Source organism: Sphaeramia orbicularis, chromosome 17 (genome assembly GCF_902148855.1).
Source record: "Sphaeramia orbicularis chromosome 17, fSphaOr1.1, whole genome shotgun sequence".
NCBI lineage: Eukaryota > Metazoa > Chordata > Actinopteri > Kurtiformes > Apogonidae > Sphaeramia > Sphaeramia orbicularis.
The window spans coordinates 44430980-44575158 of record NC_043973.1 but is presented as its reverse complement, the minus strand read 5'-3'; the positions used below and the strand labels follow the sequence as shown (position 1 = coordinate 44575158).

At 35.6% G+C, this 144179-nt stretch overlaps 4 protein-coding genes across 5 annotated transcripts in view; 3 read left to right on the top strand and 1 right to left on the bottom strand.

The window, feature by feature from the left end:
* ctnnd2b (catenin (cadherin-associated protein), delta 2b) overlaps positions 1 to 32664 on the bottom strand; it is a 595920-nt gene extending 563256 nt beyond the window's left edge. Inside the window, exon 1 of the mRNA XM_030159817.1 lies at positions 32353 to 32664. The gene's annotated coding sequence lies outside the window, so the exon portion shown is untranslated. The remainder of the gene's footprint in view (positions 1 to 32352) is intronic.
* Positions 32665 to 56332: 23668 nt separating this feature from the next.
* LOC115437784 (cAMP-dependent protein kinase inhibitor alpha-like) lies at positions 56333 to 72357 on the top strand. Its single transcript, XM_030161127.1, has 3 exons — positions 56333 to 56615; positions 60179 to 60369; positions 71985 to 72357. The coding sequence occupies exons 2-3, from the start codon at positions 60207 to 60209 to the stop codon at positions 72053 to 72055; spliced, it is 234 nt and encodes a 77-aa protein (XP_030016987.1). The 5' UTR covers positions 56333 to 56615; positions 60179 to 60206; the 3' UTR covers positions 72056 to 72357.
* An 8235-nt stretch (positions 72358 to 80592) lies between these two features.
* lyn (LYN proto-oncogene, Src family tyrosine kinase) lies at positions 80593 to 120853 on the top strand. Of its 2 annotated transcripts, none has more exons than XM_030161126.1 (13): positions 80593 to 80738; positions 89275 to 89351; positions 91281 to 91323; positions 91933 to 92032; positions 93746 to 93844; positions 94549 to 94652; positions 102408 to 102557; positions 102710 to 102862; positions 108179 to 108361; positions 113931 to 114007; positions 115152 to 115305; positions 117515 to 117646; positions 119079 to 120853. In XM_030161126.1, the coding sequence occupies exons 2-13, from the start codon at positions 89280 to 89282 to the stop codon at positions 119279 to 119281; spliced, it is 1470 nt and encodes a 489-aa protein (XP_030016986.1). In that variant the 5' UTR covers positions 80593 to 80738; positions 89275 to 89279; the 3' UTR covers positions 119282 to 120853. The 2 variants fall into 2 exon arrangements, with proteins under 2 accessions (XP_030016986.1, XP_030016985.1); XM_030161125.1 differs by having other exon boundaries at positions 89275 to 89405.
* Positions 120854 to 121552: 699 nt separating this feature from the next.
* Positions 121553 to 141580, top strand: urod (uroporphyrinogen decarboxylase). Its single transcript, XM_030161388.1, has 10 exons — positions 121553 to 121733; positions 125397 to 125509; positions 125732 to 125811; positions 126533 to 126595; positions 128393 to 128590; positions 128688 to 128849; positions 130923 to 131057; positions 133444 to 133544; positions 137426 to 137492; positions 140720 to 141580. Exons 1-10 carry the CDS (start codon positions 121711 to 121713, stop codon positions 140882 to 140884), a joined length of 1107 nt encoding a protein of 368 aa, XP_030017248.1. The 5' UTR covers positions 121553 to 121710; the 3' UTR covers positions 140885 to 141580.
* The last annotated feature ends 2599 nt before the right edge of the window (positions 141581 to 144179 follow it).

The window sequence follows — 144179 nt, the reverse complement described above, 5'->3', positions numbered from 1 at the left end:
AACTCCATTAAATTATGAAAATACTTACTTTTATAAACTATCCAAACAAAAAAGATATGAATAACCTGAAAAAACGGAAATTTCTTAAGTAAAATAAGTACAATTTTAACAATATTCTGCCTCATCTTATCATTTATGCATGTGCATTATGGATCGAATCTACAAAGACACTGTTGTTCATCCATCACTCTCAATCACGACCTTGACTTCAGTTTTTGTGGGTCCTTCAGTGGCTCGTCAGCCCTATTTTTATCCTGAAGTATCTGCCACAAAGACTCTAAACACTGAGTAACAGGCAGAAAATGATTAAAATTGTGCCTAATTTTCTTTAGACATTTCAGGTTGTTCATATTTGTTCAGATTATTCACATTTTATTGTTTCAGAATAGTTTGTAAATGTAAATATTTTCATAATTCAATGTTATTTTTTGCACTAAAGCAAAGACGAAAATTTGAAGTTATCATTATTTATAGACACAGTGTGATATTTTTTTCACAAACCGAGAAGAAAATATGGAGTCATTATATTCTGTAGGTTATTATGCTGTTATCATTTTTCTGTAGATCAGGGCTGTCAAACTCCTTTTAGTTCAGGGGTCAGATTCAGCTAAATTTGATCTGAAGTGGGCCGGACCAGTAAAATAATAACATAATAATATATGAACAATGTCAACTCCAAAATTTTCTCTATGTTCTTTCGCAAAAAAAGTTAATTTACATTATGAAAAGGTTTACATCGACAAACTATCCTTTCAAAGATGTGAATAACATGACCCAACTGAAAAAATCGTGTAATTTTAACAATATTCTGCCTCAGTTTATCATTTACACATGAACATTATAACTTACAGATCACAGTGGATCTACAAACACACAAAACATTTAGTAACAGGCAGAATATTGTTAAAATTGTACTTAGTTCTTTTAAGACATTTCAGGTTATTCACATTTTTTGGCAAAATTATACTTTGTTTTAGTGTAAATACATGAAAATATTTACATTTACAAAGAGAAACATTTGAAGTTGTCATTATTTATATGTTATGATGATAATATTTTACTGGTCCGACCCACTTGAGATTGAATTGGTCTGAATGTGGAACCTGATTGTTAACACATTAATTGTTGCATTTCACAAATTCATCCCAAGGGCCGGACTGGACCGTTTGGCGGGCTGGATTTGGCCCCCGGGCCACATATTTGACACCTATGCTGTAGATCATACTGGTCTGTATGTGGAACCTGAACTAAAATGAGTTCAACAGCCTTGACTGTGGAATTTTTACCTCCGCCAAGGAGGTTATGTTTTTGCCAGGGTTTGTTTGTCTGTCCGTTAGTGTGCAACATAACTCAAAAAGTTATGGACAGATTTTGATGAAATTTTCAGGGTTTGTTGGAAATGGGATAAGGAAGAAATGATTAAATTTTGGTGGTGATCGGGGGTGGGGGGGCCCACGGGGGGGGGGCGCAGACCAGAAAATTTCATCAAAATCTGTCCATAACTTTTTGAGTTATGTTGCACACTAACGGACAGACAAACAAACAAACAGACAGACAGACAGACAAACAAACCCTGGCAAAAACATAACTTCCTTGGTGTGGGGGGGCCCACAGGGGGGGGCCACTGATCAGCCTTGGCGGAGGTCTGCGCTCTCCGAGTGCTTCTAGTTGCACTTTCATCCCACGGGCCGCATTGGAACCTTTGGCGGGCCGCATTTGGCTTCCGGGACGCATGTTTGAGACCCCTGGTGTAGATTTTTCACACATGATCATACAGGTGCACTCCAGGGTGGGGGTAGGGGGGGTCTTTTTTCCCCCATTGAACCCACCCACTCACACTTCAAGCTAATTGGAAGTCGCCCCTCACTGACCTCCTCTCATACACAAAAAGAGTCATCGCCATGACAGCGGAGTCTCGCTCATTATCCCCCAACAAGGGTCTGCCTTGTTAAAGCCCAAACTGCCAGACTTGCACCTGGCTGACATCACACGAGCAAAAACTCCGGACTCTGTTGCCGCGGCAACCACAACTTGGCAACAGCGACTTGGCAACGTCCCGCCCGCTCCGTGGGGGATTGATTGGGAGAGCAATGCAGTGAGAGGTGGATTAGGAGGAGTATTATTGTCTCGCTCGTACATAAGGACGCAGAGGGTTCTGAGCTTTGCCAGACACAAAGAGGCTCCGGCGAAACTCACCGACGACGACGACGACGACGACTGAGGAGCTGAACCGACACCGCTGAGAGACGCCTCGCATCTTATCCATTACTCAGGAACTCCATAATATACTGCACTGGCAATACACACCGATCAATACACTGTTTCAGTTGATAATAAAGGAGACCAATCGCCAATATTTGGAACTGATGCATATTTACAGCCTAGGAGTACATTTTCAGCACAAATCTTTGTTGAAATATTGAGTATTTATTTGATCTACCCATCAGATTAACCCATAAAGACCCAAACAGTCACCGACGACCAAAACCATCTACTGATCTAAAATGTTTAACACCTGTTGATCCATTAATTCTATCAATACATGTAAATAATTGGTGTAAATTACAGTTTGTCATCTTTTCATGGTCATCAAATATGACCCATTTAGACGTTAAGAAGCTCCGTAGTCACCGTAGAAACACTGTCATCTTCGACAACACTGATTCACCAGTAAAACCCATGGAGTTTGATCAATGACAGTGGATGGATACACTTGATTTATGTTCAGTTAATGAGAGATTTGACTGAAAAACACACTTTTTCTTCACTTTTTTCTGTTTTTGATATAATAACCCTCAACTTTAATCAGAGCTTTTCATGAACATCTACATAATCAGTGAATGAAATGTGATTTTCACTGAAAAAAAAAGCAATATACAGAAGATAATATTACAATAAATAGTGATAAATTGCTGAAGAAATGTTAAAATAGACAGAAAAATACATTTGGGAACTAAGACAAATATAGCACTGGGTCTTTATGGGTTAAACACACATCAACAGTCTCACCACTTTTCACATTGAAGTCGAGGGATTAAATAGTTACGTTTCAACTGCTACCAGAGGAAAAACATCTGATCTTGATTAAATTAGGCTGATTCCAAATCTGAAAACAGGGTTTCTCCAGCACAACAAGATTTTGAGTAATGTGATCATGTTAACCAAAAAAAAAAAAACACATTTTCCAATCTTATGTCAACATCTTTAAGCCTGGGTGGAAATCACAGAAAATATAAAATGTCTTTATGGTCAGAACATGACAAACATACTAAACACTTCTAAGTATCATGATGCTTATAGCAGTACATGTCATTTCATCACAAAGCCCAAGGTCTAACATGCTGTATTTTATAAAAGATCTGTATTTTTTTTCCTGGTACATATTATCAGTATTATTGTCCATGAACGGATCAACTCCACACCATGATAATATCTGTATCATTTCACAAATGTCACTGTTTTTTTCCACACATTGTTCATGGTGCTGGGACGGAGCTAAATGCCTTTATTCAGCTACAATAGACCAGATACAGTGGCATTTTCACTCTAGTGTCTATTTAATGGACAACCAAATGGGCACTGTAATAAATATAGGTGTGAAGCAATTTTGCAAGGGGAATTTTCGGGACTCCGAAGTGCACACTCCACCGTCGAGTGAAATGAACAAAACTCAAGTGACAAAATGATGTGTCCAACAAACAACCATTACCCTCTCCATAGCTCCCACTCTCCTCCCTTCTCCTCTTAGGGCACAGGAGAAGAGGGAAAATCACTCAGCGCCCGAGACAGGAAAAGCAAAGTGCAGCTGTTATTTGCCACCGTCCATTAGCGAAGCGGTCGGAGGATGTAGAGAGAGGAAATGGTTTGTGGTCATGCTGTCACCTGAGTTTTGGGATCGCTCAAGTGCTGGAGGTGCTAATGTGCACATGGTTTGGGTCAAGACCGGCACCGGTAGGTACTGAGAACCTGGATGAGCCGGTCGCACAACAGACGACTTTTCAAGTGATTTCAATTACAGAGAAAAACTTTAACTTTTAGAGTAAAATCATACGAGTTTGAACACTTTATCGGGTAAGTGACTATTTTGGGGGAATTTCCGCATGTAATACAAGACAGTGGAAGCAACAGGTCCAGTGAGGCAACAATCTCAGGTCCAATGTGGTTTACAGGGTCTGTAAGGTCAATGTGATATCATGAAATTGCACAAATACAGGGTGGGGAAGCAAAATTTACAATGAACATTTAGTTGTTTTTTCTCAGCAGGCACTACGTCAATTGTTTTGAAACCAAACATATATTGATGTCATAATCATACCTAACACTATTATCCATACCTTTTCAGAAACTTTTGCCCATATGAGTAATCAGGAAAGCAAACGTCAAAGAGTGTGTGATTTGCTGAATGCACTCATCACACCAAAGGAGATTTCAAAAATAGTTGGAGTGTCCATAAAGACTGTTTATAATGGAAAGAAGAGAATGACTATGAGCAAAAGTATTACAAGAAAGTCTGGAAGATACTATTAAAGAAGAATGGGAGAAGTTGTCACCCGAATATTTGAGGAACACTTGCGCAAGTTTCAGGAAGCGTGTGAAGGCAGTTATTGAGAAAGAAGGAGGACACATAGAATAAAAACATTTTCTATTATGTCAATTTTCTTGTGGCAAATAAATTCTCATGACTTTCAATAAACTAATTGGTCATACACTGTCTTTCAATCCCTGCCTCAAAATATTGTAAATTTTGCTTCCCCACCCTGTATACACACCACTTTTAACCCTGTAAAGCCTGAACCATTAAATCATTGACAGAAAATTACAGTTCTTTGAAACTGGAGCCTTTGTTGGTCCTTCTGAATAACCAAAACTTTTTTTTTTTTTTCAAATATCAATTTCTATGTCTGAGTTTCAATTTTGCATCATATTTGATACATGGGGTCTCAATGCTCAAATATTATTTTTGAACAAACAAAAAACATAATATAACACAAACATGTCTAACAAATTGGTAATTCCTTTTCAAAATTGCCAAAGTTCTTCCTCCTTCCTCATTAATGACAGTCTTGTTGTGTCACTGGAAAGGCCTCTGGTGAACAAATTTGTGTGTATTGCATGTATCTAATTGTATACATCAGGTTTTTAGTGAAAAAAAAAAAATCACACTGATCATGTAGAGGGCTTCAAAACTCATGTATCAAATATGATATGTTCGGCATTATAGGGTTAATTGGTGTGTAATCTGTGCGCATTATAAGCTTTCCACGTGTATGTTCACGCCACATCAAATACTACGCACTGAGGGTTAGGGTTCTGTAAACCAGAGATCTTGGCATAAATTGACATGCGATCACATGGTGTTGAATAGCACGAGAAAAGATGAAAATGTGTACATATAGTGCACCAAATGCCATAAGAACTGGCCTGACATACAATGCGATTTCATGAGATCAGTCTCGTAAGGTCCACCTCTGCATGAACAATGACTGGACCTGCTTTGTTCGGTACCATGAAGTAACGGTACTAATGTAAGGAATGATGTTCAAAGGGATCATGTGGATGTGGACAGGGGTCTGGATCAGTACTGATGTTGGTCTAATGTTAGAAAAGTGGTGTTCTAATGTATTAAAATACATGTTCCATTCATCTTACATGTGTTTTTCTTGTATTTTTTTTTTATATTTACTTCTTGGTTTGTTTTGTTTTTTGTCACATATGGGCAAGGAACCAAATATGGTAACTTCATTGGCCTTGATTATTTACATAACAATAAACATTTTTGAAAAATTTCTCAAAAATAATGAAGTCTTGTTTTGTCTTCCAATGACATACTAAGGTTAAAATTTGGAATTTCAGAGTATTTCTGAGTGTCCTATAAAGGGTTAATGGAGTTGAGGCTTATTTGGTGTCGGTCAGTTCATAAAACTCAATCGAAACTGTCTGACACTGACTTTTTTTTTTGTTTGTTTTTTTATGTTCTGACACAATAAAAGTGGTTTAATGTTATCATGCTTTTAATGTTGGCTCATGTAATCAGTCAAAAAAAACTTCAGAAATTTCAAACCTGGTGTTGGATTTAGCCCTGCAATGAACTGACACAAACCTCCAACTAAAATACAATAATAGAGATATGCAATTTCATGAATAACTGTTCTTTGTAAACTAAACAATGAATCGTTGAAAAACACTGATCATGATAACAGGGTTTACTCTCTAAAAAATTAAACCTGATTTCTGAGGGTAAACAAAAAACTTGTCCAAGTTTCATTGTAATTGTATAAAAGAACAAAACAGTGAAGCATCTCCCTAAGCCACATCACACAAAAGAACAAGATAGAATTAAATAGACTGACTGTTCTTTTTTATATATGTAATATTATCTTAATGTCTTAGAATAAGACAGTTATTAAAGGATTGTTAGCATTTGTATCTTAAAGACTGCATTTGGTGGATGACCTGCTTGTCGATGACACAAATTAAAATGTCTTAGAAGATTCAGAAAATGCCTGGAAGCTTTTCATATTGAGCACAATGATGAGTTCAGACAGGACCATCGGTTACAAACCACAGCAGCGAGTCATGAACATAATGTAAGGACACAAACAGTGGCAGATGCTTGTCTGTACATAAAATCCTGGTAGTCTAACATATAAAACAAAACAAAACAAAAAAAACACGTCTGGCACTGGGAAGCAAAGAAAAACCAGACGTCTATTTGAATCTGTGTTTCAGTATTATGTTGAAATAAATGGATTGTGAGGATCATTAAGATAAAACATGTAAAAGTTTGTAGTCAAAGCCATATTTCCACCAACAGCCACATAAACCACTGTATCATCTGCATATACATATCTATTATTTATGATTATTTAGACCCAGTGCTACTTTTGTGGCAGTTCCCGAATGAATTTTTCTCTATATTTCACCTTTCTTAAGTCATTTATCACCATTTATTGTAATATTATCCTGTTTATTTTAATTTTTTTCGGTGTAAATCACGCAGGTTCCAATATTTAAAACACTGATCATGTAGAGCAGGGATGTGAAACTCATTTTAATATGATATAAAGTGGGTCAGAACAATAAAATAATATAAATAATGGGATATGAACTGATAAATAATGTCAACTCCAAAGTTTTGGATGTTTACAACTAAGAACTGTACTTGAATATAACATGAACAATCTGAAAATTCTTAAGAAAAATAAGTGCAATTTTAACAATATTACACCTTAGTTTATCATTTATACATATGCGTCACAACTTACAGATCACAGTGGATCTACAAATACACAAAACATTTAGTAACAGGCAGAATATTGTTAAAATTCTATATACTTCTCTTAAGACATTTGAGGTTGTTCATATTTGTTCAGTTTATTCATATTTTTTGTGAAAGACTAGTTTGTAAACAAACATTTTTGTGTAATTTTACTTTTTTTTTAACATCAAAACAAAGGTAAAAAAATTGTGGTCTTCATTATTTATAGATCATTATGATAGTATTTTACTCTTCTGATCCCCTTTAAGATTGAATAAACCTAAAATGATTTTAAAATCCTTGACTGTTCATATCTTCGCTGTAATTTTTGTATTTCACAAATTCATTCCACAGGCCAGATTGGAGCATTTGATGGGCCGGTTTTGGCCCCCGGGCCGCATGTTTGATACCTGTAATGTAATGCTCAATAAAGCTTAAAGGGTAAATTCAAAGGTTATTAGATCAAAACTGAAAGAAATTGAAGAAAAAGTGACTCTTGCAGCAAAAATATCATCAAATAAACATAAAATCAAGTCTCCATCCGCTGTCATTTATCAAGCTCCATGGGTTTTACTGGTGAATCAATGTTGAAGACGATGAAGGTGTTTCCATGGTAATTTTATGATAATACTATCCTCTGTATTTTGCATTTTTTCCGTTGAAAATCATGTATTCTCCTATATTTAATTCACTGACCATATAGAAGCTCAGATTAAAGTTGAGGGTTATTATATCAGAAACAGGGAAAACTGAATAAAAACTGACTTTTTCAGCAAAAATATCATTAACTGAACATCAAATTAAAAATCTCCATCAACTTATTTATCAAACTCCATGGGTTTTACTAGTGAATCAATGTTGAAGAAGATGACGGTGTTTCCACGGTAACTACGGAGCCTCTGAACGTCTAAATGGGTCATATCTGATGACCATGAAAAGAAGACGAACTGCATTTTACACCCATTATTTACATGTATTGATAGAATTAGTGGATCAACAGCTATTAAACAGTTTAGATCAGTAGATGGTTTTAACTGCTCGTGACTGTTTGGGTCTTTATGGGTTAATTAGAATAAGAGCAGAACCGGGCCCAGTATAGACCCCAGAGGAACACCTGCATTAATACTCTATATAACCAGGAGCCCCTACTATAAAACTCCACAGTATGACTGACCATATCAAAGGCTTGGAGCAGGTCAGTGAGCAGGGTGGCACAGTTACAACATCATTTATCACTAACAGTTGTAGCAGTAAACGTTCTGTGACCTGCTGCGAAACCTGAGGCAGGACTGGACTGAAATGCCTTTAGAAAAATGTTGTCAGAAACATGATGACAAGTCGCCGGAGTGGTTTGAAATAGGAAGGTGGCTGTAACTGAATGTGCATCGGCTGGAAATGTTTTTCCTCTCAAATGTTCCTGAATTGATGTGTTTTTTGACTGCGGCCGCTTTGTATGAAATAGAAAATTCCTTGTGCTCGCTCACAACTCGGTATGTAATGTACGTGAAGAAATATGTAGTTCCAGAGTGTGATCCAAGGATGGTAGATTATATAAAGTTAAAAATGCAAGTGTCCCAAACGAAATCCATCATTTATCTGAATCTATAATAAATGCTGCCTGTGCCTTTATTATTTGAAGATGTGATCAATACGTTATGAGCATTAATTTAACATTTACTGACAGAAAATCCATTTCTCTATTGTGTCTACACTGCTGTCATTCAGCAATTCTCATGGCTACATCTTTTCACTTTATGTAATAAAATATTTGATATATGTAAAACAGAATAAGTGGTTTACAATTATTTATTTTATTTTTTGACTTTTTTTGTGCAAAAAGTTTTTCTATAAGGACTGAGGAAACATCATAAATGAAATACTGAACAAAATAAACAATATGTGAGGCAAAAATATAACTTATTTTTTGTATTATTTACTCAGAGAAATAAAATCAAACTATCTTTTCAGTTGTGCAGTATAATATTTTTTTGGAATCAATGCAATTTGTAACAGAGGTGACTTATGGTCCATAATGGGGATGTGAATAAATTACCAGTTGGTGAAAACAGTGAGCATGTTTTTTGAGAGGTGGCTATTTTTTTTTTTTTTTTTTTTTTTTTTTTTCGCTTGGGATTCATGTTTTCAAAGTCAGCTTTTTTTTGTCAGTTTGCCATATGCACAGCACATACAGAAAACTGAAAGTACAACACTAAGACTCCATGGTGTCATAGAAAAATAGAAAAAAACATAAATAAAAACCGGGCCGAGGATAGACCCCTGAGGAACATCTGCAGTAATCCTCTATATAACCAGCATCCACAACTATAAACCTATATGAGGAACTGACGTTTAATCCACTGTTTCTACAAAGGGATGCATATGTTAAATCAGAATTTGCCGTAAAAAATTAATCCACATGCTTTTAGTTGTACCACTCATTGATTGGTCAGTTTTTTATTACCCCGCCCCCCAAAGGGGAGGCAAGAGGTATTGTTTTTGGTTCGGTTTGTTTTTTTGGTTTGCTTGTTAACACTTTAGCAGCAAAACTATTGGTTGAATTCATACCAAATTGGGTTTATAGATTGCCAGTGACCAGAATAGATGTCATTACATTTTGGGAAACGTAGGTGAAAGTTAAAATTGTTTAGTAATTTTTAAAATCTTTTTTTTTTCCCCATTTGCTTATAATGGGTGAAATTTCAAATGTCTATAAAAACATCAATTTTGTTTCAATTTACTTCAAACTTGGCACATATATAGAGGCAATTGATATGAAGACATTAGCACATGAATAGACATGATGACATCAGCTGGATCAACGCCAAAGTAAACTACAATACATGAAAGGGGCAGGGTTTGTTGTGCCTGGCACTACTTGTTAGCATTATTATGGTTTGGGTTGAGGACACATGTTAAATGTTAAATAAGTCTCGAATAATCAACTAAAAATTGGCTGGATTATTTGATTTCAAATAGTAAATATAAAGCCCATTTCTTCTTCATATGTACCTTCAGTGTTTCACAGCCTTTCTTCATTATTACAGATAAAAATTCTGTCCACATGACCTTCATTTTACAAAAAATCTCTGTCCACACGACAACGTAAACAACAAGTTTGGTTATTAATTTGCGCTACATTAAGTGTTGGTTGTAGTTGTGGAAGTGTATTCTTTACATGATGTGGATTTATCCATAACGTGGGTCCATGTGACCTCGATTTCCTGCAGGTCATAAACTGATTTATACATCTGGATTTGATGTTTCAGGTGCAGCTTCATTACACAAAGCAATAATAGACATGGAAAAATGGAGTGTGACGCCATTATTTTCAATGAACACACAGATATAGTCTCTTGACCTTGAAAATGTTTTTAATGCCATGTATAGATGTAGCATGTATCTGGAAAAACATATTTTCCTATGTGTTTTTGCCTTTCCTCTACATGAAGACTATACTTAATGTTTATGACTGTGGTTTTATATGAATAGAATAGAACAGAATACAATAGAATACAATACAATACAATACAATACAATACAATACAATAGGTTTTTGTTGTCACTTGTCGCTTTTCCATTGACCCTCAAATTGCATAAATGCGCACATAAAAATTTACCTAATGGAAATATGCACAATCTATTCTATACCGAACCAATCACAAGTCAGGGGGGGCGGGTGTTTTGCAATGGTCATATGCAGCGACTTGTTTTTGTCGCAAGTCAAAGTCAGCTCCAAGTCCACAAATCTCTTTACAACTGTTGTTGGTCGTTTACTTGATTCAGAAAATGAGGATTGAATCACAAATTACACCCTGTATTCTTAAGTTTCTTTGACAAAACATCATGTCCGTCTTATCTGTGATTGGTTTACTCAGCACCGGCTTTTCCATTGACCCTCAAATTGCATAAATGTGCGCAAAAAAATTTGCCTAATGGAAACATGCACAATCTATTCTATACCGAACCAATCACAAGTCAGGGGGGGCGGGTGTTTTGCAATGGTCATATGCAGCGACTTGTTTTTGTCGCAAGTCAAAGTCAGCTCCAAGTCCACAAATCTCTTTACAACTGTTGTCGGTCGTTTACTTGATTCAGAAAATGAGGATTGAATCACAAATTACACCCTGTATTCTTAAGTTTCTCTGACAAAACATCATGTCCGTCTTATCTGTGATTGGTTTACTCAGCACCAGCTAGCCCCGCCTTCATATTTGAATTCCACATGGATTTCTCATTGAGAAAGACAGATGGCTGGCCAGGCGAGCTATCATAAGTCGCTTTTCCATTGACCCTCAAATTGTGCGAATATAACTTGCGCATAAAAATTTGCCCAATGGAAAAACAACAATTTTGCCAAAACTCTCATTTTCCATTTAGAAGTTTTTGCACTGGTAAGAGATCTTTTTTGGTATATCATGCAAAATTACAATGGAAAGACCTTTTTCCGCAACTAGAGTCACGTGAAAAAAAACCCCCAAAAAAACCAACAACTGATGTTGACGGAAGTTACAACAAGCGAAGAAGAACAGTTTTAAAAGAAACATGGCATGGTATGCGTGGACACACCAGGAAACCCAATCATTTTTTAATTTAGTACAAGATAGAGGGGAAATATATAATAATAATAATAATGATAATAATAATAATAAGAAGAAGAATAATAATAATAAATATATCTGTAAATCAATATGATATTTACGTTCGGTGCCATGTTTATGAAATGACTTCTCGTGTCATCTTGCAATAATAAATAAACAAATCACCGTATTTTTGATTTAATGGAAAAACCGACATTACGCACTTATGTTTTTTTGACATTTAGTAAATATCGGTCAGTTTTTGCGCAGATATCCAATGGAAAAGCGACTACTGTTAATAGAACAATGAAAATCACTTTAGCAGCAGATTCTTAAAGTGCAAAAAGAAAGACTATTCACAAAAAAATTATAATGACAATATACAAAATTACAAGGATATACTAAAATATACAAAAGGCCAACTCTGCACCACAGATAGAAGAGATATATATACAAGATAAATATAAGGTAATAAATGATACGTGTGAAGTAAAATTTAAAAAAACAAGATGCAGGTTTATGTAGAATTTTAGGTTTTATGCAGGTTTGTGTAGAAAACTATCTGGTGTGTACAACGTTATGATTAAAAAACAGAGGTGGGGGAATCTAGAAATAATTGGATATGGGTATACATGATCTAAGAATTTCAGTTTTTGGATCAGAATGAGAATAAGAAACCCAAACATGTGAGGAGAGGATCAGTTTTACAAGATATTAGCATTTGTTTGTAACAGATGGAGATCAGTGGAGATGCATGCACTGAGTCTGAACGGATCACAGCATGTCTTCAAACCTACATCCATGATAAAGTCCTTTGAACTGATTTTCATGTAGAGGATTGGAGTTTTGACTGAAAATCTTTATAATCGCTCCTTTATAGTAGCAACAGCGTGCAACACTTACCACTGCTGCAGTCGAACAAACGCATACAATATAAATGCACCTGTGAAACTCATACTCCTACATCTGTTTCTAAGCCCTATTATTAGCTCACCGCCCAATACGCCACGAGCTAATGTGAAGATGGATTCATTTCAAACTTTATCTGTAGTTTCCTTGGGATAATGTCTACGAAGTCTATTTACAGTTTTGATAGATTTTGATTTGTAAATTTTTGATGAATTTTTTGATTATTAAAATTTTCACTTCACTTATAATGGGGCATATTCGGATGGTTTATAACATGAAAATGGTTACAGACATCAATATATTTACTATTGAGCACTGATAGGAAGTCATATAAGGACTTTCATTTGGATCCATGACCTTTGACCTTGAGTGACCTTGACGACTCAAACTTAAGGTTATTAATGTCTTGATTTCAACAATATTATTCTCTGAAATTACCGGTCGGATTTGTTTCAAATTTTACGTGTAGTTTCCTTGAGACAATGTCTACAAAGTGTGTTTACAGTTTTGATCAATTTTGATTTCTGATTTTTTTATGAATTTTTAATTATTAAAAATTTGCCTTTACTTATAATGGGCCATATTTTTGATGGCTTATAACATGAAAATTACTGGTCGAATTAATATAAAATTTTATCTGTAGCTTACTTTAGACAATGTCTACAAACTTTGTTCACAGTTTGGAGAAATTTAGATTTTTTAATTTTTGATGAATTTTTTAATTATTAAAAATTTGCCTTTACTTATAATGGTCCATATTTTAATGGCTTGTAACATGTAAATGGTAGCAGATATCAATATAGTCCCTATTGAGCACTGATAGGAAGTCATATATGGAATTTCATTTAAGTCTATGACCTTTGACCTTGAGTGACCTTGAAGGGTCAAACTCAAGGTCACCACTGTCTAGATTTCAACAATATTCTTCTCTGAAATTCCTGGTCGGATTTGTTTCAAATTTTACGTGTAGTTTCCTTGAGACAATGTCAACAAAGTGTGTTTACAGTTTTTATCAATTTTGATTTCTGAATTTTTCATGAATTTTTAATTATTAAAAATTTGCCTTTACTTATAATGGGCCATTTTTTTGATGGCTTATAACATGAAAATTACTGGTCGAATTAATTTAAAATTTTATCTGTCACTTACTTGAGACAATGTCTAGAAACTTTGTTCACAGTTTGGAGAAATTTGGATTTTTGATGAATTTTTTAATTATTAAAAATTTGCCTTTACTTATAATGGTCCATATTTTAATGGCTTATAACATGTAAATGGTTACAGATATCAATATAGTTCCTACCGAACACTGACAGGAAGTCATATATGGAATTTCATTTAAGTCTATGACCTTTGACCTTGAGTGACCTTAAAGGGTCAAACTCAAAGTCACCAATGTCTACATTTCAACAATGTTCTTTGAAACTACAAGTCAGATTCATTTCAAATTGTATATGTAGCTTTCTTTGGACAATGTCTACAGACTTTGTTCACAGTTTTGAGAAATTTAGATTTTTTTAAATTTTTTATGATTTTTTTTAATGATGAAAAATTTGCTTTTACTTATAATGGTCCATATTTTAATGGCTTATAACTTGTAAATGGTTACAGATATCACTATAGTTACTATTGAGCACTAATTGGAAGTCACATATGGACTTTCATTTGGGTCCAGGACTTTTGACCTTGAGTGACCTTGAAGGGTCAAACTCAAGGTCACCAATTTGTAATTACTGGTTGGATTCATTTAAAATTTTACATGTAGCTTCCTTGAGACAATGTCTACAAAGTTTGGTCAAGTTTTTGGAAATTTTATTTATTTTTATTTTTTTAATAATGGGTCATACTTTGATGGTTTATAACATGAAAATGCTTAGAGATATCAATATAGTTCCTATTGAGCATTGATATAAGTCATAGTTGAGTTCTCCTCCAGTGATAGCTCCACCCACTTCTATTGGTAGATTGATCTCCTGCATTAAGACCACAGGACTGGAACACAGAGACAGAACCTGACAACCTCACAAATTCAACTTGTTACTGATTCTTCATAGAACATGCCGCTGAGCTACAGGGACATTGGTCTTCCTTTTTCTTTACAGTGTAATCTGCTCATGATAGACTTGTATTACTATGCTCTACATGTTCAGGTGGGTCAGAGATCTGCTCTGCCGTCTCCATCCCCCACTGTGCTCCTGCTCTGAACGGTTGAAAAAGAAAAAAATACAGAGGTTGTTGACCAGGCAACGTATCTTCCCCATCTCATCGCTGAAGGAGGGGGCGCCAGCTGTGATATGAATCTGATGCTGCCATGATTGGAATAAAATGACCCGGCAACACACAGTCTCTCAGCCGTCCTCTCTCTCTTTCTCTGCATGTGTTTCTCTCTTTTAGAACAAGGTTATCAGCAGAGATTATCAGGTTAGGACAACGGACGGCTGATTCGAATAGCTGGTGAATGAGTTTGGCACGAAACGTAACGTAACCGCCGACTGTCATTACATCGTGTGTGGCTCTTTAGTTTTCATGCTTTTAAAAAAAGAGCCCGAATTTGACTGATAGTTGATTTTTAAAGGCTGATATGAATAAATGAATGAATGAATGAATGAGTTTTGGTTTGTAAACCAATCACTGCATTTAGTACAATAATTGTAATAAACAAAAAAAAAAAAAAAAAAAAAGGAATAGGTTTGAAGCAAAAGTTTTTTTTTGTTTTTTTTGGCCTATCCTTTTCACCTGATACACCACTTACATCAGTGTTTTTCAGTCTTGGTGTCGGGACCCCACGTGGGGTCGCCTGGAATTCAAATGGGGTCGCCTGAAATTTCTAGTAATTAATTAAAAAAAAAAAAACTTACTAATAAAAAATATATGCCGAGTTGAGGAAGACAATCCCAACCCATAAAAGACATGACAAACTGTGAGTCTGAAACTGCAGCACTGTGGTTGTGTTTATCTGTCAAATGTTCATTGTGGTCAGTTTCAGATGCTGCAGCTCTTTCATAATTCATAGTTTGAGTTCTTGTTTGTTCAGTATTAATTGTCAGCCTTGTAAATCCAAGCTGGACTGACTGTGCATATCCTGACCAAGGAAAACAAAATTCTCATTTTGTGCAGTAATCTACACCTGGCTTTACTGCCTCCGTCCATAATAATATACATTATATAGACTAAATGTGGTCTAAAATTAACGTTTATTTGCAACGTAATATAGCAGCCATTTTCTTTGACTCAGTTTCTCCTGTTTTGTGTAAGTAGGAAGGTCAGACTCTGTATGTTGGTTTCTTTTCTTTTGCAGGTCAGCCTTGGTTCCTTACTTAGTAGTGTTATGTTTGTTATTTTGGCCTTGGCCCACCCTGGCGACAATAGCTGCAATTAAGTTTAATTGATGTATAACATTTATTTGTATTATATTGTAAATAAATCACACGTTTAAGTGCTCAGCCCACGTCCTGGGGGTTTCTCTGTGGCTTGGGAATGAGGGAAGGTGGCTGCTTATTCATGTTATGCCCTAGGGTCCCATAGCTGAAGCATAACGTTGCATTCATATTTATTTTACTCACGTCACCAAAAGGGCTCCATACGATACAGATACAATGATACAGTTGTATCATTGTTTTGTACATAACACTGTAACTGGTTGGACACACAAGATGCAAAGATTGTCATTCAGCATCATTAAAAAACACAGCGAAACCAGAAAAAAATCAAAATGCAACCAGAGGCCAAGGAGTCTGCAGGTAAATACACCACTATGTGCTGACAGAAGGTCAGAGGTGATGGTTCAGATGAATTATTATTGGCTGTACATTGAATTTTTAAGAAAAATGTGACATAATATGACTAATACAACTTCACAAAACCATCTTTCTGTTTTTGTGACAGATATTGTGATAAACTAATCTATTCCTGCACTATTCTTAATTAAAACATGTATTTAATCAATATTTGTCCTTAAACTAAACAACGCATCATAGGAAAACCCTCAGAAGATTTAAACGGGGTTAAGAACACAAACTAACTCTGCAGTTATTACGGATTACCAGAGGTCACCAGGCTGTACTAGACACATGCAAATAAGGCTAAAGTCAATGATGTCACTTCAGAAGACTAATATTAGATTAGCTATCGGACATTAACCCATAAAGACCCAGTGCTGCTTTTGTGGCAGTTCCCAAATGACTTTTTCCCTCTATTTCTAACTTCTCTTAACTGATTTATCACCATTTATTCTAATATTATTGTCACTATTTTGCATTCTTCAGTGAAAATCAGGTATTTTCCTACATTTAATTTATTGATCATGACTGATGTCCATAAAAGCTCAGATTAAAGTTGGGGGTTATTATATCAAAAACAGAGAAAACTGAAGAAAATGTGACCATTTCAGTAAAATATATCAATAACTGAACATAAAAAAGTGTCTCCATAAAAATTTACCTAATGGAAAAACGACAATTTCGCCAAAACTCTTGTTTTCTGATTAAAAGTTCATGCGCTGGCAAGAGGTGGTTTTTTGATTGTAAAAAATGGTATATCACACAAAATTGCAATGGAAAGACCTTTTTCTGCAACTAGAGTCACGTGAATAAAAAAAAAAAAAAAAAAAAAAAAAAAAAAACATGTTGACGGACGTTACAGCAAGCGAAGAAGAAGAGTTTTAGAACAAACATGGCACAGTATGTGAGAACACACCAAGAAAATTAATCTTTTTTTTTTTAATTTAGTACAAGATAGAGGGGTAATATATACAGGGTGGGGAAGCAAAATTTACAATGAACATTTAGTTGTTTTTTCTCAGCAGGCACTACATCAATTGTTTTGAAACCAAACATTTATTGATGTCATAATCATACCTAACACTATTATCCATACCGTTTCAGAAATTTTTGCCCATACGAGTAATCAGGAAAGCAAACGTCAAAGAGTGTGTGATTTGCTGAATGCACTCGTCACACCAAAGGAGATTTCAAAAATAGTTGGAGTGTCCATAAAGACTGTTTATAATGGAAAGAAGAGAATGACTATGAGCAAAAGTATTACGAGAAAGTCTGGAAGATACTATTAAAGAAGAATGGGAGAAGTTGTCACCCCAATATTTGAGGAACACTTGCGCAAGTTTCAGGAAGCGTGTGAAGGCAGTTATTGAGAAAGAAGGAGGACACATAGAATAAAAACATTTTCTATTATGTCAGTTTTCTTGTGGCAAATAAATTCTCATGACTTTCAATAAACTAATTGGTCATACACTGTCTTTCAACCCATGCCTCAAAATATTGTAAATTTTGCTTCCCCACCCTGTATAATAATGAATATATCTGTAAATCAACACGATATTTATGTTCTTCGCCATGTTTATGGAATGACTTCTCGTGTCATCTCGCCATAATAAATAAACAAATCATCGCAAAACATTATGCACTTCATTTTTTTGTTTGTTTGTTTTTTTACATTTAGTAAATATCGGTAAAGTTTTGTGCAGATGTCCAATGGAAAACCAACTACCGGTAGATGGATAATTAGTAATAGTACTATTTAACCTTAACATCATCACATTTTGTGTGTCTTATTAACCATGAAATTATCTCTGGAAGTAGCATTAATGATAATCTACATGTTACGTTCAAAACCTAATGTAATAAAATGCACAAAGTATTTCCATAACTAGAAGCACTCGGAGAGCGCAGACCTCCGCCAAGGCTGATCAGTGGCCCCCCCCGTGGGCCCCCCCACCCCCGATCACCACCAAAATGTAATCATTTCTTCCTTATCCCATTTCCAAAAAAACCCTGAAAATTTCATCCAAGTCTGTCCATAACTTTTTTTTTTTTTTAACAAACAAACAAACCCTGGCCAAAACATAACCTCCTTGGCGGAGGTAAATATAAATATTATTCGTATTGCTCATCTTTGCACATCTCCATCATCATGAATTTGCTCTCTATGGGTGTACATACGGCACAGTCCACTGGGAGTAGACAAAATAGCCCCCATGAAAACATAACTCTGACTTTGAAGTAACTAAAGCGTGCAAAGGGTAGTCGAAAAGTGGGTCATGTGGTGTTGCATACTAATTATGGATATTTACAAGCCCCTATATGCTGCATAATATATGTAATATCCCTGTTGGTGGTCTCAACTTCCTTTGTAGCAGAAATGAGGTTATTTTAACCAACAGAATGGAATTTAAAATCTGATTATTAAAACTTTCTTTGTCTTTTCATTCTGCATTATGGTTTTGTGATGTAGCTTTAATGCCGTGTCCAAATACTTGAGTCTAAAAAGCGTTAAATTGTGTCTTGGGTCTGTCAGAAAGAGGTTATTATTAAGAGTTTGTCCACATGGCATATATCATCTGCTTAATATAAAAACTTAATGAAGCCTGTTGAGGCTGAAGCAGCTGAGGCGAGTCTTTAGAGGAGGATGATAACACGCTCTTAACTTCTGTGAACCGTGGCAGAGTGCATCACTTCTCTGACTTTTTTTCACCGGGGATGTAGCTTTAGGGTCACCCCAGCATCCACCATGAATCTTTCGCAATTAGTCAGAGAAACAGAGAAGAGCTGGGGTGGAGGTGGGGGGGGCAAGGAGGGTAGGTGATGATGATGATGACGATGATGGTGATGGTTCTCTATTAGGGGCGGGAAATGTGAAATTGGAGAATTAACGAGATAATCAGTTTAACTCCAAAGGAATATTAGTGTCGGAGCTACCAGATCTACTTCAAAACACTGTCTGTACATTATAATACATTGAATTTACAGGTTTCATATATATATATATATATATATATATATATATATATATATATATATATATATATATGTATATATATATATATATATATATATATAGATAGATAGATAGATAGATAGATAGATAGATAGATATAGATATATATATATAAGGGCGCTTCTATGAAACTGGGTTTATTTTGGTATCTGCTTTTTAAACCCAATAATAAAAGAGAAATTTAGACATATTTTCCCCCGGGATGTACCTAATGATGACCTCAGATGAATGCAAAAAAAATTATACTCTTGCCCTGAGCCATCCCAAAATTAATGAATTTTTAACCAAAATTGGGAAATGAAAAATTACCTAGGTGTTAGTGCAGTAGATCTGAAAAACGTGGCTGTAAATGGTCTTATATAGACTATAAATAAAGACACTGTGTTAAATTTGATGATCCTAGTGGTTTTTCTAATCCAGACATGTGGGTTTTTCATGAATCTCAGTCTCATTCCAGGTTCCGTGTGTAACCCATCGTGTCTACATGTGTTACATGCGGAACCTGCCCATTTAAACACAAATAAATTGTGAGTGATCTTGCAATAGTTGTCATTTTTGTGAAACACTCTGCCTTGCATAATTAGTTTGATTCCCAAAATGCACCTGTGAGAGAATAAAAAGATATTAAAAAAAAATTGTAGCACGTAATTTTCGTGTCCTTTTTATCGCGTTACATACAGATTTTTGTGTAAAAAATAATATAAAAAAGTATAAAAATGTGTCTTATTTGAAAAATGGTTTCTCCTTTATCTATTAATTTTAAGATAGACCCAAAGTGCTTTCAGACTTGCTTCATAACATTAATCTACATCTGATTTGAATTTTTAGCCCCTCTGTCCTGTTTTTAGGGACCAGTTTCATAGAAGCACCCATGTATAATAACACTTTATCATATACCTTGAAAACATCAGCAAATCAGCACTTTGGTCATTTGTTTTCATATTAATCTTATTAAAATACGTAACATTTAGCACATTTAACCTCTGAAGTAGATCATTTCTAAAAAGAAAAAATTGTAGACCAGTGTTATCGATTCTCATTGGATTGGGGAAAAACTATTGTACAAATGGCTTTGTTTACATTAACTCTTCAATGTCAAATATGCACTAACATTTTGCATTTGATAAGAAAAAAACCTCATAAAGGGTTTTAAAGTGGTAGTTAAAGGAGTGCAAAATCCTGCAACTGTTTCAAATGGCCCTAGTGTTGTGTTTGCTGGTCAAATACAGCCATACTTTAAACCAGTGGTTCTGAACTGGTCTGGCTTCAGGACCCACTATCACTGCTCTATGACAAACCATGACCCAAATTGGTAAAAAATTAAACTTCTCAAATGTATTTAATGAATAGATGGTGTGTTTTGAACCTGAGATAAAACAGAATTTCACAGTATGAAAAGACAGAAGACAACTTTAACCCTATAACGCCAAACGTATCAAATTTGATACATGAGTTTTGAAGCCCTCTAAATGATCAGTGTGATTTTTTTTTTTTTCTTGAAAAACCTGATGTATACAATTAGATACATGCAATACAGAGGAATTCATTCACCAGAGGCCTTTCCAGTGACACTACGAGACTGTCATTAATGAGGAAGGAGGAAGAACTTTGCTAATTTTGAAAAGGAATTACCAATTTGTTCGACATGTTTGGGTTATATTATGTTTTTGTTTATTCAAAAATAATAATATTTGAGCATTGAGACCCAATGTATCAAATATGATACAAAATTGAAACCCATACATGGAAATTGATTTTTGGAAAAAAACAGATTTTTGGTAGTTCAGAAGGACCAATAAAGGCTCCAGTTTCAAAGAACTGGAATTTGCTGTCAATGATTTAATGGTTCAGGCTTTACAAGGTTAATGATAAACCAAACTGACCAACAGGTGGCGATGATAATACTGGTCAATAACAAATGTATTGTTTAAGTTTTTTGAGCGGATTTAGGATAATTTTGCTGTGCTGAATCCAAAAATCATATTAATTTTGCTAAATCAGGTCAACTTTCTGAACTATGCTACATATTGGCTTTTTAATATTTTTGCTTACATTTATGGGCATTTTCACATCATATGATACAAAATTCTTTCATATTTCTTGCAATAAACGAGTTCTGAAGATTTTACTTTTGCCAATTTATGATTAATGTTTTTTTTAATATTACAGGTGAATGAAATGGCTTCGACAACAAGATCTTGCAAAAATAAGCCTGACGTATTCTGCTACATCTGCGCTGAATACACCATTGTACCTAACAGGAATCCTGTTAGAAAATGATTTTTTTTCTCTTAAAACCTATTTTGGGTGAAAACTATGTAAAAAAAATCACCTGATAAAGTCACAAAAATGTAATCAATTTTGTGAGAAGATCAAATTTTTCAACATCAAATTAGCAAAAAAACCTGACCTGATTGAGAAAAACAGATGTCATTTTTGGATTTAGCGGTGCGAAATGGTCCTAATTCAGTTGGAAAATCTGGACAACTTTCTAAAAACATTTTTTTGTAACCCAGTGTAATTATGGAAATAATCCGTTTAACACTAAATTAGGTACATTTTACCCAAAACTAAAACTAACTCAGTTAAAAATTTAAAGTGCATTCAGTCACTTATTCAAAAACACATACATTGTGTTGGGACTGGGGGTATAGGGGTGTGTTTCATAACTGATGTAACAACCACAACTGCCATGAAACCAAAACTGAAACTTAACTTTGGACGTACAACTCCCAGCTTCTATGCCTCTCTTTTACTCCTGGAGCTTACATGAAACTTTCACAACTTCTAACCTATATCCACTGGGCCCCCTGGAAATGATGTGCCCCATGAATTTGTCATGTTTACCCCTCTTTACAGCACCCCAGCCACCACCTACTGTTGGGGGAGGGTGAATGGGAAGCACTAGCGCCATAAAAAATAAAGCACATGATTAGTTTCGTAACATTTTTTGCCCAAAGGCCTGTGACCTACTGAAAACAGATTTGCAGCCCACTTTCTGAGTTGCGACCCACCAGTTGAGAACCACTACTTTAGACGCTTCTGACCTAAAATACAGAAATGACGTGTGATGCATTTGGCCTGATGGAATCGTTAAGCAAACAGAAACGATTCCAAGGAAATGAGCGACTGCGACTCCCATCTTTATTCTCCATTATCCCCTAGAGCTGCGGGTGAATGTACGACGCAGACTCCTGGCTTCCTGTAACGCCGCTCGGTGTTTTACAGCGACACGGCGGCGTCATTTGAGGGAAGGAGCTCTTTGATCAGTTAAATGTTGTGTGACAAGAACACCGGCTGGCACTTTCACCTGTGTGTGTTTAAGAGCGCCGAGCTTTGGTTGGAGATGTTGCGAAATCCTAACTCGTAGCAGTCGGTAAACACAGGCTGTTTGTGTGTTCTGTGTTCGGCCGAATGGAAGCTGCCGGAGATGGGGAGTGTGATCTGTGTGAAGCAACCAGACAGAGGAGCGGGAAATGAAAACGCTGATAGTGATTCATCCTGTTAGGTCAAGCCTCTGTCCCTGTGGATCACAACATTTACCTCAAACACTTATATTATATATTTATATGAACATCCACAGGCGACCAAAAGCATCTACTGATCTAAACTGTTAATCCACTAATCCTCTCAATACATGTAAATAATTGGTGTAAAATACAGTTTGTCATCTTTTCATGGTCATCAGATATGACCCATTTGGATGTTCAGAGGCTCTGTGGTTACCATGGAAACACTGTCATCTTCTACAACAACGACTCACCAGTAAAACCCAGTTGGAGTTGGATCAATGACAGCGGATGGAGACACTTGTTTTATGTTCAGTAAATGATATACAGTATTTTACTGAAAAGGGCACTTTTTCTTCAGTTTTCTCTATTTTTATCAATGACAGTGGATGGAGATGCTTGTTTTCATGTTTGGTTAAAGATATTTTAGCTGACACAGTCACTTTTGCCCTCATTTTTTTCCCGATTTGTTCAAATAATAAAGGTTATTACAACAAATCCGGAAAAAAATAGGAAAAAGTAATAATAATAACAATACATTGATTATATAAAACCAATGTAGTATTATTATTATTATTATTATTATTATTATTATTATTATTATTATTATAACTTTTTCCTCATTTTTTTCCGATTTGTTCTAATGACCTTTGAATTTACTCTGAGCTTTAATGAACATCAACATGACCAGTGAATTAAATGCAGGAAATTACCTGATATTCACTTAAAACAGGGTTTCTGCGAGTCATTAAAAAAACTATAAAAGTCATTAAATTCGATGTCCAGAGGCATTAAAAAATTAAATACACTTGATGGGGAAAAAAAAAACAAAAAAACATTGCTGTTCACGATTTATTTTGATTATATAAACATTTAATAATTTTGATCGGAAGTAGTGTGATGACTGACAGGTGGAACCCTTTAATTGGGTATTGTTTATGGACGATACACAAAGTCACAATACAGTTTGTCATCTTTTCATGGTCATCAGATATGACCCATTTGGACAATCAGAGGCTCCGTAGTTGCCATGGAAACACCATCATCCTCTACAACACTGATTCACCAGTAAAACCCATGGAGTTGGATCAATGACAGTGGATGGAGATGCTTGTTTTTATGTTTAATTAAAGATATTTTGGCTGAAAAGGTCACTTTTTCCTCATTTTTTTCTGATTCGTTCTGATAACCTTTGAATTTATTCTGAATTTTACTGAACATCTACATGATCAGTGAATTAAATATAGGAAAATACCTGATATTCACTTAAAACAGGGTTTCCGTGGGTTATTAAAAAAGCATTAAGTCATTAAATTTGATGTCCAGAGGCATTAAAAAATTAAATACACTTGATGGAAAAAAAAACATTGTTATTCACGATTTATTTTGATTAAATAAACATTTAAGAATTCTGATCGGTAGTGTGATGATTGACAGGCTGACCCCTTTAATCGACTATTGTTTATGGCTGATACAGGAAGTCCCAACACCTGATGCCTGGAACGCAACATGGTGTGAGTGCGTTCAGGCTGTGGCGAAAGAGCGGAGGGAATATTAGCAAATGTTGGAAAAATGTGAAAATGCAAGTTTCAGGAGAAGTGATTGGAGGAGAAACTATTCAGAACCTGGTTAAAGCCTGTTGACAGTAAATTATCATAAAGCTATATATAAAACTGTATCTGCAGTTGGACATGGGCATGAAATTTGTTTAAAGTGGCATTAAAAAGCATTATGTTAGATTTGCTGATACCTGCAGAAACCCTGTAAAAATAAAAGTACAGAGGACAATATTATAATACATGCCGATAAATCATTGAGAAAGGCTAAATATAGAGAAAAAAATTATAATTTAAGAAGTGCCACAAACGTAGCACTGGGTCTTTATGGGTTAAATCTGCAGGAGCTGAAATCATGTAGAAAAATAAAATCATAAGGTTCCTTCTGGAGCTCTCTCCTCTCAGTCCAAATAAAAAAAACTGAATATAGATATGTATGACCTCCAATTGTGAAGCCACTTGTGTCCAGATCGCATGTCGGGATCTAATCTTTGCAATTTCAATCACATTTTCGACCTCCCTCCCTGTCTGAAAACACCTGCAATTAGACAAAAATCTGTGTCATGGGGTAGATTTTCTACAGCCTGAAAACACAGAGGAGGAGTAGATGCAGAACCCAGTAAAGGGTGTTTTCTACGGGGAGTTTTTCCACGTATTAACCACATGTTTGATGACAGTAAGGACACAAATGGATTTTTTGCATAAATGTGACTTATTTGCTAATAAAAGTTCTTCAGTGTTCCTCAGAAACGTGGAGAACACTTGTATTTTGCACTCTGTATAAAAACTGTAATTTGCACTACAATAATATATACATAAACATATTTTTGTACACATCCACTGACTGTATAAAACTCCAATTAGCACTCTGTACACATTACAAATCTGTTAGCAGATTTTATTTTTTATTTATTTATTTTTTTTTTTTGCTTGAATTAAGCAAAAAAAATCTTGAATTAAGCAACAAAAAAAAAAAAAATCTGCCAATGGAACAAGTAAAAGTTATCTTGGTAAGATTTCTTAATTCAAGATTTTCCAGATCTATTGTCTAAAAATAACTTCTTATATCTCACTGAAAAGTTACTCTTTAGGTGATTATGTCTTATTTTAAGTGTGATGAAATATTTTGACTAGAAATGAGAAAAATACACTTGGTAAGATTTAGATTTTTGCAGTGTGTATACTATAGATTAAAAAAAAAAAAAAACTTAACTGAAGATTTGAAACAAGTACAATCTGCTTAAAATAAGAATTTTAGCATTCTTTAATCCTCAGATAATATTTTCTTATTTTAAGATAAATTAACAAGTGCAATTTTCTTACTGCACCGGCAGGTAATTTTACTTGAAATAAGACATTTTTACCCAGTAATGAGTTTAATTTTCTTATTTTTGTGTGTATTTTGTGATATTGGGTTATACACTGTTGCCCATAAACCTGGATTTTTTTCTTTTTTTTTTTTCTTTTTTTTTTTTACTTTTCTCATGAAATAATTGGGACAATGTGATTTATTCTTAGATAAAGTGCAACTAGGACTAAGTGTGTAATCATTGCACCACATCAAAGGCGGTTAACCCATTATCAGGCAAGTGACTATTTTTGGTTATTTCTGCAGACATTAAATATGGGGCCAATCTCATTCCTCAGTGAGGTCAAGAAGCACAATGCAGTGATTCAGAGAGATTTTATACACATGTTGAAGCTGTAAATAGTGAATATGAGTGATTTTTGTCAGATTATGGCCTTATAACAATTGCTTTATTGCATGTGTTTACTTTTTAACAAGTGCTGGTTGAAAGGTTGAAATGTAGAATTTCAGAGTATTTCAATGAGTGCCTGATAAAGGGTTAATATGTATATAAATAGGAATAAAAAGAGGAATTTATCTAAAAATAAACATATTTCCAACTTTATGGGACACAGTGTATGAATAAAATTGTCTTTGCCGAGAGATATGCAAAAAAACAAACAAACTATCAAACGTTGCACCTTTAATTACAAAATATATTCCCATATCATGTTATTCTGCTGTATTTTACTCTGACAGGAGGTGACACGTTTCAGATGTGACCATACGGTTTGTTAAAGCGAATACGGCTCCAACATGTGCAACCCATGACAAGCTTTCACTAGTCCACATCTTGTCACATTAAAGCAACTATTTGACATTTTCTTGCAAAGAGTTACACAAGAAAATAACACTTTTACTGCTAGCTGATGCCATCCTATGTCAAGAAGAAATACAAGAAATACACCGTCAACTGAACTGCATGAAACCCCAAATTATGATGTTTGGCTGCAGTTTATTTACTCAGTAGTGGAATTAAGGTTGTGTGAGTTTTTCCAAAAGCTAAAACGTGATGCTAACAGACAGAACGTGCACGGTACTAAGACGAATTAGATGTTGAACTTTATCTTTTAACGGTGGACATCATTTGTAGCTGAAACTGCTTTTTCTCAAAAATGTTCTATAACTCTCAACTACTAATCCTGCAAATATTCTTTAAAAAGTCAGCTTAAATAGTTTCTCAACTTGCCAGTGGTAACACATGTGCTCTATTCATAGCACTACTACTCTGCAGATAGATAATTTTGTACATTTTCAGGTAAAAAAAACAGGAATTATTATGCAGAGGTTTCTCAGAGTGCAAGCACAAAGGTTAAAAGATACGAGTCAAAGCAGTATAGAAGTATAAAAATATGAATGCATTATAAAAACAATTAAAAGACAATAGCACATCTATTAGATATTAACTGTAATTCATCTTAATCTCATTAATTTGGCCAGTAAATTGCTCTGATAAAGAAGTTAGTTGTACATATAAATGCATTTAGAAGTGTAGAAATTCCCATAAAGCTTTTTAAATTAGAAAAACACTCCCTTACAGTTCTAGAAAATAGTATTTTACAGCAGTTTCTTGATTCCATTCTCAAACTAAGTGTCAAATGTTAATATTCAGTAAACCAGCAGAATCTTACTGTTGCTCTGAATTAACCCATAAAGACCCAAACATCTAAACTGAGTATGATGTAAACTAAAGATGGCAGAGGGGGGCACTGAGCATGCTCAGATGTCTGTGGAAAGCACAAGGTCTACACTATCAGCATGTTTACCTCCAGGAGGTATTGTGATCACTTTGCTTTGTGTGTTTGCGTGTTTGCGTGCGTGCATGTTTGTTTGTTTGTTAGCAAGATAACTCAAAGTTATGGATGGATTTTCAGGAAATTTTCAGGAAATGTTGATACTGGCACAAGGAAGGGGGCGGGGGGGGGGCAGATCTGTCTTGGCAGAGGTCTGCGCTCTCCGAGTGCTTTTCTTATTTGAAATGTTTCCTATTGAGCAAACGGTTGAATTTCTACGAATATTTAAAAGAAATCATAATTCAGAATGCTCACCACAGACGCGTCAGGGGTTAAAGTGTTAAATGGATATTGACTGTCTAATCCCATCAATCCATATAAATAATTGGTGTAAAATACAGTTTGTCATCTCTTTGTCATGGTCATCTGAACATTTGGATGTTCAGAGGCTCCGTAGTTACCATGGAAACACCGTCATCTTCTACAACATTGATTCACCAGTAAAACCCATAGAGTTGGGTCAATGACGGTGGATGGACACACTTGTTTTATGTTCAGTTATTAGTATATTTGCTGAAAAAGTCACTTTTTCTTCAATTTTTGATACAAAGTTTTGATATAATAACCTTTGAATTTACTGAGTTTTCATGAACATTCAAATTAAATATAGAAAAATACATAATTTACAATGAAAAATGCAAAATATAGAGGATAATATCATAATAAACGGTGATAAATCACTTAAGAAAGGTTAAATAGAGAGAAAAATCCATTTGGGAACTACCAGAAAAGCAACACTGGGTCTTTATGGGTTTCAAAAAACAAATCATTTGGATGTTTAGAGGCTCTGTAGTTACCATGGAAACACTGTCATCTTCTACAACATTGATTCACCAGTAAAACCTATAAAGCTGGATCAATGACAATGGATGGAGACACTTGGTTTATGTTCAGTTATTAATATATTTGCTTTTTCTTCAATTTTTGATACAAAGTTTTGATATAATAACCTTTGAATTTACTGAGTTTTCATGAACATCCAAATTAAATATAAAAAAAATACATAATTTACAATGAAAAATGCAAAATACAGACGATAATATCATAATAAACGGTGAAAAATCACTTAAGAAAGGTTAAATAGAGAGAAAAATCCATTTGGGAACTACCAGAAAAGCAACACTGGGTCTTTATGGGTTAAAAAAACAAATCATTTGGACGTTCAGAGGCTCCATAGTTACCATGGAAACACTGTCATCTTCTACAACATTGATTCACCAGTAAAACCCATGGAGTTGGGTCAATGACAGTGGATGGACACACTTGTTTTATGTTCAGTTATAAATATATTTGCTGAAAAAGTCACTTTTTCTTCAATTTTTGATACAAAGTTTGATATAATAACCTTTGAATTTACTGAGTTTTCATGAACATTCAAATTAAATATAGAAAAATACATAATTTACAATGAAAAATGCAAAATATAGAGGATAATATCATAATAAACGGTGATAAATCACTTAAGAAAGGTTAAATAGAGAGAAAAATCCATTTGGGAACTACCAGAAAAGCAACACTGGGTCTTTATGGGTTTCAAAAAACAAATCATTTGGATGTTTAGAGGCTCTGTAGTTACCATGGAAACACTGTCATCTTCTACAACATTGATTCACCAGTAAAACCTATAAAGCTGGATCAATGACAATGGATGGAGACACTTGGTTTATGTTCAGTTATTAATATATTTGCTGAAAAAGTCACTTTTTCTTCAATTTTTGATACAAAGTTTTGATATAATAACCTTTGAATTTACTGAGTTTTCATGAACATCCAAATTAAATATAAAAAAATACATAATTTACAATGAAAAATGCAAAATATAGAGGATAATATCATAATAAACGGTGAAAAATCACTTAAGAAAGGTTAAATAGAGAGAAAAATCCATTTGGGAACTACCAGAAAAGCAACACTGGGTCTTTATGGGTTAAAAAAACAAATCATTTGGACGTTCAGAGGCTCCATAGTTACCATGGAAACACTGTCATCTTCTACAACATTGATTCACCAGTAAAACCCATGGAGTTGGGTCAATGACACTGGATGGACACACTTGTTTTATGTTCAGTTATAAATATATTTGCTGAAAAAGTCACTTTTTCTTCAATTTTTGATACAAAGTTTTGATATAATAACCTTTGAATTTACTGAGTTTTCATGAACATTCAAATTAAATATAGAAAAATACATAATTTACAATGAAAAATGCAAAATATAGAGGATAATATCATAATAAACGGTGATAAATCACTTAAGAAAGGTTAAATAGAGAGAAAAATCCATTTGGGAACTACCAGAAAAGCAACACTGGGTCTTTATGGGTTTCAAAAAACAAATCATTTGGATGTTTAGAGGCTCTGTAGTTACCATGGAAACACTGTCATCTTCTACAACATTGATTCACCAGTAAAACCTATAAAGCTGGATCAATGACAATGGATGGAGACACTTGGTTTATGTTCAGTTATTAATATATTTGCTGAAAAAGTCACTTTTTCTTCAATTTTTGATACAAAGTTTTGATATAATAACCTTTGAATTTACTGAGTTTTCATGAACATCCAAATTAAATATAAAAAAATACATAATTTACAATGAAAAATGCAAAATACAGACGATAATATCATAATAAACGGTGAAAAATCACTTAAGAAAGGTTAAATAGAGAGAAAAATCCATTTGGGAACTACCAGAAAAGCAACACTGGGTCTTTATGGGTTAAAAAAACAAATCATTTGGACGTTCAGAGGCTCCATAGTTACCATGGAAACACTGTCATCTTCTACAACATTGATTCACCAGTAAAACCCATGGAGTTGGGTCAATGACACTGGATGGACACACTTGTTTTATGTTCAGTTATAAATATATTTGCTGAAAAAGTCACTTTTTCTTCAATTTTTGATACAAAGTTTTGATATAATAACCTTTGAATTTACTGAGTTTTCATAAACATCCAAATTAAATATAAAAAAATACATAATTTACAATGAAAAAAGCAAAATACAGAGGATAATATCATAATAAACGGTGATAAATCACTTAAGAAAGGTTAAATAGAGAGAAAATTCTATTTGGGAACTACCAGAAAAGCAACACTGGGTCTTTATGGGTTTAAAAAAAAAAAAAAATAGTGAGAAAAAAGAAAAAAAGAGAAACTTCATTTGGGAACTGACACAAAAGTAGCACTTTAGGGGTCTTTAGGGGTTAAATGATGTTTGACACCTGATGCTATAGAATATAAAAACACAACATAAGGGTTAGAGGCAGGTTTCTGAAGGTTAAAGGTCACGAAGAAACCCCACAACCGCCAACGTTCAACTCAACAGATTCACACGGTTCTACTTCCAAAGCCCCGGCAGGAAATCACTCCCGACGGAGCACACATGCGCAAAGATGATGGTCGGTAATGTGTTCTGCTGGACTAATGAGGAGCCTCTCCTTGGCCCCTTCTAATGTCCATCACATTAAAGCTCTTACTAGGGCTGGGTAGAGCTCCTCCATCTTGAGAGTCATCTGCTATCTACAGCACTACAGGCATATGAGAGACAAAACACAGAATGAACTTTGAATGAGCCGTCATAAACTGCCACACAACCCAATGGAGGATGGAGATAAGACTATAGGAGGGTTAATTCAGTCACACACTCACACCCCCATTCAACCCCCCCACCCCATTTCTGCCAGGTCACAGAGCACAAATCCACAGACAATTAACATGAGCAAACATTGTGATGCTCTCTCCTGCAACATCAGCCTTTGAAACACACTAATCTTGGCAACGTGATGAATGAGATTAATTACTCTATGGTGGTAGGGATGATGAGGGAGGTGGTGGGGGGGTGGGGGGTTAGCCCGGAGCTGATCACAAACACACTGTGGGATGTTTTTAAGGCAGACAGGCCCGGCTGGAGCACACATCCAGCCAAGCCAAGCAAGGTGCTCTTCATCCCCTACCCCATGCCTGATGCTTGGGAATAAATGTTTTTGCTTGTATTATACTTGCTACGTCCGATGGGTCCGTGAACGCAGCACAAAAGGCGATGGGAGCGTTCACGCTGCTGTCACCCCTCATAATCTTGCGAATATCGCTCATATTTAGGTCAGATCTGAAACTAATACCGATTTCGCAACAGCAACCCCCCTCCCCTCCTCATCCTCTTCATCATCATCATCATCATCATCATCCTTCTCCTCATCCTGCTACTGCTGCTGCTTCTTCTCCTCTTCCTCCGACCCCCACACACCCCGGCCTTGGATGGGTAGATGAATGGATGGAGGGATAGATGGAGGGAAGGATGGATGGGATGGGATGGGGGGGGGGGGGGGGGGGGGGTTTCCATTTTCAATCCACGATCAATGCGCACCAAAGCGCACCACAGCCCCTTTAGCGCATCATAATAAAAAGACACCAAATCCACATCACGCCACACAATAACCTGAACTAAACACTCTGCAGACACGCAAACACAGCAGCCAGTCGTATTCCCAAACAGCCTGTCAAAAAAAAAAATTCTAGCCTTTTTTTTTTTTTTGGTTTTTTTCATGCACAGATGGGAGGTGTGAGACGAGCGGAATGAGGAAACTGGAATGACATTGCGCCTGCTTACTGTAAAATAAATTCCCTCGGGGGATGGAGAGCCTCTTTTCTTCCTCTGGACTCCCCTCCTTTTCCGACGTGTGAATCTCCCCCCACACACCTCCAAAAAAAAAAAAAAAAAAAAAAAAAAAAAAAAAAAAAAAAAAAAAGGAAAAAAAAAAAATCAGACCATGCAAAACAGGTAGGTAGTCATTCCACCCTCCCAAAGTATTTGTCCTGTGCCGCGTGGAAATGAAAAGGCAGCCAGCATCCGAACAGGAGAGAGCCAGCTGTGGGGAGGAAATGAGGAAGGAGCGGTCGGTCCGGAGCACTGCGCACAGGAGAAGGAAGGAAGAGAGGCAGAGGTGCGCGCTCTCACTCTCTCTCTCTCCCTCTCACTCTCTCTCTACTTCACAATACAACATCCCTCCCCCTCTTCCCCCTCCTCTCCCCCTCCATCCTCGCTAGACGGACTGACAGACAGCCCGGGTACCAGTGTCAGCAGTGACACCCACCGGTGATGAGAGGAACTGCAGGATGGAGATGGAGATGGAGATGGAGATGGAGATGGAGATGGAGATGGAGATGGAGGTGGAGGTGGAGGCAGATGAAGGATGAGTCCACAGAGAAAGAACATCAGCATCAGAAGGAAAAGCACCGTCATTGTGTTACATATGTGTGAAGAGCATCATATGAAGGAGATAAATGTGACTACTGTTCTGATTTTGTACACTGCAAGAAAGGACTGTGCAAAAATAAGGAAATTAAACTCATTGTTGGGTTAAAATGCCTTCTTTCAAGTCAAATTCTCTGCCAGTGCAGTAAGAAAATAGTACTTATCAAGATTTTTTTGAGTAAGAAAATGTAACTTAGCATTACAGAATGCTAAAATTCTTATTTTAAGCAGAATATACTTCTTTTTAATCTTCGTAGTAAGATATTTTTAATCATAGATAGATAGATAGATAGATAGATAGATATACGTAGATATATTTATTAGGGTTGAGAAAAGTTGTAAGGCCGATACAATACGCATCTCAATACAGCATCTTCTATCCAATATATTAAAGATACGTGTGTGGCACCTCGCGATGCGATACGATTCACATCCAAATCATGATACAGAGCAATTAAGCATAGTCTGATTCAACAAATTCATTCTGGTTAAAAAAAAAAAAAAGTATGCAGTGCAATTCAACGAGCTTGATTATTTATTTATCAAAAAAGACCATATAACAATGACTTTTTACAAAGTGCTTTTGTATAATTTCAGAACATGTGCCGCACATTCAGTCACTGAAAAAGGATTTTGTTTCCAAAGTCGTTTCTCTGCATGTTTCTTCTTGCTCCCTCGCCAAATTAATTTGTAATGAAATGTATATGTAATGTATAAGTTAAGAAACCACACTCCACCTCCTTCTGTGTCTGTCAGATTCACAAACAGATATTACAGTATTCATCTGCGGTGCACATGCTCAGTCCATCCATGGAGCTCAGACTGTTAGTGTACAGTGTACACATCCGCGAATCCGTGGCACATGTTAACATGGGTCTGAAGGAAAGAAAAACTACTCAGATAAATAGTAACTTTTAAATGCAAGTAAAAATATATTCTATTGAGTGGATTGAATTTTATGAACACAAACATTCAGTAACCAATGCATTGCGATATCGATTCCAAACTTTTCATTCACTCGCAGCTTCTCTACCGGTGCACTGGGATCATGCACGAGCATGTCTGCGTATCGATACGTATCGAATCTTCCCATCCAACATAGATATATATACCACACAATAGATTAAAAAAAAATTACTATGACTACTTAAAACAAGTATATTCTGCTTGAAATAAGAATTTTAGCATTCTATAATCCTTAGATTAATTTTCTTACTTTAAAAATCTTGATAAGTACTATTTTCTTACTGCACTGGCAGATAATTGTACTTGAAAGAAGACATTTTAACTCAATAATGAGGTTAATTTTCTTATTTTTGTACAGGCCTTTTTTGCTGTGTAGTATTATCTTATTTATTGGGTTCATATTTAGCTAAACCCACTTTTATTAGTCTTTGGTTCATTTATTTGTGTATTTGGACCCTAATAGTTCATAAAGTTTGAATTCGAACCCTCCAGGTGCTGCAAAGCTATCTTTATTCAAGCAAAAATCGAGTGGATTTCTACAACCTTTTTTAATTCCTGCTTAATTTGTTACATTTTATAACTGGTTACGTCACGACATTTGCACATATAAGGTCAAGACTTCCGACAAACATTTCTCTGAGTACGACATAATTGTTTATCAGCTGCAGCGGTTGTAGTAAAAACTGAAAATATGTCCAAACTTCAATGACCTAAAATGTTCAGTTGTTGGTTGAATGGGACAGACTAGCACAGCCAACAACCTGGAGGGGGCGGGGCCTGAAGTGGCTCATGTACATTTAAAGGGCCAGCGCTCCAAACCACCTTTCTGGTGTCATTACTCAGAAATAGGGTTGAAGATGGACCTGTGGAGTTGAATTAATGACGAATTCAGACCCAAGCAGAGCATTTACAGTTTATGTAGACCACAGGGAAATGTTTGAAAATGCATAATTCTATTTAAAAAAAGCAAAATATCACTGCTTTAACATCACTGTTGCTCTACTAACCGTTTTCTTCTGAGTGTAAATAGCCAAACATCACACACCTGACAGTCTGCACTGACAGAATATCTCTGATTGGAATGAGTTGCCGCTGCATCTGCTTCACTCCGTTAACAGCTGTACCTGGAGGCAGCTGTTTCCATCCTCTGACGGTTCACGCTCCATCACCTTTGGCAGCAGCGGCTCCAGTCCATAGGCTGCCCCCAGACTCACCTCGATTGCCCCTCACCACAGGTGTGTCCACCCAGTCTTGCTGTAACTCCGCCCTCATGACCATCAGACATGTCCACTGTGGCCATGCTGATGTGTGTGTTCTATCTGAACCCCATGCAGAGGCAGCAGCGTCTTCTACAGCCCACCCACAGCGACTGTGGAGTGGTTTTTACAGCCTCATGACCCCCCCCCACAGTGGTTTCCAGAGTCCAGCTGCTGCCCAGACCCCGAGCCCACCCTATGAAAATTGAAAATAGTGCTGAAACAGAACTGGAAACAACGATCTAACCCATAAACTGCAAATTATATGATTCTGACCAAGATTTAAAAAAAAAAAAAAAACAACTTAGATTTAGAAGTGTTAGATATTTATCTTGTTTTAAGAGTTAATTTCTTGTTTTAAGTGTTCATACATCTATAAACATGCTTTTTCTAGATTTAACTATAAAGACCCAAACATCTATCACCGATCACAAGCATCTGCTGATCTAAACTGTTTAATACCTGTTGATCCATTAATTCTATCAATACATGTAAATAATTGGTGTAAAATGGGATAACTGTATAATAAAGGGTAATAAATCACTTATAAAAAGGTTAGGTCTAGAGAAAATTTCAAATGGGAACTGACAAAAGTAGCACTGGGTCTTAATGCGTTAAAAAAAAACAAAAACAACAAAAAAAAACTAATCTTGAACATTTAGGAGTGACCATGTAGCTGTGATTGTACATTTACATAAAAAAAAATCTGACCTCTGGATTATTATATATTGCACCCATTTTTCCCAACATGAAGGTCTTTTTTTTTTTTTTTTTTTTTTACGAGAATAAAGCCATAACATTATGAGAATAAAGCTGTAGTTTTAACCCATAAAGACCCAAACATCCACTAACAACCAAAACCATCTACTGATCTGACCTGTTTAATACCTGTTGATCCACTAATTCTATCAATACATGTAAATAATTAGTGTAAAATACAGTTTGTCATCTTTTCATGGTCATCAGATATGACCCATTTGGACGTTCAGAGGCTCTGTAGTTACCATGGAAACACTGTCATCCTCTACAATATTGATTCACCAGTAAAACCCATGGAGTTGGATCAATGACAGTGGATGGAGACTCTTGGTTTATGTTAAGTTAATGATCTATTTTACTGAAAAAGTCATTTTTTTGGTAGTTTTCTCTGTTTTTGATTGAATAAACCTCAACTTTAATCTGAGCTGTTATGAACATCTTTATGATCTGTCAGTTAAATACAGGAAAATACCTGATTAATACTGATAAAATACAAAATGCAAAGGATAATATTGTAAATAAATGGTGATAAATCACTTAAGAAAGTTTAAATATACACTGAAAAAAACTGGGGGTGTTATTTACTTAGGAAAACTTAGGAAAGTATTTGCACTTAGAATTGTAAGTAAATTCTACACGGGCGATCATCAAGTAAACTTTACTTGCGGATATATGTTTATTTTACTAGCAAACCTCAGGTAATTTACTGATGATTATTAATATGGTCATTGAATTTGACTTTCTCCTTCTTTGTAAATTTTACTTACATTCTGACTGCTTTAAGCTAAAAAAAAAATGCTAATGCACCCAAAGCTAATGGCTTTTCACGGTAATTTTCAAATACTGTAATGTTTTGGTACAACAAAGTTACCAGAGAGTGAACATTGGTTACACTTCTCAACAGTGACATTTATCTTCATAAAGTGCATGCCAAAAACAGTCCAGACTGTCTGACAGCAGCACAGACCATTCAGTCATGGTGTCAAACTGAAATATTCCTTCCACCCAGTTCACTCAGGGGCCGTTTACACGGTGTAGGATTCAGTCGACTCCGGGAAGATTTCATCGCGGATTAGCCTTCTGTTAACATGGAAACGGTGCCTAGAGTGCCTGAATCCGGAAACTTTTGATACCAGGGTCCAGGGTGGAATGTTATCGATACGCTCCGCATTTCAGCTCCGTGTTAACACGAATCGGAGCGTTCCGGGGTAAAATATGACGTCACCGCATGCGCGCGCAGCCAAGACCCGCCAGTTAACCCACTCCAGGCCAGTTGGTGGCGGTAATGCGCCTCCAAGCTGGTTTGCCAGCCTCTATGACACAATAAAGCTGCAGAAAAAGAAGGAACAACCACAACAACAACGGCCGGTTTCAGAACAACATACGTGCTGCTAACTGTGCTCAGTTTGCTGTCGCTTCTCCACCAAAAGTTAGACTTACTGCGTCTACACTCTTACCAGCAGAGACGCATTTCTTATATTCGCTAATGCCTCTTCTTCTTCTCCTCATTTAAAGGCTGTCTAAACGGGAAATCGTTTGTGCGCAAGCGCGTGTTTTACCGCCACTGTTTCACTACAGCTCTACGTCGCCAGCTACTGGTCTGGCATGGCCACTACAGCATATTCAGCCGTTCTCGCGGACTCATGTTAACGCAGATCGTTATCATAGCGGCTTCGTCTTAACGTGGAATGATTTTATAACGCAAAGGAGAAATCTTTGCGGAATTAGATCCTAGTGTTGCCGTGTAAACATACCCTCAGACACTCTCCTCTATAGGCAGAACTTGAGTCATAGAACTGCAGAACACAGAAAAGCAACTTGCTTTGATCAAATATTTACAACTCTCAAGGTAGCGCACCGTCACATGACACAATGACACTGTAAACTACGTGAGTCACATGACTCGGCATAAACTGCCCCCATTACAATCAGTGTGGCTCACTACAATACTTTTTGTAACTTTTATTAATGGACAATATTTAAGTAACATTTACACAACATTTTACAATTTTTTTTCTGCAGTTTACTTTGTCTATTAAAACTTACCGTAAATTCCGGAGTATAGACCGCACCTGAATATAAGCCGCAGACCCTAATTTTAGAAAGAAAATCAATTTTGTACACGTCTAAGCCACACTGGTTTATAAGCCACAGGTGTCCACCAGTGGCGATTTCTCATAGACAGCAAGAGAAGCCCAGCTTCCCCTATCATTACGAAAATTAAATGGTTAAATATGTTTGGCTGTGTTGACATTTCATTGACTACACATGTGTTAAAACACGTTCATCTCACAGACGAGTTCGTTCAGAATCAGCTTTATCACAAATCATCAGACCCCATGTTGTTCACTTCTCATACATTCCCATTGCGCTGTTTCCTCATACGATCTATGGTCAGTGCATTTCCCCATTGAAGCCTGGCTTCTATGGGAGTCTATGGGACCGAGTGGAACCTTTTTTTTTCATTGCGTCAAAACTGGTCGGTAATTGGATAAAGGTTTTCTTTGAGTTCACATGAAATTCTTCCCTGTATGTAAAAGGGTCTGATATGTGTGAGCTTGCTGTCATATCTATAGGTTGATTTGTTGTTAATATGATGATTAAAAAACAAAGGACAAAAAACGAGGCAATAAAAGGATAGTAATAAAAGCACATATTCTCTTTCTTTTTTTTTTGGTCGGTGGACTTATCGGGGTTTCCTTTGGATTCGTGCCGATACGGGATTGACTTGCTTTTGCGCCGGCTGTGGATTCACGGACTTAAAATGACTTGAAAGACACTTGAAACTGAACAAATTTTTGTTTTTCGTCTGAGTAGGACTTTTAATTTATTTTTAAAATATAAGGATTAAAAACAAGTAATTACGTCTGTTGTCATATCATTTTCATTTAACATTACGCACGACGTGCGCATTAATTCTGAGATGCTTTAAATTTATGACGGTCTCTGGAGAGCTTTATTGGGTGTTTTCATTCAGAGTTTTGTTTTGTATATTTGTGAAACAAGGTTAACATTTGAAGGTTTATGATTTTTCCTTAAAAGTTCCCCTTTTGTGTGTGTTACTATTAACTTTATAAAGGTTAAGTTGTTAATGTTATCCATTCCTGCATGCCTGGTAACAATAGACAGATTCTTCCCTGGGGTGTGGCAGGCAATAAGGGAAAATCGTGTGTTTAAAGCGTGGGAAAAAAGTAGCGGCTTATAGTCCGGAATTTACGGTACTTGGTATTTCTAAGTTCATATGTCATGACTATAACCTTTGAATATTATGTGAAAATACATTATATAACTTACTCTTCCCACACAGTTTATTTACTACACAAATGACATATTTAGTTTTACTTGAATAATTCCAGTTCTCACTGATACTTACAATTAGAAAATAAAAATTGTGACAGATAACCTAATAAATATTACTGCACCAAAAAAAAAAATTTCAGTGTAAAATTCAGAGTTTGTCTTGTCTTTTATGTATTGTGATTGTCTCTCTCAACTCAACATATTTTTTTATTGGTAAGTTGTTGTTTTTTTGTTTTCTTTTATTTTTTTTATCAGTCACTACCCCATTTGAATTCCAGGCGACCACACATGAGATTCCGACCCCAATGTTGAAAAACACAGGGTTAAAGGGTTAATCCTTTTCCTTGTAGCTTCCAGTTTTTTCTACATTTTCCGCCTCATTCTATGTTCCTACCCCCCTCTGAGAAACTGTCAAGGATAGACATCCAGTGTATGCAGATACATGTGCCAAACCAGGACATGGACTTTACTAGAGGGAGTTCTGAGACAAAAAGGAGACAGAAAAAGTTAGTAACCCAGTTGAACTGAGCTCCACATTCCCTCTGATTCCTCTCTATCTCTGGCTCCATCTATATTTGTCTCCCTCTGTCTGTCTCTCTCTCTGGTCCTCTTTGTCTAACATTTCTTTGTTCAGTCAGCTGTAAGCTGTATTTCCAAATGCCACAGTCAATGGCATCAATGGCAGGCTAAATCTTGCACACATTGTTCTCCCATACGCAGTTTTGCTTCATTGCACAAGAAATTACTTTAGACGCTCAGATTCACAATGCACATCACAGCCAAAATGTCATACTTTTAACGGTAGAAGATGGAGCAGTTTGTTGATACTAAAACCTTAACGAGTGGAATCTGTGAAAAAATGTGAACATTCTTGTACTATTTTAGAGATATTTAATTTTTAACCCCTTAACGCCAGAATGATGAAGTACATTACTAATGAATTATTTGTGTTTTTGCTTTCAGGCAGATGCTAAATCAAATGGAGGTTGTTTATTTGACTATACTGCATAAAACAAATATAATTCTAGGTATGATGCAAATTTGCGACAGCAGGTATAATAGTCAATAGTAATGAAAAAGTAATAAAACAGATTTTCCTGTCTCATTAGATGGAGATGGTTTTATTGATGCCACAATCTTATTTTCAGTGCACTGACTAGGTACGTATCGAATGCATGTGCTATTTTGACTGATTCTTTAATGGAAACAGTTTCAAGATTCAAGATTCTTATTTTTAAGAATTTGTCAAATCCAATCCATTTTTATTTATAAAGCACAAATTTTAACAAACAAAGGTTTCCAAAGGGCTGTACAGTAGAATAAATGCAATAAAAAGATGATAAAAAGATACAATACTAAGATCAAATACAATGAAACATAAATAAATACATTTGTTTTTGATATTATTGAATTTGTACGTTATTAATTTATTGGCTCTGCAATTAGTTCCTTGCACACAAAAACGTTTGGTTTTTTCTTCTGCCTGAAATAAATAAAAATAAATAACAAGATTCAAGATTTTGTCATTATGTGCACATCTTTTTTAGAGGTAGATCTCAGCTAGATAGAAATAAAACAGAGAAAATATAAAAACACTAAAGAATTAACCCTTTCATGCACAGTGGTCACTCCAGTGGACAGTTCTTCTCCAGCTGTTCTCTTGTATATTCAGGGTTTTGGTTGTTTTAGTTCCATATCAGCCAACACAGTGGACACTTATGCACCATCCCATAATACACTGACATTCAGACCATTACTGTAACTTTGCTGTTCTTGATCAACCTGATCTGCAGTGACATGTTTTAGGGTAAAATCAATTGCTAATTGTAATAAGACTGTAATTGACAGGTATTTTTTTTAAACTTTTTTTTTTTTTGCATATTATCTCCATGCAGTGAATAATAACTGGTATCGGAGTATGTTCAAATGTGAGAAAACATCTGATTAGCAGCCTTAAAAATGTTTTTATTGCATAGTTTTCCATAGAATTTTCTGATATTAGATTTTAAATACATGTTTCTTTGCTTCAAAAATTAAATACATGGTGTCCAGCTGAGTGGAAATTTTTGTAACTTTTTTTTTTTTTTTTTAATCGATTGCATTGTTTTTTTTTTTAATGTCTAAAGAGGAATAAAACACTGCAGAAAAATATCTGGACTAAATTTCACATAATTAGTGCATGAAAGGGTTAATGTATCAGACTATGTACAATGTATATAAAAAAAATAAAGAAAAATAAACAGTATGTACAGTCCAGTGCAGTAAAACAGTATGCTCTGCTAGGATGCAATTTTATACAATAAGATCGTAATGTGATGCAAATTTGCGACAGTCAGTGTTAAGGGGTTAACCATACATATTTCATACCATCAAATGCATGTGTTTATTCATTTATTTGCTGTATCATCCCTTATGTGCTGCACTTGTGCCGTTTCTTGCACTCTTCTTTTCAGCCTCCTCCATTTGAGCTATTCTTATCTGTGGCCTATCCTCTCCTACTCTAATGACCTGACATCTCCACGGGGATCATTAAAGTTTCATCTGACCTAATCTAAAAATTGAAGTCCCCTTAAGCAAGGCACTTGTCTGCTCCAGTGGAGCTGCTCAGTGTCCATCAGCACCAGAACGTGCTTGTACTGAGAAGCTGCTCGCAGGTGTCAGCATGGGCGTACACCAGTGTAGAAGTCAAACACAATGCTGCAGGGAGGAACACATGCTCTTTTAAAACTATGTTAACCCTTTAAGCCAGAATGCAGCAGCGCGTCTGGTCTTCAATCAGCCTAAAAGGGCACATGTCACCCCCTTACTCATTGAGTTACACTGGCTACCCATAGCTGCCCGCATCAAATTCAAATCTTTAATCCTAGCCTACAAAATTCTCAGTGGGTCTGCTCCTGTCTACTTAGGTGCACTAATAAAAGCTTATATCGCCCCACGACCACTCCGCTCGTCTGGGGAACGTAGTCTGGTGGTCCCTAAACCTTGTACAAGACAATCCAGGCTCTTTTCATGGGTCGTTCCACGTTGGTGGAACGCTCTACCAAGTGCTACAAGAACAGAGTCATCCCTGCCTATCTTCAAGAAGCTCCTGAAGACCCAGCTCTTCCGAGAGCACCTCCTATCCTAGCACTGTCAGACATTCCATTTTAAATATTCTAATAAGGTTTTTCCCAGGACAACCACAGATTCTTTCACAATTATCTCTGGACCTGCTGCGGTGGTCCGGCCTCTTCCCTGCCCTCATCATCACCACTCACTTATCCTCAACCGCCTCCATGTGTCTCCCCCTACTCCCCCCTTCTCCCCTTCTCCCCCTCTCCCCCAGTCTCTATCTCTATCGCTCTCTCTTTTTCCCCTTCTCTACTTTCTCTCTTTAACCCCAGCTGGTCCTGTCAGTCGTCCATCCTCCAGGAGTCTGGGTCTGCTCCAGGTTTCTGCTGTTAAAGGGAAGTTTTTCCTCGCCACTGTCACCAGTCACAAGTGTTTGCTCCTGGAGGATTCTGTTGGGTTTCTGTAAATTGACTTAGAGTCTGGTTTTGAGCAACTCTATATATAAAATGTCAAGAGATAACTTTTTTTTGTGATCTGGCGCTATATAAATAAAATTTGATTGACTGAGTGATTTAATTGGTTTTCCCCTGTAAATCGCTTTGGAAAAAACCATCTGCTAAATGCGTAAACATAAACATAAGCGGCAAAGTTGCAATGTTGCGACAAGTAACACAACTGAATGAAACAGACCATAGCTCCGGATAGAGTTGACAAATCGTGTTACCACCTCCCACCAGTAGATGGCGGACATGTGCCTCTTCAATCCAAACACCATTTCACGGCATGTTTCTATTCATTCATTCATTCATTTTCTGAACCCGCTTTATCCTCACTAGGGTCACGGGGGTCGCTTGGAGCCTGTCCCAGCTACATAGGGGCAAAGGCGGGGTACACCCTGGACAAGTCGCCAGTTCATCGCAGGGCTGAACATATAGAGACAAACAATCACTCTCACATTCACACCTATGGGCAATTTAGATTAACCAATCAACCTATTAGTGCATGTTCTTGGATTGTGGGAGGAAGCCGGGGTACCTGGAGAGAACCCACGCAGACACGGGGAGAACATGCAAACTCCACACAGAAAGGTCCCACCCCCCGTCAACTGGTGTTGGAATCGAACCCACAACCTTCTTGCTGCGAGGCACGAGTGCTAACCACTGCACCACCGTGTCACCCTTGTTTCTATTCAAAGTGAAGAAAAAGAAAATAGAAGAAAAACTAGAAAAGCACTTTGAGAGCGCAGACCTCCACCAAGGCAGATCACCCCACCACCACCACCACCACCACCACCACCACCAATCACCACCAAAATTTTTATCATTTGTTCTTTGGGTGCCAGTATCAACATTTCCCCCCTCTCTGTGGTGTCTGCTGGTTGGTCGGGCCTTGGGGCTCTCTTGGTCAGTCCCTGATCCTTGGAGGGAGTGCGGTTGTGGTTGCATGTCTGTGTTCTTCACCTCAGTCTGTTTGCCTGGTTCAGTCTGTCACAGCAGATTCATGTGAACAACTGATGTTGTGTGGATTTGTTACTGGTATTATTTGTTATAGGTAATATTTGTGCAAAATTTACAATATTCTGAGGCAGGGATTGAAAGACAGTGTATGACCAATTAGTTTATTGAAAGTCATGAGAATTTATTTGCCACAAGAAAATGTACATAATAGAAAATGTTTTTATTCTATGTGTCCTCCTTCTTTCTCAATAACTGCCTTCACACGCTTCCTGAAACTTATGCAAGTGTTCCTCACATATTCGGGTGACAACTTCTCCCATTCTTCTTTAATAGTATCTTCCAGACTTTCTCGTAATAATTTTGCTCACAGTCATTCTCTTCTTTCCATTATAAACAGTCTTTATGGACACTCCAACTATTTTTGAAATCTCCTTTGGTGTGACGAGTGCATTCAGCAAATCACACACTCTTTGATGTTTGCTTTCCTGATTACTTATATGGGCAAAAGTTTCTGAAAATAGTGTTAGGTATGATTATGACATCAATATATGTTTGGTTTCAAAACAATTGACGTAGTGCCTGCTGAGAAAAAACAACTAAATGTTCATTGTAAATTTTGCTTCCCCACCCTGTATTCATCATTTCATAGGTCTTATGTATTTCATTGTTGTTTGTAGTTTTGTTTGTTATGTTTTGTTTTTCTCTCTCTTCTGCCCAGTTTACTCAGTTCTGGTTGTAGTTATTGTTTCCATTATAATTGTCTCCATGGTTGTTACTGTTTGTATTGTTGATATTTTCTTGTGAGGGTCTTGGCCACCTTCTTCTCTCTTGTTCTCTCCCCTTCTTCTACCTTTCCACCCCCCCACCCCCCATGTCAGGTCCGGCATCGAAATGTGGTTCAACAAAACTCATAATAAACACAGTAGAATATCAAAGGGCGCTTCATATACTTTATGAAGTTACCCTTGGAAAAGCAAAGTTGTTCAGCACCAAAAGGAACCAGACTACCATTCTGCTGTTAGGACGCTGAACAAGACAAGTAGAAAACAACAAAAAAAGTTGTGTGAGATACTCCCTGGTAAAATGTCCAAATAAAAGAAGATACATAAGCAATGGTGTTAGAAAAATGGGCAATGATGACTGGGAGTACAGTTGGTGTCGGCTGCAGCCTTATCGGTACAGACAGCTGCCTGTCAGCCAGCTGAGCCCAATTAGGAAAGAAGTAAAAAGGAAAGACAAGAAGATAGAAGAAAAAGAAAGAGAAGAAGAGAGAAAGAAAAAAAAAAAAGCTGTCAGTTTTGGGTTTTTTTCATGCCTGAAGAGGGATAAAAACAGGGGGGAAAAAAATCATGATTAAGGTTCTCATAATTCATGCATGAAAGGGTTAAGCTGAATAATAATAATAATAATAATAATAATAATAATAATAATAATAATAATAATAATAATAATAATAATAATGGATCGGATTTATATAGCGCTTTTCTAGACACCCAAAGTGCTTTAAATTATTGACCCATCATTCATTCGCTCTCACATTCACACTCTGGTGGTGGTAAACTCCATTTGTAGCCACAGCTGCCCTGGGGCAGACTGACAGAATGTGGCCCCTGAACTAAAATGAGTTTGACACCCCTGACTTAGAACCACAGTGCTGTAAATGAACTGTGGGACCAGATGAGTGGATTATGGTCCTCATGGAGGTCTGCACTCAGACTGACCTTCTCATACATCTATGGATTATATTATATTTTCCCACATCTATGCTATGAACCGCTGTCGTCTTTGGTGGCTTTACTTTTACTTAACAGACAAAGCCGGTCAGATTAACACTGAGATTATTTCTTCTGCTCAGATCAGCTCTTCCTTTGATAAATTCTTGTGCGACTCTAATCTGCTCTTGTTAGAACTAACCACGTTTTCTGCCGTGAATAAAACATGACGCTGCCTTCACTGACGTCTGAATCACATCCTTTAGTGTAGAAAGCATCTAGCAAAGCAATTTACCCTCAACTAAAAAAATCAAAGTGACAGGAAGAAGGTCCGGGTACAGAGTGGTTGTCAGCTGGAAAAAGAAAGCCCTGGTGTTTACTGAGGATAATGGAGGATACTTAACCCTTTCATGCATGACGTCCACATTTGTAAACATGTAGTTTAACTCACTTTCCTAAAGGTTATAAAGGCAATATTCTCCAAACCACATGGGGGCAGTCTCTGTAGACCCTAAGCAATACAATGAACAGAAGGATCATCTTAGTATTAGAATTTGGACTGCGCTGTGATCTCCTTAAGTTAACCTCCTCAGACCCAACTACAGGTTTACTGTTCACATCTGGACAAGAGTTTCACAGCTTTATTAAAAAAAAAAAGCTAAAATAAAAAAGAAATAAAACCTGCCCATCGCAAAGGACATTCCATGCTCTGGATGGCGAAAAAAAAAAAGTAAAGAAAAGAGAAAAAATAAGGGAATAAAGGTAATTTGAGTTATGATTGAAACAGTCAGTGCAACATGATCGACTCCTGTAGATGTGAATTACTCATTTTAACTTAACTTAACTTTGCAACAATTCTTATTTTCCTGTGTTTCTACTGTAATGAAACTATAATGATGAATATTACACACTGTATATTCCATTTCTGCAATTAGATCCTCCTAAATTCCCTTCACTGGACCTTTAATTGAGTTGCAATCTCAGCCTGTGCAATTATATAATTGCAAAAGTCTCCAAATTAAAGCTACAGGAAACCAAATTAAAACAAAAAGTATCTCGAGTAGGAAAACACATACTTTCTTTGTGCAATGTTTCTGCCCCTCAACTTATTTAACTCTTCTACCTGTCGGAAAAACATGTGATTAAGTAAAATTTTACAGCGCTGGGAGAATTTCTGCCTCTACAGAAGTGGATAGAGTTCTTGTTTTCTCTCAGACCACTTGAATTATAATATGCTGAGAGGTAATTATGGGATTTCTGCTCATTGATGCCAAAAAACTGTCACTCGCTGCAGCTTTAAAGGTCCAGTGTGTGTGTGCGGTGACATTTTGAATTCAGGAACACTGAGAAGCGATGGATACCGTGTGAAAAAATGCAAATGGAAGCTACTTTTGTTATGTTTCTGAAGCGGAATCACAAATTGCAATGTTGCCTACAATTATTTAAAGTTATTCTTATATTTATATATTATACTATATATATTAACCCTTTCATGCATACTGGTCACTACAGTGGCCATATCAACCAACACAGTGGACGCTTATGCATCATCTTATACACTGACATTCAGACCATTACTGTAACTTTGCCGTTCTAAATAAACCTGATCTGCAGTAACATGTTTGAGTGTAAAATAAATTGCCAATTACTATTTTTTTTGTTTTGTTTTTAAACAAAAAGGTGTTTTTTTGGAATATTATCCCCATGAAGTGAGTAAAAAACAGTATTAGAGTGTGTTAAAATGTGAGAACACATCAAATTAACTGCATTAAACATGTTTTTATCTCATAGTTTTCACACAGTATATCAGTAAATACATGTTACTTTGCTTCCAAAATTAAATGTATGGCATCCTTTTGAATGGACATTTTTGTAACTCCATGAAAAACAGGTTAAAAAAAATTCAATCACATTGGTTTTTTTTTTTGGTTTTTTTGTTTTTCGTTTCTAAAGATTAATAAAAACCACTTGGGAAGAAAAATCTTGATTAATGTTCTCATAATTCATGCATGAAAGGGTTAATGACATATGTGATATATCAAAGATAATGCAGTTTGTCTTACATAACTATGAGTGACAGTCAGCTGGATGACAGCTGAACTACTTCCCTCTATTATTTATTTATTTATTTTATTCTATTTTTGGCTTTTTGGGAACTTCGACACTTTGTAGCATTTTTGATACTTTTCATGTATGTATAGAAGCCCTCTTTAACAATAAGCAACATTGTATGATTGTCATGTACCAAGTGAAAACTAACAAAAACTTGTAATTAAAAAAAAAAAAAAAAAAAAGATGATGCAGTTTATTTTGTTCACTGATGATACAAGCTTTCTTTGTTCAGGAGATGATTTAAAAATGTTAGTACAGAAAATAGAGAATGAGATGGTTCAACTCAAAAAATGGTTTGATAAAAAAAAATATATATATATATATCTGTGAATTGGAATAAAACTAAGTTTATGGTGTTCACAAATAGAAAAAAGGAAGAGCATGTTTCATTGTCTATTAATGGTGTTACGATTGAGAAGGTTTCAGAAATTCATTTTTTGGGTGTAATAGTGGATGATAAATTAACATGGAAACCATAAACTGCTTATGTAAAAAAAACAAAAGGTGTCTAAAAATATTTCTGTATTGAGTGAAACCAAATATGTGTTGGATTATAAAGCAATGAGAATTTTAGATTGTTCACTTATTCTGCCATATTTGAGTTATTGTATTGAAGTATGGGGCAACACATGTATAAGTAACACAAAGCCGTTATTTTTATTACAAAAAAGAGCAATAAGAATCATGTACAATATTAATTTCAGGGAACATACAAATGAGTTGTTTATTAAATCAGGATTATTTAGGTTTCAAGATTTAGCTGAATTAAGAACATTGTTGATTGTGTTTACAGCGAGAAACGGACTTTTGCCTGTAAATCTGCAGAGATTATTTGTTTTAGTATCACAGGATGAAAAACATAGAAGGAGGTTTAATTTTAAACAGCAAAGGGTTTGGACTAATGTAAAACAAATGTGTATTTCTGTTGTGGGTGTCAGGATGTGGAATTCTTTGGCAATGGAAGAGAAGAGGTGTACAAATATTTTTCAGTTTAAGAGGTTGTATAAGGAGAGAATGGAGGAGCTTTATAAAAGCATGAAATGCATTGGGGTTGTTTTTGGGAATGAGGAATGGAGGAAAATAATTTCACAATGTGGAAAATTTTTAAGGCTGAATAAAGGCAAATTTACACAATATAAGATAGTAGAAAGACTCCTGTAAGACTGAATAGATTAGGTCTAATGAATAACTCACTGTGTTGGAAATGTCCAAATGATAATGGTACTCTGATCCACTGTCTGTGGGAATGTCCAAACATCAAACGTGTCTGGATGGTTGTAGTTCATACTCTAAATAACTGGTTGGACAGAACCGTCCCACTCTGTCCAAGGCTGTGCTTACTGGGTGAAAAAGGACAGATAGCTAATGTATCAAATGGAAAGTTTTCTGTCATCATGGTTGGGGTCTCAGTGGCAGTTGGGATTATTCTTAAACACTGGAAAACCCTAAAGCCCCACAGTTTAAAGAATGGGTAAACATGATGATGAAGACTGCTTCATATGAATGTATGCTTCATAAGTTTAACAATAGGGATGGAACCACAGCACCAGTTTGGGAGAAATTCAATAATAAATAAATATTTGGGGGCAGCCATGGCTCAGGAGGTAGAGTGGGTCGTCCAGTAACTGAAGGGTTGGTGGTTTGAATCCTGCTCTGTCCTAGTCATGTGTTGTTGTGTCCTTGGGCAAGACACTTCACCCTCCTTGCCTCCAGTGCTACTCACACTGGTGTATGAATGTGGATGAATGTTTGGTGGTGGTCGGAGGGGCCATAGGCGTAAATTGGCAGCCACGCTTCTGTCAGTCTGTGGATACAGATGTAGTTTACCACCACCAGAGTGTGAATGTGAGAGTGAATGAATAATGGATCCACTGTATGCGCTCTGAGTATACGTTCATAGAAAAGCGCTACATAAATCTAATACATTATTATTATTATTATTATTATTATTATTATTATTATTATTATTATTATTATTATTATTATTATTATTATTTATTGGCAAAACTGCATAAAACAAGTAAAAATTTCTTGAGGGTAAAAAGCTACTGTATTGGTCATACTCATCCCCTATCTATCTATCTATCTATCTATCTATCTATCTATCTATCTATCTATCTATCTATCTATCTATCTATCTATCTATCTATCTATCTACATGATCAATGTGAATTTTTTTTTTCTTGAAAAACCTGATGTATACAATGAGCTGCATGCAATACACGGATTTGTTTAGATTTCTCACTTCCTCACACACTTCATAGATGCCAGATCTGTCTCACAAAAACCTTATTCTAAATATTATGTTTGATATCTGCAATTAGGGGCGACACGGTGGTGCAGTGGTTAGCACTCGTGCCTCACAGCAAGAAGGTCCTGGGTTCGATTCCAACACCAGTCGACGGGGGGTGGGACCTTTCTGTGTGGAGTTTGCACGTTCTCCCCGTGTCTGCGTGGGTTCTCTCCGGGTACTCCGGCTTCCTCCCACCATCCAAAGACATGCACTAATAGGTTAATTGGTTAATCTAAATTGTCCATAGGTGTGAATGTGAGAGTGATTGTTTGTCTCTATATGTTCAGCCCTGCGATGAACTGGCGACTTGTCCAGGGTGTACCCCGCCTTCGCCCCTATGTAGCTGGGATAGGCTCCAAGCGACCCCCGTGACCCTAGTGAGGATAAAGCGGGTTCAGAAAATGAATGAATGAATCTGCAATTAGATCCACTAAACTGCACTAATAACTTGAATTTCCCTCGGAATTAATAAAGTATCTATCTATCTATCTACAGGGTGGGGAAGCAAAATTTACAATATTTTGAGTCTGGGATTGAAAGACAGTGTATGACCAATTAGTTTATTGAAAGTCATGAGAATTTATTTGCCACAAGAAAATTGACATAATAGAAAATGTTTTTATTCTATGTGTCCTCCTTCTTTCTCAATAACTGCCTTCACACGCTTCCTGAAACTTGCGCAAGTGTTCCTCAAATATTCAGGTGACAACTTCTCCCATTCTTCTTTAATAGTATCTTCCAGACTTTCTCGTAATAGTTTTGCTCATAGTCATTCTCTTCTTTCCATTATAAACAGTCTTTATGGACACTCCAACTATTTTTGAAATCTCCTTTGGTGTGACGAGTGCATTCAGCAAATCACACACTCTTTGACGTTTGCTTTCCTGATTACTCATATGGGCAAAAGTTTCTGAGAAGGTATGGATAATAGTGTTAGGTATGATTATGACATCAATATATGTTTGGTTTCAAAACAACTGACGTAGTGCCTGCTGAGAAAAAACAACTAAATGTTCATTGTAAATTTTGCTTCCCCACCCTGTATGATTAAAAATATCTTACTTTCAAGATTTAAAAGAAGTATATTCTGCTTAAAGTAAGAATTTTAGCACTCTGTAATGCTTAGTTACATTTTCTTACTCTAAAAAATCTTGATAAGTACTATTTTCTTACTGCACTGGCAGGGAATTTGACTTGAAAGAAGACATTTTAACCCAATAATGAGTTTAATTTCCTTATTTTTGCACAATCCTTTCTTGCAGTGTACAAAATCAGAACAGTAGTCACATTTTTCACATCTATATCTATCTATCAATATCTCTATCCATTTTTTTCTTTTTGGGAACTTCCACACTTTGTAGCATTTTGATACTTTTCATGTATGTATGTATAGAAGCCCTCTTTGTTAACATTAAGTAACACTGTATGATTGTCATGTACCAATTGAAAACTCTAATAAAAACTTAATTATAAAAAAAAAAAAAAAAAAAAAAAAAAAAAAAAAAAAAGCATGAAATGAAATTATTTTACTTACAGATTTTGGATTTGTTTTATTTTCATTGACTATCATATAAACCAGTGTTTTTCAGCCTTGGGGTCAGGACCCCACATGGGGTCGCCTGGAATTCAAATGGGGTCGCTTGAAATTTCTAGTCATTGATAAAAATAATTTTAAAAAAAACAAACAAAAAACTTACTAATAAAAAATTTATGGTGAGTTGACAGAGACAACCCCAATCCATGAAAGACATGACAAACTGAAGCTGAAACTGAAGCACTGTGGTTCTGTTTATCTGTCAAATGTTCATTGTGGTCAGTTTCAGATGCTGCAGCTCTTTCATAATTCATAGTTTGAGTTCTTGTTTGTTCAAAATTAATTGTCAGCCTTGGAAATCCAAGCTGGACTGACTGTAAATATCCTGACCAAGGAAAAAAAAAATAAAAAATTCTCCCTTTGTGCAGTAATCTACACCTGGCTTTTCTGCCTCCGTCCATAATAATATACATTATACAGTCTACTCTCGTTATACCGCCAACTTCCGTTCACGGCCAAATTGGCGGTAGCGAAAATGGCGTTACAACGGGTTGCGTCCATAATGTGCATGTCTTTACTATATGATGTCTATGCTGCCTCCGTTAACCCGTTCTAATTGCGTTTCTAAATAAATCATGATTCTGTTATGTTGTAAGGGATCATTTAAAGTGGGGAAACATTTTAAGCATTATTATACCGTGTCGGGAAATGACACCCCATCATCTTGAGGCTTTGGCTTAATCCCACGTCCTCTTCCCGACATCCTGACCTACTGAGTGTTCTGCGATAAATGAACGGTGGCCGTTCCGCAGACCTACTCGTAGCTTGTCGTGATCAGCGCCTGGCGCGTTTGTTTCAGTGCATTGTTAAAATTTATGTGTACTCGATGGCAATCACGCTGGCGGTATAACGGTCGGGAAATCAATGGTATAAGTGTTGTTTGTGCGTGGAACTGGGCTGGCGGATGGCGATAGGCGGAAATGGCGGTAGCTAATGGAATAATGCATTGGGGATTTTTGTGCAATGGTTTTGGTCGGCGGTGAGCGAAAATGGCGGTATAACGGCGGGCGGTTTAACGAGAGTAGACTGTATCGTCTAAATGTCATCTAAAATTAATGTTTATTAGCATACATAGTATAGCAAACTATTACATGATCAAAAACAAATTAATTTTAGCAAAAAAAAAAAAAGTCTTCATTCTGAATGTCTGGGGTCGCCAGAAATTGGTGATGTTAAAATGGGGTCACGAGGCAAAAAAGGTTGGAAACTTCTAATGTGGACTGTTTACTGTAAGGGCAACTTATCTGATGTAAGCAGGCGTTTGAAGAAAGAGGCAGGTATTGTAAGTTTTCTTCATCCTGCTTCTTTCCAGTCATTTAAATTGGAATGAATAAATGAAATGAAATATTTATAGGTTCATATGTGTGTATTTGTGTGTGTATTCTGGTCCTGTGGAGGTGGATGATGTGCTTATTGACTGATTACAGTGGTTCAGCCGTCCCACTGTGGATCCTGTCTCCAGCGCAGATCAGTGACGCTGTGCTGCGTTTGAAGCCGGTGGGAGGGATATGAAGTCAACTCTTAACCACTAATCAAATTCCTTTCCAAAAGTCATCAGTTGTGTCCTGCTGAAACGCTGCACCACCAGCACAAAGACAGGAGGCGTTTCTACGGCAACAGTCAGTCAGAAACGGTGATGGAGGTGTTACAGCTCCTGTTTGTTGCAATAAGAGGAAATCTTTACTTTTTCTTGTCTCGACTTAAAAGATTTTAAATTATTCACTTTGTCTTACCAATCTCAGAGGAGGACCGGTTAATGCGCTCACACAGAACAGTGATAAATACCTTTAACAGCAACAAAAGTAATAATTTATGCAGATTTTACTCAACAAAAAAGATTCAATTTTTTTGTGTTTGTTTTTTCTGTAAATACTAGTCTGTGGGGAAGAAAAGTATTGTGATCCTGCTTCTGTTTTCTCATTTTCAAAAGCATGACAGCAGCGCCATCCTGTGGTTTGAAACATTATTGCAAAGCAAATCTGCTTTTTTTGGTTTTTAAAGTCTAATTTCACGTCATTAGAAAATGGTTATGCCACTAATTAGACAGTTTCTCTTTATATTATCAGTCTGTGTTGGTTTGAATTCATTTTATTTTGTTTTACAGCCGTTTTCAACTGTGTATCTTTATTTATTTGGATCGGCTTCTGAAAGATACATGTTAATAACTGATTCTGTTATCAGTTATTAACATGTAAACATAAAAAAAGGGAGACGAAAGTAAAACTCGTTGCCAGGTCATCAACACTCACTGATATGAGCCATGTGACATTTAATTAAACCATTGCAAAAAAACAAACACAAAAATAAAATAATGTAATAATATATTTAATCATGTATTTATTTAAACCCTTGGAAAACACATTGAGGAAATCCGTCATTTTCAGTGGTTTAATAAATAAATAAATAAAACAGACAAACAGAACATTAGGCATAAATGAGTCAAACAAAGTAAGGTATGGCAATGACAATAATAAAAGGGAAAAAAAAAAACCACAAAAATAAAATAATGTAATAACATATTTAATCATTTATTTATTTAAGCCCTTGGAAAACACATTGAGGAAATCCCTCATTTTCAGTGGTTCAATAAATAAATAAATAAATAAATAAATAAAACAGACAAACAGAACATCAGGCAGAAATGAGTCAAACAAAATAAGGTATGGTAATAACAATAATAAAAGAAATTTGTGACAGAAAAAAAAATAGGTAAAAAAAAAAAAAAGCACTTAAAATCAATAAAATTTGCAATGAAACCCTGAAAATCTATCAGTGATATTAATAAAATATAGATAGATAGATAGATAGATAGATAGATAGATAGATAGATAGATAGATAGATAGATAGATAGATAGATAGATAGATAGATAGATAGATAGATAGATAGATAGATAGATAGATAGATAGATAGATAGATAGATAGATAGATATTTCTTCCTCACTTAATGAAGATTTCCAATCGTAAAATCTTTACTTTGTCTTTTTTTTCACTATATCGTCTTATTGTTCTCACAAATGTCCATGCTAACTGCTTTCAATAAAAGTACCCCTTTTTCTGGTTTAAAGTGTCTCTTTAACCCTCCGGTATCCCGTCCAGCAAGGCCCTTACTAAGCACCAAGTGTGCCATTTTGGCACACTTGTGGAATAATGTCAAAAAAATTTTCATACAGTTTGTTTTTAATTCTTTTACACTTTTTTCTATTTCATCAATTTGAGCCGTAAATAAAAATACCAAATACTCATTTTCACGTTTTTTAACCCTTTAAATGCCATGTTTGTCATGTAAACAAACCATTTTTTTTTTATGCAAAAAACACAAAATTATTTTTTTTCAATAAACTACATAAAAAGTGGATCACATATTTGATTTTTGCAGCCTGGCATTTGTCAATGATTAACTCCAACATAGGTTAATTTGCATTATTATTTTTGGTGTTAGGTCAAATGATCAAAAATACTAGCATCTGTCACCAAGTGTACGAAAAATGCACACCTATAAATGAAACTATTAAATATTATATACTGATTTATTTTTCTGCTCTAATTTGATTTTATTTTTGTGAATCAAGGTCAGCCCTAATCATCATACATATCAAAAAATAATTCATTTTACTTTTTTTTTTTTTTTTAACCCTTTGAACAATCTCTTTTCATCGTGATGTCACAACATTTTTTGATGCAAAAAACAAAATGTTTTGTTTTGTTTTTTTTTCAAAATAGCACATAAAAATTGGATTACATATTATTTGATTTTTGCAGCCTGGCATATGTCAATGATTAACAGCAACAGTAACAACATTATAAATTAATTTAGACCCTCACCTCTCAAATGAAGCCCAGATATCAGTAAAAGCAGGATTTATGCCTTAATGGCTTTGGATCAAAAACAGTGGTTATAATGGAAGAAATAGTGCGTTTTTGGCACACTTGGGAGACAGATGCTAGTCTGGTAATTTTCTTTTGTTTACAATGTGCAAATTTTAGTTGGTGGCCAAAATTTTAAAGATCATGCAAAAATGAACAACTTTTGAATTCTAACCTTATTTAACCCTTTCGTGCACAGTGGTCACTACAGTGGACAGCTATTCTACAGCTGTTCCCTTGTATATTCATGGATGTTGTTGGTCTTTTCTTTGTTTTTGTTTTGTTTTTTTCTTTACACATATCTTTATTAAAGTTTTAAGACACTACATATCTTTTCTGACATGAATTGGTAACATTATGTAGATCTCTCCTGAGGATAAACCCCCAGAATCACAAGCCTTCCCCACAGTTTTCACACAATTTATCAGTAAATACATGTTTCTATGTGTCAAAAATTAAACGTGTGGTGTCCAGCTGAGTGGATATTTTTGCAACTTCATGAAAAATAGATTCATAAGAATTTTTTTGTCATTATTACTTTTTTTAATGTATTTTTAAATTTTTTTTAAAAAAATATTTTTTTTTTATTTTTTTAATTTATTTTTCAGAAGAAAATTTTCTATCACATTGTTTTTTTCATGCCTATAGAGGAATAAAAACACTCAGGAAAAAAATTTGATTAAGGTTCTCATAATTCGTGCATGAAAGGGTTAAATTGTGAAAAATAATGTTAAGTTTTTTAAAATGAAGTGCAAAGTGTGCCTAAAAAGCGCACCCGGACACCGGAGGGTTAATCTTATTATGTTTATCACAGATTCTTTTCGGTTAATCAGCGTCTCCTTGTTTTTCCGTGCCGTCCTTGAACGCAGCAGCATCCCCCCGTGCTGCTCTGCGCTCTCTCCTCTCATCCTTTTGTGTCTTTCGTCCAATCAGGGCTCAGATGCGGCTTCCCGGCTCCTGATTGGTCGCTAAGGAGGAAGATGCGACGGCCATGGAGAACAGAGCTGGGCTTCTTCACGCCATTCAGCAGATGTGACTGATTTACACACATTTACGTGTATTTACGTCCACCCACCGGGGAATGTGGGGTTAAAGGTCAGCTGTGGTACCGACGGGACGGCTTCCGGTCCGGTTCCCGTTCAGTCTGTGCTTGTGTTTGTTGTGTTGAGTCGTGTGATGGATGTCGGGCCCATGGCGCTTCTCTGGAGGTGAAGTCACTCCCTGAAAATGTACAGCTGGGTCTTCACTGGAGGTAGGACACCCACGGAAAAACACCACAAGAGTGGAATCATGTCACATCCAGGGTTTTAGAACAGATTTAAATCCAATGATGAATCTGAATTATTTAGATTCAGACCTTATAATACGGATTACATCTGAGTAGGATGCTCAGTGTTCCTAATATTTTGGCCACATTAATGTGCATAATAGTACACCTTTTTGTTCAGATGAAAAAAAAATATTGGTGCAATTATTAATCGAGCTGCAATGATCATTTACACACTGTACCATTAATATTATAATACTCAATTACATTTTAGTATAAGTTAAAATACATAGGTACACTACATAGAATAGAGTATTTAACCCTTTCATGCATGAATTATGAGAACCTTAGTTGAGTTTTTGGTTTTGTTTTTTTTTTTGTTTTTTTTTTTTGAGTGTTTTTATTCCTCCTCAGGCATGAAAAAAAAAAAAAAAAAACACACAATTGAGGTTTTTTTTTTTTATGGATTTACAAAAATGTCCACTCAGCTACACCATGGATTATATTCTTGAAGCAAAGAAACAAGTATTTAAAACCCAATACCAGAAAATGATATGAAAACAGTGACATAAAAACATGTTTAATGCAGCTAATCTGATATTTTCTCACATTTTAACATGTTCCAATTCTAGTTATTACTCACTTCATAGAGATAATATGCAAAAAAAAAAAAAAAAAACGCAAAACTGTTAATTAAAGTCTAACAATTAATTTACACTCACATGTTAGTGCAGATCAGGTTTATCAAGAACAACAAAGTTACAGTAATGGTATGAATTACAGTGTATGAGATGATGCATTAACGTCCACTGTGTTATCTGATATGAAACTAAAATAACAAAATATAAAAATATAATATACATATAAAATATACATAAAATAGAATATACTGAGAACAGCTGTAGAATAGTCATCCACTGTAGTGACCACTATACATGAAAGGGTTAATTAATTGTATTAAATTCAATACTCATGTAGATATTTTAAGTAATTTAAAACCACCAAGTTCACATTTTTCTCATTTAGTGCTTCATTTTGGATTACTTTTTCTTCTATTTAGCTTAATTTTATAATTTTTATGATGAATTTGTTAATGATTCATTTTTGTTGTTTGTTTAATGCTTAGTTTTAGCATTTTTCCCCTTTTTGTGATTATTCTGTTTTCTTCTCATTTCGATTAATTCTTATATGTGCTTCATTTTTTGGAATTTGTATAAATTATTTGATTATTTTGTTTGTTTTCAACTCATTTGAAATAAATTCACATTTATGGTATCTTTTTTTAGTTTTCTACTTTTTTGTGTTAATTTTCATTTAACCTTTTAATGCATGAATTATGAGAGCCTTAATTAAGGTTTTTTTTTTTTTTTCTGAGTGTTTTTATCCCTCTAGGCATAAAAAAAACAGTGCGATTGATAGTTTTTATGAACCTATTTTTCATAGAGTTGCAACAATATCCATTCAGCTGGACACCATGCATTTAATTTTTGAAGCAAAGAAACGTATTTACTGATATACTGTGTGAAAACTATGAAATAAAAACATTTTTAATGCAGTTAATCTGATGTTTTCTCACATTTTAACATACACTAATACAGGTCATTATTCACTTCATGGAGATAATATGCAAAAAAGAAACTGTTTTGTTAAAAAAAAAAACTAAATTATAGTCTAATAACAAGAACAAGCACTTGATTTACTCTCAAACATGTTAGTGCAGATCAGGTTTATGAAGAACAGCAAAGTTACAGTAATGATATGAATGTCAGTGTATGGGATGATGCATAAGTGTTCACTGTGTTGGCTGATATGGAACTAAAACAACTAAATCCATGAATATAGTAGAGAACAGCTGGAGAATAGCTGTCCACTGGAGTGACCACTATGCTTGAAAGGGTTAATACTATGAATGCCAGTGTATTATTCTTTGTAGAGGAGGACCTCCACCAAGGCAGATCAGTCCCCCCACCCCAACCCCACCCCCAATCACCACCAAATTTTTTTTTTTTTTTCCTTGTGCCAGAATCAACATTTTCTGAAATTTTTATCCAAATCCCTCCATAACTTTGAGTTATCTTGCACACACACAGACAGACAGACAGACCAACCAACACTAGCAAAAACATAACCTCCTTGGCGGAGGTAAATATCTTGCAAACAAACAAACAAAGACAGACAAACCCCAATGAAAACATAACCTTGGCGGATTTAACAAATGGATCTGAAAAGGAGCAGTTTAGAAGAAATTAGCATTTCTGACTTTGCATCACCGACATAATGGAGCGAGATTTCAGCGGAGATGCTAACTCTAATTCATCAACACCGTGATCTGGTTCGATGACCCTCCATCCGAGCTGTGGCATTTTTCAACTTCAGTGATGAAGCCTCATTTGGACAGTGGCGCCCCCTACTGTCAACACCACAAATCCTGCCGTGGAAAAGGGCAATTAACCAACAATTAATTTAATCGAGCAAATTCTTAGAGACAATTAATTAATAATAATAATAATAATAATAATAATAATAATAATAATAATAATAATAATAATAATAATAATAACAATAACTAGAAAAGCACTCGGAGAGCGCAGATCTCCGCCAAGCGCAAAAATTCCCCACATAATCGGTGACACAAATCCTACATTTATTTTTTAAAATAAAATCCGCCTTCTGGATCAGATCCGGATCAGCCTTTGAAATGTGATAGAGGACCCCATTGTCAATTCCTGAGTTAAATTTCATGAGTTTTGGTCAATAATTAAGCGAGATATTGGGAAAGGAAAATTTTGGCCCCACTTACCACAATGTTAACGAAAATTTCAAAGTGATCCAGAATCCAGGATTTCTTCCGGATCACCCCCAAAAGTTAATCATTTCTTCCTTATCCCATTTCCAACAAACCCTGAAAATTTCATCAAAATATGTCCATAACTTTTTGAGTTATGTTGCACACTAACGGACAGACAAACAAACAGACAGACAAACCCTGGCAAAAACATAACCTCCTTGGCGGAGGTAATAATAATAATAATAATAATAATAATAATAATAATAACAGCTTTATTTATATAGCACCTTTTAAAAACATAGTTTACAAAGTGCGTTTGACAAACAAGTAAAGGGCACAACAGCAGGATACAAGATGTAAGTAAAAACACTAAAACAGAAGCAACACAATAGGAGAGATGTGTACCACAATGCAGAAACATGACACTTCCAATAAATTAAATGAATCGGAATAAAGAGGGCAGGGATAACGTAACATGATGCTGTTAAATCAATGTAAAAATAAAGACGTAAGATAAAACAACATCATGTATGAGAATATAAACCAACAATCAAACAGGATAAGATTCAAATTTTAAAAATTAAAAAAATTTAAAGGGACAAACATCACATAAAAGCAAGTCTATAAAAGTGTGTTTTAAGAAGTGATTTAAAAGATGCTACCGATTACGCAATTGATAGTCGATGAATCGTTTACATCCCTAATCCGGACCTCAGGATCAGGTTTCTGAAGCCCCCCCCCCCCCCCTCTCTCGTTGCAGGTGTTGCTGAGTGAACGATGTACGAGCGATGTCTGATGTTGAGGCCACGTATGCGGACTTCATCGCCTCCGGCCGGACTGGACGCAGGAACGCCATGCACGACATCCTGCAGAGTCCCACCGACCCCGAAGGACGAGAGCTGCCCCTCACCCTGTCTCTGTCCCAGCTGCACATCAACGCCGGAGGGGGAGGTAAACGCCGCATTCCACTCATTTATAGACATGGATGCACTGGAAGTAAAAATCTGAGAAATAAAAAGGATGATACTGCAGAATAGGGATGCACCGATACCACTTTTTTCCAGACCGAGTACTTACATTTGAGTACTCACCGATACCCAGTACTGATACGAGTACTTAATAATCCCATTCCAGGTGTTAGTTCCTTTTGTAAATGTGCTTTATTTTCGTTGTCATTAGTCTGACTGGAACAAAGTGCAGCTACTGACATTTAATGTGTTGGAATGAGCGTTTCTCAATTAATCCACCAGGGGGAGCCACTCTGAATTAACCATACTGGACAAATACCAGTTCCTCCAGGATTTCATGGACTTTTTTTGTGATTGTTGTGGCCTAAAATGCTTGATTTTGCAGCAGTTTTTCCAAAAAATTGCGATGAAAGTTGCGATGATTTGAGGCTTCTGTTATTAAAGTCACAAGAACATGGGCATTTACAAATTACCTAGAACAGTGTTTGTTGAGTTTGTAGCCTTAAAAAGCACCAGGAAGCCATGATTTTAAACAAAACAGGCTTTTTTTTCTTCATTCATTCATTTATTTGTTTTGAGCAGAAGAAAAAAATTAAACATTTTTTGTGTACAAGGAATTATTATCAGAGCAAATACATTAATAAATAAAGATGATCAAGACAAAATATCAATTGCCATGTACACTAGTACTAAAATAAATTCAATATGTACCGCTCAAAAAGGAGTGGGAAGAAGAAAACTTGTTAAATCCCACCCCCATCTCACATTTATACAACATGACACATGACTTTTGCTTCCTTAACGATATAGTACAGTCTACTCTCGTTATACCGCCAACTTTCGTTCACGGCCAAATTGGCGGTATAGCGAAAATGGCGTTACAACGGGTTGCATCCATAATGTGCATGTCTTTACTATATGATGTCTATGCTGCCTCCGTTAACCCGTTCTAATTGCGTTTCTAAATAAATCTTGATTCTGTTATGTTGTAAGGGATCATTTAAAGTGGGGAAACATTTTAAGCATTATTATACCGTGTCGGGAAATGACACCCCATCATCTTGACGTTTTGGCTTAATCCCACGTCCTCTTCCCGACATCCTGACCTACTGAGTGTTCTGCAATAAATGAACGGTGGCCGTTCCGTAGACCTACTCGTAGCTTGTCGCGATCAGCGTCTGGCGCGTTTGTTTCAGTGCATTGTTAAAATTTATGTGTACTCGATGGCAATCACGCTGGCGGTATAACGGTCGGGAAATCAATGGTATAAGTGTTGTTTGTGCATGGAACTGGGCTGGCGGATGGCGATAGGCGGAAATGGCGGTAGCTAATGGAATAATGCATTGGGGATTTTTGTGCAATGGTTTTGGTCGGCGGTGAGCGAAAATGGCGGTATAACGGCGGGCGGTTTAACGAGAGTAGACTGTAGTATATTTAGGGTTAGGGTTAGATGGGTTACACACACACACACACACACACACACACACACGGCAGCCAAACTCTGGTTGCTTTCTATCCAACACATTAGAGTAAACATTAATATTAACACCAAGTTTAACCACTATTTTTGTTTGTGAGCTCCTTTTTTTAACTCCACACACAGACTTGCGCTCGCACTCCCTCACACGCACACACACACACACACACACACACTACAGAAAAAGGAAAGCATGCCTCCACAGGTTCTTTCTTCTTCTCTTCTATTGCCTTATAGAGTATATCTGCGCTAACCTTGACCCTTTCAGCTCCTGCTGTTGTTCTGGATCCAACAGCCTCTGTCATTGGGACTTGTCTGGTCTTTCCTCTTCCAGTTTCAGCCGTTCTCCTACATGTTTTGCGGTTGAAAAGTGTCTGTGGAGCGGCCACTTTCATTCGTGTTCCACCCCAGAACAGTTTACCTCCACTTTTGTGTAACACATCTGGAAACTGACTTGCACGAACTTTGGCAGTGATATTTGTCGGTAAATATGAGTGTTTTGAATCGCACATGTCTTAATCTTCTCAAACGTCAACAAGGAAGTGAACGTGATGACGTACAGGGGTTGGACAAAATAATGGAAACACCTTCACCTCAAGATGATAATGCCCCAATCCATACAGCTAGAATTGTTAAAGAATGGCATGAGGAACATTCTAATGAAGTTGAGCATCTCGTATGGCCGGCACAGTCCCCAGACCTCAACATTATTGAGCATTTATGGTCAGTTTTAGAGATTCAAGTAAGACGTCGATTTCCACCGCCATCGTCTCTAAAAGAGTTGGAGGGTATTCTAACTGAAGAATGGCTTAACTCTTTCAATGCCGTGGGCCGATTAAATCGGCTTTACGAATACAACCTTTAAAGTGCCACGGGCCGATCAGATCGGCTTTGGAGAACACGCCATATTTGTGTACAAACAAACCATCCACCCCCATTTCTTTCTCACATTTCGATGACGTTCTTTCTGTGTCCCCCTTTTGAGACCAGATGGGAATTTGAGGTCACGCGACCGAATAAATTATGCAAATTACGATCAATAATGAATCGGCTGCGTCCGGTGCGTTTTGAATCTACGTAGCAATCGGTCGGATGTTGCGAGCGGTTTTTGACCAAGGAAGAGCTCGCGTTTCATTTTCTGCTTGGGAAATTTTATGAATGAATTTATGAATTAAATCATATGCAAATTAGATGGCCATTTTGTAGTAATATCGTAAACACAGCAATCTGTCAAAACAGTCCCATCTGCTAGAAAATGAGTTCTGATGATGATTCAGACTTCGATTATAAAAACGACACGAAATACTGAAAAACAGCCAAATTCTGTGGCACTTTTAAGGCTTATTAGCCCCTTAACTGTCTGGCACCGAAAGAGTTAAAATTCCTTTGGAAACAATTCACAAGTTGTATGAATCAATACCTCGGAGAATTGAGGCTGTAATTGCCGCAAAAGGCGGACCTACACCATATTAAATTATATTTTGTTGATTTTTTAAGGTGTTTCCATTATTTTGTCCAACCCCTGTACATGTCACATAGAGGGGGATGGGAAATACAGGGTTAAGGGGATTGGTCAAATTTGTGGAAAATTCGCAGTGATTGGACGAAATTGCAGCGCCGCGCAGAATTCACGGTAATTGGTTGAATTTGCGTTAATAGTTGTGATCGCAATGTCACGCATTCCTGGAGGAGCTGAAATACCACGAAGAAGAGTAAAGTTTGTTGAGAAGAAGAAAGTCAGTAATAATAAACATGGAGACGACCGAGGTAACACTAATGTGATACTAATATTATAATGTTTTCGCTGGTAAGGTTTAAAAGCGAGGCTTCAGCAGGTAGAGAAAAGAGAAATGAGTGAATGATAAGTTTGGTTTTCACTTCCGCTGGTGGCGGTCCGCACCGCTCTGTACCTCCACAGTATTATAAGTAGGATGGAAAGCAGCCCAGCCCTGGGTAGTTGTCCTAAATGTGTCAGTAGTTTTTCTCTAACTCACACAGTGGCTCTTTGAACACATCCTCTACCTCCACTGTTATTCTCCATCTGGGTACGCATCCGCCAGCACCTGGAAAACAGATAGAATGTACGCAGAGGACGGACAGAACGCTGCATCTGTATCTGTCTGTGTCTGTAACGTTACTTGCTGTCAGCATTTCTTTTATCCCCATCATTTATTTTTGACAAATCTCCACTCCACACACATTATTCCACCACTGCATATCTGCTGCACTGAACTGTGAATGTCACACGGCCAGAAGTGGCATCGGTGCATTTGTATCGGATTACTTTTACTAGTACGAGTACAAGTACACACACTGAGTATCGGAGCCGATAGCCGATACTGGTGTCAGATTGGTGCATCCCTACTGCAGAATATAATCTACTAAAAGCCATTCAGTTCTGATTCCGTTTTATCAAGTATTTGCATCCACACATTGAATGTAAATGTATTTTTCCAACTAAAAACATTTAAGTCACCTGAAGCTTTCATTGAACTCAGTTGTAGATGTATTCAGATCCTGCAGTCCAGTTAAAACTACGTAAAAGTACGTAAGGATTAGCATTAAATGGACTGAAAAGTAAAAGCAAGCATTATGTTTTTTAATCAGCTTTATTGTTGCGTTTCACTGCTTTAGATGTTTAACCCATTAATTCCATCAGTCCGTGTAAACAAATGGTGTAAAATGCAGTTTGTCATCTTTTTATGGTCATCCGATATGACCCATTTGGACGTTCAGAGGCTCTGTAGTTACCATGGAAACACTGATCGCTTTTCCATTGGACATCTGTGCAAAACTTTACCAATATTTACTAAATGTCAAAAAAACAGAAGTGCATATGTCAACTTTTCCATTAAATCACAAATGTGATGATTTGTTTCGGGGTCAAAACACAGTAATGTCCCGTCAGAGAGCGAAGTTTAATTGATTGCCATTCCAACATTTATTTCAATATAAACTAGCTCCTTGTTTTGGATAATCCCTTAAGGTCCAACTAAAGCAAAAATGAATTTAAAAGTGATAATAGGGGTCATTTAGCAACACTAAACTGTCAAATTGTGTTTAAAAAGTCCCATCAGAGATTTTGAATACCATGTTTTGACCCACCACATGTTTCAGCTCCTGCAGATTTAACCCATAAAGACCCAGTCCTATGTTTGTGGCATTTCTTAAATGATTATTTTTTCTCTATATTTAACCTTTCATAAGTGATTTATCAGCATTCATTATAATATTGTCCTCTGTATTTTTTTTTGTTTTTACAGGGTTTCTGCAGGTATCAGCAAATCTGATTTAATGCTTTTTAATGCCCTTTTTAATGCCATTTTTCACTTTGAATATGTAGTTTTATGACCGTTTACCATCGAGAGGCTTTAACCAGGTTCCGAAAAGTTCCTCCTCTCGTCATTTCTGCTGAAACTGGCATTTTCCCATTTTTCCAACATTTGCCAATATTCCCTGTGCTCTTTCGCCACAGCATGAACACGCTCACAATACGTTGCATTCCAACGTGTTATGACTTTGTGTATCGTCCATAAACAATAGTCAATTAAAGGGTTCGGCCTGTCAATCATCACACTATACATCTGATCAAAATTCTTAAATGTTTATATAATCAAAATAAACTGTGAATAACAATGTTTTTTTCCATCAAGGGTATTTAATTTTTAATGCCTCTGGACATTGAATTTAATGCTTTTTAATGGCATTTAAGGCCTTAATATTCACAAAATCTATTTAGTGACTTTTAATGCTTCTTAATGTCACAAGAGGTCATTCCATAAACATGGTGACCGACATATATATGTTAATTTACAGATATACTCATATTTCTCTCATAGCACCTTCTAGGTCCTGGATAATCCTTGCATTTCTCTGTTTTGAATCTAGAATGTTTGTTACTTCTCTATCTCTTACTAAATTCAGAAGTGATATTGTTTCCTCATGTGTCCACACGTACAGTTGTGGAAAAAATTATTAGACCATCAAAAGTCATCCAAAACAATGTTTTTTTAATCAAGTACTAACTCCTGTGTGTATTATGCCACTAAAACATACAGAAAAGAAAACATGGAATGCCTAAAAGCACTGTTTTTGGCAGTACAATGACATACAGTACAGGCCAAAAGTTTGGACACACCTTCTCATTCTTTGCATTTTCTTTATTTTCATGACTATTTACATTGTAGATTCTCACTGAAGGCATCAAAACTATGAATGAACACATGTGGAATTATGTACTTAACAAAAAAGTGTGAAATAACTGAAAACATCTCTTATATTCTAGTTTCTTCAAAGTAGCCACCCTTAGCTCTGATGACTGTTTTGCACACTCTTGGCATTCTCTTGATGAGCTTCCAGAGGTAGTCACCTGAAATGGTTTCCTAACAGTCTTGAAGAAGTTCCCAGAGATGCTTAGCACTTGTTGGCCCTTTTGCCTTCACTCTGCGGTCCAGCTCACCCCAAACCATCTCGATTGGGTTCAGGTCCGGTGACTGTGGAGGCCAGGTCCTCTGGCGCAGCACTCCATCACTCTCCTTCTTGGTCAAATATCCCTCACACAGCCTGGAGGTGTGTTTGGGGTCATTGTCCTGTTGAAACATAAATGATGGTCCAACTAAATGCAAACCGGATGGAATGGCATGTCACTTCAGGATGCTGTGGTAGCCATGCTGATTCAGGTTGCCTTCAAACTTGAATAAATCCCCAACAGCGTCACCAGCAAAGCACCCCCACACCATCACACCTCCCCCTCCATGCTTCACGGTGGGAACCAGGCATGTAGCATCCATCCGTTCACCTTTTCTGCGTCGCACAAAGACACGGCGGTTGGATCCAAAGATCTCAAATTTGGACTCATCAGACCAAAGCACAGATTTCCACTGGTCTAATGTCCATTCCTTGGGTTTCTTGGCCCAAATAAATCTCTTCTGTTTGTTGCCTCTCCTGAGCAGTGGTTTCCTAGCAGCTGTTTGACCATGAAGGCCTGATTCACGCAGTCTCCTCTTAACAGTTGTTGTAGAGATGTGTCTGCTGCTAGAGCTCTGTGTGGTATTCATCTGGTCTCTAATCTGAGCTGCTGTTAATTTGCGATTTCTGAGGCTGGTGACTCAGATGAACTTATCTTCAGCATCAGAGGTGACTCTTGGTCTTCCTTTCCTGGGGCGGTCCTCATGTGAGCCAGTTTCGTTGGAGCGCTTGATGGTTTTTGCGACTGCACTTGGGGACACATTCAAAGTTTTTGAAATTTTCTAGACTGACTGACCTTCATTTCTTAAAGTAATGATGGCCACTCGTTTGTCTTTACTTAGCTGATTGGTTCTCGCCATAATATGCATTCTAACAGTTGTCCAATAGGGCTGTCAGCTGTGCATCAACCTGACTTCTGCACAACACAACTGATGGTCCCGACCCCATCAATAAGGCAAGAAATTCCACTAAGTAACCCTGACAAGGCACAGCTATGAAGTGAAAACCATTTCAGGTGACTACCTCTGGAAGCTCATCAAGAGAATGCCAAGGGTGTGCAAGGCAGTCATCAGAGCTAAGGGTGGATACTTTGAAGAAACTAGAATATAAGAGATGTTTTCAGTTATTTCACACTTTTTTGTTAAGTACATAATTCCACATGTGTTCATTCATAGTTTTGATGCCTTCAGTGAGAATCTACAATGTAATTAGTCATGAAAATAAAGAAAATGCGAAGAATGAGAAGGTGTGTCCAAACTTTTGGCCTGTACTGTAGCTATTGATGTAAAAACTTAAGTGAAAAATATAGATTTTAAAAATTCATAAAACATTTGAACTTTGACCTACTTTTCCCAAAATGTAATCACTAGCGATGGGTCCAGCAACACCGATGCGTCGGCGCATGCATCAAGCGCATAGAGCAAAACCCTGTGTCAGTGCGTGTATCGCTTCAAGAAAGTCTCGTGACCTATACAGGAACTGTTTGGAACTGACACTGAGGCGCTAAACTGTGTTTATAAGGAAGCACATCTGTCAATGGGATGCATCTACCAAAAGAACCTCTGATCTTTTGCGGTTCATCGTCAAATTCAAGAATTATGGAGCAGCCTCAAACCAAAAGAAAGGTTTCCGCCATGTGGGACCATTTGGATCTGATATGGGAAAATAAGGGATTTGTTTTAATTTCCTTGTTGTTTCATCCTGTTCCTCTTAGAGTTTCCACTTGATCTATCTGAATTCAAATTCATTTCAAAGTGATTCTTAGTTTACTATTCATATTATTTTCTGCAGGTTAAAATTTCACATTTGTTGGACAGAACTTTCCTATTTTAAACTAAAGCACCTCCTCAGTGCTGAGGCATTCTAGGGCCAGGCATGAGAGTGAAGTCCAGATCCACCAGGACAAACTCAGCTATACAGCCATTCTACAACTGACTTACAGTTGCTTTATTGGTAATTAATTCCTATTCATTTATTCTTTACTTCATTTTTAACCATCAAACTCAAAACGTTGGAAAAACGTATTTTTTTAAATAAAAATGTGTAAAAAAAAAAAAAAATCCCAGTCCACAAGCATCCTCATTCACAACACGTTCACTTAGATTTTCACGTTATGATACAAGTTCACATTATTTATTGACTGTATCCAAAAATATCAAAGATATTTTAAATTTAAATGAAGATATGAAATAATACAGTATAAAATACAATGACTTAAATTATATTATTGTATATACAGTCTACTCTCGTTGAACCGCCCGCCGTTATACCGCCATTTTCGCTCACCGCCGACCAAAACCATTGCACAAAAATCCCCAATGCATTATTCCATTAGCTACCGCCATTTCCGCCTATCGCCATCCGCCAGCCCAGTTCCATGCACAAACAACACTTATACCATTGATTTCCCGACCGTTATACCGCCAGCGTGATTGCCATCGAGTACACATAAATTTTAACAATGCACTGAAACAAACGCGCCAGACGCTGATCGCGACAAGCTACGAGTAGGTCTACGGAACGGCCACCGTTCATTTATCGCAGAACACTCAGTAGGTCAGGATGTCGGGAAGAGGACGTGGGATTAAGCCAAAGCCTCAAGATGATGGGGTGTCATTTCCCGACACGGTATAATAATGCTTAAAATGTTTCCCCACTTTAAATGATCCCTTACAACATAACAGAATCAAGATTTATTTAGAAACGCAATTAGAACGGGTTAACGGAGGCAGCATAGACATCATATAGTAAAGACATGCACATTATGGACGCAACCCGTTGTAACGCCATTTTCGCTATACCGCCAATTTGGCTGTGAACGGAAGTTGGCGGTATAACGAGAGTAGACTGTACTAGGTCATCAAATCAGTGTCAGTTGAGTCTGTCAACTAGGTTGCCTGTAGGGATTTTGAAGGTCTAGCAGATGTCAGTATTCAGTGACAGTATTGACACAGTATCAATACAGTTTGGCAATGTGTCGAAACGCTTCATGACGCCTCATCTACCCATCACTAGTAATCACATCTCTTCTGGGTCACTGGCAATATATAAACCCAATTTGGTATGAATTCAACTAATAGACTTGCCACTAAAGTGTAAACAAAAACAGAACCTAAAAAAATACCCCTTGCGAATAGGTACGAGCCCAAAAAGGATTCTAAAAGGTGGTTTGGGTAGAAACAATCACCATACATGGACACAAAACAGAAGGAGTCATTAGACCCATAAAACCAAAATCAAAGAGGGGGACAAAATCAACCTAAAATGCACAGCTCATCTTCTTTTTTAAGGGAAATATGGGGAGATTCACATGGACATGTTTCCTCCTCAGAGGTCACAACCAAACAGAGGAGGAAGTTACAGCCTCCTTATATCCACACCCACTCAGGACAATCACCCTCAGCTGTGGTGGATCCACGGGTGAATCCGATCACAGCTGATGAACATCATCCTTCAGTTTATTCATTCATTTATTTACTGGTTTATTCAAGAGGGACCATGCACATTTATGACCATTGCTGTATAAAAAATACACCTATGTAAATATGGCAGAATTACTAAAAAAAAACCTTTTTCATCTGCAGTTTCTAGGCAGGTGAAAGAAACAAGACATAAAATTCTCATTCACTCATTCGCTATAAATTAAAAAATGTAAAAATACACATAATGGTGCCAAAAAAACAGACAAATAAACAAATAAGCAAAAAACAAATAGACATTTTGATCATTAACATCAAAAACCAACATGTTTTTTATGGATATTTGTTTCTCACTGAAAAAAAAAGGTAATTAAAACTGTCAGACAAATGACTTGGAGTAAAAACTGTAGTATTTGTCTCTGAGATGTAGTAAAGTACGAGTATAAAACTGCAAAAAAAACAGGAATATTCAAGTACTTCCACCTCAGATTTTACAGTATTGAGTAAAAGTACTTCAGTACCTTCCAGTGTTGATTAAATCTGACTGTGTGCCTTCAGGGCTGTGTTCTTTGTTCTATTATTAAAATAACAACAAATGTCCTTCACAGTTATGTAACATTAGAACTGGCCTCTGAGAAGTTTAATACCCTGCAGAACAAAAACCAAAAAAACACAAAAATGTTGCTCAGTACCGGTTGTGTGTGTTACAGAGAGGACGTACTCTGAATAGTCTGTACACGGCAGCACTGTGATGCTAAAATGTCACAAATAAACAAATGCAAGCCTGGAGAGAAAATGTGTAAAATGTATGAAAGTATTAAAAAACACAGGCTATGTTTTAGGCAGCGGTAGGTCAGGAGGTACAGAAGGTTTTCTACAAACTAGAACCTGTGCGTATTTCAGAGCAAACGTCTCATTTCAGTGTTTTCCACCTCCGCCGTTCCTTCGCTCCTCGAATGGCTGAATGTAACTACCGCCAACAAGTGATGTCTAAGGAAAGAAGGAAGGAGGGGGGATGGAAGGAAGGACGGATATCTATAAGGATATATTATTTCAAAAATTCGTTAAAAAAAAAAAAAAAAAAAAAAGTAAAAATCTACATTTCTCAAAAAAAAAAAAAAACTTTGTAGACATTGTCCCAAGAAAGCTACATAAAAATTTGAAATGAATCAAACTACTAATTTCATCTGAGAACATAAAGGAAATATCCATGTTTTTATCTCAAATCCTCATGAACATGACATCTTACACCCGAAGACATGATGTGTCCCAATATTTATGTCCATATAGTTTAGAAACATCAATATTTCCTTAAAGTTTAAAGGTAGATTTTTCTTCCTCAGTGAGATGTGATAAAAGTTGATTGTTAGTTGTGGTAGAAAATTATTATTTACAATCAGAGCATGAAAAATATTTCAGAAATTTAGAGATAGAACATTTAAAATCATTGTCATGGATAAAAAAATAAAAAAATAAAAAAAACATACAAAAAAAAGAGAGAAATTAAGCAAAAACCATCTCTGAGGCATTTTTTCCCATTAAACTTTAAGGAAATATTGTTTATAAACTATCCGTGATCCGTGAACCGTCCGTGATTTTCACCGGGGTGGGGGGTCGGAGTGTGGGGGTGGGGGGGATAAGCAGTCCATCCTTGCAAGCGGGGGGGGGGGGGGGGGGGGGTGTAGCTCAGTGATTATGTGATAGTGTGTGTGGGGGGTGATAGCGTCATTGTCCGAGCAGGAGAAAGTGAAACTAACTCGCTTTAAAGTTCCTCTTATTCTCCGGGCAGCACACGCACACACCCTCACACACACACACACACACACACAGGAGCAGCGAGCAACAGAATCTCCGCGTAACAAAAAAAGTTAATATATCGGCTACATATTGGCCGATGTTGATTAATCGGTGATACGCTATAATCGGCCCGATTAATCAGCCGGCCGATTAATCAGTCGGGCTCTACTAAAAACAAATCAAAACTAACTGAATTAGAGAAAAAAAAAAAGTCTAAACGAAATAAAACTAAACTATAATGAAAAATCCAAAACTATTACAAACTTGTCCCAGACCCCTGTCAGAAAAGAAACACCTGAATTCAACGTGTCCACATACTTTTGTCCATATAGTGTATTTCATCCCAGTATTCTGATGCAGATTTATCTTGTTTCGTTTGCGTTTGTCAGGTGTAGTGTAGTTTTACTGATGCTCTGTGTGTTCATTTTTTGGCTACAGATGGAGACGACACCGAGGACAGCCAGAGCTCCTCCTCGGCCCAGAGGGAGGCGGAGCAAAGGAACAGTTAACCTGCCACACACTCCGGCCAGCGGCGGCGGCGGCATAAATCCATCCATAAAGAAGCGAAGGCCTGTTGCTGGAGGGTAGCTGTGATGTGCTGCGGCTGAGGCTCCATTAAAGGCACTGACTCTGTAAAAATAATCCACCGTAGGGTCACTCTGCTGCGATTCGGTCACCCAGCGCTCCTCTGAACAGGAGAAGAACCCCACTGTGTACTTTCAGGAGCCGGGGGCGGGGTATCGATGTTCCTGTAAAGCTGATTTTACGTTCAGTCTTAGCTACTAAACACACACGGAGACGACGACAGACGAAAAAAAAAGGGAGTTTTGTAGTGGTGTGGATAGTTAGTGGGAGCAGTGGGTGGTGCTGGTGTAAGGGGTCACAGTGGGAGTAGCATGTTTGTAGACGCAGTGATGCTCATAGAGATTATACAGCCAGGGAATGGCTCGTGCTTCCTTTAAATTGATGATACTGTAGAGCGGGGGTGTCAAACTCATTTTAGTTCAGGGGCCACATTCAGCTAAATTTGATCTGAAGTGGGCCAAACCGGTAAAATAATAACAATAATCCTACTGTAATGGACGTTTCTGTGTCTGGCGCGTGTTTGTCCGATCGATGTCCCGATGTTGCAGCACAGGAGGGCGTTTGTACGGGTTTTCCTCAGCCTTCACAGGCCCGCTCACCGCCAAACTCGCCAAATGAATAGAAACATTACCTGACTATGTCCTAGGCATAATTTTATGTCCGTATTCAATTGTTGTGAGCTATGCTGGGCGATTTTAGCCTCTATGCTATGGTATAATGGCACCACAGGTACTATGCCGCTAGTGTATAAATAATGTCAACTCCAAACTTTTCTCTATGTTTTGGAGCAAAAAAAGTAAATTTACATTACTAGTGGCATTGTACCCGTGGTGCCATTGTACGATAGCGCCCTCCCGTGGTGCAACAGCAGCATTGTACCCATACGCCCTCCCGTGCTGCAACATCGATCACGCATCGATGGGACACAGGGCAAGGCCGAAACATGCATTATATAGTAGGATGAAAAGGCTTACATGTACCAACTATTCTTTCAAAAGATGTGGATGACATGAACAAACTGAAAAAATAAGTGTAATTTTAACAATATTCTGCCTCAGTTTATCATTTCCGCATGTACATTATAACTTACAGATCACAATGGATCTACAAACACGCAAAATATTTAATAACAGGCAGAATTTTGTTGAAATTGTACTTCTCTTAAGACATTTCAGGTTGTTCATATTTGCTCAGGCTTTTGCGAAATTGTACTTTGTTTTAGTGTAAATACATGAAAACATTTACATTTACAAAGAGAAACATTTGGAGTTGACGTTATTTGTATGTTATTATGATCGTATTTGACTGAATCCTGCCCACTTGAGATTGAATTGGTCTGAATGTGGAACCTGAACTAAAAGGATTGTTAATATCTTAGTGTAATTTTTGCATTTCACGAATTCATCTCCAGGGCCGGACTGGACCCTTTGGCAGGCTGGATTTGGCCCCCGGACCGCATGTTTGACACCTGTGCTGTAGGGAGAATCGGACTGCTCAGCTGTAGGAAACCTGGAAACAGCAAAAAACGAACAAAACAACACCATGTGCACACTGCCTGTGTATCTGTTCAGAGACGTTTCCACCGACATCGTACAACAGGGGGTTCAAATTCAGTTTAGTTCAGGGGTCATATTCAGCCCAATGTGATCTCAAATGGATCGGACCAGGAAAATAATAGCATAATAGCCTCTAAATAATGTCAGATTAAAGGAGTGATATTTAGGTTTTGGGGGTTTTTTTGGCTTTTTTTGTGGTCTACAGGGGTGTAAGAAAATATTGGTTCTGCAATATATCACGATATTTCACTTCATGATACTGTATCGATATAAAAAAATATATACCGTATCGATATTTGTAAGTATTTATTCAAATGCAGACATGGCGGAAAGTCATTTTTGTTTTTTGTTTTTCTTTTTTGTTTCTCATGCTCTTTTATTTTATATTCACATGGGTATTTTGCTCTGGTGTTTATATACTGCAAAAGTAGTACTGGGATATTGCAGGTCATACATATAGTGTTTTGAAATTGATAATGGCTACTTCAAGCATCCTAAAAGCACTTTTTACTGTCTGAAAGAGGCAGATATTAGTTTTTTTATTGGAATTGCCCAAAAATAATGTTCTAATGTTGTGATTTCTTTTCACAACTAATAGAATATGAACATTTAAGCAGGATCTTAAACTGTAATGTCTGTAAAACACCATTTATTTATTTATTTATTTGCATGTTTTTTGGACTGGTGAAGCCACATTAAAACTTTATTTATCCAAATGCTGCACTTTAAGTTTTTCTAGGAAATAATCTTTTAAAAAAAGAAACAAAACAAAAAATACCGCCTTGTTAACAGTATCGTGATATATTGTGATATATCGTATATAAACCGATCCATAAGACTGATCCTTCCCCTTTAAATTTTTGCGACACAGGCTACATCACGCATGCTGAACGTAATTCTAAAAGTAATGCGACAGACCTGTATATTGCTGCGTTTCCACTGCGTGGTACCGGCTCGACTCGACTTGGCTTGGCCTTTTTGCGTTTCCATTACGAAAAAGGACCTGGAATCTGGGACCCGGTACTAGTTTTTTGGTATCACCTTCGCCGAGGTTCCAAGCGATAGTAAACTGTGACGTATAACACTGCAGACCACTGATTGGTCAGACAGTTTTCTCTGTGACCCGCCGTTTTACAAAAAACAGATGTGGAAGTTGACAGTAAATATAGTGGTACAGTAATCCACTTGATAACAGCCCAAAACTACACCATGGTCGGTCGAGGAGATTCGGTCTTTGGTGGCCGACGTAAAAATTCAGACAAGACAACACGCAACGAGTGAGTTTATCAGCAACTCTCTGAGCAGACGACACGGAAATAACACGCTGCATCGCTATGACGTCCAAGTACTGTAAATTCAGTAGTATCCTGTAATGGAAACGGTCTCCAGGAATACCGAGTCAAGCCGAGCCGAGTGGAGTTGAGCTGGTTCCACATAGTGGAAATGCAGCATATGGAGGACATGGTGGGTTATATAGACCACTTCGGGGTCAACATCATGGTCGACGTCACCGCAGTCGCACATGCACTCTGGTGGAAGAAAAAAAACTGTATATCAACGGAGGTCAATTGAGAGATCGGAGAGAATAGAGAGAAAAGAGGAGGGAAAAGGTCTTGCTGTGCTGTAGGTTGTCAGAATAGAAGCGCTACAAAATGCAACCGTCACTTTTACCGAAGACTGTCGTTGAAGACACCCTTTGAGGCAAACATAGATCCTGATAGTTGAAGACCTTAAACGGATGAACTGTACTGAAGAAATCATCCAAAATTCTGGGCTCTGCATGTGCCAAGTGACTTATACTGTTGCGATGTACAACAGTAGTCGCTAACGCACCCGCGTGCATGATGATGTCACTCACGACCCCCCAGGAGAGTATCCCTCTATTGTCCTATTGTTAAAATTGTACTTATTTTTCTGAAGACATTTCAGATACTTCATATTCGTTCAGGTTATTCTCATGTTTTGTAAAAGGATCATTTGTAAAAGCAACGTAATATCATGACTTGCGTAAATATACACAGCACATTGTTAGCTTTCCGTGTGTTCACGCCGCATCAAATGCGACGCACTGAGAGTTAGCGTAATGTCAACCGGAGATCTTGGCGTAAATTGATACGCAATGAAATGGTGTTCAATAACACGTGAAAGGTGAAAAATGCATACGTATAGCGCACCAAATGCTAACGTGGTATCATGAATTGCGTACAGATAGCACACTATTTTTAATTGGTGTGTTATCTGTATGCATTATAAGCTTTCAGCATGTATAGTTACACAAAATAGTACACCATTACTGGGATTAGCAGTTAGGTTTAGGTTTAGGGTGAGCTATTAGTGCAATTAGCGAGATTGGTGGAAAGCACGATTAGCAGTTAGCAATTAGCAGCTAGCGCATTGACTCACGAAAGGATGAAAATACGCACGTATAGCCCACCAAATGCAATAAACTGGCGTCACATACAACACAGTTTCATGAAATCAGTCTCATAAAAGCACATTTTCATGCAAAAAGAGACAAATTTGGAGTCCTGATTATATATATATATATATATTGGTAATTATTCTATTATTTTACTGGGCTGGCCAACACGCAGTCAAATTGGACTGAATGTGCATTTTATAAATTCGTCCCACTGGCCCGATCGGACCCTTTGGCGGGCTGGTTTTGGCCCACGAGCCACGTGTTTGACCCCCCCTGTTGTAGAACATTAATGGTATAGCAATGATTACAGTGAGTATGACTGGAATAGTGGTTAGAAAAGGAAATAACAGTGGTGTACTGTATCTTTTAAACAGTCTTTTTTTTTTTTTTTTTTTTTACTTTTATAATAAGGCCGTTTTGAACACTCTTCATGTAGATATGCGATAATAAGTGGAGCTTCCAGTATGTACGTGTTCATGTATATGTGACCACCATCTACTGCGACTGTATAATGTGTGTATCCTCTGCCATATAACACAATTATTATCCATATAGACCACAATGCATGCAAAACATACATCAACAGCTGTGGATTTTGGTTGTTCTGCCTCAACACTTACTCATGTCATTCCAGAAAAGCAGATATAATCGGAGAAACACGACTGTTTTTTTTTTAGGATTCTCACTCCGTCAGGACTTCAACTCGTAAACTGCCATGTGACTAGTGACTCTCATCTGCTTTAAGAACACTGTGTAAAGCCCTAGTGTCCATAATCCGGCATGTTAGGCAGGTGCATGGTACTGCCAAGTGTGTCCAGCAGGTGCTCGCCTGACTGTCTATAACCGCATTTTCTACTCCTGGTGTCGGACAAATGAGAATAAATAACCGCTCATGGGAAAAAATGGAGTTTCCTGTGTTGTTGTAATTGTGTGTTTTCACCAGCAGGGGTCACTGCTGGAGAAAAAATTACATTTAGTTCAATACAAGTTAAAACTGTTGAAATATAATGATTACCTCCGCCAAGGAGGTTATGTTTTTGCCAGGGTTTGTTTGTCTGTCTGTTTGTTTGTCTGTCCGTTAGTGTGCAACATAACTCAAAAAGTTAGGGACAGATTTTGATGAAATTTTCAGGGTTTGTTGGAAATGGGATAAGGAAGAAATGATTAACTTTTGGGGGTGATCCGGAAGAAATCCTGGATTCTGGATCACTTTGAAATTTTCGTTAACATTGTGGTAAATGGGGCCAAAATTTTCGTTTCCCAATATCTCGCTTAATTATTGACCAAAACTCATGAAATTTAACTCAGGAACTGACAATGGGGTCCTCTATCACATTTCAAAGGCTGATCCGGATCTGATCCAGAAGGCGGATTTTATCTCAATTTATATAAAAAATGGGGGTGCCCTTACTTTTTGGCCTACTGTGCCTTTAATATTAAAGGTAGAAATTTCTGACAAGCGCCATCGTGTAGCTCAGTCAGTTCCGTATCGGGAGTATGCCACCGGATTTCATGTAGCTTTAATACTTAAGGAGCTAGATCCAGAAGAAAACCGCCATTACGAGAAATGTGATTTTGGTGAATAACTACTGAACTAATAAGGATATAATTATGAATCCAGTTCCTAATGGTATGTTTTCATGGTCAAGGAATCTTAAAATATAGGTAAAATAAATATGGGACTAATATTTATGGTGGAAATCACAATATGGGGGAATTGTGCAAATCTCATGCAATTTGACTCAGGGATTTACAATGGGGTGTTCTATCAAATGGCAAAGACTGATCCGGATCTTTCAAAAAGTTATGGACAGATTTGGATGAAAATTTCAGGAAATATTGATACTGGCACAAGGAACAAATGATTAAATTTTGGTGGTGATGGGGGGGGGGCACTGATCTGCCTTGGCTGAGGTCTGCGCTCTCAGAGTGCTTTTCTAGTTTTTTTTTTTTTTTTTTTTTTTTTGGAAGTTGTCTTGTTCGGCATCATAACAGCAGAATGGTAGTCTGGCTGCCTTTTTGTGTTGAACAAATTTGCTTTGCCGAGGGAAACTTCATTAAGTATATGAGGCTTCCCTTGATATTCTGCTGTCTTTATTTTGAGTTTCATTGAATTATATTTCAATGCCGGACCTGACATGAAGAAACAGGAGGGAGGAGAAGAAAGGGGGAGAAGAGAAGGAAAGAGTGAAGGGGGGAGAAAAAGGAAGAAGAAGGTGGTGGCGAAAACCCTCACAAGAAAATATTAACAATACTAACGTCTAAGAAAGATAAAGAGGGGAAAAAAATGCAATAAAATGAAATAAAATAAGTATTTGAATGTCCTTTGTCTCAGGAGGATATAGTGAATTTAAACCCATACAAATCCATTTAACACATTAAGATTTATTGTTAACATAAATAACCGTTTATGGGAAAAAATTTTTTAAAAAAGTGGAGTTTCCTGTGTTGTAATTATGCAACTTCACCAACAGGGGTCATTGTTGGAAAATAATTACATTTAGATTAATAGAAGTTAAAACTGTTAAAATATAATACATTTAAACCAGTACAAATCAGTTTAACACTCTAAGATTCATTATTAACATAAATAACCGCTCATGGGGAAAAAAAAAAAAAAAAAAAAGTGGAGTTTCCAGTATTGTTGTAATTGTGTGACTTCACCACCAGGGGTCACTGTTGGGAAAAAAATTACATTTAGTTTAATAGAAGTAAAAACTGTTAAGATATCCTCCTGAGATGCAGAAATAGGGATTTAAAAAAAATTTTTTTTTCCTTTTTCACATCAAACAATTGTCTTGATTAGAAACTACATAATGCAACAGTTTGTTCAGGTACATTTTGAACCCTTTCATGCATGAATTATGAGAACCTTAATCAAAATTGTTTCCTGAGTGTTTTTATTCCTCTTTAGGCATGAAAAAAACAATGTGATTGAAAATTTTCTTATGAAAAAAAAAAAAAAAAAAAAGATAAATAAATAAAATAAAAATAATTTTTAACCCTTTCATGCACGAATTATGACGACCTTAATCAAGATTTTTTTTTTCCTGAGTGTTTTTATTCCTCTTTAGGCATGAAAAAAACAATAAGATTGAAAATTTTCTTATGAAAAATAAATACATTTTAAAAAAGTAAAAAAATATATATATATACATTTAAAAAAAAAAAAAAATAGTAATAATAATTAAAAAAATTCTTAGGAACCTATTTTTCATGAAGTTGCAAAAATGTCCACTCAGCTGGACACCATGCATTTAATTTTTGAAGCAAAGAAACATGCATTTACTGATAATTGCGTGAAAACTATAACTATTACACTCAGGGGAGATCTACACAATGTTACCAATTCATGTCAGAAATGATATGTAATGTCTTAAAACTTTAATAAAGATATGTGTTAAAAAAAAAAAAAAAAAACATGAATATACAAGAGAACAGCTGTAGAATAAGTGTCCACTGTAGTGACCAGTATACATGAAAGGGTTAAAATGTAAAAAAAAATACATTAAAAAAAAAAAAAAGAAAAAAATTTGTTATTGAACCTATTTTTCATAAAGTGGCAAAAATGTGCACTCAGCTGGACACCATACGTTTAATTTTTGATGCACAGAAACGTGTTTACTGATAAATTGTGTAAAAACTATGGAGAGGGTTTGTGATTCTGGGGGTTTATGCTCAGGAGAGATCTACATAACGATGCCAATTCATGTCAGAAAAGATATGGAGTGTCTTAAAACTTTAGTAAAGATATGTGAAGAAAAAAAAAAAAAAAAAAAGAACAACAAAAATCCATGAATATACAAGAGAACAGCTGTAGAATAACTGTCCACTGGAGTGACCACTGTGCATGAAAGGGTTAAAATATTTTTGATTGAATGATTGATTAATTGATTGATTTATTTATATATTAATGGAATGTCCTTTGTCTCAGGAGGATATAGTGAATTTAAACCAGTATTAATCAGTTTAACACACTAAAATTCACTATTAACATATATTACCACTCATGGGGGAAAACAGCGGAGTTTCCTGTGTTGTTGTAATTGTGTGACTTCACCAGCAGGGGTCAATGTTGGAAAATAATTACATTTAGTTTAATAGAATTTAAAACTGTTAAAATATTGTGAATTTTAACCCGTACAAATCAGTTTAACACACTTATATTCATTATCAACAGTTGTAAATGTACTTTTTTTAAAAAATAATATAATGGGATATTTTAGTGTTTCCCCATTTGTTTTCCTACTTTCTTAGTGAATTCTTTTACTTTATGTGTTTATAATAAGTTTATGTGTTTACAATAAGTGCAGCGTTTATGCGTATGATAGTCTCAAAAGGACTGTGTTTATAATGCTCCTTTGTGTGTCTGTGTGTTGCTGATTATGCAAATAATCATTAGACAATTGTACCAGGAAGTTTAGGTAAGAAAGAAAAATCCCCTGCCAGTTTTTCTAAGTTCCTCATTCTGGAGGCTGAGTGTAACAGTCCACTCAGTCAAAGCTAAACACCTAAACTCCGCCAGTCTGTCAGCGTTCTGATGAAACACACACAAAAGACACCTCAGGAATCTGCTCCGTAGTGGAATAACTGTTCCCTTGACCTGGAATATACGGCACGTTTAGAGAGGTAAGAGCAAACCCATGTCAGATGTCAATGAAATCAGTGAAATCCGAGAAGTGGATGTGGTCATACTCGCATAGTCATAAGGAGATGAAATATACGGAATTAGGTGTTAATTTCCTGTTTTTTTTTTCTTAAATACTCCAGATTTATGTACATTTATTAACTACTTTGTTCCGTCTATTACACAGGAAAAATTACTGAGCATTTTTTCAAAATAATTTTCCTCAAAAAGAGTAAATTTGACTCTGTATTGAGTTTGGAGAGTTCTACCCAAAGAGTAACTTTCACTCTTTTTAGAGAGGGACCAAATGTAATCTGAGTAACTTTAAAAAAAAAAATAGATAAAATTATTGTATTTGCTGCTGCCAATTTTGGCCAGGACTCCCTTGGAAAAGAGGTTCTTAATCTCAATGAAGATATGGGATTTTTTTTCCTGGTTAAATAAAAAGAAATAATAATAATAATAATAATAATAATAATAATAATAATAATAATAATAATAATAATAATAATAATAATGGGAGATGCACAGGAAATTTACTCAAATTGAAAAAAAATTTCCTCTGTGTATCTCCCACTACAAGATTTTGGTTTTTATTCTCATTCTCATTATTTGTTTTTATTTAACCAGGAAGAAAATCTAATCATTTGACAATAAATAGTGAGTAAAAATAACATTTACATTAAGAAAAACAATACAATACAGATTTACTTCATGACCTGACATTAATAAGTGCCTCATTTTCTTGTCATTTTGTATTAAATCATCAGTTGAACCTGTTTTATCTACATGTCAGTTCATATATAAAGTAGTTTCTGAGAAACTTATAACTATGTTGTATTTGCTGCTGCCTGTCTTGGCCAGGACTCCCTTGTAAAAGAGGTTTTTAATCTGAATTAAGATTTAAAAGAAAAAAATATGATACTAATAAAAAGAAAAATCCTGTGGTAGGAGATACACAAGAAATTTGCCTGAGTAAAATTTACTCAAATTGACAAAAATTTTCCTCTGTGTATCTCCCACCACAAGATTTTTCTTTTTATTATTATTATCATTATTTTTTTATTTAACCAGGAAGAAAATCCAAGCATTTGACAATAAATAGTGAGTAAAAATAACATTTACATTAAGAAAAACAATACAATACAGATGTACTTCATTACCTGTCATTGATAAGTGCGTCATTCTCTTGTCATTTTGTAATAAATCAACAAGTTAACTTGTTTTATCTACATGTCAGTACATATATAAAGTAGTTTCTGAGTAACTTATAACTATGTTGTATTTGCTGCTGCCTATCTTGGCCAGGACTCCCTTGTAAAAGAGGTTTTTAATCTCAATTAAGATTTAGGAGAAAAAATTATGATACTAATAAAAAGAAAAATCCTGTAGTGGGAGATACACAGTAAAATTGACTCAAATTGAAGAAAATTTTACCCTACACTACAGGATTTTTCTTTTTATTATTATTATCATTATTTTTTTTTTTAAATTTAACCAGAGAACTTCTTTTACAAGGGAGTCCTGGCCAAAATAGTTAGCTGCAAATACAACATAGTTACAAGTTAAAACATATAACCAACACATTTGACAATAAATATTTAGTAAAAATAACATCTACATTAAGAAAAACAATACCAGACAGATTTACTTCATTACCTGGCATTAATAAGAGCCTCATTCTCTTGTCATTTTGTAATAAATCATCAGCTGAACCTGTTTTATTGACATTTCAGTACATATATAAAGCAGTTTCACTCCAGCTCTACTGTGTACTAGCTTCTCTTTCCCTGTCGTCTCCTTTCGTTTCCAAACTGTGGATCGACCCACGGCCAAAGGAGGAAGTTTTCACATTGGTCAGAGCAGAGCATTGTGATTGTGTGCTGGCTCTGAATCTGTTTAGACCCTCGGTTTCCGGCTGTTTGCTGACTGTCAAGTTAAAAATATAACAGAGTCACTGAACCAACAAAGCATATCATAGCAGAAGGACGAGGTTTCCTGCTACACCTGCGCTTCAGTGTGCGTTTAGTTGCTTTTCTTGACCTGCCCTATGCTATTTTATCTTTGTTTGGTCAAGTTAAACACACAGGTGTGTCTCCTTGGGTTTTTTTTTTTTTTTTTTTTTTTTTTGGTTGGGGTTTCACCTGACTCTTGTCTAAACAATCCGAAATTCCAGATCACATCCGTCTAGTCCAGTCCATGAAACCTGACACTGTGGTAGACAATGGGAGTTATAAAGCTGTGGTATTTTGACCCTCAAAGACACATGCACATATGACTTTAACTCCTAGAGACCCAAACATCCACTGGCAACCAAAACCATCTACTGATCTAAACTGTTTAATACCTGTTGATCCACTAATCCTATCAATACATGTAAATAATTGGTGTAAAATACAGTTTTTCATCTTTTCATGGTCATCAGATATGACCCATTTGGACGCTCAGAGGCTCCGTAGTTACCATGGAAACACCGTTATCTTCAACAACATTGATTCAGCAGTAAAACCCATGGAGTTGGATCAATGACAGTCAATATAGACGCTTGTTTTTATGTTCAGTTAATGATATATTTTGCTGAAAAAGTCCAATTTTCTTGTGATTTACATGTAACTGAGGCTATTCAAAGTGTAAATTAGATAGAATTAAATAGAATTGTTTGTTCACTTAACCTTCAAAGACCTAAACATCCACCTGTGACCAAAAATATCTACTCATCTAAATTGTTTAATACCTGTTGAGCCACTAATCCTATCAATACATGTAAATAATTGGTGTAAAGTATAGTTTGTCATCTTTTCATGGTCATCAGATATGACCCATTTGGACGTTCAGAGGCTCCGTAGTTCCCATGGAAACACTGTCATCCTCAACAACATTGATTCACCTGTAAAATCCATGGAGTTGGATCAATGACAGTCAATGTAGATGCTTGTTTTATGTTCAGTTAATGATATATTTTGCTGAAAAAGTCCAATTTTCTTGTGATTTACATGTAACTGAGGTTAAAGTGAAGTCATATTCAAAATAAATAACATAGAAAAGTGTTTTCCGGACTTTTGCAGATTCTATCAATGTAAAATCACATCCTCCTTCCGTATAGACCATTTTTTAGGCTTTAATTTGATAATTTTAAGGGTAAAAACATTAATGTTTCGACGAATATGTAAAGAGGCAACTATACAAAGTACAAATTTCATAGAATTGTTTGTTCACTTAACCTTCAAAGACCTAAACATCCACCTGTGACCAAAAATATCTACTCATCTAAACTGTTTAATACCTGTTGATCCACTAATTCTATTAATACATGTAAATAATTGGTGTAAAATACAGTTTGTCATCTTTTCATGGTCATCAGATATGACCCATTTGGACGTTCAGAGGCTCCGTAGTTACCATGGAAACACCGTTATCTTCAACAACATTGATTCAGCAGTAAAACCCATGGAGTTGGATCAATGACAGTCAATGTAGACGCTTGTTTTTATGTTCAATTAATGATATATTTTGCTGAAAAAGTCCAATTTTCTTGTGATTTACATGTAACTGAGGCTATTCAAAGTGTAAATTAGATAGAATTAAATAGAATTGTTTGTTCACTTAACCTTCAAAGACCTAAACATCCACCTGTGACCAAAAATATCTACTCATCTAAATTGTTTAATACCTGTTGAGCCACTAATCCTATCAATACATGTAAATAATTGGTGTAAAGTATAGTTTTTCATCTTTTCATGGTCATCAGATATGACCCATTTGGACGTTCAGAGGCTCCGTAGTTACCATGGAAACACTGTCATCCTCAACAACACTGATTCATCTGTAAAATCCATGGAGTTGGATCAATGACAGTCAATGTAGATGCTTGTTTTATGTTCAGTTAATGATATATTTTGCTGAAAAAGTCCAATTTTCTTGTGATTTACATGTAACTGAGGTTAAAGTGAAGTCATATTCAAAATAAATAACATAGAAAAGTGTTTTCCGGACTTTTGCAGATTCTATCAATGTAAAATCACATCCTCCTTCCGTATAGACCATTTTTTGGGCTTTATTTTGATCATTTTAAGGGTAAAAACATTAATGTTTTGACGAAAACGTACAGAGGCAACTACAAAGTGTAAATTTCATAGAATTGTTTGTTCACTTAACCTTCAAAGACCTAAACATCCACCAGTGACCAAAAAACTCTACTGATCTAAACTGTTTAATACCTGTTGATCCACTAATCCTATCAATACATGTAAATAATTGGTGTAAAGTATAGTTTTTCATCTTTTCATGGTCATCAGATATGACCCATTTGGACGTTCAGAGGCTCCGTAGTTACCATGGAAACACCATCATCTTCAACAACATTGATTCAGCAGTAAAACCCATGGAGTTGGATCAATGACAGTCATTGTTGACGCCTGTTTTACATTCAGTTAATGATATATTTTGCTGAAAAAGTCCAATTTTCTTGGGATTTACATGTAACTGAGGTTAAAGTGAAGTCATATTCAAAATAAATAACATAGAAAAGTGTTTTCCGGACTTTTGCAGATTCTATCAATGCAAAATCACATTCTCCTTCCATATAGACTGTTGTTTTGTTTGTTTTTTTGCTTTTTTTGTTTATTGTAATTGTAAAAGAGCATTCATGTTTTGACATATATGTACAGAGGCAACTATACAAACTGTCAATTTCATAGAATTTTTTGTTCACTTAACCCTCAAAGACCTAAACATCCACCAGTGACCAAAAATATCTACTGATCTAAACTGTTTAATACCTGTTGATCCTCTAATCCTATCAATACATGTAAATAATTGGTGTAAAGTATAGTTTTTCATCTTTTCATGGTCATCAGATATGACCCATTTGGATGCTCAGAGGCTCCGTAGTTACCATGGAAACACTGTCATCCTCAACAACATTGATTCACCAGTGAAACCCATGGAGTTGGATCAATGACAGTGGATGGAAATTCTTGGTTTATGTTCAGTTAATGATATATTTGAGTGAAAAAGTCACTTTTTCTTCAGTTTTTTCTGCTTTTGTTATAATAACCCCCAACTTTAATCTGAGTTTAAACGTACATCTACATGATCAGTGAATAAAATACAGAAAAATTCACGATTTTCACTGAAACAATGCAAAATACAGTGGATAATATTATAATAAATGGAGAATAATCACTTAAGAAAGCTCAAATAGAGAGAAAAATTCATTTGGGAAGTGCCATAAAAGTAACACTGGGTCTTTATGGGTTAATTTTTAATTTAATTTACTCATTCTCAATAAGAAAATATGGGAAATATGTGTATAAACCTAATCTACATGATCAGTAAATTAAATGCAGGAAAATACCTGATTTATACTGATAAAATACAAAACACAGAGGACAACATTCTAAATAAAAAGTGATAAATAACACTGGTCAACAGCAAATTTATTGTTTAAGTTTTTTGAGCTGATTTAGGATAATTTTGGTGTGCTGAATCCAAAAATCACATTAATTTTGCTCAATCAGGTTAACTTTCTGAACTATGCTACATATTGGCTTTTTAACATTTTTGCTTACATTTATGGGCATTTTCACATCATATGAGACAAAATTCTCTCATATTTCTTGCAATAAACGAGTTCTGAAGATTTGACTTTTGCCAATTTATGATTAATGTTTTTTTTATTATTACAGGTGAATGAAATGGCTTCAACTACAAGATCTTGCAAAAATAAGTCTGACGTATTCTGCTACAGTTTGTAACACTTAATAAATACATCCTGTTAGAAAATTATTTTTTTTTCTCTTAAAAACCTATTTTGGCTGAGAACTATATAAAAAAAATCAACTGATAAAGTCACAAAAATGTAATCAATTTTGTGAGAAGATCAAATTTTTCAAAATCAAATTAGCAAAAAAACTTGACCTGATTGAGAAAAACAGATGTCATTTTTGGATTTAGCGGTGCAGCAAAATGGTCCTAATTCAGTTGAAAAAACCTAGACAACTTGCAAAAAACATTTTTTTGTAACCTAGTGTTATTTAAGAAAGGTTAAATATTGAGAAAATTTCATTTGGGAACTGACATTAAAGTAGCTCTGGGTCGTTATGGGATAAAGAAGCGGACTCCTCTTGGTAAAACAGACCATAACTACTGTAACTGTAAATCAGGATAGGTGATAAAAACAAATGTAAAAGTGAGGAAAAGCTGTAAAATAATTTCAAACGGGTCCAAAGTTTAAAAGTGTGTCAGGAATCTAACAGGACTGAATGTGAACGTCAGCAGGACTGAGTGTTTACAGTAGGTGTGTGTGTGTGTGTGTGTGTGTGTGTGTGTGTGTGTGTGTGTGTGTGTGTGTGTGTGTGTGTGTGTGTGTGATGTTATGTCATGGCGTAGAACCTGAACAATCATAAAACACATGTGACAAAGCGCTGTCAGTGCTGATAGTGATGAATATGGTTGGTTTTATTATTTCCTTAAACCTGTAATACAGAGCAGACAGTAGCCACTTGTACACAGAGATCCCGGAAAAAAAGGTGACATGTTGATCCCACCTTTTTTTTTCACTATTGACTGATTTCCACAGTCAAACCAAAGGAGAAACAGAGGTGAGACAGGCTGGACTTTTACACAGCGGACCTGTGCTCCGGAATCAATGAGGCAGTGATGCACCGTATAGTGCAGTGTTTTTCAGCCTTGGGGTCGGGAGCCCACATGGGGTCGCCTGGAATTGAAATGGGGTCGCCTGAAATTTCTAGTAATTGATTTAAAACAAACAAAACAAAACAAAAATTATTAATAAAAATCTATGGTGAGTTGACAGAGAAAAGCCCAATCCATAAAAGACATGACAAACTGAAGCTGAAACTGAAGCACTGTGGTTCTGTTTATCTGTCAAATGTTCATTGTGGTCGGTTTCAGATGCTGCAGCTCTTTCGTAATTCATAGTTTGAGTTCTTGTTTGTTCAGTATTAATTGTCAGCCTCGTAAATCCAAGCTGGACGGAAAAAATAAAAATAAAAATTCTCCCTTTGTGCAGTAATCTACACCTGGATTTACTGCCTCCATCCATAATAAAATTCATTATATAGACTAAATGTCATCTAAAATTAATTTTTATTAGCACACATAGTATAGCAAACTATTACATGATCAAAAACAAATTAATTTTAGCAAAAAAAAAAAAAAGTCTCCATTCTGAATGTCTGGGGTCGCCAGAAATTTGTGATGTTAAAATGGGGTCATGAGACAAAAAAGGTCGGAAACTTCTGATGTGGACTGTTTACTGTAAGGGCAACTTATTTGATGTAAGCAGGTGTTTGAAGAAAGGGGCAGGTTTTGTAAGTTTTCTTTGTCCTGCTTCTTTCCAGTCATTTAAATTGGAATGAATAAATGAAATGAAATACTTACAGTGTTGCACTGTTTTTCAGCCTTGGGGTCGGGAGCCCACGTGGGGTCACCTGGAATTCAAATGGGGACGCCTGAAATTTCTTGTAATTGATTTAAAAAAAAAAAAAAAAAAAAAAGAAAATTATTCATAAAAATATATGGTGAGTTGACAGAGACAAGCCCAATCCATAAAAGACATGACAAACTGTGAGTCTGAAACTGAAGCACTGTGGTTCTGTTTATCTGTCAAATGTTCATTGTGGTCGGTTTCAGATGCTGCAGCTCTTTCATAATTCATACAGAAAAATTCATGATTTTCACTGAAACAATGCAAAATATAGTGGATAATATATAATAAATGGAGAAAAATCACTTAAGAAAAGTTAAATAGAGAGTAAAATTCATTTGGGAAGTGCCATAAAAGTAGCACTGGGTCTTTATGGGTTAATTTTTAATTTAATTTACTCATTCTCAACAAGAAAATACGGGAAATATGTGTATAAGCCTTAATCTACATGATTTCTGTAGTGAACGTGGAAACACCGTCATCTTCTACAACATGGATTCACCAGTAAAACCCATGGAGTTGGATCAATGACAGTGGATGGAGACACAGGGTTTATGTTCAGTTAATGAGAGATTGGAATAAAAAAAAAAAATCACTTTTTCTTCATTTTTTTTCTGTTTTGATAAAATAACCTTTGAATTTACTCTGAGCTTTTATGAACATCCACATGATTAGTCAATTAAACATAGAAAAATAGATGATTTTCACTGGAAAAAAATGCAAAATTCAGAGGATAATATTATAGTAAATGATGGAAATTCACTTAGAAAAGGCTAAATAAAGAGAAAAAATCATTTGGGAACTGACAAAAGTAGCACTGGGTGTTTATGGGTTAATTCAGTTTCAGTTGAAGGGTTTGGGCAGTAACTTTACCTGGAATAAAGTCTAAAATCTGTGGCATAATAAAAATCTGTGTAACAATAAATACATATATGTAAAGCCGAAACTAATATCATTCTGTGGTATTTTTGTATGTGTGGAAATAAAAAAAAAACAGAAGCATGCAGGTGTTTGAGACCAAACATTGTGTTTGTTTCAGAAGCTGACATTATGCGTTCCCTCTTCCTCTTTCTCACTTCCTCCTGCAGAAACGATGGGCTGTATGAAGTCCACGCTGAGCGAGGGTCTGAGCGGAGGTGGTGATGGAAAGATCAGCCAGCAAGCTGTACGTACCGAGCACTATGTCAGAGACCCCACCTCCAAAACAAAAAACAACATAGTAAGTAGACAGACAGCTGCAAGACAATGAGACAATGACAGACGTTTAATGCTGCACCTATTTCCAATCCAATCCAACTTTATTTGTAAAGCACTTTACAACAGCTGCAGTGGACCAAAGTGCTGTACAGAAGGAAAATTATCTGAAAGAAAAAGTGACAGTTAAGTCCATTAGAAATGGGTTTGGTTGACAATCATTTGCATGCAGACAGAGCAGAAGTGTCAAACTCATTTTCTTTCAGGTTCCACATTTGATCTCACATGAATCAGACCAGTAAAATAAAAGCATAACAGCCTTTAAATAATGATAACTCCAAATTTTTCTCTTTGTTTTAGTGCAAAAAATTACATTAAATTATGAAAATATTTAAATTTGCAACCTATCTAAACTCAAAGCAATATTATGCCTCAACTTATCATTTCTACATGTGCATTACGGATCAGATCTGCAAAAGAAACAACACATGTAGGCATTATATCGTTAAAATTGCACTTAATTTTCTTTAGACATTTCAGATTGTTCATATTTGATTATTTAATGTACAGGTTTAACATTTTATTGTTAAAAGAGTTTTTGTTAATGTAAATATTTGCATAATTCAATGTTTTTGTTGGGGTTTTTGCACTAAAACAAAGAGAAACATGTGGAATAATATAATTTTTTTCACAATCCAAAAAGAGCGATAGATAGATAGATAGATAGATAGATAGATAGATAGATAGATAGATAGATAGATAGATAGATAGATAGATAGATAGATAGATAGATAGATAGATAGATAGATAGATAGATAGATAGATAGAGTAACTTAACAAATCTTACACGTCAAAAGAAATTCTAACCAATCCTGCATAATAATAATAATAATAATAATAATAATAATAATAATAATAATAATAATAGTCTATAAATAATAACGACTCCAAATTTTTCTCTTTGTTTTAGTGCAAAAAATAACATTAAGTTATGAAAATATTTTAACCTGTCCAAACAAAAAAGATGTAAATAACCTTAAAGAAAAAAAATTCAGAAAAATAAGTGCAATTTTAACAATATTTTGCCTCAACTTATCATTTCTACACGTGCATTACAGATCAGATCTACAAAAAGCACAAACATTTAGGCCTTATGTAGTTAAAATTGCACTTAATTTTCTTTTGTAATATTATTTTTTCACATTAAAACAAGAATAGATAGATAGATAGATAGATAGATAGATAGATAGATAGATAGATAGATAGATAGATAGATAGATAGATAGATAGATAGATAGATAGATAGATAGATAGATAGATAGATAGATAGATAGATAGATAGATACTTTATTAATCCCGAGGGAAATTCAAGTTACTAGTACAATTTAGTGGATCTAATTGCAGATATCGAATATAATATTTAGAAAAAGGTTTTTGTGAGACAGATCTGGCATCTATGAAGTGTGTGAGGAAGTGAGAAATATATACAAATCCGTGTATTGCATGCAGCTAATTGTATACATCAGGTTTTTCAAGAAAAAAAATTCACATTGATCATGTAGAGGTCTTCAAAACTCATGTATCAAATATGATACGTTTGGCATTATAGGGTTAAGGTATTAAATGTAGATTTGTTAATTCAAGACTTTTAAGACGCCGCAGTAATCCTGTATTATTAAGTTGACATAATATTTTATTCCGCAATGATAGATAGATAGATAGATAGATAGATAGATAGATAGATAGATAGATAGATAGATAGATAGATAGATAGATAGATAGATAGATAGATAGATAGATAGATAGATAGATAGATAGATAGATAGATAGATAGATAGATAGATAGATAGTTACTTTACATTAGTTTTTAATAACTGAAGCTCCTTGTGTGTCTTTGCAGAATAACTCCTTGCTGCCTGGTCAGGTGTTTCAGAAGATGGAAGGTAGGACACATTTCTTTAGCACCAAGTTTTGTTTTGTTTTCTTGTTAACAATAAACAAACAAATCAGTTGCATTGACACATTTTAAAACACCAAAAAAAAAAATAAAAATCCACAAATATTTCTTGATAATATTTGAGTTTGTGTTCAGTTTCTTTCGGGTGTCCAAAAACTTTTTTCCACTTTTGTAGATGCTCTGATGTCTCCCGTTTTTTCAGTAAAACATATTTTTTCAGACAGTTCGATGATAGTTGTGGTTTATAGGTCCCAGTGAAAGACTGCAAATTAATAGTTACACAATACGCGATAAAGTTTACCATTGCATCACTGAGTTAGCACCTAGCATTAGCTCACTTCTAGCCCTGCGGACTCTTGTAGCTTCATCCGTTTCATCCAAATATGGTCACTTCAAGCTCCACAAAGCCAACATAGTGACACAGAAACACAAACTACTGGCTTTAAAGCGGGAATTCAGAAAATGACTCAGTATTGTGATGCTAACATGAAGCTGCCTTTGCTTTAATTGATTACAGATGATATTTATTCATGTCAACAGGCCCTGTTCATTACAAAATACAGATTAACTTTTTTATATTTGTTTTCTTCTACAGAGCAAGGGGGTAAAATTGTGGTTGGTCTTTATGTGTATGAAGCAACGCACCCTGACGATTTAGGATTCAAGAAGGGAGAAAAGATGCGAATCCTAGAGGAGTAAGTGACTGATTCAACTACAAGAAACGTTGTTCATTATTTATCTAATGCTTCATGTACAGCTCTGGCCTGACATGAGCTTTGAAATGCAGTCTGGTTCATAATGCTTACACGGCCAGTTCACACATGGTTACAGACGCTTGCATCATCGACAAAACCTCTGACTTAGGGGAAGACTTTATGGGTTCAAAGTGTAAGATTTAGTCAGAAAAGGTTAATGACAGACATGGACTATGCTTTTAAGTCGTGTTTTTTGGTAATTTTGAATGAGTGAATGGGTTGGCTTTGAAATCATATTCATGTTCTATCTTAGGCTATGTTGAAACTGCAAGCAAATGTGGCCCAAATCCATTTTTTTTGCTCATATATGACCTGTACGGAATCTGTTAGGGCAGCGTTTTTCAACCCTGGGGTCGGGACCCCACGTGGGGTTGCCTGGAATTCTAGGAAGTATTTTAATAAGTATATTACTGCTAAGAAATGGACAGTTTTTGTGTGTGTGTGTGTGCATTATTATTATGGAATGGATAGTTTACATGAAAAGGACAGAGTTTATTTTTGTTTTTATTATGTGTATTATTGTCATGAAAAGGACAGAGTTTATTTTTGATTTTTAATATGTGTATTATTGTCATGAAAAGGACAGAGTTTATTTTTGTTTTTTAATAAATTAATTATTGTCATGAAAAGGACAGGGTTTATTTTTGTTGTTTATTATGTGTATTATTGTCATGAAAAGGACAGAGTTTATTTTTGTTTTTTAATATGTGAATTATTGTCATGAAAAGGACAGAGTTTCGTTTTGTTTTTTAATATGTGAATTATTGTTATAAAAAGGACTGAGTTGATTTTTTTTTTTTTAATGTGTATTATTGTTATGAAATGGACAGAGTTTATTTTTGTTTTTGACATATGCACTATTACTGCTACAAAAAGGACAGAGTTTACTTAAATGTGAAATGCTGCTGCAAAATGGACAATCTGTCTTTGATATGTATAGAAATTTTGTGTTTTGTGAAAGAATTTAGGGTAGGTTGAAGGATGGAGTAAAGGGGCAGGAGATTATTTCAAATGTTTCTTTCTTTTATATAGTCCTTTTGTTGTCTGGTTTTAAAGCAAATTCGAAATAAACAAACAAACAAACAAACAAAACCATATTTACTTCCATAAACACAGTGCGTGCCTGCGTGGTCACGTATTACGTCAGGACATCTTTTGCTCATGCGGACATAAGTTCATCATCTAAAATGGTTTGTCGGAGCGATTGTAGTTGTTTTTGTAATTTAGTTTTGTTTTTGTTTTTTATTTCAGTATTAGTGTCAACAGAATGTGAATATAGATCAGAATTAATACTGATACAACAGAATGATGTGAAGGATTTCGGTGTTTTTTGTGGCCACCGTAGGGCAGAATGATGCAGTCTCTGACTTCACCACTAGATGTCACTGGAGACTACACACTGAACCTGAAAGTATCAGTTTTATTAATCTCAGATTGAATTTAAATCTAATTCAACAAATCATCATGAAACAGTTCATGCATTGAAACAAAATTCCACTATCAAGGACAATTAGAGCTGTCTGATGACTGAAGTGTGGAACTAGTTTTAATTATAAGCAGCTTAAAGTGGATTTTAATGGAAAATCCTGTGTTCAAGAGGCTAGTCCATTATTTCGGTGACACTGCCGACTAATGAACAGTCTATTGTTGCAGACATGGTGAGTGGTGGAAGGCAAAGTCCCTGACAACCAACAGAGAAGGATTCATCCCGTCAAATTATGTGGCCCAAGCCGACACCATGGAAACAGAGGAGTAAGTGGCTGGAAAATAAAAAATGACTTTGTCCTATTCTTAGTTAATGAGTTTTAGTGTCTTCTCTGAAAAAGGCTGTTAGTGTTGAATGTCAAGCTGTTCAGTGACATGAATGACCCTAAGTGAAAGTCCATACAGATTATTGTTATTATTATTATTATTATTATTATTATTATTATTATTATTATCAATACCAATCACAAAGGATGCTTTTTTCAGCTTTGAGACCAATGGAGGGAATAGAAATGAGACAAAATCATGTTTTATTGTAATATTTAATTCTCACCATCAGGAAGGATGGTTCTGAAATGTAATTAGTCAGAATTACCGAGTATTGTGTTTTCAAAAGTATTTGTTAATTTGTCAAAGTAATGACGTTTGACAACTGATTATCTTGTGAAATTATTGCATGGATTAAAAGAAGAAAATTAGCCAAAAATAACAAAAAAAACAAAAAAAAATCAGCCAAATGAAGGCATTCCTGGTTAAAAGATACAAAGCAACTAGATAAATATTATATTCTACATATGAGATTTGTAACAAAAAAGAATACATTCTATGATCCAACTGCTTTGTAAACACCAATATTTTCTTGGCTAACTCATTTAGTTGAATACTTTTTCTTAGTAACTAACAGATTACGCTCATTTTGTTAACTGGTGGTTTAACGTAAACCCTTACACTGTTAATTCTGAACTTTGCAGGTGGTTTTTCAAAGACATCACAAGAAAAGATGCAGAGAGGCAACTATTGGCTCCGGCAAACAAACCAGGATCGTATCTTGTCCGAGAAAGTGAGACGACGAAAGGTATGAAAATCCCATCAGCTCAGAGGGACATTTTCATCACTTTTAAAGGTTTATTACTGAAATTTAGTCAATATTACATTATATTGAATACAATATTTAGAATAATATTTTGTGAGACAGATCTAGTTTCTAAGTAGTGTGTTGGGAGGTGAGAAATAAATACAAAGTTCCTTTTGACCTGAAAAGTGAAGTCAGTGTTGAAGGATCAAAAACTGCAGTTCCTTCAATGTCCACTGGGGGGCTGGGTCCAAAAGCAAGTCAGTCCCTATAAACAGTGGTGCAGCTTGCCATTAGGCAAGGCAGGCAGCTGCTTGGGGTCCCTAAGCCAGCAGGAGCCCCCAAAAGACCAACAGACTTGATACAAACAGTCTAAAGAATAAGTTCACTACACAGCAGCAGTGAGAAGTTGCAGTAAAAGCTAGCTGTCTCAAATTCTCTGAAGGGGCCCCCTGAGTCCAAATTGCCCTCACCTGTCTGTCTCTGTCAGAGTGAGATAATGCATGCAGGTTGTGTGCTATGCATATATATATATATATATATATATATATATATATATATATATTTATATGTATTTTGCTTGGGGCCCCAGAGGACCCTTTCTGCGCCACTGCCTATAAACCCTCGTGTTAAAACTTTACAAGAGAAATAAACATGTAACAGTTTAATACCCCTCAGATACAACTGTTCCGAGCTGTGAACTTGTATAAAATCTGCCCATTGACATTATTTTAAAGTGAAAAAATTGTGCATAATGACAGGAGGGGTGTCTGAGATTGACAGGTTAGCTGTTTGTGCTTTACTAGCATTAGCTTGACTGTTTTTTTGTCTCCAACTTTATTGAAAATATGAGTATACAAAACATCAAGAAACTTTGAACAAACATCAAGATGTCAAAAGGAAATATCGTTCAAACAAATAATTTAACAAAATGCAAAGGCTCACAGACACAAAGAAGAAAAGACAAATAATAATAATAATAATAATAATAACTTAATATATGAAGATCTAAGAATAAATATTTATATCAGAGAGTAAATTCAGTCCATTTTAAATAAGTCAGTCTTTCTGCTTTTCTTGTTAAAGATAAATTCCATTCATTTAATATATTGATTTTACCCACAGCTTTTTTTTTTTCTCCAAAACTTTATTTACATAATGCCGAGTACAAACAGAACAACAGAACATGGAGAAAACCTAATGCTCGAGGTGAGGCAGGAAAAAATTAAATAGAAATACATATATCAGTAAGTAAATTAAATAAATAAATAAAAGTAAAAGAATAAACAGGAAAAAAAAATTACAGCTTAAATTCGTTACATAAGGCTTTAGTTTTCACAGCTTTAGAGTTAGTGCAAAAGTCAAGAGTGTCCAAGTAGGATTTTAAGTAGGATTGAAAGATCACAAAGCTGGGTTTATATTTGGCAAATGTGCTTGCATGAACATGAAATTTTGCTAATAACGAAATGAGATTAAGAATAAACAGTTTCTTAACAGGCAGATCATTAATAAAGAAACCAAATAAAATACCTTCAATTTTTAAGTTTAGAGAAATATCCAGTTTTCTATTTAAAAAGAAGATTGATATCACACCAGAAAAAATTATTAGCTTGACTGTTGAGTTGGACATTCAGAGCTCATACTTGGTGAATTAAAAAATATTTTTCTCTGTGACAGGCAGTTCTGCCATAGTTGTGTTTGAGGACTTACTAACTAGACTACAGGTGTCAAACATGCGGCCCAGGGGCCAAATCCGGCCCGCCAAAGGGTTCAATCGGGCCCCTGGGATGAATTTGTGAAATGCAGAAATTACACTGAAGATATGAACAATCAATGATGTTAGAATCATTTTAGGTCATTTCAGTCTAAAGTGGATCAGACCAGTAAAATACTATCATAATAGCATTTAAATAATGTCAATTGAACGATTGTCAGAATGCCATCATTCAGCTTTTGATTAATCCCAGTCAGAGTTCAGTGTGATACCAGTCATCCCTGTGGCGACACTGGTACAGTTGTCTTTTATAATATAGATGATGTTTTGTCTGTGTTTTTAACCTGTGTTTTTAAATGTATTCTGTCTGTTGATTGCTTGTTTGTCTGTTTTTAAATGGACTCCCAAGTCTGCAAATAAAGATGATGATGATGACGACGAATAATGAAAACTAAAAATGTTTCTATGTCTTGTGTAAAAAAAACGTTAAATTACACAAAAAATTTTTACATTTACAGACTAGCCTTTTACAAAAAATGTGAATATCTGAAATGTCTTAAGAGAAGTATGTGGATTTTTAATAATATTCTCCCTGTTATTTAATGTTTGGTGTATTTGTAGATCCACTGTGATCTAGTTGTGATTCACATGTATAAATGATAAACTAAGGCGTAATATTGTTAAAATTGCACTTATTTTTCTTAAGAATTTTCAGGTTGTTCATATTTGTTCATGTTATGTTCAAGTACAATTTGGAGATGTAAACATTTTCATTACGGAATTTGACTTTTTTTTTCACTCAAAAGTTCTTATCCTATTATTTATATTATTTAACTGGTCCGGCCCACTTTAGATCATATTGGACTGTATGTGGCCCCTGAACTAAAATGAGTTTGACACCCCTGAACTAGACGATCATTTCCGTCCTGTCTGTCATTGTGACGTATACTGTTGATACAGTAACTAGCATAATTTAGCCACATTTGTTGACGTCAGCTTTATTTTTAATCATATAGTCTGACAGTTTCCTTATTAGCTTTTGTTAGTCTGAATTTGTGTGTTTCCTGTTAGTCTTAACATTCATTAAGGAACTGAAACTGCATTTATGGTGTTTGAATAGTACTGTTATAGACTGTATAGGTTATGTTTTTAGTAAGTTTTGGTTTCACACTTTGCTCTTCTTCAACTCCACTAACTTAATCCCAAAGTAGGAGCTTGTTTCCCAAACACAGGCATAAATGTTCGAGCGCAAACCAGCAGGAAATATCATTATTCATTTGCATTTTTGTTTATTTATTTAGAACGTGCAAATAAACAAAATGAAACAAACCAAACTAAGACAAAAAACAAAACATTTGAATGAACTGAATCTTTCCTCAAGCACATACAAGTCTGAATTTTGCACGGTCGAAAAGGAGTACGAAGAAGTCTAAACTTATTTAATCTTGCCCCTCAGTGCTTTTACACCTTTATCACTAACTTAATACAAGAATCAAACAATACAATTTTCCTAATTTTGGCATCGAACCACAACAAATACATAATGCAGTAACTGAATTATACACAACAAAATGTTCATGGCAGTGCAGTCATACAAACAGACTCAACAATTCAACAGTTTCCTCCAATAATTCCAGCAGATTTATCAATACAACATCATCCATAAACAAACAGGCCTCGTCATTATTAAATACTGTACTTCTCAAGAATCAATTCTTTATATCTTTTTTCAAACTGAATTATGTTAGATATTTATCTCCTCACACAATTTGTTCCACAGTTTTACTCCACAGATGGTGATACAGACTGTTTAATGTAGTGCGTACTTTATGAATCTTTAAATTTAATTTTCCCCGTAAATCATAATTAATGTAGAATCTGTGGCATTAAGATGCTTTACCTTCACTTGCTGTAACAGGGTTCCTACAGGTTTCTACAAATTAAACTTAAGACTTTCATGCATAGTGGTCACTACAGTGGACAGTTATCCTCCAGCTGTTCTCATGTATATTCATGGATTTTATTGTTTTAGTTCCATATCAGCCAACACAGTGGATCATCCCATACACTGACATTCATACCATTACTGTAACTTTGCTGTTCTTGATAAACCTGATCTGCACTAACATGTTTGAGTGTAAATCAGTTGCTTGTTATTTTTATTAGACTGTAATTAAGTTTTTTGAAACAGTTTTTTGGCATATTACCTCCATAAAGTGAATAATAACTAGTATTAGAGTATTTTAAAATGACAAAACATCAGAGTAGCAGCATTTAAAAAAAATAGTTTTCACATAGTATGTCAGTAAATACATGTTTCGTTGTCAGGTCCGGCATCAAAATGCAATTCAACAAAACCCATAATAAAGACGATAGAATATCAAGGGGAGCTTCATTGAAGTTTCCCTCGGCAAAGCAAATTTGTTCAGCACAAAAAGGCAGCCAGACTACCATTCTGCTGTTATGATGCTGGACAAGACAGGTTAATTTTTTTTTTTTTTTTTAAATATTCAGTAGTTTTCACACAGTATGCCCATAAATACATTTTTCTTTGCTTCAAAAATTTTTGCAACACCATGAAAAATAGGTTCATTAAAAAAAAAAATTTCAATGGCATTTTTTTTTCATGCCTAAAGAGGAATTAAAACACTCAGGGAAAAAAATCTTGATTAAGGTTCTCATAACTCATCCATGAAAGGGTTAAGACCTTTTGAGACCTTTTTAAGACTACTCAGAACAGAATTTAATGCCCATTTCACACCCTATTTCATGGCCCTACTGGCAAAAATTGGTAACTTCTAGAATTTAGGAAAATATATTTATGAATTTATTTCACCTTGATTCCCACCATTCTGAGTTAATTCTCACTGGGGGCAACAAAGTTAGCAATCATTGTTTTCTAATTTCAATATAAATTGTCGAGTTGGAACAAGTGGAATTGAGTCGACTAACTTTACTTTCTTTGCAGTTTGGACATTTAACAGACATATTGTCAAGTTGTTCTGGTTTGTTTGATTTTTTTTTTTGTTCTTGCTGTTTGCCCCAACTTGAAAAAGGTGCAAACATCTGGAGGAGGTTTGGGCAACTGGACTTCACTCAAAAGATTCCCAGGACGACTTTTCCTCTTTTTTTTTCTCTTTTATTAAAGTTCAGAGGCACAGGTCCTTTGCGTGCACATACACTGAATGCCGTGATTGTCTTTGATCTTTAGGTGGAAAACCTTTAACAATAAACAACACAACAAACAACAATTAATTGATCAATAAGTACAAAATGCTATAAATACAAATTCACCATTAAATCGAAAAATAGATATTTACATACAGATAAAATACAATACAAATTTTTTTAATTTAAATTGATTAACAAGAAATATATAATATATACTAGAAGCACTCGGAGAGCGCAGACCTCCGCCAAGGCTGATCAGTGGCCCCCCTGTGGGCCCCCCCACCCCCCATCACCAAAATTTAATCATTTCTTCCTTATCCCGTTTCCAACAAACCCTGAAAATTTCATCCAAATCTGTCCATAACTTTTGAGTTATGTTGCACACTAACGGACAGACAAACAAACCCTGGCAAAAACATAACCTCCTTGGCGGAGGTAAATATCGTATTTAACAAATCTGAATAAATAGAATAAGCATAGCAAAAAATCCAATTAATTACACTCAATTAACAATATTTAAACCCAACAAAGTCACTACTTTATTATTAACTACATAAACAAACTGCTGAAATCCTGTACCCAGGCAATTTACATTTAAAATACATGATCATATTTAATATAAACCACAAATAACCCTACTAATTAACAAAAAACCACCCACCACTGCAGTTACAAACAGGCAGCTTTAAGTTTAACACTTTAAACCCTGTTTGCGCTCCGGCACACTCACACACAACAGCACATTAATGTGAGACTATCGTTTGATTAAATAATCACAGTTTTAGTGCAGCACATAAACTAAACATTTCATCAGTAGTCTCACCGGCCGCCCCTCCGCAGTTCCCAAACGTCTGTTACTCAGCAGTCTGAAGTTTGCATCAGAGCCACAGCGGCGTCTGCTCCGCCCTTTTATCAGTTGCTGCTGCTGTCTCATTGGAGACACCTGTAGCCTTTCAGCAGTGTGCATGATGGCACAGCGCACAGCTGAACTCACTATGGTCCTGATTGATCTGACCTGTGCTGTGGCCTCTGAATCTCACCCACTTTTTTTCCTTTTCTCCATGTTTTTCCCACAGTGAATTAAACCCAGTTTGACTTTACACATATTTAAACACAATACAGCCAACAAGTTTATGGCAACATGACTTAAGACCAACCATATCAAATTTAATACCTTTTAAGGACTGTTTTAAGGTATTAAACACAGATTGATCATGGAGAGGGCTTCAAAACTCATGTATCAAATATGATACGTTTGGCGTTATAGGGATAAGGTATTAAATGTAGATTTATAAATTCAAGACTTTTAAGACGCCGTGGGAACCCTGTATAATTAAGTTGACATCTGCTTCTCAAAAAGTTAAAAATGGACAAAACTGAAATTTTGGGGACAAAGTGTGTAAGTAAATAGAAAATACTTTATTATCAAAATAAGTTTGTTTGTTTTTAAGAACCAGTAGACCAAACAATTTTTCCCCATACATTGTCATGTCTGGATTTTTTTTCTTAAATGTGCACAAAATGATCACTGGAAAACAAATTAAAACAAATCTTTTTTTTTTTTCAGGTAGGGTTCAGAAACTGCAATACAAAAATTAAATCAAAATTATTTGTAGTGACTGAAATGATTTTGGTTATTATTGAGAAAACCATGGAAAATGGATAGATATGAGCTCTGAAATTAAACTACTATGAGCTGTTTTTGTTGTTATCATCATATTAGTCCAAACAAATGTACCTTTAATTGAACCAGGCATTAAAATGAACAAGAAATTGAAGAAAACAAGGGTGGTCCAGTAACTTTTTCTGTGACTGTATGTTGCATATATTTCTTTTTTGTGTAGTATAGAGTTGGCTTTTGGGATATTTTAATATTTCTTGTAGTTTTTTGGGGTTTTTCATATTGTTAATACTTTTCAGTATATATTTTGAGTATAATTATGTATGATATCTTTAACCCTTTCATGCATAATGATCACTACAGTGGACAGCTATTCTACAGCTGTTCTTTTGTATATTCAGGGATTTTGTTGTTTTACTTGCATATCAGCCAACACAGTGGACGCTTATTGGTCCAAACACAGTACTGTCCCGTCAGAGAGCGAACTTTAATTGATTGCCATTCCAACATTTATTTCAACATAAAGTAGCTCTTTCTTTTTGGATAATCCCTTATGGTCCAACTAAAGCAAAAATGAATTTAAAAGTAGCAACACTAATCTGTCAAATTGTCTCTAAAATGTCCCATCAGAGAGATTTGGAATACTGTGTTTTGACCCTTTTAATGCACCATCCCATACATTGTAATTCAAAAAGTTGTTTTGTTTTTTATTGCATATTATCGGAGTGAGTAATAATTAATATTATAGCATGTTAAAAATGTGAGAAAACATCCGATTAGCAGCATTAAAAAAATTATTTCATAGTTTCAGTCGGTAAATGCATGTTTCTTTGCTTCTAAAATTAAACGCATGGTGTCCAGCTGAGTAGACATTTTTATGACTCCATGAAAAATAGGTTCATAAAAAAAATGTTCAATCCTATTGTTTTTATTCATGCATAAAGAGGAATAAAAACACTTGAATAAAGTTCTCATAATTCGTGCATGAAAGGGTTAATATAGATCAGAATATGTCACGTATTATGTGCTATGACCATTTTCAGGTGTTCTTTATGTGACTGTGTGTTTGTCTTCTGATGCTGTTTTGGGGACATTTTCTGCGGCCAAAATAGGGGAGGGAATCTACAACTTCACCACTAGATGTCACTAAATATCACACACTAAATCTTCAATACATGCAGTTCTTTTTTTAACCACTTTTGTTTCTTTTTAGCAGTTATTGTTTTTTATTTTACATGTTTTGTTTCTCCAGGAAGTTATTCATTGTCCATCAGAGATGTGGACGCTCAGGGGACAGATGCAGTCAAACACTATAAGATCAGGATGTTGGATGACGGAGGCTGCTATATCTCTCCAAAAATCTCCTTTCCAGACATCGGCAGCATGATCAAACATTATCGCAGTGAGTACTTTGCGTTCTGTTTTCTGAAAGGTGACACCAACACATTTGTGTCTGCAGAACATTAATACTTTTAAGGAAGCGGGAAGTTGAAAGGTGTGAACACAGGGGTATAATTCTCTTTGTATGCGTTTGTTTGTGTGTTTTTGTTCCAGACAAAACAGATGGGTTGTGTCGTAAACTGGACCGTGCGTGTGTGAAACCCAAAGCTCAGAAACCGTGGGATAAAGATGCCTGGGAAATCTCCAAAGAGTCGATAAGGATGGTGAAGAAGCTGGGAGCGGGGCAGTTTGGAGAAGTATGGATGGGTGAGTAAGGATGAGAGAAGCATAACTGTAAAGTGGACTGAAGAGGAAGTAGATAGAAAAGGGAGGTAGAGCCCATATTTGTCACACATCCTGTTTAGTTTAGTGTCTCGACAGTTTTCAGCCAGAGATTAAAACACGGAGGGTTTGTTCACACTGTAGGTTAGTGGTGTGCGATACTGCTTATTTTGGTATCAGTCCGATACTAAGTAAATACAGGGCCAGTATCGTTGATACCGATAACAATACCAATACGTTTCAATAATTAAGGTGGATGCATAATCGAATTGCAAAATCTCTAATTATTTTAATAATAATGGATTGGATTTATATAGTACGACTGCGTATTAGGGCCACATAAGAAAAAAAAAACGCAGGTCACTACGAGAATAAAGTCGTTATTTAACGAGAATAAAGTCATTATTTAACGAGAATAAAGTCATAGTTTTAAGAAACTCATTAATTAACGAGAATAAAGTCGTTATTTAACAAGAATAAAGTCATTATTTAACGAGAATAAAGTCGTTATTTAACGAGAATAAAGTCGTTATTTAACGAGAATAAAGTTATTATTTAATGAGAATAAAGTCGTTATATTTCGAGAATAAAGTCATAATATAATGAGAAGTTGTACCTAATCATTGATGTAGAACTTGGAACATTTTGTGGAGTTCTGCTTTCATTAGTCTATCCTCCATCAACACATCAGTCTAAAGACTTTGAAGAGTTTGCACACATTTGGGTTTGTTGGAAGAACCGAATTGATTTGTAGCCAATTTCCTCTTTTGTGGAGGAGAAACTGATGAAGTGTTCAGCTGTAGGGTTATCAGTGGAAACACCAGAGAACTAAACACAGAGGGTTTGGTGTTTCTGAACAAAGTGGGGATTCTACTGTGAGTTTGACTTCGCTGTAAAACCGGAAACTTTGTCGAATTTTCAAAATATTACGAGTTTAATCTCATAAAAGTACAAGTTTATTCTCGTTAAATAATGACTTTATTCTCGTTAATCAGCGACTTTATTCTCATTAATTAACGACTTTATTCTCATTAAATAATGACTTTTTAAAACTACGATTTTATTCTAATTAAATAACGACTTTATTCTCATTAATTAACGACTTTATTCTCATTAAATAATGACTTTTTTAAACTACGACTTTATTCTCATTAAATAACGACTTTATTCTCATTAATTAGCGACTTTATTCTCGTTAAATAATGACTTTTTTAAAACTACGACTTTATTCTCATTAAATAACGACTTTATTCTCATTAAATAACGACTTTATTCTCGTGGTGACAAGCGGGTTTTTTTTCTTACGTGGCCCTAATACGCCGTCGTAATATAGCGCCTTTCTAGACACCCAAAGCACTTTACATTATTGACCCATTATTCATTCGCTCTCACATTCTCCCTCTGGTGGTGGTAAACTACATCTGTAGCCACAGCTGCCCTGGGGCAGACTGACAGAAGCGTGGCTGCCATTTTGTGCCTACAGCCCCTCCGACCACCACCAAACATTCATACACCAGTGTGGGTGGCACTGGAGGCGAGACTGACTAGGACAGAGCGGGATTCGAACCGGCAACCCTTCGGTTACTGGACGACCCACTCTACCACCTGAGCCATTTTCATGATTTCATGATGGCGCTGCTCTTCAGATTCAGATTCAGATTCAAGTTTATTTGTCATTTCAGCAAATAAAAATACACAGAAACGAAATATTGTACTCAGGTCCCCGACTGTCAGCAACATTTAGTAAAAATAGTATAAGTTACTGATAAAATAATGAAAATAATAAAATACTGATATAAAAAAATAGCAATAACAATAACACCCCCCCTAAGAATTACTTATAAATAACTAAAAAAAAAGTTTTATTTATAAAGTCCACAGCAGTGAAGTGAAGCCAATTTAAAAGTGCATTCTGGACTCAAAGTTCAGCAGCAGTTCATCGTTCTAACTGCCTCTGGATAAAAACTGTTTCAGAGTCTGGTGGTCCGGGCTTGGATGTGCCGTAGTCTGCTGCCTGATGGGAGAAGGGTAAAAAATCCATGTGCAGGGTGGGGGGTATCATCCATGATGCTTTGGGCTTTTTTCCTGCACCTGCTGGTGTACAGGTCTTGGATGCAGGGCAGACAGCAGTCACAGTCCATGCCATTCTTCTGCTCCGTGTCTCAGTCTGTGCATGTGTTGTGCATGTGCTGGTGGACGCAAGCGTTTTATAACAACGCACCATAAAATAGAAAACTAGAAGCACTCGGAGAGCGCAGACCTCCGCCAAGGCTGATCAGTGCCCCCCCCCCGTGGGCCCCCCCACCCCCGATCACCACCAAAATGTAATCATTTCTTCCTTATCCCATTTCCAACAAACCCTGAAAATTTCATCCAAATCTGTCCTTAACTTTTTGAGTTATGTTGCACACTAACGGACAGACAAACAAACAGACAGACAAACAAACAAACAAACAAACAAACAAACCCTGGCAAAAACATAACCTCCTTGGCGGAGGTAAACATCTTCATTTATAACCTACTGATTAAAACAGTCAATCAATCATGTCCTTTAAAAGTCTTCCTTCCACCACAAAAATCAGATTAATGAAGTGTAAGCTTTCTCAACACCTCATAAACTATATATCTCTTACTTGATTTCAGATGAAGTCATTTCGTCAGTTTGTGGAGATTCACAGAAACTAGCTTTCATTTTGACTCAACCACTTCCACACTCAGTTAAAGGGAAACTGTGAATTGTGATGACTTGTAGAATTTTAGGTATCTGTCGAAGAAATCTGAATCCCTCAGTCGCGTGTACTTTATATTTACAGATGCAGAAGTCAACATAGAAGTTCAGTTTCCCCTTAATTACAACATAATGACTTCTCTTTTCTCTTGTTACTGTTCGATTGTGTGCAGAATTGTTTGTACTTCTGGAAAATTAATTCTCATGGTGATACAGCGATGACACAAATATTACACCTACGCATACCAGAAGAGGTTTTATTGCACTTTTATGACTTTGCGCTCAGATATTTACATGGAATTCAGTTTCATACCTGCAGATGTTTATTGTTTTATTAATTCCTCCCATCATTTATAAGATAACGCATTGTTTTTCTAGGGGTGTTTCTGGGGGGTTAAATAGTTTCATCCAGTTAATCGTAGATAAAATCAGATTTTAGGTGTAAATACAGGAAAATAGTGACGAATGAAGGCGTGTCATCGTCTGCTTTTCTTCTTTTTGATGACACAAACATTACACCCATGCATACCAGAAGAGGTTTTATTGCACTTTTATGACTTAGTGCCCGGATATTGACATACATTTCAGTTTCATACCTGCAGGTGTTTATTGTTTTATTAATTCCTCTCATTATTTATAAGATAACACATTGGGTTTTGGGTGTTTTTGGGGGGTTAAATAATTAAATAGCAGTGTCTCTGTTTTTTTTAGTTTGTTTTATTTGGAATATCAACATTTAAAACCAAAACAAGGAAAAACAAAAAAAAAAAAAAAGAAAGAAAAGAAAAGACATTCGAAAAGGAGCGGGATGAAGTTCAACTTATATACTTTTGTCAGTTCCTTAAAGTAACTTAACAAATCTTACACGTCAAAAGAAATTCTAACCAATCCTGCATCATAATAATATTAATAATAATAATAATAATAATAATAATAATAATAGTCTATAAATAATAACGACTCCAAATTTTTCTCTTTGTTTTAGTGCAAAAAATAACATTAAGTTATGAAAATATTTTAACCTATCCAAACAAAAAAGATGTAAATAACCTTAAAGAAAAAAAATTTAAGAAAAATAAGTGCAATTTTAACAATATTTTGCCTCAACTTATCATTTCTACACGTGTATTACAGATCAGATCTACAAAAAGCACAAACATTTAGGCCTTATGTAGTTAAAATTGCACTTAATTTTCTTTTGAGAGTTTGTTAATGTAAATATTTGCATAGTTTAATGTTTTTGTTGAGGGTTTTTTGCACTAAAACAATGAGAAACATTTGGAGTTGTCATTATTTGTAGGCATAATGTAATATTATTTTTTCACATTAAACCAAGAACAAATAGATAGATAGATAGATAGATAGATAGATAGATAGATAGATAGATAGATAGATAGATAGATAGATAGATAGATAGATAGATAGATAGATAGATAGATAGATAGATAGATAGATAGATAGATAGATAGATAGATAGATAGATAGATAGATAGATAGATAGATAGATTCTTTACATTAGTTTTTAATAACTGAAGATAGATAGACTTAATTTTGAACATATGTAGGCAAAATAAATTCCAGATTTAAAAGGACACTCCAATATATGGAAATAAATCAACCAAAGAAGAAAACAAATATCACAAAAATGTATAAAAATTTCATTCTGGTTCTTTAATAATACTTTATGTCCGAAAAGGAGGAGGAAGAAGACAAGTTTCTGCTGTCCAGCCCCAATTTTATATAACTTGGTTAATGAGCTCTTTCTCAGGGGTACTTGGAAGAAGCCCAGGGGGTACTTGAAATGTTATTAAATAAGTCATCATGTACTTTAAACAAAATAAATAATGAGAATTAATGCTGAAATATAAAACACAATAAATAGATTCATATAAGAGAATTGACACTCCTCTTGTTTAAGCTTTGGTAACATTTTAAGAACATTTGTATTTTATATTATTCAAAATGAGTTTATTTAAGTAATTCAGTTATTATTTTTTTATTGATATTAATTTATTCATAAATGACCAATTTATTTATTTTTCTTATCAATGAAAAAGGGCACTTAGAAAATTTAAAATTTACTTAGAAAGATTTGTTATTTTTCATATATTTAAAGTTAAATATGTTTGTTTACAAAGTTTTGAAAATAAAAACAGACACCTTTGGCACAGGGACAAATTTTGCCTTTTTTTTTTTGTTTTTTTTTTTTATAATCAAAAATGCTGTAACAAGAGTTGGGGGTACTTGGCTCCGCTGCAAAAAGTGTGAGAACCACTGATCTAATATATATACAGCCTATAACAAAGTCCATATTTGTATTACACTAAGATACAGTCACAGATGACTGACATAAAATCCCCTTTTTAGAGTGAGATCAGTTCCTCAAACTCATGCTAAATTTGAGTGTAATGTGTTGAATTAGCCAAAAACAAACTTCCTGTTATTTGAATTTTTCACGGGCTGCTAATCGGCTGTTTTTTAGACGTGCATTTCCATGTAAAATGGCAGACAATACACAGGAATTAACGTTGTCCACCCCCGCCCCCCCACCCACTCACTTTCCATGGAACCAGCCTTTTACAACAACACAACCAAGGTGGCGGTGAAGACACTGAAGCCCGGGACCATGACGGTGGAGGCCTTCATGGACGAAGCCAACGTGATGAAGACGCTTCAACACGACAGGCTGGTGCGACTGTACGCCGTCGTCACCAAGACAGAGCCCATATACATCATCACCGAGTTCATGGCGAATGGTAAATGAACCTGTTTGTGTTGTTTACATCTGGAGAGACTTGAATAGTTTAAAACAGAGGTGTCAAACTCATTTTAGTTCAGGGGCCACATTCAGCTAAATTTGATCTGAAACAAGGTTATTATCGTTAACAAAAACAGAAGAAACCCTGTATAAACTATATGGACAAAAATATTGGGACACATCATGGCTACAGCTGTAAGATGTCCTGTTCGTGATGATATGAGATAAAAACACCAATATTTACTTAAAAACCCTTTAGAAATTTTGAGGTAAAACATTTAAAACTAGAAGCACTCGGAGAGCGCAGACCTCCGCCAAGGCTGATCAGTGGCCCCCCCCCGTGGGCCCCCCCACCCCCGATCACCACCAAAATTTAATCATTTCTTCCTTATCCCATTTCCAACAAACCCTTTCATCCAAATCTGTCCATAACTTTTTGAGTTATGTTGCACACTAACGGACAGACAAACAAACAAACAGACAAACAAACAAGCAAACCCTGGCAAAAACATAACCTCCTTGGCGGAGGTAATCAGTCATGGACAAAAAAAAAAAAAAAAAAAATCAATGTTGAGAGATCTTATGAGCTGTGGCCATGATGCGTCTCAATATTTTTGTCCATATAGTTTATAAACATCAACATTTCCCTAAAGTTTAACAGTAGATTTTTCTTCGTACATGAGACGTGAAGAAAATAGATGGTTAGCTGTGGTAGAAAAGTATTTTTTACAGTCAGAGCACAACTATTAAAAATCCCATTAATGGATTAAAAAAAAAAAAAAAAAAAAAAAGCAAAGATAACAATTTAAACAAAACTAACCAATGCAATGTAATGATATTTATCCCAATACAAAACTATATTCTGATATTTATCATTATTTTTTTGTATCCCAGACCAAGGTTATTATCACTAATGAAAACTAACGAAATGACAAAAACTAGAATTGTAAAAACATTTTCGTTAACTGACATAAATAAAAACTATAATTTAAAGAAAAAAACAATAACTAACTGAAACTGTATTGTGTGCTTACAAAACTAACTAAAACTTTAAAAAATTATGGATAAAATTCCCTTCATTTTTGTCTTTGTCAATGTCGGATTGTTATGAAATCAATTTATTTCCCTCGAGTAATTTTAGCTAGCGGCACCATATGACAGTTAGCATTCCGTCACTTCTCGTCACTTGTCGTTTAGCGTCGTCTTCTGGTCCCCACTCTACCTGGAAACATGGAGACTAAAGTTGGGAGAAAGCAGCAGAGTCCCGTCTGGGATTTATTTGAATACGACGGCGAAGAAGAGAAAAGATATGAAAAAACTAAAATTAAACTAAAACTAAGCATTTGGAAAATAATGAAAACTAATAAAAACTAGAAAACCTGCTCTAAAAACTAATTAAAACTAACTGAATTACAGAAAAAAAGTTAAAACTAAATAAAACTAAACTATAACGAAAAATCCCAAACTATTATAACCTTGATCTGAAATGGGCCAAACCAGTAAAATAAAACATAATAACATATAAATAATGTCAACTCCAAACATTTCTCTGTGTTTTAGAATGAAACAAGTTAATTTACAGTATGAAAAGGTTTACATTTACAAACTATCCTTTCAAAAGACGTGAATAACATGGACAAACTGAAAAAATAAGTGTAATTTTAACAATATTCTGCTTCAGTTTATCATTTACACATGTACATTATAACTTACAGATCACAGTGGATCTACAAACACACAAAACATTTAGTAACAGACAGAATATTGTTAAAATTGTACTTACTTCTCTTAAGATATTTCAGGTTGTTCATATTTGTTCAGGTTATTCACATTTTTTGTGAAATTATACTTTTTTTTTAGGGTGAATGCATGAAAATATTTATATTTACAAAGAGAAAAAAATTGGAGTAGTCATTATTTATGTTACTATGATCGTATCAGTGGCAGCTGCTCGTCTTTCAGACAGGGGAAGCTCATTGTCGGCTTACATTAAAAAAAAAAAAAAAAAAAGAATTAAGAAAATGCTCAGTGACCTTATCGTACCAGTAGGCGTCTTTTCCAGGGACTGGACCAGTGTCCTCTGAATGTCCAGCAGAGCTGGGCTGCTTAGATTGCCTTGGCCCATTTTGTTGTGGGTGTCAGACTTCAGCCTTTTTAAACAACAGATGCTCCTTTCACTCCGACCTAGGAGACAGTGTGATTGATTTAACTATCTACAAAACAATATTAAACTCGAACAAGAAATGACTAAATTATGTAACTGAAACAAGAAAACGCTGAAATTATGTTAAATTGAAACAAGGAAGTACAATGAGTGGGTTTTATTTACAGTGCAAGAAATGAACGAGTAATTTCGTAGTGGTTCCTCTCTTGATTTCACAGCAGAATGTGCGACGGTATTAAACTGAACTGTGTCAGTGAAGGAGTAGATCTGAAAACAGCTGTCAATCAAACGGGATTCAGCCTTTCGACCGATCCTCCAATCAGCACGTGAGATTCTGGCGTCCAGCCCGGCCGAGCTCCGCCCACAGCTCCATTCACCCCCAGAGACGCCCGGGGTCCGGGGGCGGGACAACATCGTGGCATTTATCCAATTACCGTCCAGTTTTGACGCAATGAAAAAAACTGTTCCACTCAGTCCCATTGAAGTGCATGGACGCCTGCAGTCTACGGACAAATGCACTGAGCAGAGATGGAGGAGAAAACAGAGACACGGGAATGGAGGAGAAGTGAACAACATCGCGTCTGTTGGTTTGTGATAAAGCTGATTCTGAACAAACTCATCTGTGAGATGAACGTGTTCTAATGCATTTGTAGTCAATGAAATGTCAACACAACCGAACATATTTAACCATTTCATTTTCATAATTTTAGGGGAAGCCGGGCTTCCCTTGCAGTCTGTGAGAAATCGCCACTGGATCGTATTTTACCGAATCCTGCCCATTTGAGATTGAATTGGTCTGAATGTGGAACCTGAACTAAAAGGATTGTTAATATCTTAGTGTAATTTTTGCATTTCACAAATTCATCCCAAGGGCCGGACTGGACCCTTTGGCGGGCCGGATTTGGCCCCCGGGCCGCATGTTTGACACCTGTGTTTTAAAGGAACTGACTTTAATGAAGATACGACCTGGAACTGACTTGTGCTTTTGTGTCCGGTGATGCCGTAATAAAACACTCACATATTTGACATAAGTAGGAATAAAATACAAAGGTGAACAAAAGGCAAAAAAGAACCACAAATTTATTTTTATTTTTATTTTATTTTACCTTTATTTAACCAGGAAGTCCCATTGAGATTACGAATCACTTTTGCAAGGGAGACCTCGCCAAGGTAGCAGCCATACAAAGTCCAAACAACATAAAACACATACATGATACACAATTAGCAATGAAACACAATAACAACTAGAAGCACTCGGAGAGCGCAGACCTCCGCCAAGGCTGATCAGTGGCCCCCCCTGTGGGCCCCCCCCCACGCCAAGGAGGTTATGTTTTTGCCAAGGTTTGTTTGTTTGTTTGTTTGTCTGTCCATTAGTGTGCAACATAACTCAAAAAGTTATGGACAGATTTTGATGAAATTTTCAGGGTTTGTTGGAAATGGGCCCCCCCATGGGCCCCCCCACCCCCGATCACCACCAAAATTTAATCATTTCTTCCTTATCCCATTTCCAACAAACCCTGAAAATTTCATCCAAATCTGTCCATAACTTTTTGAGTTATGTTGCACACTAACGGACAGACAAACAGACAGACAAACAAACAAACAAACAAACAAACAAACCCTGGCAAAAACATAACCTCCTTGGCGGAGGTAACTATTCAACCATAATGGCATCAAGAAAAACAGTGATATTCCTCCTTTACTGCATTCTCTATAATACTTTTTAAAATCACTAACCCATAAAGACCCAGTGCTACTTTTCCCAAATGAATTTTTCTCTCTATTTAACCTTTCTTAACCCTGTAAAGCCTGAACCAATAAATCATTGACAGAAAATGCCAGTTCTTTGAAACTGGAGCCTTTATTGGTCCTTCTGAACAACCAAAACATTTTTTTTTTTTCAAATATCAATTTCCACTTATGAGTTTCAATTTTGTATCATATTTGATACATCGGGTCTTAATGGTCAAATATTATTATTTTTCAACAAACAACAACATAATATAACACAAACATGTCTAACAAATTGGTAATTCCTTATTAATTATTGCCAAAAATGTTGCTACTTTAACCAGGAATTGAACCCTGGTCTATTACACTGAAGGTCCAAGCTTCACCTCTTTAGCTTTATCTCCATTGGCTCAAAGGCTGACCTATTTGCTATCTGATGATCTTGCTGCTTTTCAGGATGTGACGTTTACATCTAAACTTTAGGGTTAATTAAGACTAGCACATTGACCCGTGGGGATGCACAGGTTCTAGGTGTGGTAGTTTTTATGCTGTTGTATATTCGTTCATCCTGTACCGCATTTGTCCGGCAGTCACCACCAAAGCGTTCTGGCCATAGCGACGTGATTGTAAAGTTATTGTATTACAAAATTACTAATATCTCCCAAAATATTGGTCCTATCAATTTGCCATTTTTGCTTGTCTGTTCTTTGACCAAAAATGCGCAAGTATGACAAACTGCAGTCGTCAGCTCTTTCCGGATTTTATGTGAATCCCCAGACACACACACACACACACACACACACAGAGGCCACTTTGCTTTTATAATATAGATTAAAGTGTATATTGTGTTGTGAAATATGACCATAATGCACAGTATGTTCTATAAACAAAGCATGAACATGACAATTTGGAGAAGGATATCACATATGTATATACATGTCGAGGCCCAAAACGGAATCTGGCCCGATTCAGAATCGGGCCGGCCCAGAATGAAATTCTATTCTAGGCCAGCCTAGAATGGAATCCTGCTGCTATAATGTTATTTTTATACAATGTTTAATGCAAATGATCTAAATTATTACAAAAATCAATACATGGAATTTGCAAATATGTGAAAAAAAATGAAACAAACAACATTTTAATTGTAAACTATAATACACTTTATTTACAAATAGAACCTAGTGGTACTCCCCACCAATATATGGTACAGTGAAATCAACTGAAATTGACAATAGTTACTCAAGGTATGTGAGACTGAAAATGTAAAATTATGACAAATTATGGAATTATGGATCATTTGCATTAAACATGGCATAAAAATAACATTATAGCAGCAGGATTCCATTCTAGGCCGGCCTAGAATAGAATTCCATTCTGGGCCGGCCCGATTCTGAATCGGGCCAGATTCCATTTTGGGCCTCGACATATATATCGTGCCCCCCCCCCCCCCCCCCTTACATTTTTTCTGGATCCGCCACTGAGTATAATCAGCATTATCTAAAGGGTTTCGTGTAAGTCATTTCTGATTCCAACTGATCAACTACAAGTCAAGTTCCCTCAACTTGGATAAGCAACAACACTTGTCAGGGACTGGAGATACTTCATTAGGATTACTGATACTGATTAAATACTTATTACATGCACATTCTTCTTTGTCTTTTCCTACTTTTAGGGAGTCTATTAGACTTCTTAAAGAGTGAAACAGGTTGTAAACTGCAGCTGCCCAAGCTTATCGACTTCTCAGCACAGGTGAGTTTTTATTTATACCCCTGTTATTATAGATGAGCTGTTTGGTTCTTTCTCAGTTTCTGATAAACGTGTTTGCACAATCTACGATGATCTCACTGTTTCCATTGTTCAAATGAGATGAGGAACAATAACTGAAAGTAAAATTCTGGAAAATTTTGTCTACACTGTGGCAAGACCACAGAGGAAATGTCTTCAAACGAGTTGGAGTTGTTGCAATATATATGTGGTTTTTTCTAACGTGATTTTGTTCACCCAATTATTTCCCATGTGAAACTTCATGCATGTTTAAATAATAATGTAATAAGAAATGAATTCATTGATATTTTTATAAAATATGTTGACATGTTATCTGTTGGCTCATCCTAAAACATTACATATCATGGTGTTTGTGTTGTGAACAATATTTTAATTCATTGTAGTTGTCACAGTTCTGGAGCTCCAGTATTTCTAATGTTGATCAGTTATAAATCCAAGATAAAAGATGATCCAATTCAATCCAACTTTATTTGTAAAGCACTTAAAAACAATGACAGTGGACCAAAGTGCTGTACAGACGACTAAAAGCACAGTAAAAGAAATTAATGTGTGTAAATGTATGTATAGGTGTGTATGTGTGTGTGTGTGTATATATGTAGGTGTATATGTGTGTATAGATCCATGTATGAATATGTATTTACATATATGTGTTATTGTATTATGTGTTTATGTAAATCATATTATATTTGTTCATAATAATATAAAGCCAGAAACCTAATTATTTACTAGTAAGTATCAGTCATATTATGGCATAGTGTTTAGATATGATTAGACGAGGAAGGTTATTATTGTTATTAATTATATAAGGAGAAGGGGTGGGAATTTATAAGTTGTGCTTCTTCTCACTCCTTTTCAAATATGTATTATGTGTCTTATGTTTAAGTGTTTTGTTTATTTATTTTCTTCTGTTTGATGTTCATGTTTGAAATAAATACATCAATCAATCAATAATAAAAGCATTAAGAAACAATAAAATCAAATAAATAAAACAAGGTAAAATATAAAAACAGAAACAAAATGTCAACATTGCAAGAGTGTTAAGAAGTGCTATGAACATTTTCAGGTGTTCTTTATGTGACTGTGTGTTCGTCTTCTGTTGCTGTTGCAGATAGCGGAGGGCATGGCGTACATAGAGAAGAAGAATTATATTCACAGAGACCTGAGAGCTGCCAACGTTCTGGTTTCAGAGAGTCTCCTGTGTAAAATAGCAGATTTCGGACTGGCAAGAGTCATAGAGGACAACGAGTACACCGCCAGAGAGGGTAAACTTAATGACTGAGAATCTGTGAATACATCTATTTTTGTGTCATGGGGGTTTATTTAACCCATAAAGACCCAAACAGCCACCAGCAACCAAAACCCGCCACTGATCTAAAATGATCATACTGGGGAGTTTTACAGTAGTGGCTCCTGGTTATATAGAGTATTAATGCAGGTGTTCCTCAGGGGTCAATGCTGGGCCCGGTTCTGTTCTTATTATAATTAACCCATAAACACTCAAACAGCCACTGATGACCAAACCCCTCTACTGATCTAAAATGATCATACTGTGGTAATGCAGGTGTTCCTCAGGGGTCTATGCTGGGCCCGGTTCTGTTCTTATTATAATTAACCCATAAACACCCAAACAGCCACTGGCAACCAAAACCATCTACTGATCTAAAATGTTTGAAAACCTCTGATCCACTAATCCTATCAATACATGTAAATAATTGGTGTAAAATGCAGTTTGTCATCTTTTCATGGTCATCAGATATGACCCATTTGGACATTCAGAGGCTCTGTAGATACCATGGCAACACCGTCATCTTCTACCACAGTTGTGCCAAACTCATTTTAGTTCAGAGGCCACATTCTGCCCAATATGACCTCAAGTGGGCCAAACCAGTAAAATATCAGAAAAATAGCCTATATATGTTGACAATTCCACTTTTTTTCTTTTTGCTTTAATCCAAATAAGTTAAATTAAATTATGAAAATGTTAAAATGTCTACATTTACAAACATTCTTTTTACAAAAATAATAAATAACCTGAACAACCTGAAATTTCTTAAGAAAATTAAGTGCCGTTTGAACAATATTATGTCACAGCTTATAATTTGTATATATGCATTACAGATGACAGTAGATCTATAAAGGCACAAAACATTTAGTAACAACCAGAATATTGTAAAACTTTGCAGTTTGGAATTTGGAGCTAAATGTGAGAGCAAATGAATAATGGTTCAATAATGTAAAAGTGCTTTGGGTGCCTTGAAAAGTGCTATAGAAATCTAATCCATTATTATTATTATTATTATTATTATTATTATTATTATTATTGTTTATAATTTTTGAGGGTTTTTTTATATTTTAATTATTTTTTATCTTACTGGTTTGACCCCCTTGTGATCAAATTGGACTAAAATGAGTGCGACACCATTTTTCTGCTTCCATTTGCATATTCATCCCACGGGCCGGAGTGGAAAATGTGGTGGACCAGATTTGGCCCACAGGTCATATGTTTGACACCCCTGTTCTACAACATTAATTCACCAGTAAAACCCATGGAGTTGGATCAATGACAGTGGATGGAGACACTTGTTTAATGTTCAGTTAATGACAGATTTTATTGAAAAAGTCATTTTTTCTTCAGTTTTCTCTGTTCGTGATATAAGAACCCTTAACTTTACTCTGAGCTTTTATGAACTTCTACATGATCAGTAAATTAAATATAGGAAAATACCTGATTTTCACTAAAAATGCAAAATACAGAAGATGATATTATAATAACTGGTGATAAATCAGTTAAGAAAAGTTAAATATAGAGGGGGAAAAAACTATTTTGAAACTGCTTCAAAAGTAGCATTGAGTCTTTATGAGTTAAAAATAACCTGAGTACCTGTGACGCACTCAAATAAAATAGAATTATAAGTAGAAGTAGTGTTTATAATTCATGTGTTTTTCCACCTGTAGCTGAAACTTGTGGTTTTATTTGCATGTTGTTCCAGTTGCGTTGAATTACACACTAAATCTAATTCCTATATTTACCCTCAGATAGGTTCACTGAGTCTCGATCACACCGTTTATTTTTGTCAATATTTGCTCGATGATGTAATTGAAGAAAGATAAGCCGAAATATAAAATAACAGATGAGGTTATTTCTACTTTCATTAATTTCCATGCCTCTACATAGTAGCAGTATAAGGTTTCAGATCCTGTTACTGAAGAAATGTACTGAAACCACATACTGCATGAAAGAGTTTATAAGTATTAGCAGTAAAACATAGTTAAAGTATTGTAGTACAAATACTAGTTTAATGCATCTGATTGATATATTATATATGATGTTAGTTTATTAATAGTTTTGAGTTTTGGTGCTGTCACTAAAATACAAATACTCAATCATGTAAATGTTATAGTTCAGTGTAAACCTCTATTGAAGGTGTCATGTTGTGTAGATGTGTGTATAAATGTGCGTTTTCTCCTCAGGAGCTAAATTCCCCATTAAGTGGACCGCCCCTGAGGCTTTCAACTATGGATCTTTCACCATCAAGTCCGACATGTGGTCCTTCGGGATTCTGCTCTATGAGATTATCACCTACGGGAAAATCCCCTACCCTGGTAATTATTAACTGACTATAAAAGTACTCCTCTACTACTGTGTTCACTGTCCCCTACTGGTAGATGTCACCCTGTACAAGTACAGGGTGACCCAAAAAAATGGGAATTTTTGAAGTGTGTATTGGCAGACATGAGCAAGTGGCAGCACACAGACAGGCAGACAGTGACCTTGAGCAAGTAAACACACCCCCATTTTAGTAACCATCGGCGGCTGTGCGAGAATTGTTCAGTAACCGTGTGATCTCAAGATTTGGTAACGTTCCCTGGCCCCCTAGATCGCCAGATTTGTCCGTTTGTGATTTTTTCTTGTGGGGCTATCTCAAGAGTAAAGTGTACAAGACTCGACCAAGAACTCTGGATGAGTTAAAACAGAGAATTCAAGATGAAATTCACAGTATCCCAGCTGAGATATTGCAGCGGTCAATGAGGAATCTCAACAGCAGATTTCAAGAATGCATTCATACAGGAGGACGCCATCTACAGGAAGCAATTTTTAAAAAATGAAAACTCCATCGTTTCTTAAATGGCATGGTTTAAGGTTTCAATTACAGTCTACTCTCGTTAAACTGCCCGCCGTTATACCGCCATTTTCGCTCACCGCCGACCAAAACCATTGCACAAAAATCCCCAATGCATTATTCCATTAGCTACCGCCATTTCCGCCTATCGCCATCCACCAGCCCAGTTCCATGCACAAACAACACTTATACCATTGATTTCCCGACTGTTATACCGCCAGCGTGATTGCCATCGAGTACACATAAATTTTAACAATGCACTGAAACAAACGCGCCAGACGCTGATCGCGACAAGCTACGAGTAGGTCTACGGAACGGCCACCGTTCATTTATCGCAGAACACTCAGTAGGTCAGGATGTCGGGAAGAGGACAGTGGGATTAAGCCAAAGCCTCAAGATGATGGGGTGTCATTTCCCGACACGGTATAATAATGCTTAAAATGTTTCCCCACTTTAAATGATCCCTTACAACATAACAGAATCAAGATTTATTTAGAAACGCAATTAGAACGGGTTAACGGAGGCAGCGTAGACATCATATAGTAAAGACATGCACATTATGGACGCAACCCGTTGTAACGCCATTTTCGCTATACCGCCAATTTGGCCGTGAACGGAAGTTGGCGGTATAACGAGAGTAGACTGTACTATGAATAATATATTTTTCTTCCATCACTCTTGGTTTTATTGGATTGTTAAAAATTTCCCGTTTTTTTGTGTCACCCTGTATTTAAACCAAACTAACCAATACAATGATATTCATCCCAATATAAAACAATATACTAATAATACTCATTATTGTTTCGTATCCCAGACCCCTGTTAGAAAAGAAACACCTGAATTCAATGTGTCCCAATACTTTTGTCCATACAGTGTGTGTATTCTACAGTTGTGTCCATGTCTGCTTTCTTCAGGTATGACTAAAAGTGAGGTGATGACATCCGTCCAGCGTGGATACCGGATGCCCAGACCCGACAGCTGCCCTCCGGAGCTCTATGAGATCATGTTGTCCTGCTGGAAGGACAAACCAGAGAACAGACCCACCTTTGACTACGTCCAGAGCGTCCTGGATGACTTCTACACGGCCACAGAAGGACAGTACCAACAACAGCCTTAAAGAACATCTGACAGACCCACAAGGAATGAACCCTGGAATGTGGACACGTTCGGTTCGGACCAAGAATGTGTCCAGTTTCTTTATAACACAGATATAACGACTACACAATAAAACCTTATGCTTGGTTCAGAGTTTGAAGATGTGACCTCACCTGAGCCACAATATAACAGACGTTTTGCTTTTGATAATACGAGAGACGCGTTCCACTGAGGTGTTTTGTAGAACCTTTATTTAATCTTGGAATATATTGGCATGAAGGCATCAACTGGAATGTAAATGAGAAAACACAGGACAATAGTGATGACAAAAAAAATGAAAAAAAAAATACAAATGGAAAAAATAAACAAAACTATTGATTCTGGAAATTACAGAAAAATGAACGAATAGAATAGAATAGAATAGAATAGAATAGAATAGAATAGAAATGAACTGGAATAGAATAGAATAGAATAGAATAGAATAGAATAGAATAGAATAGAATAGAATAGAATAGAATAGAATAGAATAGAATAGAAAAAAACAGAATACAATACAATACAATAGGTCACATATTTCAGGACAGATGTTAATGCAAAGTCCAAAGAGACTTTGCCAAATATAGACGTTTTCTTGTGTTCTTGTACATTTCTTTGTATATAAGTTATTGTCTAAATATACTTTAATATGTTTAAATATTGGCTATTCACCTGGTATGGCCACAATTTGCATAAATGTTTTTCAACTAAATGTCCAAATATCATTTCTCTGCAGTTTTAGTTTATAGTGGATGTAGGAGTTTGGTTAAAAACAAGAGAGGAATAAAATTGTAATTGTTTTCATCTTTTTACATGTAATTTTTACATTTCAATACATGTTTTTGCACCGAGAAAGTGAACCATGATCAGAGATAATGTTCAATAAATGATGAAATAGTGTAAAAACTGACACTTTTTTCACATGGAATCAGTTGTTAAAGACATTTTAAAGACACATTCTGTTTCTTTGTTGCAGTTTTAGGAAGATTTGAATAAAAATGGAGGGGTGTAGCTTAGCATTAGCATGAAAAAAGATAAAACAGACCTACTGTCATGTCTGAAATGTATAAATAAGGCTGCTATTTTCTGTTATTTCATCTGTAGCAGCAATATTTAGTGTGTTAGACATTTTGTTAGTGACTTTTAGAAATGTAAGAAGAACACCATCTCCTGGATATAGTTTGATTCTTTCATTTATTATATTTTGTCTAGTATTTCCCTGCAACATGACAAGCAATTACATTAAAAGAAATGTTGAAACATCATGGAAGTCATTTTAAGTGTGTGTAAGTCAAGTATAAATTATGTTCCACAAGAATATGGAAAATAAATGTCACATTTCATAACTTTCCATAAGCTTCTTTAAAAACATGTCACCTTCATATTGAAGTCCTATAGCCCCTGCTTATTTGGTTTTTGTTTTATGTAGGATTAATCATTTAATCATATGGCTATTTGTTGTGTGTATATGTTTTTTGCAGTGATTTGATTTATGTATTTGATGCTGTTTGAGATAACAATAGATGTCTTTTTATGGAGTAAAGATACTGTAAACGTGTGTGTTTATGTTTTTAATGTTAATTCACAGTTTAAAAGGTCTTGAGTAATGTGTTTTCACTTCCTCAGTTTTTTGTTTTTAATAATTGATTAACGACCAAAGGAAAGAAAGAAAGTGCACAAATAAATGAAATTAAAAATACTCAGTTTAAGAATAGAGAAAAGAAAAGAAAAGAAAGAGAAAAAACAAGAAAAAAGTAAAGTGAGATCAATAAAAAGATTAAAAAAAAAAAAAAAAAAAAGAAAATAAACTGAAGTTAAGTGTAATCAAATGGAAAGAAAAGAAACTGATAATAAAAGAAATTAAAAGAATGAAAATCTTTTATGAAAGAAACCGAGATTAATTGAAAAGGGGAAAAGAAAAAATAAATAGAAAAGAAATTAAAAGAAAAGAAAAGAAATGAAAAGAATATAAAAGAAAGAGGACAAAACTTTTTTAAAAAATATTCTGGGATCAATTAAGACAAAAAAAGAAACTGAAGTGAAGCGTAATTAGAAAGAAAAGAAATTGAAAAGAAAAGAAAAGAAAAGAAAAGAATGAAAATCTTTTCAAAAAACGAAACTGACATTAATTGAAAAGAAAAGAAAAGAAAAGAAAGAAAAGAAAAGAAAAGAAAAGAAAAGAAAAGAAAAGAAAAGAAAAGAAAAAAAAGAAAAGAAAAGAAAAGCAAAGCACATTATTTTGAAAGCGCCACCCGTTTCCTGGTCACATGACTTTCCAAGATGGCCGCGCCCTGAAACATCTGAGTTGTGCAAGTGACAGTCTGTGTCAGTTGAAGATCTGCAGGTTGGATCTGTCATCTCTACAAACACAGAGGAGCGTCAGAGAAACCCTACAACCTCCTCACAGCTGCAGAAATGAGCAAAGACGATTTAATCCTGTGAGTCATTCTATAATGTAGCATTTAACGTCGCAACTAGCATTTTGGCTCTTAGCTGTCAGAACGAAGTCTTATGAAACCTACTGAGTCATTATTATAAAAACACTATTTCACGTAGTATGAACTAAAACTAAGTCGACTTTAGCAAACGTTTATAACCCTTGATAAAATATAAACATTTCTTGGTTATTTATGCTATGTGTTCGTCCTAAAACTCGCTCTTGCTAGTTTGCTAGCTAAACCTGGTTCGAATATCAATAGATTTAATTTTCATTTGCTCACTGCTAAAGTTGTATTGCCTTAATTATATGTATTCATAGCTTTTATAATTCTTTATAGTCTTGTGGAAAATTCGGCATATAGATGGTTCAGCTGGGCTTTTTCTATTACGTAAAAAGAAATGAAAACATGTCATTATAGCAGTATATGAATGTGGCTCAGGTGCCTTTGTACTGTATTGTATTGTATTGTATTGTATTGTATTGTATTGTATTGTATTGTAGCATCCATTGAAGGAAACACATATTACTCCTATTATTATTCCATAAAAGATGGAAAGTTGATATAGCAAATTGTTCCAAAACTAACCTCTATTACACACAAAATAATCCTTCCATTCTATCCTTTAATAATCCATCTATTAGACATAAGATTAATGGATGTTGCGTAGATTTCAGAATGTGATGATCCTTCCATTCAACCGTTCTTTCTGCTGCTGGAGGATGATAAGAGTGCACAGGAGGTTTATCTGTCATAATCACTCTATCCTTCACTGGATGCCCTGTGTGATTGGTGTGGAAACACAGGGGTACGCCTCTGTGTATGAGATAACAGATGCTTTCTGCAGTGGTGTAACCCTGATGGGCTATTTAGAGTTAATTTACTAGTTCTTAACAGTGTTAAACAGTGCTTTGCATAATCCAACAAAAGTTATTTTCTGTTCAAGTAATAATACTAATTATTATATACAATACAGTTCAAAAGTATGGCTTTGGTGATTCGTGACAGTGTTATAATATGTACAGTATGTATTAAGTTACAAGGAAATATATGAACAACATTAAAAACAAAAATATGAAGGAAAAGGGTATCTGCTGGGGCTGGGAACTAAAAACAATTTTATTCTATTTATTTTACTACTGATGTAGTATTTTTTCTATCATATCACCATATAATTTGTATATTCTACCTACATCATTTTATTTGTGGGCACATTTCTCTTTTTATTTCTGTGTAATCACCTTTAACCCTTTCACGTATGAATTATGAGAGCCGTAAACAAGAGTGTTTTTATTCCTCTTTAGACAATTAAAAAAAACAATGCGATTGAAAATGTTTTATGAACCTATTTTTCATGGAGTTGCAGCTGGACACCATGCGTTTAATTTTTGAAGCAAAGAAACGTGTATTTACTGTGTGAAAATCTATGAAATAAAGAATTTTTTTTAATCCGGCTAATTTGATGTTTTCTCACATTTTAACATAGTCTAATACTAGTCATTACTCACTTCATGGAGATAATATGCAAAAAGAAACAAATTTTGTTTAAAAAAAAATGCAGTCTAATAACAATAACAAGCATTTGATTTACACTCAAACATGTTAGTGCAGATCAGATTTATCAAGAACAGCAAAGTTACAGTAATGGTTTGAATTGCAGTGTATTATGAGATGATACATAAGTGTCCACTGTGTTGGCTGATATGGAACTAAAACAACAAAATCCATGAATATACAAAAGTACAGCAGTAGGATAGCTGTCCACTGTAGTGACCACTATGCATGAAAGGGTTAACCAGGTGCAATGATTACACTTTATCTGTCAATAATAAATCACACTGGCACAATCGGTTCATGACAAGAGGTAAAAAAAAAAAAAATGTTATTCCAACTTTATGAGCATTACCCATTGGGTAACAGTCTATTATCGCAGTGTTGATGTTTTTTTCATTAGGGTTTATTCTGTTTGGATCGTCAAATGAGACACAAAATGTTTCTGCTTTTACTTTAAACTCCTACATATTCAGATTGTCTGAAATGTTCTGCTCTTTAACCCATAAAGACCCAGTGTTACTTTTGTGGTAGTTCACAAATAAATTTTTCTCTATTTAACCTTTCTTAAGTGATTTATCACCATTTATCATAATATTATCCTCTCCATTTTGCCTTTTTTCAGTGAAAATCATGTGTTTTCCTGTATTTCTTTTCATGATCATGTGCTTTAATCATTATGCTGAGATTACATTTGAGGGTTATCATACGAAAAACAGAGACAACTTGAAGAAAAGTGACTTTTTCAGTAAAATCTATCATTAATTGAGCATGAAGCAAGTGTCTCCATCCATTGTCATTTATCAAACTCCATGGGTTTTACTGTTGAATCAATGTTGCAGAAGAACAGTGTTTCCACGTTCACTACGGAGCCTCTGAACGTCTAAATGAGTCATATCTGATGACCATGAAAAGACGACAGACTGTATTTTTCATCATTTATTTACATGTATTGATAGGATTAGTGGTTCTAAGGTTATTAAATATTTTAGATCAGTAGATGCTTTTGGTCGGTGGTGTATATTTGGGTCTTTATGGGTTAAACAGAAGAGATTAAAACCACAACAATTTAGGATCAGGACCAAGTATCAACCTCAATCTCAATCTTAATCTTAATTGATATCAACTGATGTGAATTTTTTTATTTTTATTTTTTTAATTAATATTCCATTTCGTCCAGATCACCAAGTCTGTTTTAATCATCTGCTCTGATGCACCAGGTTTCAGTCAAGCCATTTTTATTGTATGGGCTCCTTGTTCTCAGGTCTTTATCTGTATTTTCTGGTGTTGACTGTTACATCCACACACAGTAGATGTTACAGTTATTGAACACTGGTAAAACTAAGTCTCAGTCACATCATTCCTCTCAGACCCCAAACATTACTCACTTTGACAAGTATAAAAATCATGGGTTTTTTTTCCATTGTATGAGACCTGGAGAGATGCATACATAAATGACAGACTGTCCGTGTAAGGAAACATACAGAGAATTGACCAAAGAGAGATCAGGATGTACTGAGTGCAAACAGAGGTCACACTAAATACTGAACTTTGCCATTTAGTTCCAATACTGTGCGTGTGTTTCACCATTTTCTTAATATATCATAATAATTAAAATCCTGCAAAACCAACACAGCTAAATGTGGCCTTTCTGAGTAAATCTGCCAATTTCTTTTTATATTTTTTGTTTTATTTTTAGACAAATAAAAGGGCCTTACCATATATGATTTTTTTTTTTTTGCTTTTCTTCAGTTTTTTGTGCAGTTAAGCATACAACAAAATGTAAAGTCATATTGAAACGAAACAAGGGTAAATGGAGAACCTTTCTTGAGACTACAATTTGACCTGATTATTTCTCAGGTGGTTAAAGAGGTTAGCGGTGTTTGACTCTGTTGTGGAAACCAACCTGTGCCCTAATTAGTTCAGTTTTGTGTTCCGAATCAGACTTTCCAGACCACAACCCTGTCCCTGCAGCAGAAACAGCCTCTCGTTTCTGTACAAACACTTTCTCCTGTTCACAATCACCCCATTATTCTGCGTGTTAATGTTCATCCATTCAATGTTCTTTCATCCCTGCACCAGCTATCACATAATTTTATTTTCCGTTTCCAGCCCTAAGGACTTCCCTCAGCTGAAGAATGACACATTCCTGCGAGCAGCTCGAGGAGAAGAAACCGAACATGTGCCAGTGTGGTGTATGAGACAGGCCGGACGATACTTACCAGGTGATTCAAGTCATTTATGCCTTGATTTTCTTTCTTTTTAGTCCTTCTTTCCATTTCCATTGACTTTAAGTTGTCATTTTCACAGCTACATATGATTAGTCATTATTGGTTTTACTTTATATATTCCCTTTTATACTATTTTATCCTTTAATGTGTCCATTTATTGCCTTACTCGAGCTCCTCCAGGGTAATCAGTGATGTTTTGTTGAATCTAATTTGCAGAGTTTCGTGAATTCAGAGCAGGGAAGGACTTCTTCGACACATGTCGGTCACCAGAGGCCTGCTGTGAGCTCACTCTGCAGGTATAATAGAATTTTAATAACACAATATTTTTGAACACTTATTTATGTATATTTATTTCATTATCATATATCACTGATAATATATTTTCTAGTACATATTGTACAAATTGCTGTTGTTGCAAATTGTGTCTTAATAGAGTGTTTTAATATGTATATTTTGTACATTCAGAGTAGGGGAGGGCGATATGGGCAACAAAAAAATATCTCGATTTTTTTTTTTTTTTAATGTCTTGATAATGATAATCGGACGATATCCTTTAAAATGTGAATTTATTTATTCATTTATTTATTTTTACAAAAAATGCTGTAAAACTGCACTTGCTTACCAGGACATCTATGGATAGACACTGCATTTCAGAACAACGGCTCTTGTTTGTTTTTAAGGGCGTGCGGTTCGGCTGGGGGGTGGGGAGGGGTCACTGCAGGGTCGCATTCAGTTCATACTCAAAACTGATAGTCACATTTAATGTGTAACGTGAACGAGCACACAAAAAAAACAGATTTCACCCAAAAAATCTGAATTGTGTGTTAAGACCTGCTGTCTGAACGGAGCCTAATTCTAATATTTTCAGCCTTTAAACTTGAAGCTAACAGTCTTGTTATGTTACCTCTTAATCAGCTGTTTGAGGCTCTACAGATACTTTAAAGTCATGTTGTGTTATGTTTAGGTGAGGCTTTGATTAATAAAATATCTTCACCTTTTGACCTTTTCTACTTCCAGCCACTCAGACGTTTTCCTTTCGATGCTGCCATCATCTTTTCCGACATCCTGGTCGTCCCACAGGTAAAACTATCAGGGCTAATTTGACTCCGTAAAACGATCAGTAAGATTTGAGAACAGGTATTAAACGCTAAGCCTGACATTAATCAAAAGAGTCTATGATTGAGGTGTTTATTTACTACAACTACAGGAGGTCCAGTAAAAACATACTCTAAGGCAGGGGTCACCAGTCCTGGTCCTCGAGGGCCGGTATCCTGTGCGTTTTGGATATTTCCCTCCTCCAGCACACCTGACGGTCATTATCAGGCTTCTACAGAGCTTGATGATAGGCTTATCATTTGAATCAGGTGTTTTACATCTAAAACATGCAGGATACCAGCCCTCGAGGACCAGGATTGGTGACCCATGCTCTAAGATGCTAATACAGGGGTGTCAAATATACGGTCCGAGGGCCAAAATCGGCCCCCCAAAGGGTCCAGTCCAGCCCACAAGATGAATTTGACACTGACGACATTAATCAGCAAGGGTGTCGAACTCGTTTTAGTTCAGGGGCCCGATGTGACGTCAAGTAAAACAGTAGCATAATAACTTAAAAGTAATGACAACTCCAAGTTTTCTCTTTAGTTTAATGTGAAAAAAGTTCAATTACATTATGAAAATACTTATAGTTTTTACAAGAAAATGTGAACAACCTGAACAAATACAAACAACCTGAAATTTTAAAAGAAAAACAAGTGCAATTTTAACAGTATTCTGCCTGTTACTAAATGTTTTGGGCATTTTATTGATCCACTGTGATCTGTAAGTTGTGTTAACAATAAGCTGAGGCATAATACAGAGTGCTTGCGCAGGTCTTGAAAGTCTTGAAAAGTCTGGAATTTTGTGTGAAAGTCTTAATAAAGTATAGAAGAAAGTTTCTCCCATAGTTGAATTTTACAGTATGCTCAAAGGCACATAATCTTGTAAGATAAGAAATATATAAGGAAAATATATTAAAAAAAACTTGATATGATTTCTGTAACCAGGCTGGACTGGAGTGATTGTAGTGAAGCATATCTGTGATATTCATGCACTTTTGTGATTTTCATGTTTTGAAATCTGCGAACTTTTCTACTACACACAAGACACAACAGGTACAATCTTAACCAAACAAGTAGGCACACAAGTATAAAAGTACAAAAAGTCAAGGTCTGGGGGGGGGGGGGGAGCAGATTTGAAAAAGTCTGGAATTTTTATTTTGATACAGAGCAAACACCCTGTAATATTATTGAAATTGCACTTATTTTTCTGAAGAAATTTCAGGTTGTGCAGGGTTTTTCAGGTTATTCACATTTTCATAATGTAATTTTCCTTTTTTCACACTAAAAGGGTAATTATCTATAGGTTATTATGCTATTATCTTATTATCAAGTCGGCCAGAGAATTGGCCAGGTCGATTCTATGGACTGGCAGAAAAAAAATTAAGTTGTTGGCTGATGTGCCCTTGAGCAAGCCACTTAACCCCCCCATTTGCTCCCCGGGCGCCTGCTATGGCAAGCCCGCTGCTCCTAGTTTGGAGTGTGTGGTGTGTTTCTGCATGTTCCAGAGATGGGTTAAAAGCAGAGGTTGAATTTCAGTGTGTAGTAAAAAAAAAAAGAACTATATACTGACAATAAATGATCTTAATCTTTAAAAAAATCTTAATGTTTCAGCCATATTTCAGACCAGACTGGGCTAAGAGTGGCCTCTGAAACACCCGTCTGTGCTAATAGGAGAGTTGTTTTGTAAACATGGTGCTTGTCGTTCCATCTGCATCAAATTGCAGCCACCTGTTCGTCTTTCTGTCGTAATTCTGTCTTTTATCCGTCCACGTCCCTCCAGGCGATGGGTATGGACGTCCAGATGGTGGCGGGGAAAGGTCCCACGTTCCCAGAGCCCCTGAAGGAGCCGGAGGACCTGCAGCGACTACAGGTGAAAGTGGACGTGGAGAAGGAGCTGGGCTACGTCTTCAAGGCCATAACACTGACCAGACACAAGATAGAGGGCAAAGTGCCGCTCATAGGCTTCACTGGCGCTCCGGTGAGGAGTCAAGGACCAGAATACGGTTCCAAAACACACCAGGAAACATCAGGTTGTGTGTCTTTGTTGTCTATCGTTGTGTTTTTCTCTGCTGCAGTGGACGCTGATGTCTTACATGATCGAAGGCGGAGGCTCCAACACCCACTCCAAGGCCAAACGCTGGCTCTACCGACACCCCGAGGCCAGCCACATGCTGCTCAAGATGCTGACCGACGTGGTAGTGGAGTATCTGCTGGGACAGGTGGCAGCAGGCGCTCAGGTCTGAACATCCTTCACCACTCGAATCATATTCTGACCAAACACAGTAGCTCAGTGACAGATGAGGGAGCAAATGAAGAGTCAAGGAATAGATGTACATAAAAGCAGCATTTTATCACACAAAAAAAGATTAAGTAGATAAGATAAGGTAAGATAATATACGACAATATAAGATAAGACGAGACAACATAAGAATAGATATGATAAGATAAGATAAGACTTCATTTATCCCACCAATTACTGCACATTCGCTGCTTTATTTACTATTGTTATAACTATTTATGTCATTCAGTCACTTTAACAAATTTGTTTTTATGTATTTTTTAATCTTCTCCTCTTTTTCCTTCTATTGTATTTGATCTTTATTGTCTTGTGCTGCTGTACATTTGAATTTCCCCCTTGGTGGATCAGAAAATTTATCTTAGCTTAGCTTAGCTTATTTGTCAGTCCAGTTCTGAGGTCTCTACACTGGCTCCCTGTCTCTCAGAGAATAGACTTCAAAATTCTCTTACTAGCATATAAAGCACTGAATGGTTCAGGCCCAAAATACATCAGAGACCTTCTAGTCCAGTCTGAACCATCCAGACCACTCTGGTCATCTGGTGCAGGTCTGCTCTGTGTTCCAAAAGTCAGAACTAAACATGGAGAATCAGCGCTCAGTTTCTATGCTCCGTATATCTGGAACAAACTACCAGAAAATATCAGGTCTGCTGAGAGTCTGAGTTCTTTTAAGTCAAGGTTAAAGACTCACCTGTTCACTGCTGCCTTTGACTAAAAGGCTTTTGACTTTTTAAATTTTATATTCTCTTTGAAACTCTGCACTGCAACTCTTACTTTAATATGTGTGTGTTTGTTTGGTTTTTTTTAAAATTTTATTCTATTTTATTTTTTTTTATTTTATGTGTTGTTTTATTACTCGCTGTTTTTAATCACCTTTTTACATGTTTCTTTTATAATGTTTTAAATGTGTTTCTTTTTGTTTCTTTTATTTCAATGTCCTGTGTGAAGCACCTTGAATTGCCTTGTTGCTGAAATGTGCTATACAAATAAACTTGCCTTGCCTTGCCTTATTTTAGTTTAGCTTATTTTAGCTTAGCTTAGCTTAACTTAGCTTAGCTTCACAGTTTAACAGCAGTAATGTATAACAAGCAAGTGCAGAGAAAAGACAGGTTGAAAAATAAAATATAAAGAGAAAAAAAATTAATCTGGTATTAATATAATTTTAGAATTAAATATTATTTACATATTTAATTGTGGTTGCACATTGGGGGGAGGCTTACTGGAGGCTTACTGGGGACTGTTGTAGAGTCTGATGGCTTTTGGGACGAATGACCCGCAGTATCCCTTCTTCTTGCACTGAAAATGTAAATGTCTGCTTAAGGAGCACTTGTTATGTCCAGCTGTTTTTTTTATTTTTTTTTATTTTCATTTTGCACCTAAAAAAAGTGGAAATACAGGAAATTCTGAAAACTCCCCAGCTATAAAGTATAGGGAGAGGTGGAAAAGTTCATGTATAGAGTGAAAAAGACAAATGTGAAAGTGTATTTCTTTACAGAAAACCAGGGTTATTTATGAACTGAGTCTCTAATAATAGCCAGTGTTAATTACAAGCCAGGTATAAAAAAATCCTTTATTTAAATCTCATTTTCTCAGACATTTACAACAAATCAAGACACAACAAATAAACAAGTTTCATACATAACAAAAAAATACAATATATATTAAACAAAATATATATATATAGGTAAATGTGTTATGTGCTTTAATTAAAGCTTATAACACAAATAAATGATTGAGTTAGAGTGGGTGTTATTGTAGATATAATTATTGTTTCTTCCATTTGATCCAGCCAATCAGAGACATCAGTGACCTTTGACCTCTGCGGTGTTCTTGTGTTAATCTTAAAATACTGTAAAACATCCAGTATCATCCCGTGCAGTAAAAACACGTTGGATTCTAAGTCGTGAGCTCAGAATAGTTTGCACTAGTTCAACTTTTTGCGCTCATGTGTCTTCTTGTGTAGAACTTGTGTCATTATCGTACTAATCTAAATCCTGCTCCGTGTGGTTTTCAGGCTCTTCAGGTGTTCGAGTCCCACGCCGGCATCCTGGGGCCCGTTCAGTTCAAAGACTTCTCATTGCCTTACCTCCGAGACATCGCTCGCCGCGTCAAAGATAAACTCAAAGAGAAAGGACAGGATGTTCCCATGGTAAGAACAGCAGCGGGTTGTATCTGTGTTTTTAGTCGACGTACGTCTCCAACACAAAGCACCGACTTTTAATGGAGTTTTTTCACTTTTCGCCCCGTTATAATTACCTGCTGTATTAGCTCCAATTCTCTGTTCTATTCTTATCTTCACACTGTTGCTTCGACAACACCGTTTCCCAAGAGGCATCATTAACACTCATCTGGTCGGACGTGAATGAGTGTTACGCTTTGCTTCCAGTAGGTGGCAGCATTTCTCTAAAGACCACGGGTTTCAATTTAGTTCTGGGGCAACATTTGATCTGAAGTGGGTCAGACCAGTAAAATAATAACATAATAATATATATATAAATACTGTCAACTACAAACTTTTCTCTGTGTTTTAGAGCAGGGGTGTCAAACATGCGGTCCGGGGGCCAAAACCAGCCCACCAAAAGGTCCAATCTGTGCAAAAAGTGCAAAAATTACACTGAAAATATTAACAATCAAGGGTGTCAAACTCATTTCAGTTCAGGTTCCACATACAGATCAATATTTTCTAAAGTAAAATAATAGCATGATAACCTATAAATAGTGAAAACTCTAATTTTCTAGGTTCAGCTGGACTAGTTTTGCACTTTTGAACCAAAACTAGTCCAGCTGAACCTCGAAGAACTACCAAGTAGAACAATGAGCTGGGCAAATGAGAAATTGTCCTTATTTTAGTTCCAAACTCCCAATTTTTACCAGTATTATACCTGTTACCAAATGTTTGTGTGACATTGTGCATAGTATAGATGTATAAATGATAAGTTGAGACATAATATTGTTAAAACTGCACTTAATTTGTCTTACAAATGTCATTTTTTTGAGATTATTCACATGTTTTTTGTTAAAGGATAGTTTGTAAATGGAAATATTTTCATAATTTAATGCTTTTTATTGCTCTAAAACACAGGTGTCAAACATGCGGCCCGGGGGCCAAAACCGGCCCACCAAAGGCTCCAATCTGGCCTGCGAGATGAATTTACAAAGTGCAAAATGCAAAAATTACCCTGAAGATATTAACAGTCAAGGGCATTAAACTCAAAAATAATAGCATAATAACCTAGAAATAATGACTCCAAATGTTCTTCTTGGTTTAATGTGAGAAAAATAATATGACATTATGCCGATAAATAATGGCAACACCAATTTTTCCTCTTTGATTTATTGCAAAGAACATTAAATTCTGATCCTTTAACAATAAAATGTCAATAACCTGAATAAATATGAACAACCTGGAATGTCTAAAGAAAAATAAGTGCAATTTTAACACTATTCTGCCTATTTTGCGCCTTGGTTGATCTGATCTGTAATGCACATGTATAAATAATAAGTTGAGGCATAATATTGATAAAATTGCACTTATTTTTCTTCAGACATTTCAGTTTTTTCCAGTGATTCACATCTTTTTTTGTTTTGGATAGAAATTGTTTCATCATTTAATGTTATTTTTCGCACAAAAAAATTTGGAGTTGTCATTATTTAAAGGTTATTATGCTATTATTTTACTGGTTCCGGCCCGCTGGAGGTCAAATTGGGCTGAATGTGGTCCCTGAAAGAAAATGAGTTTGACACCCCTGCTCTAAAACAAAGAGAAAAAGGTGTCATTATTTATAGGTTACGATGCTATTACTTTACTGGTCCGGCCCCTGGGAGAATTTGAGTTTGACATCGCTGTTTTAGAGTGAAAAAAGTAAAATTACATGATGAAAATGTTTATGTCTACAAACTATGCTTTTAAAAAAAATGTGAACCTGAAATTTATTCAGAAAAATAAGTGCAATTTTAACAATATTCTGTCTCAGTTTATCATTTACATATGTGCATTGCAACGTATAGATCACAGTAGATCTACAAATACACAAAACACTTAATAACAGGCAGAATATTGTTAAAAGCACACTTACTTCTCTTAAGAAATTTCAAGTTGTTCATATTTGTTCAGGTTATTTACATTTTATTGTGAAAAATGTGAGTATTTTCATGATGTAATTTAACTTTTTTCACATTAAACCAAAGAGAAAATGAGTTTTCGTTATTTAAAAGATAGTATGCTGTTGTTTTATTTTAGATCATGTAATTGATTCGTGTAATTTAACTTTTTTTTTTTTAAAGAGAAAAAGTCATTTCTTAAATGAAATGGGTTCGTATGATAGTATTTTACTGGTCTGACCCACTTAAGATCAAATTAAGCTGAATATGGAGCCTGAACTAAAGTAATTATTAGTATCTTCAAATTTATCCCAGGGGCCAGACTGGACCCTGTAGTGGTCTGGTTTTGGCCCGCCGGCCGTATGTTAGACACCCGTGTTAAAGACTGATGTGTGCTCAAGTTGCTCTCATTGACTTTTCCCTGTGTGTTTCAGATTGTGTTTGCAAAGGATGCGCACTACGGCCTGGAGGACCTGTCTCAGTCTTATTACGAGGTGGTCGGGTTGGACTGGACCATTGACCCGCGATCGGCACGGTAACGCAACACACACACACACACACACACACACACACAACTGAGGATAGAGGGAAATACCTGGTGTTTTTTGGTCAAAAGCAGGGGTGTCAAACTCATTTTCTTTCAGGGGCCACATTCAGCCCAATTTGATTTCAAGTGGGCCGGACCAGTAAAATAACTGCATAATAACCTACAAATAATGACAACTCCAAATTTTTGTCTTTGTTTTAGTGCAAAAAAAAACACCATTAAATTATGAAAATACTTACTTTTATAAAGTATCCAAACGAAAAAGATGTGAATAACCTGAAAAAACAGAAATTTCTTAATAAGTGCAATTCTAACAGTATTATGCCTCAGCTTATCGTTTTTACATGTGCATTATGGATCAGATGTTCAAAGACACTGTTGTTCGTCCATCAGTCTCGATGACAACCTTGACTTTAGTTTTTGTGGGTCCTGCAGTGGCTTGTCAGCCCTATTTTTGCCCTGAAGTATCTGCCACAAAGACACTAAACACTGAGTAACAGGCAGAAAATTGTTAAAATCGGCCTTAATTTTCTTTAGACATTTCAGGTTGTTCATATTTGTTCAGATTATTCACATTTTATTGTTTCAGGATAGTTTGTAAATGTAAATATTTTCATCATGTAATGTTATTTTTTGCACTAAAACAAAGACAAATATTTGAAGTTGTCATTATGTATAGGAATAGGGTAACAATGTTTTCACATCATACCGAGAAAAAAATATGGAGTCATCATTTTTTGTCGGTTATTATGCTATTATTTGACTGGAGATCATATTGGTCTGTATGTGGAACCTGAACTAAAATGAGTTCCACAGCCTTGACCGTGGAATTTTTGCATTTCACAAATTCATCCCACGGGCCGCATTGGAACCTTTGGTGGGCTGCATGTTTGAGACCCCTGGGTGTCAAACATACGGCCCGTGGGCCAAAAGTGGTCCGATAAAGGGTCCAATCCAGCCTGTGGGATGAATCTGTGAAATGCAAAAATTCTACTGAAAATATTAACGAATATTTTAGTTCAGGTTCCACATACAGAACAATATGATCTAAAGTGGGTCGGACCAGTAAAATACTATCATAGTAACGTAAAAATAATGACAACTCCAAAATGTTCTCTTTGTTTGAGTGTAAAAAAGTTAAATTACATGCAAAAGTTCACATTAACAAACTATACTTTCACTTAATGACCTATTTTAATTTCATTTATGTTATTGCAAATCCAGCAGTGGTCATTTGAGTTTACTTACTTACTTTACTTACTTACTTACTTACTTACGTATGTATGTATTTATTTATGTATTTATTTATTCTGTCTTTCCTTTCAATGGTGGGTGGGAAGGGATAATGGTTTATTATAGTTCATTCATAGAAGCCATTTAGGTTAGATCAAAATTGTTGTTCTCAAAATACATTGTATAAAGACAACTGTCTATTACCTTTCAACTACAACACTTGGAAATATTGTACATGTTAGATATTATCGTGTGTATGAAAATCCAATAAAGAGATTTATAAAAAAAAAAAAAAAAAGAAAATCAACAACTATCCTTTCACAAAAAATTCAAATAAGATGAACAAATATGTACAATCTGAAATGTCTCAAGAGAAGTAAATGCAATTTTAATATAATATTTGGCCTGTTATTAAATGTTTTGTCCCTTTGTAGATCTAATACATGTGTGTAAGTGAGAAGCTGAGGCATAATTTTGTTCAAATTGAATTTATTTTTCTTAAGAAATTTCAGGTTGTTCATGTTGCTCACGTTTTTTCAAGGATATTTGTAAATGTAAACATTGTCATAATGTTATTTTCATTATTTATTTTTCATTATTTTACTTTCTGGCCCATTTGAGATCATATCGGGCTGAATGTGGCCCCTGTACTAAAATGACTTTGACAGCCCTGAACTAAAGTGATGACATGACTCAAAATTTGATAAAGAGTAAATAATGTGAAGGTTTTATTAAAACTGCCTTAAACTCTTTTTTGCTGCAGCTCCAGTCTTATTTGTTGAATTCTATGACAGTAAAAACAAAGCTCTTTATCATCATCATGGAGCCACTTCTGTTCCAGTTCTCGAGCCTAATTTTAACTCTTCAGAGCTTTTCAACCACATAAATTTGTTCAGAACTCGCAACTAAATAACAGAAGTGGACGCCAGATGATCATCACATGTCTGATGTTTCTAATTGTTTGTGCTGCTTCTTGTCATGGGGTCAGAGGTCACAGTAAATAGTGACTTTACCCTTTACAACACACTGTAGTTCTGTTTTTTTTTGTTTGTCTTTTGAGGTTGTGCTCATATTTCCTGTATTTTCTTGTTATATGTGAAGAAAAGAGAATGAGAAATAAATATGTGTTCATTTCAACCCTGAATCAACAGAGATAAAGGTGGAATAAGACTTCTGCACAGTCTGGGCCATTTTAGATCAGATTGGGCTGAATGTGGAACCTGAAAGAAAATGAGTTTGACACCCCTGAATGAGTACATGATTTATACGCACTGCAAAAATCTAAATCTTACTAAGCGTATTTTTCTCATTTCTAGTCAAAATATCTCGTCACACTTAAAATAAGACATAATCACCTAAAGACTTTTCAGTGAAATACAATATAAGAGCTTATTTTTAGACAATAGATCTGGAAAATCTTATTTCAAGAAATCTTACCAAGACAATTTTCAGCTGGTCCATTGGCAGATTTTTTTTTTTTTTTGGCTAATTTAAGATTTTTTTCTCAATTCCAGATTTTTTTTTTTTTTGCTTAATTCAACATTTATTTTTGCTTAATTCAAGATTTTTTTTTGCTTATTTCAATATTGTTTTTTGCTTAATTCAAGATTTTTTTTTTATTAATTCAAGATTTTTTTTGCTTAATTAATTTTTTTGTTTACTTTAAGATTTTTTTTGCTTATTTCAAGATTTTTTTTTTTTGTTGCTTAATTCAAGATTTTTTTTTTTGCTTAGTTCAAGATTTTTTTTGCTTAATTCCAAAAAAATTTTTTTTTGCTTAATTCAAGATTTCTTTTTGCCTAGTTCAAGATTTTTTTTTGTTTAGTTCAAGATTTTTTTTGCTTAATTCCAAAATTTTTTTTTTGTTTCATTCAAGATTTTTTTTTTTTTTGCTTAATTCAAGATTTTTCTTAGCTTAATTCAAGATTTTTTTTTTTTTTTCGCTTCGTTCAAGATTTTTTTTTTTTGCTTAATTCAGCATTTTTTTTTTCTTAATTTAATATTATTTTCTGTTTAATTCAATTTTTTTTTTTGCTTAATTCAAGGTTTGTTTGTTTTTTTTGCTTAATTCAAGCAAAAAAAACACAATCTGCCAATGGAACAAGTGAAATTTATCTTGGTAAGATTTCTTGAAATAAGATTTTCCAGATCTGTTGTCTAAAAATAAGTTCTTATATCTCACTGAACAGTTACTCTTTAGGTGATTATGTCTTATTTTTTAGAGTGATCAGATAGTTTGACTGGAAATGAGAAAAATACACATAGTAAAAATTTAGATTTTTGCAGTATTTTTAAATACTTCATTTTCATTGCGTATTTGTCTCTTTGCTGGTGTTGTTTACCGAATCACGAGACGGCACCAAAGTTTCAATAACCAAAACTAATCAAGTGTAAAAGACTTTAAGAGAAGTCTGATGATAAACAGCAAAGAGTCGTCCAGAGTCCAGAGCTCATTCAGCAGGAAGTAGTCGTCTGTGGCGGTATTTATGACCACGAGGGGCCGGTTAACCATTACTGACCTCACCTTCAGCTCTGGTTTGTCACTGGGAGCAGGATTTAAGTCAACAAACGTGTGTTTCCTGGTGCGTTCATCAAATACACAACATGTCAGTTAAAGGATGACTCTTTGTGTTCAGGGAACGCACAGGAGGGAGGGTCAGCCTCCAGGGGAATATGGACCCCTGCGCCCTGTACTCCCCGAAGGTAAAACACACACCGGAAACACTATTTACACACAAACATGGAGGATACAGTTAACCCTTTAAGCCCCAAAGTCACAATAATACGACATGTAACATAAGTGAAAGAAACAGACCGTAGCTCCAGATAGAGTTACCAAATGCTGTTGTTTTTTTGTTTTGTTTTTTTTTTGCAATCAAATTTTTATTTTTATTTTCATATCATTTAACAAATGAAGTCCAACTGAGGTATTTCAGGGGATACAATATTACTGGAATGGATTCTCAGAACAAGAATACCAAGTGGGCCCAAGACATAAGAACATGTCATAGGATACCATAGAACACAGTGATGGTATGATGATACTAAAAGAAAAGAAAAGTAAGGTTAATTATACACTCAAAAAATAAAAATGCATACATAATCTACAAAAATACACACACAAACACGCAAAACAGACAGATACATAGAAACACACAAACGTATATAGACAGGAAAGAAGGGACTTCACATCTAGCGGCACTAAGATAAGCAACATAAGTGAATAAAATAGACCATAATTCCAGAAAGAGTTACCGAATGTCGTCACCACCTCCCACCAATAGATGGCGGACATGTGCCCCTTCAATCCTAACACCATTTCAGGGCATGTTTCTGTTCAAAGTGAAGAAGACAATCCAGTTTAACCCTATAACGCCAAACGTATCATATTTGATCCATGAGTTTTGAAGCCCTCTACATGAGCCGTGTGATATTTTTTTTTCTTGAAAAACCTGATGTATACAATTAGATACATGCAATACACAGATAATCCACCAGGGGGAGGAATTCATTCACCAGAGGCCTTTCCAGTGACACTACAAGACTGTCATTAATGAGGAAGGAGGAAGAACTGGGACAATTTTGAAAAGGAATTACCAATTTGTTAGACATGTTTGTGTTATGTTATGTTTTTGCTTGTTCAAAAATAATAATATTTGAGCATTGAGACCTGATGTATCAAATATGATACAGAATTGAAACTCATACATGGAAATTGATGTTTTAAAAAAAAGATTTTTTGGGTTGTTCAGAAGGACCAATAAAGGCTCCAGTTTCAAAGAACAGGAATTTTCTGTCAATGATTTAATGGTTCAGGCTTTACAGAGTTAACCTTTTAGGCCAGTTTTATCCCAACCTTTTTTGGCTTGTGACTATATTTTAACATCACAAATTTCTGGCGACCCCAGACATTCAAAACGGAGACATTTTTATTGCTAAAATTAATTTGTTTTTGATCATTTAATAGTTTGCTATACTATGTTGCAGATAAACATTAATTTTAGATGACGTTTAGTCTACATAATGTATATTATTATGGACGGAGGCAGAAAACCCAGGTGTAGATTACTGCACAAAGTCAGAGTTTTATTTTCCTTGGTCAGGATATGTACAGTCAGTCCAGCTTGGATTTACAAGGCTGACAATTAATACTGAACAAACAAGAACTCAAACTATGAATTATGAAAGAGCTGCAGCATCTGAAACCGACCACAATGAACATTTGACAGATAAACAGGACCACAGTGCTGCAGTTTCAGCTTCACAGTTTGTTGTGTCTTTCATGTATTGTGATTGTTTCTGTCAACTCACCACATAAATTTAGTACATTTTATTATTATTTTTTTTATCACTTACTATAAATTTCAGGTCACCCCATTTGAATTCCAGGTGACGCCACATGGGGTCCCGACCCCAAGGTTGAAAAATACTGCTTTAGGCGCTGGAGTTAAAAAAAAATAAAAAATAAAATGTTATGTAACCTCCTGAGATTATTGTTATTTTTGAACAAACAAAAACATAATATAACACAAACATGTCTAACAAATTGGTAATTCCTTTTCAGAACTGTCACAGTTCTTCCTCCTTCCTCATTAATGACAGTCTTGTAGTGTCACTGGAAAGGCCTCTGGTGAATGAAGTCCTCCCCCTGGTGGATTATCTGTGTATTGCATGTATCTAATTGTATACATCAGGTTTTTCAAGGCAGAAAATATCACACTGATCATGTAGAGGGCTTTAAAACTTACGGATCAAATGTTTTTGATTGATTGGTTGATTGATGTATTTATTTCGAACATGAATGTCAAACAGAAGAAAATAAATAAACAAAACACTTAAACATAAGACATATAATACATATTCGAAAAGGAGTAAGAAGAAGTACAACTTATAAACTCCCACCCCTTCTCCTTATATAATTAATAACAATAATAACCTTCCTCGTCTAATCATATCTATACACTATGCCATAATATGACTGATACTTACAAGTAAATAATTAGGTTTCTGGCTTTATCTTATTATGAACAAATATAATATGATTTACATAAACACATAATACAATAACACATATATGTCAATACATATTCATACACAGATCTATACACACATATACACCTACATATACAGGGTGGGGAAGCAAAATTTACAATATTTTGAGGCAGGGATTGAAAGACAGTGTATGACCAATTAGTTTATTGAAAGTCATGAGAATTTATTTGCCACAAGAAAATTTCCATAATAGAAAATGTTTTTATTCTATGTGTCCTCCTTCTTTCTCAATAACTGCCTTCACACGCTTCCTGAAACTTGCGCAAGTGTTCCTCAAATATTCGGGTGACAACTTCTCCCATTCTTCTTTAATACAGTAGTATCTTCCAGACTTTCTCATAATAGTTTTGCTCATAGTCATTCTCTTCTTTCCATTATAAACAGTCTTTATGGACACTCCAACTATTTTTGAAATCTCCTTTGGTGTGACGAGTGCATTCAGCAAATCACACACTCTTTGACGTTTGCTTTCCTGATTACTCATATGGGCAAAATTTCTGAAAAGGTATGGATAATAGTGTTAGGTATGATTATGACATCAATATATGTTTGGTTTCAAAACAACTGACGTAGTGCCTGCTGAGAAAAAACAACTAAATGTTCATTGTAAATTTTGCTTCCCCACCCTGTATATACACACACATACACACCTATACATACATTTACACACACTTACCACATACTTGCACGTCTTTATATCACCCAGTGATCCCCAAGCCCTCCCTAACCCCTGTACCTCTGAAAATTGTGTCTTTGTACCTCTTTTTAAATTCTTTCATGCTTGGACATTGCTTTAACTCTCTATTAAATCTGTAAATGTGATACGTTTGGCGTTATAGGGTTAAATATCCTGACTGTTTCTTCCTGCTGTTCTTCAGGAGTGTATCTCCGACATCGTGAGGAAGATGCTGGAAGGTTTCGGGACCAGGGGTTACATCGCCAACCTGGGCCACGGCCTCTACCCCGACATGGACCCGGAGAACGTGGGCACCTTCGTGGAGGCTGTGCACCAACACTCTATACAGATGAACAAGCAGGTTTAAAGAGGAACGAGTGGATCCGGGAAAAATATACAATAATGCCATATTTTATTCATAAGAAGGTCTGCGGAAGGATCCATTCCAGGGTGTTTTTAGACGACGAAAAAAAACAATCTGATCCGACCCCAAAACCATCATGTCCAGGGTGGTTTTTCTGAAACATGGTTCTCCTCTTTTCATTTACTCTAATCTGACTGGAAGTGGATTAAGTGTTTAGATTGGAAAGGGATTAGATCAGTTCTACGACGGAGTATTCAGTACAAATGCATTTGAGATGAACGCAGGAATTTTACAACAAAAACAATCACTTTCACGTAAATACGATCCAGTAATTCACGTCTAATCCCGTCATCAATTTGTTTATTATTCGGAAAAATGATCCAAAAGCTACAAAAAAATTTGATACAGGACGATATGAGCAATAAGAGAAAAGCTGAGAAACGTGCACTATAAAGAGATTCCTTCTGTTTTTGTTTTTTCAGGTTTTTTTTATCCTTTTTTATTAGATCTACTCAGACATGTAGGCTCGATGAAGCGATTCACATTGTAATCATGTTGAGAGGTTCCCTGTGATTTGTTTTTTTTTCTGGCATTTATCGCTTATTTTTCATTCCCTCAAGACAAAACCTGTTCAGTTACTGTTGGAAATGATGTTGCTTTACATTTTAAATAAAGTTTTCATAATTTAAATGACACGTTTATGGTCTTTCCTGGTGGTTTTGTTGCCGTTCATTCTCATTTATTTGTTGTGGTTTTTGTTGGTGTTATGAGTTTATTGGTGCGAGTCACTACTTCTCAACATCAAACATATTCTCTCAAAATAATGGTCAGATTCATTTCATATTTTATAGCTTTTTGGCGACAATGTCTGCAAAGTTTGGTCACAATTTTGAGATACTCGGGTTTTTGAATTTTTTTAAAAATTACAAATTTGGTCCATATTTTGATGACTTATAACATGCAAATGGTTACAGATATCAATATAGTTTCTATTGCGCACTAATAGGAAGTCATATATGGACTTTCATTTGGGTCCATGACCTTTGACCTTGAGTGACCTTGAAGGGTCAAACTCAAGATCACCAATATCTAGATTTCAACAATCTTCTTCAAAACTACCGGTCAGATTAATTTCAAAGTTTTATGCACCTTCCTTGGGACAATGTCTTCAAAGTTTGATTACATTTGAGAAATTTTGAATTTTGATGAATTTTTGAAATATTAAAAACTGAACTTTTACTTATAATGGTCCATATTTTGATGCCTTAAAACATGTAAATGGTGACAGATATAAATATAGCTACTATTGAGCACTGACATGAAGTCATATATGGACTTTCATTTGGTTGACCTTTGACCTTGTAGGGTCAAACACAAGGTCACCAATGTCTAAATTTCAACAATCTTTTCAAAAACTACTGGTCACATTTATTTCAAATTTTATATGTGTCTTCCTTGGGGAAATGTCTACAAAGTTTTATCACATTTTTGAATTTATTAATTTTTTTTTTTTTGTAATATTGTTTTAAATTTTAAAAATGTGTCCTTATTTATAATGGGGCACATTTTGATGCCTTATAACATGGAAATGGTTACAGATATCAATATAGTTTCTATTGCGTACTAATAGGAAGTCTTATATGGACTTTCATTTGGGTCCATGACCTGTGACCTTGAGTGACCTTGAAGGGTCAAACTCAAGATCACCAATATCTAGATTTCAACAATCTTCTTCAAAACTACTGGTCAGATTAATTTCAAAGTTTTGTACAGCTTCCTTGGGACAATGTCTACAAAGTTTGTTTATAATCGAGAAATTTAGATTTTTGATGAATTTTTGAAATATTAATAATTAGTTTTTACTTATAATTATCCATATATTGATGCCTTAAAACATGTAAATGGTTATTGATATAAATATAGCTACTATTGAGCACTGATATGAAGTCATATATGGACTTTCATTTAGTTGACCTTTGACCTTGAAGGGCAAACACAAGGTCACTAATGTCTAAATTTCAACAATCTTCTCAAAAACTACTGGTCACATTCATTTCAAATTTTATATGTGTCTTCCTTGGGGAAATGTCTACAAAGTTTGATCCCATTTTTGAAAAAATTATATATATATATATATATATATTTTATTTTATTATTTTTTTTTTTTACGATTTTTGGAAGTATTACAGAAGTGCCTATGTTTATAATGGGCCATAATTTGATGACTTATAACATGAAAATGATCAGAGATATCAATATAGTTACTATTGATCACTGATAGAAGTTGATTGAATTAGTTGAGTTGTCCTCTAGTGATAGCTCCACCCACTTCTATTGTCAGATTGATCATCTGCATCCAGACAACAGGACTGGAACATAGAGACAGAACCTGACAACCTCACAAATTCAACTGGATATTGATAATTCACAGAAAATGATGCTGAGCTTCAGGGCCATGGATCTTATTTTTTGTGTGCATTGGTGGTTTATCGGTGGCAGTCGTTGCTCTTCGGCAGATTCGTCTGAGGCCTGGTGTAGAAACTGGGCCAAAGACGTGACAGTGACTGGGTTTTATCTGGGACGGGAGTGAGACGGCGTCCTGCCTGAAGGTGCGAACACGTTTATCATCCAGACTGAAGTCCCCGAGGAGGAGCTCCGTAATGAAGGTCTTTATAAATAAGCATGTATGTCTACATTAACGAATGATAGAAACACTTGAATAATGTTTTACTAAAGCATCCCAGAGTCAGGTGAAGTGAACCAAAGGGAATAATGATAGAGAAATACGGACTAAAATTTCATATAATAACGACTAAAGGATGTAAAAAGGGTGTTTTTGTGTAAACGGTAAATAACTCCTGCCCAGCAAAACTATACACTCCAGTTTACCCACCTAAAAATAATAACATTCAGGTATTGAAGTGGTTCTGTGTAGTACTGATGTTCCAAACTCTCACCTGCAGGGGTCAGTCTGGTACCAGAACACACACAGGACAACCCAAATTATAGGATCATCAAGTTTTCTTCTTCAAACTAAAACTCATAGATGTGTATTTTGACAAAAATAACACTGTGTCTTATAGTCTTCATGTGTTCCATCAGCTGATAGTATAGCTCTGGTAGCTTAGCTCTGGTAGCTTAACTCTGTTAGCTTAGCTCTGTTAGCTTAGCAATGTTTTTAGACCAAACAGCCACAGTACAGACTGAACTCATGTAATCTCTTTGAATGTCACGCCAGTTCTTGTGGTATTTGGCGTGCTATATGTACGCATTTTCATCGTTTCACATGTTATTCAAT

What these genes read in the sequence shown, in the direction of transcription:
- LOC115437784 (XM_030161127.1), top strand. Translation starts at nt 60,207, where the DNA reads ATGTCTGATGTTGAGGCCACGTATGCGGACTTCATCGCCTCCGGCCGG. An exon ending in CATCAACGCCGGAGGGGGAG is followed by an intron (nt 60,370 to 71,984) that starts GTAAACGCCGCA and finishes TTTTGGCTACAG; the next exon opens with ATGGAGACGACACCGAGGAC.
- lyn (XM_030161125.1), top strand. Translation starts at nt 89,280, where the DNA reads ATGGGCTGTATGAAGTCCACGCTGAGCGAGGGTCTGAGCGGAGGTGGT. An exon ending in CGAGTACACCGCCAGAGAGG is followed by an intron (nt 115,306 to 117,514) that starts GTAAACTTAATG and finishes TTTTCTCCTCAG; the next exon opens with GAGCTAAATTCCCCATTAAG. An exon ending in CGGGAAAATCCCCTACCCTG is followed by an intron (nt 117,647 to 119,078) that starts GTAATTATTAAC and finishes TGCTTTCTTCAG; the next exon opens with GTATGACTAAAAGTGAGGTG.
- urod (XM_030161388.1), top strand. Translation starts at nt 121,711, where the DNA reads ATGAGCAAAGACGATTTAATCCT. An exon ending in GGCCGGACGATACTTACCAG is followed by an intron (nt 125,510 to 125,731) that starts GTGATTCAAGTC and finishes TCTAATTTGCAG; the next exon opens with AGTTTCGTGAATTCAGAGCA. An exon ending in TAGGCTTCACTGGCGCTCCG is followed by an intron (nt 128,591 to 128,687) that starts GTGAGGAGTCAA and finishes TCTCTGCTGCAG; the next exon opens with TGGACGCTGATGTCTTACAT.